The 101580-nt window shown below is 44.7% G+C and overlaps 1 protein-coding gene and 1 pseudogene across 1 annotated transcript; both read right to left on the bottom strand.

Moving 5' to 3' along the window:
- Nucleotides 1-35310: 35310 nt before the first annotated feature.
- LOC130284954 (uncharacterized) lies at nt 35311-101310 on the bottom strand. Its single transcript, XM_056535937.1, has 6 exons — nt 101249-101310; nt 70848-70922; nt 61872-62078; nt 53415-53489; nt 47694-48593; nt 35311-37340 (listed from the first exon to the last, which is right to left on the bottom strand). Exons 2-6 carry the CDS (start codon nt 70920-70922, stop codon nt 36969-36971), a joined length of 1629 nt encoding a protein of 542 aa, XP_056391912.1. The 5' UTR covers nt 101249-101310; the 3' UTR covers nt 35311-36968.
- LOC130290059 (U2 spliceosomal RNA) lies at nt 84629-84793 on the bottom strand (annotated as a pseudogene).
- Nucleotides 101311-101580: the final 270 nt, after the last annotated feature.

Raw genomic sequence — 101580 nt, 5'->3', positions numbered from 1 at the left:
ACATACATAATAAGTGCCTAAAGTGCGCCATAACCACGAATGAGGGCACAACTATAGAAGGCAGACAATGGTACAGAAAAGGGAGGGTTGGGTCGGTGCACGAATAAGATTGGCTGCCTTGTAAAAAGTACAACAGTGGATTCCATGTGAGAACATTCCCTAAGGGAAGACTAGAGAGGACGGAACAAGATGAGGAATGAGAGAGGAGACGCAGCAGAGGAGGGACAATGTGAATAGAGGCCTAAAGAGGAGGAGCCACATAATTACATTTCAGCACTGAGATGGGCACAGAGGGCTTGGCCCGGCAGGAGATGGGTAAAGAGGGCTCGGCAGGCAGGAGATGGGCACATAGGGCTCGGCAGGCAGGAGATGGGCACATAGGGCTCGGCAGGCAGGAGATGGGCAAAGAGGGCTCGGCAGGAGATGGGCACAGGGCTTGGCAGGCAGGAGATGGGAACAGAGGGCTCGGCAGGAGATGGACACAGAGGGCTCGGCAGGCAGGAGATGGGCACAGAGGGCTCGGCAGGCAGGAGATGGGAACAGAGTGCTCGGCAGGAGATGGGCACAGAGGGCTAAGCAGGAGATGGGCACAGAGGGCTCGGCAGGCAGGAGATGAGCACAGAGGGCTCGGCAGGGAGGAGATGGGAACAGAGGGCTCGGCAGGAGATGGGCAAAGAGGGCTCGGCAGGAGATGGGCACAGAGGGCTCGGCAGGCAGGAGATGGGAACAGAGGGCTCGGCAAGCAGGAGATGGGCAAAAAGGGCTCGGCAGGAGATGGGCACAGAGTGCTCAGCAGGAGATGGGCACAGAGGGCTCGGCAGGCAAGAAATGGGCACAGAGGGCTCGACAGGCAAGAAATGGGCACAGAGGGCTCGGCAGGCAGGAGATGGGAACAGAGGGCTCGGCAAGCAGGAGATGGGCACAGAGGGCTCGGCAGGCAGGAGATGGGCACAGAGGGCTTGGCAGGAAGGAGATGGGCACAGCGGGCTCGGTAGGCAGGAGATGGGCACAGAGGGCTTGGCAGGCAGGAGATGGGCACAGAGGGCTCGGCAAGCAGGAGATGGGCACAGAGGGCTCGGCAGGCAGGAGATGGGCACAGAGGGCTCGGCAAGCAGGAGATGGGCACAGAGGGCTCAGCCGGAGATGGGCACAGAGCGCTCGGCAGGCAGGAGATGGGCACAGAGGGCTCGGTAGGAGATGGGCACAGAGGGCTCGGCAGGCAGGAGATGGGCACAGAGGGCTCGGCAGGCAGGAGATGGGCACAGAGGGCTCGGCAGGAGATGGGCACAGAGGGCTCGGCAGGCAGGAGATGGGAACAGAGGGCTCGGCAGGCAGGAGATGGGAACAGAGGGCTCGGCAGGCAGGAGATGGGCACTTTTTATTTTTTTCAGATAAACAGGGTAGGTAATATAAGGCATTACAGTATCCTTGGTAACAGTCATGTGCAAGAGTTCAAACACAAAAATAAATTAAAGTCCAGCATATTATATATATATATATATATATATATATATATATATATATATATATATCTTGGAAATAGGGGAGGGGGGAGGGAGGGGAGAGGGGCGAGATCAAGTTGTGAAAGGTAACATGAGGCACTTCATCACTGCTGTGACTTTCATGAAGTACGATCTGTACAGTATTTGGAGTGCAACCACGGGTTCCATATTGTAACAAATGTATCATGTGATCTGATAGCCCTGTAATGTAATTCCTCGAACCTACGTATCTGGTGAAGCCATTCCTCCACTGTGGGTGGCTCAGAACTCATCCAGTGTATAGGAATAATGGATTTGGCAGCAGTTAACATATGTGAGATAAGGGACTGTTTTCCTGGTACATAACCTAGACATGGTAGACTTAATAGAACTGCTGCTGGCGACAGTGGGATCTTAGCCCCCATAACTGCTTCTATAACTCGATGTACTTCTATCCAGTACGGTTGCATGACAGGACAAGTCCACCATATGTGTGCGTACCTTTGTGCAGCTGACACCGCCAGCATATATCAGACCCTGCCAATCCGTAAAGAGTGTAAGGAAACTCTGGAGTTCTGTAGCACCTAGAAACCAGTTTGTGGCGTGATTCTTGCATTCTCACACATCTCGAGAAGTCCTGAGAGTGACTAAGCAGGAGGTCAACATCCTCATTAGACAATGATAAATCCAGTTCCTTCGCCCATGAAACTACAAAATGAGGTGGAGCACTAGTCTTTCTGGAACGCAAGAGAGAAGTGCATTTAGATAGCTTTCTCTGCTTAGGGCGAGAATCTAGAATTAACTCCTCAAACTTGTTGAGATCCCTCAGCGGGCCAAATGTGGTCCAGAATTCGGAACAGAATGAAACAAAATTTGCTACATGTAAGAAGGAGTACCATTGCTGAGGCAGCAGGTCTCTGAGTTTGTCAGCTGATGGTGGTCGTCCATCCCCGAACAGTTGTGAAACCTTAATTTTACTGAGCCTACTCCACATTGATCTGTATACTTTTTGCCCCACAGCTTCTGGCACTAGACTAGCGGGTAATAGAGGTGAAATGACAGGGGTAAAGCAGGGAGAGAGATCAGACCACGTAGACATGATTCCAAGGAATAGCAAGCTCGGAGAATTAGGCATGTACCTCACTCTATGGGGGAGCCAAGGTCACTCAGAAGGTCATAGTCCAGAACCCCGTCCTCCCTATGTAAAACGGTCAGTAATTCCCTTGAGGGGGAGATCAGGTCTATCCATCTCTGAAGCTGAACAGCTCTATAGAGGTCCCTGACATCTGGCAGGCCTATCCCTCCTTCCTTCGGCCTCCGAATCAGGAGGCTGTGTGCTGTGTGGCCGAAGATTCAGATGACATGACAGATGGGGGAAGCCTACAGAATACAAACAGACAAAAAGACATTCAGACAGGGAACCACTGTTAAAAAAATATATCTTTTAAAAAACATAAAAACAGCGACATCGGCAACATGCGTAAAGTGTACATAATTTTCAGGAGAACATAACAATTAAGGACATTTTTCCTACCAAGCAAGGAGATCATGGGTAGGTCATATTCCCTCAGCAAATTGGATATCATTTTTAGTAGGGGCTTATAATTTAGCTAAAAAAATGTCTGTGATAGTTTTCGGTATGCACACCCCAAAATATTTCAAGCGCACACCCCAAAATATTTCAAGGAGCAGACAGCCCATGGAAACAACACTACGGAGGATATTTTAGATTCCAGGGATTTAGGAAGTGAGATATTAAGCAATTCCGACTTTAGTACATTCACCTTGAAGTTGGAAAGCACTCCAAAACATTCAAAAAGTTCAGCCAGGTGTGGGAGGCCGCGCCAAGGGTCGCTCAGAAGAAACAGTAAATCATCCGCAAATGCAAGGAATTAGAGCTCCCTTCCATGCATGGCAAGCCCCTTGACTTCCGCCACCTGACGCACCCTCTGCAGCAGAGTCTCCATCACCATGACGAACCGTGTAGGGGATAAAGGACACCCATGCCTGGTCCCATTACTTATAGAGAAGGAGGGGGAAACCACTTTGTTAACTAACACAGAAGCTGTGGGTTGTGAATAGAGGGAGAAAATAGCATCGATAAAGACTCCTGGAATACAAAACTTCTCTAATACCGCCCTCATATAGTCCCAGCTGATTCTATCGAAAGCCTTCTCGCATCAACACCGAGTAGGACTAGAGGGATCTTACGCGAAGAGGCCACATTCATTCCTGTCAGAAGCCTCCATGTGTTCATGCGTCCCCCCATCCCAGGAATGAATCCCGCTTGCTCGTGCCCTATCAGGTGGGGGAGAAGAGTCTTCAACCGCAGGGAGAGTAATTTTGCCCAGATCTTTAGATCTAGGTTCAATAAAGAGACCGGCCTGTAATTACTACAGCACATGGGATCTCTCCCCTCCTTTGCTAGCACAGTAATATGTGCCTCTTGAGCCTGTCGTGGAAGGAGCCACCTCCAAACACCGCAGCACAGAACTCGGCGAGTCGTGGTAGAAGAATGTCCTTGAATGTGGTATAATAGGAGAGAGGGAGCCCATCTGGTCCCGGGCTTTTTCCCGGAGGGAATGAAGACGGTACTTTGTCCACCTCCTCCTCAGTGATAGGGTTAGAGAGATCCCCCTTTATCTCGTCAGTGAGGGTTGGAAGGTTCAGATCTCCCAAAAAGGTCTCAGTGAGTTTCCTCCTCTCTCTGATGAGCGTTTCTGAATCCCCCTCTCTCAAATTATACATTTCGTGATAGAATTTTTGAAAGGAGAGGGCCATGTGTTTGGACAATCTGTGAGTTTCACCCCGGGAGTCCTTAATTGCATGAATATGATTCTTAGCGCTTGCCTTCTACAACAAGGTAGACATGAGCTTACCGCCCTTATCCCCATGCGCATATAGTCTGTGTCTAAAGTGTAGATAGGCCCTAGAAGAGTTTTCTTGTAGGTGAGTGAGGAGTTTCTCCCTGCAAGCAAGTAGTTTGAGCATCAATCGCCTGCTTTCATTTGCGTATCCTTTACAGCCGGGCTATCTCTGAGGGAAAACAAAAGGGATAAAGTTAACTTGGGTGTGAAATAAACTTCAACCTCTCACTAGGAATATAGCAATTCTAAGAGTAAACTCTTAGAGGATTTCGAGGGAAGAGAGTCAGTTAACTTGCAACTGAAATCCCAGCTCACGGAACACACTCTGAGCACCCTCCTAACAGGATTGGTAGGGCAGTGCAGATAATGCAAAGAGCAGCCAGACGAGGTACCCGAGAACAGAATGAACCTCAGAACAGAGGCAGACCAGTGCAGCAGGGAGTACAGCTGGAAGCCAGGGACAACACTACAAATGAGAGGAGGAATAGGGAAAATATAGGATGCAGTGGATAAGCAGGCTAATTAAGTAGAAGAGGTAGAAGCATCTAAAGGGGGGAGGAAGGGAAGGGAGAGAGGAGGAGGAGAAGGGGGAGAAAAGAGGGGGGGAGTGAGGTGAGGGAGAGGGGAAGGGGGGGGGGTAGTTAAAGGGGTACTCCGGTGCTTAAACATCTTATCCCCTATCCAAAGGATAGGGGATAAGATGCCTGATCGCGGGAGTCCCACAGCTAGGGACCCCCAGGATCATGCACGCGGCACCCCGTTTGTAATCAGACCCGGAGCGTGTTCGCTCCGGGTCTGATTATGGTCAACCGCAGGGCGGGCGGTGTGTGGCGTCACGCCTCCGCCCCATGTGATGTCACGCTCCGCCTCTCAATGCAAGCCGATGGGAGAGGGCGTGATAGCTATCACGCCCCCTCCCGTCGACTTGCATTGAGGGGCGGAGCGTGACGTCACACGGGGGCGGAGGCGTGACGTCACATGCCGCCGGCCCTGCGGTCGCTGGTAATCAGTCCCAGAGCGAACACGCTTCGGGCACTGATTCAAACGGGGTGCCGCGTGCATGATCCCGGGGGGTCCACAGCTGCGAGACTCCCGCGATCAGGCATCTTATCCCCTATTCTTTGGATAGGGGATAAGATGTTTAAGCACCGGAGAACCCCTTTAAGGAAGAACTGTATGGGAAAAGGGAGCAAGACCAGATGAGCGAAGAGAAGAAAGAGAAAGAGCAAGAGCAGAAAGGAGGAGGAAAGCGGGAGCGAGGAAAGGGTATGAAAGTGTGGGGAGAGATGAGGAACCGAGATAAGTAGGTACACCAAAGGAGCACAGTAAAAGAGAAACACTGATGCTTAGACCTATGCGACATTGAGAATGTGCCATGAGTCAGGAGAACCTGCAATGTAACAGTAACAGCCTATAGAGGTGCATAAAAATACAGGTGAGGCAGCTAGAATAGACCCAAAAGTCATCCAATGTATTAGCAAGTCCCAACTCCCTAATAGTTCGATGCTATGGGACAGACACTAAATGTTGGAGCAAAAGCTCCCGAGGATATCCATCACTCGCCCCTCAGTTCATTACCACAAGCACCCGGCATGGTTTCTGTCTCCACCCGACATCCTGTGGTCCACAAAGTCTAGTCCCTCTCAATCAGCCATCCTCTAAGTACAGTGGTACGTTTCAGTTCACTGCCTCTGGAGCCACTGCATCCGCAAAAGAGTTGTCTCGCTGCCTGGTCCAGGAGAGTCTCTCAACAATGTCATCAGGAACTAAATCAGCGCTGGGGTGGCTGACCCTTCACCGGCGTCTTCTTGTCCTTGTTGGATTTGCGTCGGGATACCTGTTTCCAGTCATCTTGTCTGGGAATGGTTGGCAGAAAAGGTAAGTCCGAGATAGGCAGCCAGTTTGCAATTTCCGTCGGCTCCACATCTAGGGCCGACCACACCATCCTGAGGTCATCTGGCGTACAAACTGTAAGCCTCCTGCCCTGCAGATTAATGGAAAGTCCAAAGGGAAAGAGCCAGGCATATGTGATACCTCTCTCCTGCAACTCCTCCAACAATGGACGTAGTATTCGCCTCTTAGCCGGAGTCGTGGTCGATATGTCTTGATACAGCACTATTTCATCTTCACCCAGTTTAAGGGGTCTGTGTTCTCTAGAGGCCTGCAGCACCGCCGCAGTGTCTACGTATGATAAAAGCCAGCAGACAACATCCCAGGGAGGCTCAAGGGGATGGGGTTTAGGGCGCAGAGCTCTGTGTATGCGCTCAACAGCAATCTTTGCAGCTCTCTCTGGCCCGAGTAGAGGGGTGAAGATTTCTGAGGCCGCATCTCTGAGGGTTTCTGGAGCCCATGCTACAGGAATTCCCTTAAATCTAATATTTTTCCTGCTGCTCCTGTTTTCCTGGTCTTCTGTAAGGGCCATTGCAGAATTCACATGAGCCACCAAACTGTGTTGCCTGAGTGCCACTGCATCAGAGTGAGCTGCTATACCGGCACATGCCGTCTCCAAGGCCTCCGTTCTGTGTCCTATTGTGTGGACTTCGGACTTAATCTCATTAAGGTCAGCTAGCACAGGTTTAAGGTTGTCCGTTAAGGCTTTCTTCATAAAGGACTTGAAAAACTGTTGAGAGACCACAGCAGGCTTGGTGCAGTCCTCCTCTCCTCCAGAGCCCTGCCGTCTTCATACGGTAGCTGGAGGGAGGCAGCCGGCGTCATCTTGGGTTGCCTGGCCATGGATGCGGCGCCCTTCTTTTTGAGAAATTTCGCCATGTCTGTTTGGTTCTTCCTGGGTCCCCGGCTCCCCTGGTTCCTGATAGGTTCCCCTACCAAATGTTCCCATTTTCAAGCAGGTAGCAAGGCAAGGACAGGTGCTAGAAGTGCGTTAGGACAGGGAGCAGCAGTCTCACGTGTCCATCTGAGTCAGCGGCTAGGCTCCACCCCTCTGAGCTGTGGATGTATTTTAATGCACACCAGGAATACACTGCTTCTGTGTGTAACTAGAGATGAGAGAATTTTTCCCCAAAACATTTTTTTGATCCAAATTTATTTGCGGCAAATCACTATTAAAAATGGCTATGTCTGGCCTACAGAGAGCCTCAATAGGGGTGTAGAGCACTTTGCTTTGTTCTAACACACATATGGAGTGTGCTGGGGTAGTGAAATAATACTGTTATTCAGTATAACATGCAGATTACAGGCATCGCTATTAGAATCACTGTCGCAAAGCGGCACAATGACAGAGCCTGGAGGTGGCGGCAGCATGAGGAGACCATATAGTGGCTGAATGACACAGTGTGGAGGTGGCGGCAGCATGAGGAGACCATATATAGGCTGAATGACACAGCCTGGAGTTGGAAGCAGCATGAGCAGACCATATAGTGGATGAATGACACAGCCTGGAGTTTGCGGCAGCATGAGAAGAACATATAGTGGCTGAATGACACAGCCTGGAGGTGACGGAAGCATGAGGAGAGCATATATTGGCTGAATGACACAGCCTGGAGTTGGCAGCGGCATGAGGAGACCATATAGTGGCTGAATGACACAGCGTGCAGTTGGCGGCAGCATGAGGAGATCATATAGTGGCTGAATGACACAGCCTGGAGTTTGTGGCAGCATGAGAAGAACATATAGTGGCTGAATGACACAGCCTGGAGGTGGCGGAAGCATGAGGAGACCATATATTGTCTGAGTGACATAGCCTGGAGTTAGCAGCAGCATGGAGAGACCATATAGTGGCTGAATGACACAGTGTGGAAGTGGTGGCAGCATGAGAAGAACATATTGTGGCTGAATGACCCAGCCTGGAGTTGGCGGCAGCATATAGCGGCTGAATGACACAGCCTCGAGTTTGATATGGCTTCAGCATGAGGAGAACATATGGTGGCAGTATGAGACAGCTTTGAGCTGGCATCAGCATGAGGAGAACATATGGTGGCAGAATGAGACAGCCTGGAGCTGGCAACAGCATGAGGAGAACATATGGTGGCAGAATGAGACAGCCTGGAGGTGGCATAAGCATGAAGAGAACAAATGGTGGCAGAATAACACAACCTGGAGGTGCCATCAGCATGAGGAGAACATATGGTGGCTAAATGGCACAGCGTGGAGGTGGCGGCAGCATGCGGAGAACATAGGGTGGCAGTATGAGACAGCCTGGAGGTGGCAGCAGCAGCATCAGGAGTCCTGAAAGTGACCCAGTGACATAGTGGGGCGGTGCATGGCAATACCAATACCCGATGACGAAGGTGGGTGAAAAAAGCAGAACTTGCCATCAGATGTGTGGCATCAGGCACGTGGCAGGATAAGAATAGTAGCTGAGGCAGGTAGGCAGAAGAAAATGGTTTCTCTTGTAAAAGTGTTAGTGTGCACAAGTATTGAGGCTATGCATTACATAAAACTTTACTTTTAATAATATTCTTAGGATAAAATATATGGACCCAATATTTTTTTTTTAAATCAAACAAAAGGAAAGGTGTGAAAAAACACCATGTGCCATCTAACACCACCAAGTATTGATGTGATGCAAAGACATCTAAAAGGTGGAAGGAAACAACGTATGGTCCATTGTAACCGGTGGGGGGTAAACACTTCCCCTGTAAGGCCCTACTCTCACATTATTAATTCTCTTCTTGGCAAGTGTTACTCGCCCCAAAAAGGGCGGCTTCACACAGGAACCTCTCCCTATTTCCCCCAACAAACACTGCAATTTCCCAGGGTTTTTAGGTGGAAATAGAGATTAGTTCCTGTGTGGGGTCGCCCTTTTTAAGACGAGTAACACTTTCTCGAAAAGGTGGAAGGGAACAACGTACAGTGGTCCCTCAACATAAGATGGTAATTCGTTCCAAATGAACCATCATTTGTTGAAACCATCATATGTTGAGGGATCAGTGCAATAAAAAGAATAGGAAGTTATACTCACCTGTCCCTGCCGCTCCAGACCGTCACCGCTGCCCTGGATGTTGCCCTCAATCACTGTCACCGCGTACCCGGGATGTCCCCGCCGCTCCGGACCGTCTATGCTGGGCGGGAACGTTGCTCTTTATCGGCATCATCACGTCGCTGTGCACGCCGCGTCATTGGATGACGGGACGGCGTGCGTGGTGAAGTGATGACGACGAAGGATAGCGACGGCCCGAAGAGGATGGTCCGAAACGTCAGGGACAGGTGAGCGAGAGTCACCGGCACCTTAAATGGCTATCCGGCGGCATCTGAAGTAGTCTGCGCTGCTGGATAGCCGTTTATGCGATGGCCCGACATACAAAAGCATCGTATGTAGACCTGCAACATGCGATGGCCTCTGAGAAGCCATTGTATGTTGAAATTATCGTATGTCGGTGCCATCGTAGGTCGGGGGTCACTGTATTGTCCATTGTAACTGGTGGGGGTGAAAACTTCTCCTGTAAGGCCCTACTCTCGCATTAATAATTCCCTTCTTGGCAAGTGTTACTCACCCTAAAAAGGGCGGCCCCACACAGGAAACTCTCTCTATTTACACCTAAAAACCCTAGGAAATGGCAGTTTTTGTAGAGGGAAATAGGGAGAGGTTTCTGTGTGGAGCAGCCTTTTTTAGGGCGAGAAACACTTGCCAAGAAGGGAATTGTAACGGTGCTGGATGTGGATCCACTGACCTGAGTGGCTGATGACTCGGACGGTATCGGCGATCGGAGTCTTAGGTGCCACTGATCTTCACCAGCGCCCACCGCTAGGCAGGATGGGCTTGCTGCGGCAGACGACACCCAGGTCGCTACCCCGAACACGGTTTGACCAGACAGGTAGCTGGGCAAGGCGAGGTACCGAAGGACAAGGCAGAAGCGTAGTCAAGCGTAGCAGAAGGTCAAGGCAGGCGGCAAAGGTGCAGAGTATAATAACGTAGTGGAAGTTCTGGAAACACGGATAGGCTAACAGGCTGTAAGGGAACGCTTAATCTCAGGCTAGGGACACTGAAGATCTGGCAGGGAAGTTGGGGGGGGTGCATGGACTTTATAATGTAGCGTCAGGTGCAACATTAATTATGGGCGTGCTGGCCCTTTACAGAGCTCCTACGCGTGCGTGCACATCCCACGATGCGAATCACGGCCCTGCGCTCCCAGCCGGTGCTTGCGGCCGGAGCGCAGAGTTTAACAGTACCCCCTCCCTTTGGTCTCCCCCTCCTTTTGCGGTTCAGGAATTTCCTGAGAAGGTCCTGGTCCAAAATTTTGTCCTGCGGCTCCCAAGACCTCTCCTCCGGACTGAATCCTTCCCAATCTACCAGGAAAAAATGCTTTCCTCTGACAAATTTGGAGTCCAAGATCTCCTTAACAACAAAAACATCAGAGGTGCCAGAGATGGGAGAAGGTGAAATGTCCTTTTGAGAAAAATGGTTGTAGCTGACTTGTTTCAAGAGGGAAACATGGAAGGAATTCGGGATCCGGAGGGAGGAGGGCAGATGGAGAGAATAGGCTTCTTGGCCTTATAGGGACCCAAATAGTGAGGACCAAGTTTATCACTGGGTATCTTGAACCGGATATATTTAGTAGATAACCAGACATTGTCACCTGGAGAAAATTCAGGAGGAGGTCGTCTTCTCTTGTCCGCTTGGAATTTCATGCGAGAAGTAGCATGTAGAAGAGAGCAACGTGTCTTCTGCCAGAAGGACGAAAAATTAATGTTGTTCATCAACAGCAGGAACTCCAGAAGAAGAAGAAGATAAGGGGTGAGGAGGACGAGGGTGAAGTCCATAGACCACATAGAAGGGAGGAGTACCGGTGGAATTGGAATCTCTATGATTGTAGGAGAACTCTGCCCAGGAAAGCAGATCAACCCAGTCGTCTTGAAGCGCAGAAATGAAATGGTGTAGATAGTCTCCCAAGATCTGATTCACCCTTTCAACCTGTCCATTAGATTGAGGGTGGTAGGCCGAGGAAAAATCCAGCTTAACTTGTAGGCGTGAGCAGAGGGCCTGCCAGAACTTAGACACGAATTGGACACCACGGTCAGAGACTATATGGGAAAGAAGTCTAAGCAAAATATATGCTGAAGAAATAACTTAGGAAGCTGTGGTGCTGAAGGAAGTCCGGGTAATGGTACAAAATGAGCCATTTTAGAAAATCAATCTACTACCACCCAGATGACTGTATTGCCTCGGGAAGGTGGAAGGTCGGTGATGAAGTCCATGGAAATATTGGTCCAGGGAAGCTCAGGAACTCACAAGGGCTGAAGAAGTCCCTCTGGCTTGGAACGAGGTGTCTTGTCCCGAGCACAGACTGAGCAGGACCGGACAAAGTCAACGACATCCCGTTTTAAGGTAGGCCACCAATACTGTCTGGAGATGAGCTGTAGGGATTTAAGAATACCGGGATGGCCAGCCAGAAGAGAAGAAGGTCCCCATTTCAGGACTCGGAGCTTCATACTGGGAGATACGTAAGTCTTTCCGGGAGGCAGATGCTGAAGATTTGCAGGAGCCAGAGATGAGACGTTAAGGAGGAATAATATGCTGCAGAGGAGATTCAAGGTCATGCACATCAGAGGACCTGGAAAGGGCGTCAGCTCGTAAATTCTTTTCCGCAGGATGGAAGTGGATATAGAAGTTGAATCTGGAGAAAAATAGAGACCACTGGGCCTGCGGTGGGTTGAGTCGATGGGCAGTCTGCAGATAGAGCAAGTTTTTGTGGTCAGAATAAATTGTAACAGGATGTACAGAGCCCTCTAGAAGGTGATGCCATTCCTCCAACGCCAACTTAACGGCCAAGAGCTCGCGATCCCCGATGGTATAGTTTTTTTCCCCAGGGGAGAAGGTTTTGGAGAAAAATCTTTTGTGTTAACACTGCATCTGCTCCAACTGAAGAAGCATCCACTTCCAGGATGAATGGCCTGTTAGGATCGGGTCTAGATAGAACAGGAGCAGATGCAAAAGCAGACTTTAACTGTTCAAATGCTTCTTCGGCCTCAGGAGTCCAGACTTTAGAATTAGCAGTCTTCTTGGTGAGTGCAACGATGAGTGCAACGAAAGGTGCAGAGTCTAATAATGTAGCGGAAGGTCTGGAAACACGGGTAGGCTAACAGGCTGTAAGGGAAAGCTTAATCTCAGGCTAGGGGCACTGAGGATCCGGCAGGGAAGTGTGGGAGGTGCAGGGACTTTATAATGTAGAGTCAGGTGCAACATTAATTATGGGTGTACTGGCCCTTTAAATTTCGGAGCTCCGGCGCACGCGTGCCCTAGGAGACTGGGACGCCCACGCCGGAGCTGAGAAACAGGAGAGGATACGGCAGCGGGATGTGGTAAGTGATGGGCTGGGATTCGCATGCGGGCGCTTTCAGGGATATGAATCCCGGCACCGCCAACAGACGGGGACACAGGGACTCTGCGCTCCCGGCCAGTGCTTGTGGCCGGAGCGCAGAGTGTAACAGGAACTAATAGTGGGAGAGTAGGGTATATAGGGGAAGTTTTTACCCACACTAGTTACAATGGACCATACGTTGTTCCCTTCCACCTTTTAGAGGTCTTTGCATCACATCAATACTTGGTGGTGTAGGTGGCACATGGTGTATTTTGCACACCTTTCCTTTTGTTTGATTAAAAAAAAAATGGTACATATATTTTACTCTGAGAAAAGTTACGTTTTAGCTAATGCATATCCTCAATACTTACATGTGGTCTGATGCAAAGGAATGTTTGTAACTGGGGAGCAGCGCCTTAATTCTGTTTGGCACTCTCCATATTTGGGAAGTGTTGGTGTGGAACCATGGTCAATCTACTCTGATGCATCAGGCATTGGTGGGTGGAAATCCTGGCTGATCCATCCCTGATTCATCTTTACAAAGGTCAGTCTCTCCACATTTTTCATGGACAGACGAGTTCTCCTTGGGGTCACTATGGCCCCGGCCGCACTAAACACCCGCTCGGATGGCACACTACTGGCCGGGCAGGACAGCTTTTCCAGGGTAAACTCTGCTTTTTGCGACCACAAATCAAGTTTGGCCGCTCAGAAGTCCAGCGAATCTTCAAGGTGTGTTGGCATGGGCATAAAAAGGTATGCCACCACCTGCTGGTTCAGGTCCTGCTTCATGTCTACCTACTGCTGAAGAGTTGCTTCACTATGCGGGTGAAGAAAGGTACTCATCAGCGACTGTAGACTCAGGCTGCTGCTGATTGAGCTGGTACTGCTCCTGCCACTCCACCTCTCCCCAGCAGCCATGGCAGTGGAAGGTGAGCACAGAGGGCCCCCCGAGTCAGACCTGCGAGTGGATGGATAATGGTGCAGATAGGCATCCGCCAACTGACTACGTAGGATGTCTCTGTAGTAGGTCAGTTTGTCTTCCCTCTCAGTGGGTGTAAAAAGGGCACCCATTTTGTGCCTGTAACGAGGGTCCAATAAGGTGGAGAACCAGAAGTCCTCCCGCTGCCAAAATGGCGACAATTCGGCTGTCACTACGCAAGCAAGTGAGCATGCATTGTGCCATTTGTGCAAGTGACTCGGAGGGACTCCCTGCCTCCATCTCCACTGCATACTGCCACGGTGTGTCTGGGTCCTCTGTCTTGCCTTCCTCATAACCCCCTAGCTCCTCTAGTTGATCATGCAGGAACATCTGGAGTGACAGAAGGACACACAGCTCCCTTCGGCAGAGGAGGTGGAGCTTTGGCTGGCTGAAACAGGGAGCAGCTGGCAACTGGATGATGCAGCAGGCTGGACCACCACATCGGAGCCACGGTTCTCAAAGGCCGCTTTATGGTGGTGCTGCAGATGTTGACGCAGGGCCGTGGTGCCAACATTGAGACCCTGGCCACGCTTCCCATTCTGTCGACACATCGTGCATGTGGCCAGGTTAGCATCCTCCGGATGCTAGATGAAAAACTTCCACACCGCCGAGTAGCTGATTTTCCCACCTACAGTCTGCACTAATTGACTGCTACTGCCGCCGTCTCCAGGAACCCCTGTTCCACTACCTCCGGGCAGGTAGGCTGCCGCAAAGCAGGAGGTCTCCCCGTGCATGTTTGGCTCCAGACTTCCCACTGCTGCCACCATACTGACTGCAAACCATGCTACCGCCTTGCTGGCTCAGCTGCTGCCTCACGGGCAACCTGCAACCATCTTCTCCTGATGATGATGAAGCCCCTTCTGCACCCGGCTCCCAATTGCGATTGGCTTCATCATCATCAACAGGTGTGTGCACGTCACTGATGTCTTCCTCAGGTTCTTCAACAGTGTCTGCTTCAGGACCCTGAACCCTTGCAACACTGCCTCCCACATCACTCTCCTTATCACTACTTGGCCGCCTAGCGGAGGAAGCGGCGGATGTCTCCTCCACTTCTTGGCTGGGCAGTAGCTGCTGACTGTCCTCTATTAGATCGTCCTCAGTAAATAGTGGAGCTGAACCCACAGCATAAGATACTTCTCTAGGAGAGGGAACAGCATAGGACAGAGGCAATGGGAGGACAGGGACTGCTCCCGGGCCATGCCAACTGAGGGTTGTGTCTGAGGAACCCACCGACTGTTGACTGTCATTTTTGATGAAGTGGATGACTGTGTTAACCAATCGATGACGGCAGATGGGTTGCTGGTCGAGACACGACCGCTAGCTGATACTGGGAGCTCTGGCCTCTCGTTGTGACTCCTACTGTCACTCGCCCCTAGTCTGCTGCGACCTCTGCCCGATAAATTTAGGCCCCTACCACTCTTCTGTGAATGTTCTGGCACTTTTCTGTCTTACATACGCAGTTCTTATATGAGGGGAGGACAATGCGCTCCACTATCCTTAAAACAGTATTTGTCTAGAACAGCAGCAGGTGTGTACTTTTGGCTGGACTTTCACAGTATCTAGGCCCCTGAGACTTTATCAGGAAAAAAAATGGAACGACACTTTGATGTACTAATGTGATATGCACTTATGAGGGGAGGACAATGCGCTCCAGTATGCTTATAAACAGTGTTTGTCAACATCACCAGCAGGTGTGTACTTTTGACTGACCTTTCACAGTATCCAGGCCCTTAAGACACCACTAAGATGTATGTTTGTGGTATGCATTAATGAAGGAAGAACAATGCGCCCCACTGCGCTTAAAACAGTATTTGTCAACACCACCAGCAGTACAAACCAGTGCTGCAGCACACAGTACTGTGTACTACACCCAAAATTGCACTTTCTCTCTCAATCTCTCTCCCTTTCCTATCAGTGCTTCTAGGTTGGGTTTGGGATTGAGGTGAATTGCTGGTGTAAAAATGCTTTTCTGTGCAACACACACTGCTCTCTGTCCCTCTCTCTGTGCAATAGAACGCTGATGTGACTGGGAGGTGAATCATTGCTGGAAAATGCTTTTCTGAGCAGCACACAGCGCTGTCTGACCCTCTTTCTCTGCAGTGAAAGGATGAAGTGACTGGCCGCAAGATGGCTGCCGATTATAAAGGGCTGTGACATCACAGGGGTGTCTGGCTGCTGATAGGCTGCATGATGCATGTGATTCAGGGTCATCCCACCTACCCTTGTTCCCGCCTTCCCCCCAGGATTCCTTGCCCCATGTCCTCACATTTGGATCCACCATTTTAGATGCCCTGGAGTCTGGACCGCACTAAATGGAGTTTAATGAAGCATTTGCGCTATCAAATCGTGGCGAAATTCGCATTCACTGCGAATTACATTTTTCCTGAAATTCGTAACGAATTCGGATTCATCAGATTAGTTTCGCTCATCTCTATGTGTAACATTATGGGAAAGTCTAAAGAAATCAGCCAAAATATCAGGAAGAGCATTGCATCATCCTTGGGTGCAATTACCAGATACCTGCAGTTTTACACAAGTACAAACGAGATGGGAATGTCCAGCCATCATATCGCTCAGGAAGGAGACGGGTTCTGTGTCTCAGAGATGATCGTGCTTTGGCCCAACATGTGCATATCAACCCAAGAACAAGAGCAAATACTTTGTGAAAATGCTGGCATAGGCTGGAAGGATTGTGTCACTATCCACAGTGAAATCATTCCTGTATCAACATGGGCTGAAAGGCCACTCTGCCAGGAAGAAGCCATTACTTCAAATGAAACATTGAAAAGCCAGATAAATGTTTGCAAATGCACACAAGAACAAAGACCTACATTATGGAGAAATGTCCTGTGGTCTGACAAAACTAACATTCAACTGTTTGGCCATAATGACCATCATTACCTTTGGAGGAAAAAGGGAGAAGCTTGAAGGATAAGAACATCATCCCAACTGTGAGACACGGGGCAGCATCATGTTGTGGGGTTATTTTTACTGTGAAACACGGGGGCAGCATCATGTTGTGGGGTTGGCTTGACTATAAGACACGGGGCAGCATCATGTTGTGGGGTTGTTTGGACTATGAGAACGCGAGGGCAGTATCATGTTGTTGGGTTGTTTTGACTATAAGACACGGGACAGCATTATGTTGTGGGGTTGTTTGGACTATGAGAACGCGAGGGCAGTATCATGTTGTTGGGTTGTTTTGACTATAAGACACGGGACAGCATTATGTTGTGACGTTGTTTTGACTGTGACACACGGGGGGCAGCATTATGTTGTGGGGTTGGCTTGACTATAAGACACGGGGCAGTATCATGTTGTGGGGTTGTTTGGACTATGAGAACGCGAGGGCAGTATCATGTTGTTGGGTTGTTTTGACTATAAGACACGGGACAGCATTATGTTGTGACGTTGTTTTGACTGTGACACACGGGGGGCAGCATTATGTTGTGGGGTTGGCTTGACTATAAGACACGGGGCAGTATCATGTTGTGGGGTTGTTTTGACTATAAGACATGGGGCAGCATCATGTTGTGGGATTGGCTTGACTATAAGACACGGGGCAGCATCATGTTGTGGGGTTGTTTTGACTGTGACACATGGGGGGCAGCATCATGTTGTAGGGTTGTTTTGACTGTGACACACTGGGGGCAGCATTATGTTGTGACATTGTTTTGACTGTGAAACACGTGGGGCAGCTTCATGTTGTGGGGTATCTCTGACAGTGAAAAACAGGGGTAGCATCATGTTGTGTTTTTTTTTTTTTTTACTATGAGACACTGAGGGCAGGATTATGTTGTGGGATTGTTTTTGACTAAGACACGGGGCAGCATCATGTTGTAGTGTTGTTTTGACTGTGACACACGGGGGGCAGCATTATGTGGTGGGGTTGGCTTGACTATAAGACACGGGGCAGCATCATGTTGTGGGGTTGTTTGGACTATGAGACACTGAGGTCAGTATCATGTGTGGTGTCCCGGTACCGGATTGCATCCGTTACCTTGTGGTGAGGTCCCCAAAGTCAGAGTCCCTAGGTACCGGTGGGGTCCTCATCAATAGTTAGCCACTTGTCACCCCCTAGTAGTTAAAATTGTACAGATTCAATGTGTAAATATGTAAATAAAGTGTACTTACCTTGTTGTAGTGTCGCAGGACCTGCGGGTCGTGTGATGCGTTCCAAAACTCTATGGTTTATGGTTCAAGGACCTTTGGAGGAAGTCAGGTGATCGCCCACCATGCATTGTAACGGTGAGTGACAGCTGACACGGACCAATCCAAAACGGCCCTTCCCATATAAGGGAGCGGCGGCCATTAATCACTCTTTCCTCGTTGTCTGCTGATAGAGGACGGATCTGCGCAGCTGTCGTCAGCAGTGACTAGGCACAAGCCCTGCGGTAACAGCCATCTTACAAAACTGTGATTTATTTAAATCCCTGTTAAGTCTGCAAGATCACCGGACCTAAATAGACCCCTAAATCTGGCCGGATCTCTGCATCAATCCTAATTCTATAAGGCTCGGTTCAGACTACAGAATCTCCAGGCAGAAAATTTCCGCCCGGAGATTCCGAGTGCAGCCAGAGACGGCTGAATCAGTCGGCGCTAGGCGCGCGGACACTGCAGTCTCCAATAGACTGCAATGTGTTCCGCGTGGATTTCCGCCTGAAGAAAGAGCACCGCCTTTCTTCAGGCGGAAATTTCCAAGAAGATTGTCAAATTCAAATTCTGCTTTACAAATTCTGAAGTGTGAATTTGTGAGCGGAAAATCATTCACTACACTAGACATTTTAGAAAGCGGAATTTCCGTAGTCTGAACCTAGCCTTAGTCCTTTGGATAAGCTAATGGTCCGCAGCATCTGTCAATCACTGCCGTGCTGTATAGAGACTGTTTTGCTAAGACTGTTGCTGTTAATTGGATGTACCGCAAGTACCTCAGTAAAGTTTATACAAGTTCAAGTTCATCCCTATTGTGGACCTTCATTTATTTAAGCACCTATCGTTTCTGGGAAGGGTGGCGATAGGCCGAAGATTTACTTCAGCATATTAACCCTCACCCTGGCGTCACGAGTGACAGGGGTTAAATCAACCCCTCATATACCAAAGCAACACCCCAACTACACTACACCCCCCAAGGCCCTACCACACATGTTGTGGGTTGTTTTGCTGCAGGAGGGACTGGTGCACTTCACAAAATAGAGGGCATTATGAGATAAGAAGATTATGTGGCAATACTGAAGCAACATCTTAACACATCAGCCAGGAAGTTAAAGCTTGGGTGGAAATGGGTCTTCCAAATGGGCAATGACCAAAAGCATACTGCCAAATTGGTTACTTAGTGCCTTAAAGGGGTACTCCGGTATAAACATTTTTGTTTTTAAATCAACTGGTGCCAGAAAGTTAAACAGATTTGTAAATGACTTCTATTTAAAAATTGAAATCCTTCTAGTACTTATCAGCTGCTGTATGCTCCATAGGAAGTTGGAATTTCCTTTCAGTCTGACCCAAGTGCTCTCTGCTGACACCTCTGTCCATGTCAGGAACTGTCCAGAGTACAAGCAAAACCCCATAGCAAACCTCTCCTGTTCTGGACAATTCCTGATACAGACAGAGGTGTCAGCAGAGAGTGGTCAGACAGAAAGGAAATTCAAAAAGAAAATAACTTCCTATAGATCATACAGCAGCTGATAAGTACTGAAAGGATTATGATTTTTAAATAGAAGTAATTTACAAATCTGTTTAAATATCAGGCACCAGTTGATTTAACGATGTCCGATAGTGAGTAAAACATGCATATGTGTCTTTTCATATACTGTATGTAAAGTCTGGTATCACCAGTAGATGGAGCTGTTCATCATCAACTGGTGGGTGCTGATTGGCCCCACACGGGGAGGAGGCGGTTCAGAGATAAGTTGAAGTGAGGGTAGCCATGTAATGATTGAATCGGGCCTAATATTATTAGGGTTTTCCTAGTCCTTTATCCACACCCCCCAGAAGAAGCAGACACAAAACCCGTGTTGGGGGCAGATGACATGTGACATGGTATGGCGATCTTACTTTCTTCCTTTGACTATTTTTCCAGGGCTGATTTTGCTCCATTTACCTTTTGTATAGTTCTGCCAAATGTGGTTAGGGTTTTATCTTGATCCTACTGGACTATTATTTATATTGGTTACTTGTATACACTCTTATGAACTTGATATTATTTATTATACATCCCCGTTACTGTCTTTTCATATAGTTACATATAGTATACAGTATATCAAGTGTGTCTGCACGCTGCCATCTTTTGATGACCGTGTGTCATTGCAGCTTTTGCCCATTTCTTACATTACAGCACCTGACCACCTAATCCTGTACAACCGAGCCCCATCAGATAAAATATCATCTATTATTGTACCAATTACAGTGACCCCCCCCCCGACCTACGATGGCCCCGACATACGATCATTTCAGCATACGATCACTCTCAGAGGCAGCATCACCATACGATGCTTTTGTATGTCGGGGCCATCGCATAATTGGCTATCCTGCAGCGCAGACTGCTTCAGCTGACACCGGATAGCCATTTACTGTGCCCCGTGAGCTCCGCTGACGATCACTTACCTGTCCTCGGGGCTCCGGCGCGTCCTCTTCAGGATCCCCTGCATCGTCGGCGCTCTCCATCGTCACCATCACGTCGCTACACACGCCGTCCCGCCTTCCAATAGGAGCAGCGTGCGTAACGACGTGATGGTGGCGACGGAGAGCGCAGATGCTGGGGAAGCAGAGGCCTTGGCGGAGCGTCGGGGACACTTCGGGGACGCGGCGACAGCGATGGACGGCGACATCCAGGGATGTGGTGACGTTCCGGAGTGACGGGGACACGTGAGTATAACCTCCAATACTAGTGGTCTTCAACCTGCGAATCTCCAGATGTTGCAAAACTACAACTCCCAGCATGCCCGGACAGCCGTTGGCTGTCCGGGCATGCTGGGAGTTGTAGTTTTGCAACATCTGGAGGTCCGTAGGTTGTAGACCACTGTCCTATACTTTACATTGCACGGATCCTTCAACATGCGATGGTTTCAACAAATGATGGTCCATTTGGGACGGATTCCCATCGTATGCTGAGGGACCACTGTATATGGTTTTGTGAGCTTTTTCCCTGGTCTCCTTTTATTTAATTTTGTTGCCATATAAAAGATAACCCAGATACCACCCATTTTCCTCTGTCCTAATATTCCTGTATTTTGATTTTATTGATAAATGTGTATATTACATGGATTGAACAAGAATATTCTGCATTACTCCCTTAAAGGGGTACTCCGGTGCTCCAGCGTTCTGAACATTTTGTACAGAACGCTCAGAGCCGGAGGCCGTGATCGTGACACCACGGCCACGCCCATTGTGATGTAACACCACGCCCCTCCCATAGACATGATTGGAGGGGGCTTGGCGTTACATCACAAGGGGCGTGGCCGTGACGTCACGACCACTGCCGAAGGAACCCGGTGTTTGTTTAGAACACCAAGTTCTGCGGTCGATCAGACATCTTATGCCCTATCCTTAAATATTCCAGGAAAAAGCTTTTTTTTATTTTTTTGGACAACTGGCTCCAGAAAGTAAAAGAGATTCGTAAATTACTTCTATTAAAAAATCTTAATCCTTTCAATAGTTATCAGCTGCTGAAGTTGATTTGTTCTTTTCTGTCTGACAACAGTGCTCTCTGCTGACACCTCTGTCTGTCTCAGGAACGGCCCGGAGCATAAGAGGTTTGCTCTGGGGATTCGCTCCTACTCTGGACAGCTCCCGAGACAGGTGTCATAAGAGAGAAGTTAGACAGAAAAGAACAACTCATCTTCAGCAGCTGATAAGTACTGGAAAAATTAAGATTTTTAAGTAGAAGTCATTTACAAATCTGTTTAACTTTCTGGAGCCAGTTGATATGTAAAAAAAAGTTTTTTCCTGGAATACCCCTTTAAGATGTCTAGCAGGGGAGTACCCCTTTAAACCCTTAACGACCACGGACGTAAATGTAAATTTTTGCGCACCAGGACATACATTTACTTCCTGTGAATGACCGTGAGCATCGGAGCTGTGCTCGCGTCATTCACGGCAGGTTCCGGCTGCTAGCAGCAGCCGAGGGCTCACCGGTAATGGCCGACATCCGTGAAAGCGCGGATGTCCGCCATTAACCCCTCAGATGCCGTGATCAGTACAGATCACGGCATCTGCGGCAATGCATATGTTAAAATAGATAATTGGATCGCCAGTAGCGCTGCCGCAGGGATCCGATCATCTGTAATGGCGGCTGGAGGTCCCCTCACCTGCCTCCATCCGTCTCCTGACGTCTCCTGCTCTGGTCAGTGATCGAGCAGACCAGTGCAGAAGATGACCGATAATACTGATCAGTGCTGTGTCCTATACATAGAACTGAACAGTATTAGCAATCAAATGGGGACTATTAAAGTGTAAAAAAAAAAAAAAAAAAAAAAAGTAGAAAAATTAAAAAGTAAAAAAAAAGTAAAAAATCCCCTCCCCCAATAAGAATGTAAATTGTCTGTAAAGTGTACAGTGTGAAAACGAAACCCTCCAAAATGTGCAAAATTGTGGTTTTCATTTAAATTTCCTCCCTAAAAATATAATTTTTTGGGTTTGCCGTACATTTTATGGTAAAATGAGAGATTTCATTACAAAGTAAAATTGGTCACGCAAAAAACAAGCCCTTATATGGGTCTGTAGAGTGAAATATAAAAGAGTTATGGAATTTAGAAGGCGAGGAGGAAAAAAACGAAAAAGCAAAAATAAAATTGGCCTGGTCCTTAAAGGGGTACTCCGGCCCTGAGACATTTTATCCCCTTTCCAAAGGCCGTCACGCCCCCTCCCATAGATTGCATAGCGGAGGCGGGGGGTGACATCACACGGGGGTGGAGTCGTGACGTCCCGATACTCCGGCCCCGTGGTCGCCACCCGGCTGTTCGTGAGCTGGCACCGCGGCGTGCAGCTCAAACAGGTGGGTGGCAAATACAAGATTGTGGGGGTCCCAAGTGGCGGGACCCCCGCAGTAAGACATCTTATCCCCTATCCTTTGGATAGGGGATAAGATGTCTCAGGGCAGGAGTTCCCCTTTAAGGTTAAAATGGGCTTGGTCATTAAGGGGTTAAATACATTTTGTTACATTCTTTATGTTGCTTGTAGGTGTTACCAAACCCAGGAACATGGTATCGGCTCCATGTGAGAATAACAGGAGGAAAGTAATACATAGATGTGACATCAGGGTATTCCAGACTATCTTGCAAGTAGGAAAACCACATGACCTCAGGTTAGCCTATAATGCCTTGCCTAAAGCTCTCATCCAATCAGGCAGCAGTAAAGGGGTGGGTCAGAGGCACCAGGGAAGACTATGTATGAAGCTGCAGTGGCCATTATATGGAGAGGAAATGTAAGAAGAAGATCTCTGTGAGGGACAGTGCATGTTTATAGCCCAGAGCAGCCTCCACTTCAACAATACCAAACAGTATAAAGAAAGCAGTGGCAGACAGTCTGCTACATTTGTTCTGAAAGGTCAAAATCTGTGTAAAGTGTGTCAAAATCTGTGTAAAGTGTGCCAAAATCTGTGTAAAGTGTGCCACAATCTGTGTAAAGTGTGCCAAAATCTGTGTAAAGTGTGCCAAAATATGTGTAAAGTGTGCCAAAATCTGTGTAAAGTGTGCCAAAATATGTGTAAAGTGTGCCAAAATCTGTGTAAAGTGTGCCAAAATATGTGTAAAGTGTGCCAAAATCTGTGTAAAGTGTGCCAAAATCTGTGTAAAGTGTGCCAAAATATGTGTAAAGTGTGTCAAAATCTGTGTAAAGTGTGCCAAAATCTGTGTAAAGTGTGCCAAAATCTGTGTAAAGTGTTCCAAAATATGTGTAAAGTGTTCCAAAATATGTGTAAAGTGTGCCAAAATCTTTGTAAAGTGTGCCAAAATCTGTGTAAAGTGTTCCAAAATCTGTGTAAAGTGTGCCACAATCTGTGTAAAGTGTGCCACAATCTGTGTAAAGTGTGCCACAATCTGTGTAAAGTGTGCCACAATCTGTGTAAAGTGTGCCAGTTTTTTGTGTGGTACACAAAAAAAAAAAAAAAAAAAAGCTGTGAAAACAAGTGTTTTGTGTTTCATTTGCGCACAGTTGTTTATGCAAAGATTCAGAAAACACATTTTGCAATTACCGTAGAGTCAGGCGTGCCAGTTTTTGCTAAAGGCACAAACCTACGGTTGGTAAAAAATGAGTCTATGAAGTGAGCGCAGGAGCTCCGTTCACTTTATAGACAGTAAGTGATCACAAAGAATCACAGAGAATGACCAACATCAGTGATTACGCAACAGCAACATTTAAAAGGTTTGTGACATTAGTGGCACCTGTTAGGCTGGGTTCACACTACGTTTTCTCCCATACGGGAGCGCATACGGCAGGGGGGAGCTAAAACCTCGCGCTCCCGTATGCCTTCGTATGCGCTCCCGTGTGTCATTCATTTCAATGAGCCGGCCGGAGTGAAACGTTCGGTCCGGTCGGCTCATTTTTGCGCCGTATGCGCTTTTACGACCGGACCTCAAACCGTGGTTGACCACAGTTTTAGGTCCGGGGGAAAAGCGCATACGGCGCAAAAATGAGCCGACCGGACCGAACGTTTCACTCCGGCCGGCTCATTGAAATGAATGACACACGGGAGCGCATACGAAGGCATACGGGAGCGCGAGGTTTTAGCTCCCCCCTGCCGTATGCGCTCCCGTATGGGAGAAAACGTAGTGTGAACCCAGCCTTACCTGTCCGATCAGCCGCCCCACAAAGTGTCCACAGGGGAACAATTTTTCATGGCAGCCACTCGGCAATCTGCTCATAGTGTTTGCCTCAGGCAGCCTGTACTAGCAGAGTGCTGATATAACTGAGCATTGTTCAGTATCAGCAATCCAATGATTGCTGATAATAGTCCTCTATGGGGACTTAAAAAGTGTAAATAGAATAATATATAATACTTTAAAATTCACCCCTTTTCCCATAAAAAAGACTAGTTTTACAACAGAGCAGACTTCAGTGATGGAACTTTATTTTTTTTACAGGAAGAACCAGATTTCTATATGAAAAGTAAAAAGAAGATTTTCTTTATACTTTATAAAATGGCTTATAGGGGACTTGGGGAGTTTGTCTTTAATATTTTCTTTTTTTAAACCTTGTGCATGTTTTTTTTTTCATAATTGCTTTTGGATTAGTAACAAAATATGTTTGATAAGCGGCGTCCATTACTAAATTGGGTTTAACATTAGCCAATAAAACCCCAAACACTAATCCCCCACCGATTATTATCCAACTGGCACCAGAGCTGGATATTTCAGGAAGTATAAAGGTAATTCCCATAATTTCTAACCGAACCCAGCTTCCTTCCCTTCCTTATCCAGATCTGAAAGTCCATGCAAACCTGTCTCTGAGCTCTACAGGCAGTTCTTTTACCTCATGGCTTGGTGTTTGCTCTGATATATATTGTCAGCTGTGAGATCTTATATAGACAGGGCTGTATATGAGCTCTACAGGCAGTTCTTTCCCCCTCATGGCTTGGTGTTTGTTCTGATATATAATGCCAGCTGTGAGACCTTATATATACAGGGCTGTGTCTGAACTCTACAGGCAGTTCTTTCCCCCTCATGGCTTGGTGTTTGCTCTGATATATAATGCCAGCTGTGAGACCTTATATATAGACAGGGCTGTGTCTGAGGTCTACAGGCAGTTCTTTCTTCCTCATGGCTTAGTGTTTGCTCTGATATATAATGCCAGCTGTGAGATCTTATATAGACAGGGCTGTGTCTGAGCTCTACAGGTAGTTCTTTCTCCCTCATGGCTTGGTGTTTGCTCTGATATATAATGCCAGCTGTGAGATCTTATATATAAAGGACTGTGTCTGAGCTCTACAGGCAGTTCTTTCAGCCTCATGGCTTGGTGTTTGCTCTGATATATAATGCCAGCTGTGAGATCTTATATAGACAGGGCTGTGTCTGAGCTCTACAGGCAGTTCTTTCCCCCTCATGGTTTGGTGTTTACTCTGATATATAATGCCAGCTGTGAGATCTTATATAGACAGGGCTGTGTCTGAGCTCTACAGGCAGTTCTTTCTCCCTCATGACTTGGTGTTTGCTCTGATATATAATGCCAGCTGTGAGATCTTATATAGACAGGGCTGTGTCTGAGCTCTACAGGCAGTTCTTTCCCCCTCATGGTTTGGTGTTTACTCTGATATATAATGCCAGCTGTGAGATCTTATATAGACAGGGCTGTGTCTGAGCTCTACAGGCAGTTCTTTCTTCCTCATGACTTGGTGTTTGCTCTGATATATAATGCCAGCTGTGAGATCTTATATAGACAGGGCTGTGTCTGAGCTCTACAGGCAGTTCTTTCCCCCTCATGGTTTGGTGTTTACTCTGATATATAATGCCAGCTGTGAGATCTTATATAGACAGGGCTGTGTCTGAGCTCTACAGGCAGTTCTTTCCTCCTCATGTCTTGGTGTTTACTCTGATATATAATGCCAGCTGTGAGATCTTATATAGACAGGGCTGTGTCTGAGCTCTACAGGCAGTTCTTTCCTCCTCATGTCTTGGTGTTTACTCTGATATATAATGCAAGCTGTGAGATCTTATATAGACAGGGCTGTGTTTTGTCCAATCAGCTGAATTTCCCACCGATGTCTCAGACCAAGGTGCAGAAACATCTCAGAGATGATTAAAAAAAAAAAATTGGATTTGAAGTGTAGTAGTAAAGGGTCTCATTACTTATGTAATTTTTTTATTTTAGTTAAACTTAAATTAATAAATTAAATCTCAAAAATCCTTTTATCGAATTCTCCTATTGGAGCTAAATTATGGCGAAAACGTACAGTGATCCCTCAACTTACAATGGCCTCAACATACAATAGTTTCAACACACATTGGTCTTTTCTGGACCATTGTAACTTGAAACCAGACTCAACATACAATACTACGAACAGTCCAGATCTGTGATACCTGTCAATGGCTGAAAGAACCAACCAATCAGAATGGACATTCACTGGTAAAACACCCTGTATTCCTGAAGTGTATGCACTGACTGGTGTCTGGTAGCGCCCCCTACAGTACAGGGAGGTATTACATGTTCTGTACTGCTCTTTACCTGTATTACTGAAGTGTATGCACTGACTGGTGTCTGGTAGTGCCCCCTACAGTACAGGGAGGTATTACATGTTCTGTACTCTTAACCTGTATTACTGAAGTGTATGCACTGACTGGCTGTCTGGTAGCGCTCCTACAGTATAGGGAGGTATTACATGTTCTGTACTCTTTACCTGTATTTCTGAAGTGTATGCAGTGACTGGTGTCTGGTAGCGCCCCCTACAGTACAGGGAGGTATTACATGTTCTGTACTCTTTACCTGTATTACAGAAGAGTATGCACTGACTGGTGTCTGGTAGCGCCCCCTACAGTACAGGGAGGTATTACATGTTCTGTACTCTTTACCTGTATTTCTGAAGTGTATGCACTGACTGGTGTCTGGTAGCGCCCCCTACAGTACAGGGAGGTATTACATATTCTGTACTCTTTACCTGTACCAGGGTTAGCTGCTCCTTTGGACACCAGGTGAGGGCGGCTCCATTACTTTTTTAGGACACTGTGTTCTGTACAGGACCCTGAAGAAGCTCCTGTCCTCTACATAGACAGTGATTACAGCTCCCAGCAGATCTATATTACTTTTATATGTAAGGATTTACTTTATCTATATTAGTTATCTACTAATTTTTCTTTAATTCTCACTTTTTCCTATTTTTTCGATGACATTTTGGGGCTTCAGAACCAATTAACAGGTTTCCATAGAGTTCTGGTCTCAACATACAATGGTTTCAACATACAATGGTCGTCCTGGAACCAATTAATATTGTAACTTGAGGTACCACTGTATTCTTTTTTTACAGAGTTCTCTGTTCCCCAGGCTGCTCTGTCCTCCTCCAGGATCCTCTGTCCTCCTCCAGACTCCTCTGTCCTCCTCCTCCAGTCTCCTCTGTCCTCCTCCTCCAGTCTCCTCTGTCCTCCTCCTCCAGACTCCTCTGTCCTCCTCCAGACTCCTCTGTCCTCCTCCTCCCGACTCCTCTGTCCTCCTCCAGACTCCTCTGTCCTCCTCCTCCAGACTCCTCTGTCCTCCTCCAGACTCCTCTGTCCTCCTCCTCTAGACTCCTCAGTCCTCCTCCAGACTCCTCTGTCCTCCTCCTCTAGTATCCTCTGTCCTCCTCCTCCAAACTCCTCTGTCCTCCTCCTCCAGACTCCTCTGTCCTCCTCCAGACTCCTCTGTCCTCCTCCTCCAGACTCCTCTATCCTCCTCCTCCAGACTCCCCTGTCCTCCTCCTCCAGACTCTTCTGTCCTCTTCCTCCAGACTCCTCTGTCCTCCACGTCCAGATTCCTCTGTCCTCCTCCCCGTCCAGACTCCTCTGTCCTCCACCTCCAGACTCCTCTGTCCTCCACCTCCAGACTCCTCTATCCTCCCCCTCCAGACTCCTCTATCCTCCTCCTCCAGACTCCTCTGTCCTCCACCTCCAGAATCCTCTGTCCTTCACATCCAGACTCCTCTATCCTTCACCTCCAGACTGCTCTGTTCTCCACGTCCAAACTGCTCTGTCCTCCACCCCAGACTCCTCTGTCCTCCACCTCCAGACTCCTCTATCCTCCACCTCCAGACTCATCTGTCCTCCACCTCCAGACTTCTCTGTCCTCCACCTCCAGACTCCTCTGTCCTCCTCCATGTCCAGACTCCTTTGTCCTCCACCTCCAGACTCCTTTGTTTTCCATGTGCATACTCCTCTGCCCCCCTCCTACAGTCTCTCTTGTCCTTCTCCAGACTCCTCTGTTCCCCTCCTACAGACTCTCTTGTCCTTCTCAAGACTCCTCTGTCCCCCTCCTACAGACTCTCTTGTCCTTCTCCAGACTCCTCTGTCCCCCTCCTACAGACTCTCTTGTCCTTCTCCAGAATCCTCTGTCCTCTTCCTACAGACTCTCTTGTCCTTCTCCAGACTCCTCTGTCCTCTTCCTACAGACTCTCTTGTCCTCCTCCAGACTCCTCTGGCTGCAGGTTTCTCCAGCAAGAATTAGCTTAAAATTCAACATGCCATCCGATCCATCTCCAAATCTGTTGGGGAGGTTCAGGGGCCTCTTTAACATTAGTAGGTTAGCTGGTCTATGGCACCGGCGGGGGTTCAGTGTCATCTGTAGGATTCTATGAGACTGGTGGGGGTTCAGTATCATCTGTAGGATTTTATGGGACTGGTGGGGGTTCAGTGTCATCTTTAGAATTCTATGGGACTGGTGGGGTTCAGTATCATCTGTAGGATTTTATGGGACTGGTGGGGGTTCAGTGTCATCTTTAGAATTCTATGGGACTGGTGGGGGTTCAGTGTTATCTGTAGGATTCCATCGGGCTGGTGGTGGCTCAATGTCATCTGTAGGATTAGAAATGAAGAGAGAGTCCAGCGTGGCAATTCAAGCAATGCTCGGTACTTTATTCAGCAATCAGCCAACATGGAAGACAGGTGACGCGTTTCAGCCACAGTGCGTAGCCTTAGTCGTTACGCACTGTGGCCGAAACGCGTCACCTGTCTTCCATGTTGGCTGATTGCTGAATAAAGCACTGAGCATTGCTTGAATTGCTACGCTGGACTCTCTCTTCATTTCTACTACTATTGTTGGACTGGGGTCCGGTCCTGTCCGTGTCGTGGCGAGGGCACAAGGGTGAGCTGCGTCAACTCTGCTCTGCTCATGTGTAGGATTGTATGAGACTGGTGGGGGTTCATTGTCATCTGTAGGATTCTATGAGACTGGTGGGGGTTCAGTGTCATCTGTAGGATTCTACGGGACTGGTGGGGGTTCAGTATCATCTGTAGGATTCTATGAGACTGGTGGGGGTTCAGTGTCATCTGTAGGATTCTATGGGACTGGTGGGGGTTCAGTGTCATCTGTAGGATTCTATAAGACTGGTGGGGGTTCAGTGTTATCTGTAGGATTCTATAAGACTGGTGGGGGCTCAGTGTTATCTGTAGGATTCTATAAGAGTGGTGGGGGTTCAGTGTCATCTGTAGGATTGTATGCAACTGGTGGGGGTTTAGTGTTATCTGTAGGATTCTATGGGGCTGAATGGTGTTTAGTGTAATCTGTAAGATTCCATGGAGCTGGTGTGGGTTCAGTGTTATCTGTAGGATTCTTTGAGACTGGTGGGGGTTCAGTGTCATCTGTAGGATTCTATGAGACTGGTGGGGGTTCAGTGTTATCTGTAGGATTCTATGGGACTGGTGGTGGTTCAGTGTCATCTGTAGGATTCTATGGGACTGGTGGTGGTTCAATGTCATCTGTAGGATTCTATGGGACTGGTGGGGGTTCAGTATCATCTGTAGGATTCTATGAGACTGATGGGGGTTCAGTGTCATCTGTAGGATTCTATGAGACTTGTGGGGGTTCAGTGTCATCTGTAGGATTCTATGAGACTGGTGGGAGTTCAGTGTCATCTGTAGGATTCTATGAGACTGGTGGGGGTTCAGTGTCATCTGTAGGATTCTATGAGACTGGTGGGGGTTCAGTGTCATCTGTAGGATTCTATGAGACTGGTGGGAGTTCAGTGTCATCTGTAGGATTCTATGGTACTGGTGGGGGTTCATTGTCATCTGTAGGACTCTATGAGACTGGTGAAGGTTCAGTGTTATCTGTAGGATTCTATGGAACTGGTGGGGGTTCAGTGTCATCTGTAGGATTCTATGAGACTGGCGGGGGTTCAGTGTCTTCTGTAGGATTCTATTGGACTGGTGGGGGTTGAGTGTTATCTGTAATAGTCTATGGAGCCGGTGGAGGTTCAGTGTTATCTGTAGAATTCTATGGGGCTGGTGAGGGTTCATTGTCACTTCTAATAGTCTATGGAGATGGTGGGGGTTCATTTTCATCTGTAGGATTCTACGGGACTGGTGGGGGTTCAGTGTCATCTGTAGGATTCTATGAGACTGGTGGGGGTTCAGTGTCATCTGTAGGATTCTATAAGACTGGTGGGGGTTCAGTGTCATCTGTAGGATTTTATAAGACTGGTGGGGGTTCATTGTTATCTGTAGGATTCTATGGGGCCTGCGGGGGTTCACTGTCATCTGTAGGATTCTATGGTGCTGGCAAGGGTTCAGTGTTATCTTTAGGATTCTATGGGACTGGTAGGGGTTCAGTGTCATCTGTAGGATTCTATGGGACTGGTGGGGGTTCAATGACATCTGTAGGATTCTATGGGACTGGTGGGGGTTGAGTGTTATCTGTAGGATTCTATGGGACTGGTGGGGGTTGAGTGTTATCTGTAATAGTCTATGGAGCTGGTGGGGGCTCAGCGTTATATGTAGGATTCTATGGGGCTGGTGGGGGTTCAGTGTCATCTGTAGGATTCTATGCAACTGGTGGGGGTTTAGTGTTATCTGTAGGATTCTATGGGGTTGAATGGGGTTTAGTGTTATCTGTAAGATTCTATGGAGCTGGTGGGGGTTCAGTGTTATCTGTAGGATTCTATGGGACTGGTGGTGGTTCAATGTCATCTGTAGGATTAGAAATGAAGAGAGAGTCCAGCGTGGCAATTCAAGCAATGCTCGGTACTTTATTCAGCAATCAGCCAACATGGAAGACAGGTGACGCGTTTCAGCCACAGTGCGTAGCCTTAGTCGTTACGCACTGTGGCCGAAACGCGTCACCTGTCTTCCATGTTGGCTGATTGCTGAATAAAGCACTGAGCATTGCTTGAATTGCTACGCTGGACTCTTTCTTCATTTCTACTACTATTGTTGGACTGGGGTCCGGTCCTGTCCGTGTCGTGGCGAGGGCACAAGGGTGAGCTGCGTCAACTCTGCTCTGCTCATGTGTAGGATTGTATGAGACTGTTGGGGGTTCATTGTTATCTGTAGGATTCTATGAGACTGGTGGGGGTTCAGTGTCATCTGTAGGATTCTATGGGACTGGTGGGGGTTCAGTGTCATCTGTAGGATTCTATAAGACTGGTGGGGGTTCAGTGTCATCTGTAGGATTCTATAAGAGTGGTGGGGGTTCACTGTCATCTGTAGGATTCTATGGTGCTGGCAAGGGTTCAGTGTTATCTGTAGGATTCTATGGGACTAGCAGGGGGTTCACTGTCATCTGTAGGATTCTATAGGGCTGTTGGGGGTTCAGTTTATTTATTTTTTTACTCAAATATTTTATTAAAAAGATTGCAATTACATGGAAGAAGGAATCAAAAAAGAATTATTACATAAATAAAGTTCACTGGAAAAACAATATAATAGTATCAGAAAAATATACCCATCTTATTTCTATCTATTATATAAACAACTAATATATATCTAACATATAACAAATAAATATAACATTGCAGCGATACATAGAGAAGAAAGGGGAAAATAGAATATAAGTAAAGGTTGATATATGCCTTTTTGTTTTTTAAACTATTTGGAAAGATTAATAATTAAGTTGGAGAATCTGTGTTCTTGATGTATGAGATGTATAAGAGGATAAAGTAAAAGTTTATAACATTTTTCTCCATTTGTGGAAGATGTGAGATTATGACACTTCTTAAGTACCTAATGTATCTGCCAGGCTCTCTGTGATGTACCATGTTGTTCCTATGAACCTGTATATTAGGTGTCACATGAATATACTGAATACAACCAGAACTGGAAGGGAGACCCCTAGTGGCCATATTTTCAAAGTAAAAAAAAAAATATATAAAAATAGTGAAAATTTTTATAAACAAGTACAGTGGTCCCTCAACATACGATGGTAATCCGTTCGAAACAGACCATCGTTTGTTGAAACCATCGTATGTTGAGGGATCCGTGCAATGTAAAGCATAGGACAGTGGTCTACAACCTGCGGACCTCCAGATGTTGCAAAACTACAACACCCAGCATGTCCGGACAGCCAACGGCTGTCCGGGCATGCTGGGAGTTGTAGTTTTGCAACATCTGGAGGTCCGCAGGTTGTAGACCACTGTTAGAGGAAGTTGTACTCACCTGTCCCCGCCGCTCCGGACCGTCACCGCTCATCACCGCTGCCCTGGATGTCACCGTCCATCGCTGTCGCCGCGTCCCCGGGGTGTCCCCGACGCTCCGGCAAGGCCTCTGCTTCCCCGGCATCCGCGCTCTCCGTCGCCACCATCACGTCGCTACGCACGGCGCTCCTATTGGAAGACGGGACGGCGTGCGCAGCGATGGAGAGCGCCGACGATGCAGGGGATCCCGAAGAGGATGCGCCGGAGCCCCGAGGACAGGTAAGTGATCGTCAGCGGAGCTCACGGGGCACTGTAAACGGCTATCCGGGGGCAGCTGAAGCAGTCTACGCTGTAGGATAGCCGTTTATGCGATGGCCCCGACATACAAAAGCATCGTATGGTGATGCTGCCTTCACCATGTGATGGCCTCTGAGAGTGATCGTATGCTGAAATGATCGTATGTCGGGCCCATCGTAGGTCAGGGGTCACTGTATATTAGAAATATATGTATTTTTAAAAAGGAATTCAACATAAAAATGTTATTTTAATGACTGTGCCCATTTAAAGGACAAGTATCATGGAAAGGAAACGTATATCCCCTATCCTACGGATAGTGGATACTTTTTTTTCATGATACTTGTCCTTTAACTCCTTAAGGACTCAGGGTTTTTCCGTTTTTGCACTTTCGTTTTTTCATAACCCTTTCAATTTTGTACCTACAGACCCATATAAAGGCTTTTTTTTTTGCCACCAATTCTACTTTGTAATGAAATCAGTCATTATACCAAAAAATCTATGACGAAACAAAAAAAAAAATATTTGTGGGATAAAATTGAAAAAAAAAACTCCATTAAACCCGCGGTTAAAATGATACCCAACTTTTTTTTATTTTAACCTTTTTATTTTTCCGCATACAGGGATGCATGATGGCTCATTTTTTGCACCGTGTTCTGAAGTTTTTATTGGTACCTTTTTTGTTTTGAATGGACTTTTTGATCGCTTTTTACATATTTTTTTATGGTATACAAAGTGACCACAAATACGCAATTTTGGAGTTGGATTTTTTTTTTACACGTACTTCATTGACCATGTTGTTTAACTAACATTGTATTTTTATAGTTCAGACATTTGCGCACGCGGAGATACCACAAATGTTTATATTTATTTTTGTTTACATATTTATTTGTTTTGAATAGGAAAGGGGTGTGTGATTTTTTTTTTACACTTTTATAGCCCCCATAGGGGATTATTACATGCAATCTTCTGATTGCATACACTGATCCATGCTATTCCATAGCATAGCATTTATCAGTGTTTTTGTTGCTCCATTGCTCCAGCCTGGATCTCAGGCATGGAGCAATCGAGCGATGATCGGACACCGAGGAGGAAGGTAGGGACCCCCCTCTTATGTCCTCAGCTGATCAGGACACCGCGGTTTTACCGCGGTGATCCCGATCAGCCCAAATGAGCTGCTGGGAAGCATTTTTTTTTTCATTCTAGACACAGTGATCAACTTTGATTGCCGTGTCTAAGGGGTTAATACCGTACATAACCGCGATCAGTAATGTCCGGAATTAGCCACGGGTCCCAGCCGTTGCTAGGTGCTGTGACTGCCCCACTATTACATGGGGTAAGCGCCTGACCCCGCGTTATATTACGGGAGCGGGTGCAGGGCGTAGAGGTACGTCCTGCGTCCTTGAGAGGTTGAGGATTAGATTTCTTTCTAAAAAGCCATAATGAGAGGGCAATGCCATAAACAATATATTAAGTCATCTTTTGGAAGAGAGGATTTGGGGCAATGATCACAGCATGTTTGTGAGCCATAATGTGGTGTATTAGTGATGTAATCTATAAATGTGCAGTATGATTGCGAGAGAGGGCGAGGACGTAAAACATCAGAGAAATCAAAGAGTTTCCTAAAAGAAGATTCATGGGGTAATTTATCAAAATCCTTGGCCGACATTTATCATTGTCTTTAGACTGTTTTTATGTCTAGAAAAGCTGCAAAAAAAGAGGCAAGCCGAGTGTATATGCACCTTTTGGTTTACACATTTCTGCTGATTTTGAGTTGCAAGCCAATGATTTTGGCAATACACATGATATGGAAGGGTTTTATGAATTGTGTCTTTTTGTCAAAAAAGGCGCAAAAAGGCGCAAAGCCACTGAAAAGTCTTTAAAACTACACCAGCCCAGACTTAGCTTTTTGGTGTATGTGAAGAGAGAAATTTCCTAAAATGTGACCTGCACAAAATGTATCAAATGGTCTGCGACCATGTAATAAATGTGGTGCTTCTACACATTACACGTACACAAAAAAAAAAAAATAGGGGGTAGAAAAATGCTTCACTTACACCTACAATGATAAATGCTTCACTTACACCTACAATGATAAATGCTTCACTTACACCACAATGATAAATGCTTCACTTACATCTACAGTGATAAATGCTTCACTTACACCTACAATGATAAATGCTTCACTTACACCTACAATGATAAATGCTTCACTTACACCTACAATGATAAATGCTTCACTTACACCTACAATGATAAATGCTTCACTTACACCTACAATGATAAATGCTTCACTTACACCTACAATGATAAATGCTTCACTTACACCTACAATGATAAATGCTTCACTTACACCTACAATGATAAATGCTTCACTTACACCACAATGATAAATGCTTCACTTACATCTACAATGATAAATGCTTCACTTACACCTACAATGATAAATGCTTCACTTACACCTACAATGATAAATGCTTCACTTACACCTACAATGATAAATGCTTCACTTACACCTACAATGATAAATGCTTCACTTACACCTACAATGATAAATGCTTCACTTACACCTACAATGATAAATTAGAGAAGCAAAAGTGTTTGAAGGCCAGGAATGGGTGTGAGGAATATCACAATGTGATTGATTATTCGCCCATGACATGAAAGATTTCGTATCTGCGGAGATGACATCGGATAATGTCTTAATGTCATTGCTTGCCAGATTTTAAATAATTTATTTTTTTCTACTTTGTAGAAAGGAAGGGGAATTCCAAAATCCTAAATGGATGATGAAAAAGATTGCATAGGTTTCCAAATACTGACTGTATCTCGGAGAATATAACTATGTTTAAGTTGTGAAGGGAGTTCAGAATATTTAGCAATATTTAGTGCTTTATGGTCCCAAGAAGCTGCTAATTGTTCCTCTAACGTAAGATTTAGAATTTTATGGATCTGCCAGGGGTATAGTGTCATCTGTAGGATTCTATGGGACTGGTGGGGGTTTAGTGTCATCTGTAGGATTCTATGGGACTGGTGGGGTTTCAGTGTCATCTGTAGGATTTTAGGGCACCGGCAGAGGTTCAGTGTCATCTGTAGGATTCTATGGGACTGGTGGGGGTTCAGTGTCATCTGTAGGATTCTATGGGACTGGTGGGGTTTCAGTGTCATCTGTAGGATTTTATGGGACTGGTGGGGGTTCATTGTCATCTGTAGGATTCTATGGGACTGGTGGGGTTTCAGTTTCATCTGTAGGATTTTATGGCACCGGCGGGGGTTCAGTGTCATCTGTAGGATTCTATGGGGCTGGTGGTGGTTCAGTGTCATCTGTAGGATTTTATGGGACTGGTGGGGGTTCAGTGTCATCTGTAGGATTCTATGGGGCTGGTGGTGGTTCAGTGTCATCTGTAGGATTTTATGGCACCGGCGGGGGTTCAGTGTCATCTGTAGGATTTTATGGCACCGGCGGTGGTTCAGAGTTATTTATAGGATTTTATGGAGCCGGTGGGGGTTCAGTGTTATTTGTAGAATCCTATGGCACCGGCGGGGGTTCTGTGTCATCTGTAGGATTCTGTGGCATCGGCGGGGGTTCAGTGTTATTTATAGAATTCTATGGCACCAGCGGGGTACAGTGTCATCTGTAGGATTCTATGGCACCGGCTGGGGTTCAGTGTTATTTATAGGATTCTATGGGTTCGGCAGGGGTTCAATGTTATCAATAGGATTCTATGGCACCAGTGGGGTTTATTGTCATCTGTAGGATTCTATGGGGCCGGCAGGAGTTCATTGTCACCTGTAGGATTCTATAGCACTGGCGGGGGTTCAGTGTTATCTGTAGGAATCTATGGCATCGGCAGGGGTTCATTGTCATCTCTAGGATTCTATGGCACCGGCAGGGGTTCAGTGTTATCTTAGGATTCTATGGCACCGGCGGGGTTGATTGTCACCTGTAGAATTCTATGGCACTGGCGGGGGTTCAGTGTTATCTGTAGGGTTCTATGGCACTGGCGGGGGTTCAGTGTTATCTGTAGGATTCTATGGCACTGGCGGGGGTTCAGTGTTATCTGTAGGATTCTATGGCACTGGTGGGGGTTCATTGTCATCTGTAGAATTCTGTCTGGTAATGTTTTCAGAATTTTGCATACTGTCTGGGTTCCTTTTGAATATACTTGTATAAATTGCCCCTACCCCTCCTACTAAGGCTCCACCAACTACAACTCCAGCTACTGCCCCTACAGCCACAGTCAAGGCAGCTGCATTCACCATATCACCCAACATTGCTGTAGACTTTTTGGGGTATTTAGAAAAAAATGCTTCTTGTTTTTCTTTTCGTTTTGATCCCGTCTTCTCTTCCTTAGAGTCGGTCAGCAGGAGGTCTCTGTACTGGAGGTATCTGATCTCAGCCTCAGATGGTTTAGTTGTCAAGACCTCGTGTACTGATGGATCCTGTGACGTGGAAAGAAAAAGAGAAGATTCCAAAGTAACAGCAGTGTAAAATAAAAATCCTACAGACTTTTGTATACAGGGTTCTGTCTAAATGACAGGACATAGGAATATCCATCCCTCATTATAGCCCCATGTCAAAGTCCCTGCGACCAGCCAATAGGGTAAGTGAGCGGTGCCAATCCAGCAGCGATCAGTTGTGTCGGCATTCATTCCTGAGAAGTGTCCATGTAAATTGTCCCTTCAGAGAGTGTATATAGGAGATCAGAGCTCAGATCAGGCAACTCTTCCTTTCTAAGAACCTTAGGGACCATTCACATGGGCGAAATTTCTACACCAATTTTGCTTCCTTGGGTGGTTTCTGGCTTGTGCAGATTTTGTGTGAAATTAGTGCGGAATTGGTGCTGAAATTCCACATGCGGAAATTCAGAAGTGTGGAATCCTATAGAAGTCTATTGAGCTTTCATTTGAGGTGGAATTAAGCAAGGGGAAATTCCATCTGTGTGAACCGACACTTAGGGTCTAATCACAAGGTGGAATTCCCACTTGCACAATTTCGCCTCAAATGAAAGCCCAATACACTTCTATGGAATTCCGCACTCCCATTGACACTTTTGAAAATTCCTTCGGAATTTCAGAAGTGTCAATGGGAGTGTAGAGTCCCATAGAAGTGTATTGGGCTTTCATTTGTTCATTTGAGGTGGAATTCCACAAGTGGAAATTCCACCGTGTGAACAGACCCTAAGTGTGATTGGTTCCCATGTCATACCTTTTCACTCCTGACATATAAAGTGTGGGAGAGCCCTGGACCCTCCTACTCATCCTCCACAGAACACCTTTACAGTGGTCCCTCAACATATGATGGTAATTGGTTCCAGGCGGACCATCGTCTGTTGAAACCATCGTATGTTGAGGGATTCGTACCAATGATATGCGCAATGATACTCACATGTCCCCGCCGATCCAGCCCGTCAGTTTGTCGCTCCTCTGCTGCCATAAAACAATGTTGCCGCTGCCTTGCATTGTCGCTCTCCATCGCCATCATCAGGTTGCCACTGACCCCACCCCTATTGGACAACGGAGTGGCATGAGCGGCAATGTGATGATGGCGATGGAGAGCGATGGCACAAGACAAGGGCAGCAGAGGAGTGGCGGATTGATGGACCGGAGCGGTGGGGACATGTAAGGGGGCATGGGGCACATGGAAAGGCTATCTGATGGCAGCTGAAGCAGTCAGCATGCGGATGCTGCCTTCAACAAACAATGGCCTCTGAGAGGCCATTGTATGTTGAAACGATTGTATGTCGGGGGACCACTGTAGAGGCAGGTCTCCTGGTCCAATCCAGAAATCCCTCTCTTCTTCAGCTACTTATTGTATACAAGATGGAAGTGACAGTACGATACTGTAGATGCAGCCATAAGAAGTGGAGAGAAAAAAAAATAACAATAAGGTCAAACACATAAAGGGTCTGGATCCCCAAACTATTCCAGCACTCCAATGGTTACCATTCATATTAGAGAAGGAGGCAGCGATGGGTGAATGTCTCCAGTGCCCTCTGACTGTAGAGAATGTCCATGTATGTAAATGTGGTGGCCCAGCACAAACTGTTTGTGACAACCTGCGCTACGGCCACTCACTCTGGCTATGAGCGCATTTTCCCCTTCTCTTCCCCCGCCGGCGGGGCTGGGATTTGTATCATGGGACGCGCCTGCATATGAATCCCAGCCCATCACTCTCCTCTGTCCTCTGCTGCTTCCTCTCAGCTCCAGCGCGTGTGCCCCCACCTCATAGGGTGCGCGCGCAGGAGCTCTAAGATTTAAAGGGCCAGTGCGCCAGTAATTATCTATTGCACCTGTCACACTGTTATAAGTTTATGCACCTCCCACATACCCCTGCCGGATCTTTGTTGCCCTAGTGCCTGAGAGAAAGTGTTCCTGTGAGTTGCTTTGCCGTGTTCTGACCTCATTGTTCCGTGACCGGACATTGCTCCATTGCCGCCTGCCTACTGACCTCCTGCTACGTTCCTGACTACATTCCTGTGCCACCTGCCCTGACCTTCTTCTATCCTGACCATGAATTGCCGTATCCTACCTGTGCCTCGAACCTCCTCAGCCGCCTGTGTGGTCGAGTCGTGCCAGAGGTAGCGACCTGGATGCCACCTGCCGCTGCAAGTCCATCCTGCTTTGCTGGTAAAAACCAGCGGCACCATAGACCCTGCTCCCTGGTATAGTCCGAGTCATCTGCCACACAGGTTCAGCGGATCCACTACCACAAGTGTTCCTGTCTACTGAACAGTGAGTGTTACATTGTTCCAGCTGCTACCCATCAGAGCAGTCGGCTGGCTGAGTTTACATAAGGCTTTGCTAGATTAAAAGTATTTGTCTTAAGTACTGTGTCAATATATATTGTGTATATGCATAACATGTGTTTTCCTATTTACACCACAGGTCAACCATGTCGTAGAGTCCTACCATGTACAGAAGTTTCCCCTCTTTCCATGTCTGCTGTTATATTGTACAGCTAAATGAATGATCTAGTCACAAGGTAGTCTCTGCTCCAAACTCCACCTTCTCCTCAAGTTAAGGGGTGGATCGGACATTCCTTTTTGAAGTTCAGAGCTTATTAGTTACTTCACGAGGAGGCTGTATCATGTGAGCCTAGGTATAGCTATGTCCGGCATACCTCCTAGAGTTCACTCTACAGTATAGTAAACAGCATCTCTGCCCTCCTAATATCCTCCCACCCTCCACTTCTCTCCTAGAAGCTATCAGGAGTGATCACTCAGTGAGTTAAGTGTAGTCATATGACCGCTGCCAGTCAGGGTGTAGAGAGTTTGTAGAAGATATCGTCTATTGGTATTGCCAGTTTAAACTACACACCAGCACTCATAATGCTGGCTGGGCCAGTGATGCTCCAGGATTGGTGTGTGATGGGTCTGTGTGTCTCTGCTGACCAATTGGAACATTGCAGCCATTGAAGTTCAATCTTTTATTACTTGAATTCAAACTTAGTTTCTTTCTGTCCTTCTGAACATACAAGAGGAGGAGATTTTGGAAAATATTTGATCTAATTCTCATCTGATACCATCACTTTTCTGGAAAATGTTTAAGAAAAAAATGTATATAAAAATTCCTATACACAGGAGATCACCGGACAGCACATTAGATTCCTATAGACAGGAGATCACTGGGAGCACATTAGATTCCTATTGACAGGAGATCACTGGGGGCACATTAGAGTTCTATAGACAGGAGATCACTGGGGGGGACATTAGATTCCTATAGACAGGAGATCACTGGGCAGCACATTAGATTACTATAGACAGGAGATCACTGGGAACACATTAGATTCCTATAGACAGGAGATCAATGGGAGCACATTAGATTCCTATAGACAGGAGATCACTGGGAAGCACATTAGATTCCTGTAGACAGGAGATCACTGGGGGCACAATAGATTCCTATAGACAGGAGATCACTGGGGACACATTAGATTCCTATAGACAGGAGATCACTGGGGGCACATTAGATTCCTATAGACAGGAGATCACTGGGGGCACATTAGATTCCTATAGACAGGAGATCACTGGACAGCACATTAGATTCCTATAGACAGGAGATCACTGGGCAGCATATTAAATTCCTATAGAAAGGAGATCACCGGACAGGACATTAGATTCCTATAGACAGTAGATCACTGGGAGCACATTAGATTCCTATAGACAGGAGATCACTGGGAGCACATTAGATTCCTATAGACAGGAGACCACTGGGGGCATATTAGATTCCTATAGACAGGAGATTACTGGGTAGCACATTAAATTCCTATAGACAGGAGATCACTGGACAGAATATTAGATTCCTATATACCAGAGATCTCTAGGGGCACATTAGATTCCTATAGACAGGAGATCACTGGGCAGCATATTAAATTCCTATAGACAGGAGATCACCGGACAGCACATAAAATTCCTATAGACAGGAGATCACTGGGGGCACATTAGATTTCTATAGACAGGAGATTATTGGGCAGCACATTAGATTCCTATAGACAGGAGATCACTGGGCAGCACATTAGATTCCTATAGACAGGAGATCACTGGGGGCACATTAGATTCCTATAGACAGGAGATCACTGGGGCATATTAGATTCCTATAGACAGGAGATCACTGGACAGCATATTAGATTCCTATAGACAGGAGATCACTGGACAGCATATTAGATTCCTATATACAAGAGATCACTGGAGGCATATTAGAGTCCTATAGACAGGAGATCACTGGACGGCAAATGAGATTCCTATAGACAGGAGATCACAGGGGGCACATTAGATTCCTATAGACAGGAGATCACTGGGCAGCACATTAGATTCCTATACACAGGAGATCACTGGGGGCACATTAGATTCCTAGAGACATGAGATCACTGGGGGAACATTAGATTCCTATAGACAGGAGATCACTGGGAGCATATTAGATTCCTATAGACAGGAGATCACTGGACAGCACATTAGATTACTATATATAGGAGATCACTAGTGTTGAGCGGCATAGTCCATATTCTAATTTGCGATACTTCGTAAATTTATGAACGAATATTCGTCATATATTAGCTAAATTCGCATATTCCTAATATTCGCGTTATATTTTCGCATATGCGAAAATTCGCATATGCGAAAACTTGCATATGCAAAAATTAACATAAACAAAAATTAGCATAATCAAAAAATTACCATATGCGATAATTTGCTTAAGCGCCTTCTTTACACAACACAAGCTGGAAGCAGAGAGGGATGATCATGGTAATGTGTACTGTGAAAAAAAAATGGAATATTCGTAATTGCGAATATATAGTGCTATATTCGCGAATATTTGTGAATTTGTGAATAAAATTCGCATTGCGAATATTCGCAAGCAACACTAGAGATCACTGGGGGCACATTAGATTTCTATAGACTAGAGATCACTGGGCAGCACATTAGATTCCTATAGACAGGAGATCACTGGGCAGCACATTAGATTCCTATAGACAGGAGATCACTGGGGGAACATTAGATTCCTATAGACAGAAGATCACTGGGCAGCACATTAGATTCCTATAGACAGGAGATCACTGGGGGAACATTAGATTCATATAGACAGGAAATCACTGGGGGAACATTAGATTCATATAGACAGGAGATCACTGGGGGAACATTAGATTCATATAGACAGGAGATCACTGGGAGCACATTAGATTCCTATAGACAGGAGATCACTGGGGGAACATTAGATTCATATAGACAGGAAATCACTGGGGGAACATTAGATTCATATAGACAGGAGATCACTGGACAGCACATTAGATTCCTGTAGACAGGAGATCACTGGGGGCACATTAGATTCCTATAGACAGGAGATCACTGGGGGCACATTAGATTCCTATAGACAGGAGATCACTGGACAGCATATTAGATTCCTATAGACAGGAGATCACTAGACAGCATATTAGATTCCTATATACAAGAGATCACTGGAGGCACATTAGATTCCTATAGACAGGAGATCACTGGACGGCAAATGAGATTCCTATAGACAGGAGATCACAGGGAGCACATTAGATTCCTATAGACAGGAGATGACTAGGCAGCACATTAGATTCCTATAGACACGAGATCAATGGGGGCACATGAGATTCCTATAGACAGGGGATAACTGGGGGCACATTAGATTCCTATAGACAGGAGATCACTGGGGTAACATTAGATTCCTATAGACAGGAGATCACTGAGGGAACATTAGATTCCTATAGACAGGAGATCACTGGGAGCACAATAGATTCCTATAGACAGTAAATCACTGGGCAGCACAGTAGATTCCTATAGACAGGAGATCACTGGACAGCACATTAGATTCCTATAGACAGGAGATCACTGGGTAGCACACTAGATTCCTATAGACAGGAGATCAGTGGACGGCACATTAGATTCCTATAGACATGAGATCACTGGGGGAACATTAGATTCATATAGACAGGAAATCACTGGGGGAACATTAGATTCATATAGACAGGAGATCACTGGGGGAACATTAGATTCCTATAGACAGGAGATCACTGGGCAGCACATTAGAGTCATATAGACAGGAAATCACTGGGCAGCACATTGGATTCCTATAGACATGAGATCACTGGGCAGCACATTAGATTCCTATAGACAGGAGATCACTGGGGGCACATTAGATTCCTATAGACAGAAGATCACTTGGCAGCACATTAGATTCATATAGACAGGAGATCACTGGGCAGCACATTAGAATCCTATAGACAGGAGATCACTGGACAGAATATTAGATTCTTATATACAAGATATCTCTAGGGGCACATTAGATTCCTATAGACAGGAGATCACCGGACAGCACATAAAATTCCTATAGACAGGAGATCACTGGGGGCACATTAGATTTCTATAGACAGGATATTATTGGGCAGCATATTAAATTCCTATAGAAAGGAGCTCACCGGACAGCACATTAGATTCCTGTAGACAGGAGATCACTGGGGGCACATTAGATTCCTATAGACAGGAGATCACTGGGGGCACATTAGATTCCTATAGACAGGAGATCACTGGACAGCATATTAGATTCCTATAGACAGGAGATCACTAGACAGCATATTAGATTCCTATATACAAGAGATCACTGGAGGCACATTAGATTCCTATAGACAGGAGATCACTGGACGGCAAATGAGATTCCTATAGACAGGAGATCACAGGGAGCACATTAGATTCCTATAGACAGGAGATGACTAGGCAGCACATTAGATTCCTATAGACACGAGATCAATGGGGGCACATGAGATTCCTATAGACAGGGGATAACTGGGGGCACATTAGATTCCTATAGACAGGAGATCACTGGGGTAACATTAGATTCCTATAGACAGGAGATCACTGAGGGAACATTAGATTCCTATAGACAGGAGATCACTGGGAGCACAATAGATTCCTATAGACAGTAAATCACTGGGCAGCACAGTAGATTCCTATAGACAGGAGATCACTGGACAGCACATTAGATTCCTATAGACAGGAGATCACTGGGTAGCACACTAGATTCCTATAGACAGGAGATCAGTGGACGGCACATTAGATTCCTATAGACAGGAGATCACTGGGCAGCACATTAGGTTCCTATAGACAGGAGATCACTGGACGGCACATTATATTCCTTTAGACAGGAAATCACTGGGGGAACATTAGATTCCTATAGACAGGAGATCACTGGGGGCACATTAGATTCCTATAGACAGGGAATCACTGGGCAGCACATTAGATTCCTATAGACAGGGAATCACTGGGCAGCACATTAGATTCCTATAGACAGGAGATCACTGGGAGCACATTAGATTCTTATAGACAGGAGATCACTGGGAGCACATTAGATTCCTATAGACAGGAAATCACTGGGCAGCTCATTAGATTCCTATAGACAGGAGATCACTGGGAGCACATTAGATTCTTATAGACAGGAGATCACTGGGCAGCACATTAGATTCCTATAGACAGGAGATCACTGGGCAGCTCATTAGATTCCTATAGACAGGAGATCACTGGGCAGCACATTAGATTCCTATAGACAGGAGATCACTGGGCAGCACATTAGATTCCTATAGACAGGAGATCACTGGGCAGCACATTAGGTTCATGTAGACAGGAGATCACTGGGAGCACATTAGATTCCTATAGACAGGAGATCACTGGGAGAACATTAGATTCCTATAGACAGAAGATCACTGGGCAGCACATTAGATTCCTATAGAAAGGAGATCACTGGGCAGCACATTAGATTCATATCGACAGGAAATCACTGGGCAGCACATTAGATTCATATAGACAGGAGATCACTGGGGGAACATTAGATTCCTACAGACAAGAGATCACTGGGAACACATTAGATTCCTATAGACAGGAAATCACTGGGGGCACATTAGATTCCTATAGACAGGAGATTACTGGGCAGCACATTAGATTCCTATAGACAGGAAATCACTGGGGGCACATTAGATTCCTATAGACAGGAGATCACTGGGGGAACATTAGATTCCTATAGACAGGAGATCACTGGGCAGCACATTAGATTTATATAGACAGGAGATCACTGGGCAGCACATTAGATTCCTATAGACAGGAGATCACTGGGGACACATTAGATTTCTATAGACAGGAAATCACTGGGGTCAAACATTAGATTCCTATAGACAGAAGATCACTTGGCAGCACATTATATTCCTATTGACAGGAGATCACTGGGCAGCACATTAGATTCCTATAGACAGAAGATCACTGGGGTCAAACATTAGATTCATATAGACAGGAGATCACTGGGCAGCACATTAGATTCCTATAGACAGGAGATCACTGGGTAGCACATTAAATTCCTATAGACAGGAGATCAGGGACAGCACATAAAATTCCTATAGACAGGAGATCACTGAGCAGCACATTAGATTCCTATAGACAGGAGATCACTGGGGACACATTAGATTCATATAGAAAGGAGATCACTTGGCAGCACATTAGATTCATATAGACAAGAGATCACTGGGCAGCACATTAGATTCCTGTAGACAGGAGATCACTGGGGGCACATTATATTCCTAGAGACAGGAGATCACTGGGGTCTAGACATGTGCACAAGAAAAATTTTCATTTAGTTTTTTTCATTTTGGATAAAATTTCCGGTTCGGTAATATTCTCAGTTTAGATTTTTCAGATACATTGGGTATTCAGGTGTTCAGTTTGATTTTTCAGATACATTCGATATTCGGGTCTTTATTTTCTTTTGGAAACAATTTTATTCGGGTACATTCGGGTAAATCTTTTTTAAGCAGGGGACCATTATCGGGAGCGTGTGTGTGCAGGAAAAGAGGGCAGCCGTAGAGATCGGAACATTGGAAGACAGGTAAGATAATACAATTTTATGTGATTTATTATTAATACATAATGTAATGTTGAATGAATGAATGAATGCTGTGTGAATGATTGATGTGTTTGATTGTCGGATGATTTATGTATAACATGTCATTTCACTTTCGCTAACACTATTACTGTTACCAGGGTGCCTCCAGCTGTTGCAAAACTACAACACCCACCCAGCATTGCTGGGTGGGTGTTGTAGTTTTGCAACAGCTGGAGGCACCCTGGTAACAGTAACAGAAACAGTGTGTAGTGCAAGGACCAATAAAAAAATTTGAATGAATTCTTTATTTTCGTTTACGGATAACAAATGCATTCGTTATTTTGCTATTCGTATTATCGTGGCTATTCGGGAATGTTCAAAATATGTTTTTGTGCATTTGGATCGGTCCGAATGCCCGAAAACTGTAAAATTCGGTAAATTAGACATTCCTGCTGAAACGAGTTGCACATGTCTACTGGGGGCACATTAGATTCCTATAGACAGGAGATCACTTGGCAGCACATTAGATTCCTGTAGACAGGAGATCACAGGGCAGCACATTAGATTCCTATAGACAGGAGATCACTGGGGACACATTAGATTCATATAGACAGGAGATCACTTGGCAGCACATTAGATTCCTATAGACAGGAGATCACAGGGCAGCACATTAGATTCCTATAGACAGGAGATCACAGGGCAGCACATTAGATTCCTATAGACAGGAGATCACTTGGCAGCACATTAGATTCATATAGACAGGAGATCACTGGGGGCACATTAGATTCCTATAGACAGGAGATCACTGGGCAGCACATTAGATTCCTATAGACAGGAGATCACTGGGCAGCACATTAGATTCCTGTAGACAGGAGATTACTGGGCAGCACATTAGATTCCTATAGACAGGAGATCACTTGGCAGCACATTAGATTCATATAGATGGGAGATCACTGGGCAGCACATTAGATTTCTATAGACAGGAGATCACTGGGGACACATTAGATTCATATAGACAGGAGATTACTATGGGGGACATTAGATTCATATAGACAGGAGATTACTGGGGGGGACATTAGATTTATATAGACAGGAGATCACTTTGACAGCAGTTTGTCTCCTTCGAGTTGAAATACCACATTCTCGATCCTTCTCTTTCCCAACATCTGCCATTCGGGAGAGCCAGGCGTTCCCATTCACTGTGGACTGTGGACTGGTCTATCCAACATTGCTGAATATGGCCGATCTAATGTGTAAGGAAATCTTTACTTGGTCAAAACAACTTGGATAATTTTTTTTCTACAGGATAGGGGATAAGGTTTTATAAACTGGAGTTCCCCTTTAATATCCAATGCATAATATGTCCTATAGAAAACAGCAATAGTTATAACATGTTGAACTAAACCACTTTACCTTTAGCAGCAGGAATTCAGTGACGTCTGTAGGATTTTCTGGTTCTGGGGTTGGTTTAGCGTTATCTGTAGAATGCTCTGGTGCCGGCTGTGGTTCAGTGTTATCTGTAGAATGCTCTGGTGCCGGCTGTGGTTCAGTGTTATCTGTAGAATGCTCTGGTGCTGGCCGTGGTTCAGTGTTATCTGTAGAATGCTCTGGTGCCGTCTGTGGTTCAGTGTTATCTGTAGGATTTTCTGGTGCCGGCTTTGGTTCAGTGTTATCTGTAGGATTTTCTGGTGCCGGCTGTGGTTCAGTGTTATCTGTAGAATGCTCTGGTGCCGGCTGTGGTTCAGTGTTATCTGTAGGATTTTTTGGTGCTGACTGTGGTTTAGTAGGATTCTCATGTTCTGGTGGTGGTTTAGCATTATATGTGGGATATTCTTGTGCCAGCAATTGTTTAGTGTGATTTGTAGGTTTCTCTTGTGCTGCCGGTGGTTCAGTGTTATCTGTAGGATTCTGTCTCATGATGTTTTTTTGAATGTTTAGGTGCCTGTTTGTCTTCTTCATTAGTAAAGGTCTAATTAAGGTTTCACCAAAAGCAGACAAAGCGGTGACTGCTACCTCTCCAGCAGCTACCGCTCCAGCCACGACTCCCCCTATGGCCCATCCAGTCACCACAGAAGCACGGTCACCCACTGCATCACCCAACACCTCACAATACTTCTTTAAATATCTAGAGCAAAAAGTTTCTTTCTTCTCTTTTAGTTCAGATCCTAAGTCATCTATAAGACGCTTCCTATCTTCTTTAGAGTTGGTCAGCAGGAGGTCTCCATACTCAGACAGCAGAGATCTGATCCTGGCCTCGATGTTCGACCTCATTGTATATGGTTTAATCCACAAGAGTTTATGTAAGTGTGGATCCTGTGAGGTGGGAAGAAAAGAGATTCTGAAGTAACAATTAAGAATATAAAGTCTCAGACCCATTTCAGCTAAAGGAACATATGTAAAAATATTTATCTCCAATTACTGCTTTGTGATCGGTCAACAAAAGATGAAACACTTGTCTGTCAGCTCATCTTATCTATTATAGAGCCATAAAAATAATTGTCAGCTGCATATGTATCTAAGGACATGTTCACACTCAGTATAATTCTATGCCACAATTTATAATTCTATACTATATTCTATCAGCCTATACTACAATCTAGAATCCTATATTACAGGGTTGGCCAAACTACGGCTTACAAGCTGCATGGGGCCATTTTCTAGGTGACGTGGCTCTCCTCCAGCCCCCCAATCAATCGGGCTACCACTATTTGAATTTAGTAGCCCTCTGGTCTGCCACTTTGACAGAGCAGGTGCTGCTGGAAGCAGGTGTATTGCGCACAGGCACGTCTGCTTGAAGAGAAAGGCCACTGACGTCAGCCAATGGCAATGTCCCTCTCCCTGCCCATCCTAGGTAGATAACTTTGATGGGGGCTGCTACTACAGGGGGTTGCTGCTACGAGGGGCAGCTACTACTTCTACAAGGGATCTACTCCTACTACAGAGGGGCTGATACTAATACTGGCAGCTGTTACTATAAAAAGGAGGCTGGTGCTACTACAGGAAGGCTGATGCTACTAATATTGGGGGCCTCTTACATACTACAGGTGGCTGCTACTACTAAAGGGGGATGCTGCTACTACAGGAGGGCTGCTGCTACTAATATTGGGGGCCTTTTACATACTACAGGTGGCTGCTACTACTAAAGGGGGGATGCTGCTACTACAGGAGGGCTGCTGCTACTAATATTGGGGGCCTTTTACATACTACAGGTGGCTGCTACTACTAAAGGGGGGATGCTGCTACTACAGGAGGGCTGCTGCTACTAATGCTGGGGGCATGTTGCATACCACAGGTGGCTGTTACTACTATCTACAGGGGCTACTACATAAAGGGGGGGCTGATACTACTACAGGTGGGTTACTACTACAGGGGGCTGCTACTACAAACAGGGGGCTGATACTGCCTACAGGGAAGCTGCTACATGTAATTATTATTTTTTATGTATGCGCATGTCTTGCAGCTCTTAAACATCTGAATTCTATCGAATGTTTGGCCACAACTATTTTGGCAAGTTTGGCCACAACTATTAAAACCTATAAAACTATTCTACAATTTAATTTATAGTCCTATTTTACCCCGTATAATTCAATACTACAGTGTAAGCAATGTTATTGCCCATAGGGGGCTATAACATTGTATACACTGATTGCCAGCACTGTTCACTGCAAGCCATAGCTTTGAATCTCAGGCTTGGAGCAATCAATCGCCGATCGGAGGCGCCGGAGGAAGGTGAGTGACCCTCCGCTCAAATCCTAGCTGATCGGGACACCGAATTTTCACTGCAGTGGTCCCGATCAGCCCCACTGAGCAGCCGGGAAGCTTTGATTTCCTTTTTGACGCAGTGTTCAAATTTTAAAGGGTTAGTAACGCGCTATTAGCCCCGGGTCCCAACTTCAGTTACATGCTTGGACCGACCCGATATGACACGGGGTAACCGTGTGACCCCTTGTTATATCGCGGGAGCCGGCCATCGACGTAAATATATGCCCGTGGTCATTAACCCCTTAAGGACCAAGGACGTACCGGTACGTCCTTGGTCCTGCTCTTCTGATATAACGCGGGGTTACACAGTAACCCCGCGTCATATCATGGCGGGCCCGGCGTCATAGTGAAGCCGGGACCCGCCTCTAATAGCGCGCAGCGCCGATCGCGGCGCCGTGCGCTATTAACCCTTTAGCCGCGCGCTCAAAGCTGAGCCGCGCGGCTAAAAGTGAAAGTTCCCGGCTGGCTCAGTCGGGCTGTTCGGGATAGCCGCGGCTAATCGCGGCATCCCGAACAGCTGACAGGACAGCGGGAGGGCCCCTACCTGCCTCCTCGCTGTCCGATCGCCGAATGACTGCTCAGTGCCTGAGATCCAGGCATGAGCAGTCATCCGGCAGAATCGTTGATCACTGGTTTCTTATGAGAAACCAGTGATCAACATAGAAGATCAGTGTGTGCAGTGTTATAGGTCCCTATGGGACCTATAACACTGCACAAAAAAAGTGAAAAAAAAAAGTGAATAAAGATCATTTAACTCCTCCCCTATTAAAAGTTTGAATCACCCCCCTTTTCCAATAAAAAAAAAAAACACAGTGTAAATAAAAATTAAAATAAACATATGTGGTATCACCGCGTGCGGAAATGTCCGAATTATAAAAATATATCATTAATTAAACCGCTCGGTCAATGGCGTGCGCGCAAAAAAATTCCAAAGTACAAAATAGTGCATTTTTGGTCACTTTTTTTATCATTTAAAAATGAATAAAAAGTGATCAATAAGTCTTATCAATGCAAAAATGGTACCGTTAAAAACTTCAGATCACGGCGCAAAAAATGAGCCCTCATACCGCCCCATACACGGAAAAATAAAAAAGTTATAGGGGTCAGAAGATGACAATTTTAAACGTATTAATTTTCCTGCATGTAGTTATGATTTTTTCCAGAAGTACGACAAAATCAAACTTATATAAGTAGGGTATCATTTTAATTGTATGGACCTACAGAATACATATCAGGTGTCATTTTTACCGAAAAATGTACTACGTAGAAACGGAAGCCCCCAAAAGTTACAAAACAGCGTTTTTTTTTCAATTTTGTCGCACAATGATTTTTTTTCCCGCTTCACCATAGATTTTTGGGCAAAATGAATGACGTCATTACAAAGTAGAATTGGTGGCGCAAACAATAAGCCATCATATGGATTTTTAGGTGTAAATTTGAAAGAGTTATGATTTTTTAAAGGCAAGGAGCAAAAAACAAAAATGCAAAAACGGAAAAACCTCCGGTCCTTAAGGGGTTAAGGGGTTAAGGATAATATATTCTTGGAGGAAACTTCCAACAGATGTGGTTGGTAAATCCATAAGAAGAAACCTGGGATAAACATTTATCTATCTAAAGATAAGAATATAAAGGAAGTAATATAGGGTCGGATTAGATGCACTGATGGGCTTCTTTTGCTGACAACCTTCTATGTTTCTATATATACTTGGGACCATGTCTGCTGTTTCGCAGATGCATTAACGCTACATTTTGTGTGTGGAGGTCTATGGGGATGCCCTATTATGTCTGAATACCTTCGTGACTTCTAACATGTACTGGTGACCACTACTGTAGATATACCCATTGGTGTCCGCAGGGAAAAGAATGTGTTAACCGAGGGGATCCGGAGCTGCTCTGCTCACACATTTTCCCTTCATCGCTCCTCATACAGCGAACAAGGAGACATCAGCAGTTGTGACAGCTCCTCCTGTTCCTGTGTAGTCTCCTGCAACACACTGTGAGAGGAAGCAGAGATGGCTGCTACCAGTTCCCTGAGGGAATGTTTTAGGTGATGCACCTAGTTTTGGTTCTTCTATAGATCTATCTATCTATCTATCTATCTATCTATCTGTCCATCTATCCCATATCATCTATCTATCTATCTGTCTGTCTGTCTGTCTGTCTGTCTGTCTATCTATCTCATATCTATCTATCTATCTATTTATCTTTCTGTCTGTCTGTCTATCTATCTATCTATTTATCTATCTCATATCTATCTATCTATTTATCTATCTATCTATTTATCTTTCTCATATCTATCTATCTATGTATTTTTCTATCTAACTATCTATCTATAATGTCTGTTTATCTGTATTTTGCATGTTTCTGATTTGGGTCCTGTTCAGACATTAAGTTTATATCTGAACAGTTTCTGTGCTTATTCTCCCTGGTTTGGGAAGAGTTAACCTTCCAGCCCTTCAGCAATGGGAGGATATATGAGGTCTCCTCAGTTGCTGCTCTGAGCTGGTAATTTCACCTGTTACTCTCATCATGTTTGCTTCATTCACCTTAGTCTATGTCTGTCTAAACACATGTATCCCGAGTTTTAACCATGGTTTACCACGCTTTGTTTGCGTACTTTGTTGGGTATTAGTATTTTTGCATTGTTCATTTTGTATTTGCTTTGTGTTTCCTTTGTCTGTATTCACACTGTGCATTTGTCAGCCCTGTTTTTACCTTGTTTGATCCTGGATATCCTTGGATAGAATCTTGTTCTGAGCCTTATGCTAATCTGTCTATCTGGGAGTGAGTTAGTCTTGTGTCTTTATTTGTGTATCTTCAATTTTTGTTTCCTCTTAGGCTAGTATCCAGTTCACACTGTGGTGTGTGCCCTCTAACTAGGAGCCCATTTGGCTTTAGTATTGATATCCCTCCATGATTGGAGTGGGGTGTCTAGTATGTTCCTTGTTCTGAGTCTAGTGTGAACAGTGCCCTTGATTTCCGACCTGTTTAGTGTTCTAACATTCAGTTAACCTGTTCATCCCCTGCATCTCCTGGTTTTGTCTGCTGTATACTGATCCTCATATCTAGCTTGTTCATATTATCATATCTGCCGTTAATCTTGATCCTGGTTCTTAAACTGTTTGTTTGTATGCTTCATCCTGCCTGGTATATCTATAGCTTTATAGTATTCCTGTTATGTTTCCTGACATGAACAGTTTGTTTTGTTTTGTTTCACGCTCATGCACTTTAGCGCAGTATAGGATCCGTCCTCGTGGTTGTCGATCCATCATTTAGGGCGGATGGGCAATAGGAAGGGACAGCGGTTGTAGGGACAGTTAGGGCTCACTAACTCCCTGCTCCGTGCCCCCTTTCATGACACTATCTATCAACCTTTTCTTTCAGGAAGTCTTCCAGCTTCTCCATCACCATTTTCCTGTTTCTCAGGTTTTTCTCATCACATTGTTCCTGTAGGAAGACAAGGACAATAAAATGTCAGGTGCAAAGTAATCCTATAGACAGGAGATCACTGGGCAGAAATTTAGATTCCTATAGACAAGAGATCATTGGGTCAAACATTAGATTCCTATAGAGAGGAGATCACTGGGCAGCAATTTAGATTCCTATAGACAGGAAATCATTGGGTCAAAAATTAGATTCCAATAGACAGGAGATCACTGGGCAGGACAATTGATTCCTATAGACAGGAGATCACTGCGAACACATTAGAATCCTATAGACAGGAGATCACTGGGCAGGACATTAGATTCCTATAGACAGGAGATTACTGGACAGCACATTAGATTCATATAGACAGGAGATCACTGGGGTAACATTAGATTCCTATAGACAGGAGATCACTGGGGTAACATTAGATTCCTATAGACAGGAGATCACTGGGGTAACATTAGATTCCTATAGACAGGATATTACTGGACAGCACATTAGATTCATATAGACAGGAGATCACTGGGGTAATATTAGATTCATATAGACAGGAGATCACTTCAGGCACATTAGGTTCCTATAGACAGGAAATCACTGGACAGCAAATTAGATTCCTATAGACACGAGATCACTGGGGGCACATTAGATTCCTATAGACAGGAGATCACTGGAGGGCAAATTAGATTCATATAGACAGGAAATCACTGGCAGCACATTGGATTCCTATAGACATGAGATCACTGGGCAGCACATTAGATTCCTATAGACAGGAGATCACTGGATGGCACATTAAATTCCTATAGACAGGAGATCACTGGGCAGCACATTAGATTCCTATAGACAGGGGATCACTGGATGGCACATTAAATTCCTATAGACAGGAGATCACTGGGCAGCACATTAGATTCCTATAGACAGGAGATCACTGGGCAGCACATTAGATTACTATAGTCAGGGGATCACTGATCATCACTAGTGTTGAGCGGCATAGGCCATATTCGAATTCGCGAATATTCGCGAATATATGGACGAATATTCGTCATATATTCGCGAATATTCGCATATTCGTTATAGTCTCGTTTTATTTTCGCATATGCGAATATTCGCGTATGCGAAAATTAACATATGTTAATATTGACATATACAAAATCAGCACATGCATAAATTCGCATATGCGAACATTAGCATATGCTAATTTTCGCATATGCGAATTTTCGCACGCCAGTCTCACACAGTAGTATTACAGCCTTCTTTACACCACACAAGCTGGAAGCAGAGAGGGATGATCACTGTGATGTGTACTGTGAAAAAAAAAAAGAAAAAAAAAAGAAAAAAAAAAAAAAAACGAATATTCGTAATTACGAATATATAGCGCTATATTCGCGAAATTCGAATTGCGAATATTCGCGAGCAACACTAATCATCACAATATATTCCTATAGACAGGAGATCACTGTGGGCACATTAGAATCCTATAGACAGGAGATCACTGGGTAGCACATTAGATTCATATAGACAGGAGATCACTGGGCAGCACATTAGATTCATATAGACAGGAGATCACTGGGCAGCACAATAGATTCCTATAGGCAGGAGATCACTGAGCAGCACATTAGATTACTATAGACAGGAGATCACTGGGGTAACATTAGATTCCTATAGACAGGAGATCACTGGGCAGCACATTAGGTTCATATAGACAGGAGATCACTGGGGTAACATTAGATTCCTATAGACAGGAGATCACTGGGGTAACATTAGATTCCTATAGACAGGAGATTACTGGACAGCACATTAGATTCATATAGACAGGAGATCACTGGGGTAACATTAGATTCATATAGACAGGAGATGACTGGAGGGCACATTAGGTTCCTATAGACAGGAGATCACTGGGCAGCACATTAGGTTCCTATAGACAGGAGATCACTGGACAGCAAATTATATTCCCTATAGACAGGAAATCACTGTCAGCTCATTGGATTCCTATAGACATGAGATCACTGGAGGGCAAATTAGATTCCTATAGACATGAGATCACTGGAGGGCAAATTAGATTCCAATAGACAGGAGATCACTGGGCAGCACATTAGATTCATATAGTCAGGGGATCACTGATCATCACATTATATTCCTATAGACGGGAGATCACTGTGGGCACATTAGATTCCTATAGACAGGAAATCACTGGGTAGCACATTAGATTACTATAGACAGGAGATCACTGGGGGAACATTAGATTCCTATAGACAGGAGATCACTGGGGTAACATTAGATTCCTATAGACAGGATATTACTGGACAGCACATTAGATTCATATAGACAGGAGATCACTGGGGTAATATTAGATTCATATAGACAGGAGATCACTTCAGGCACATTAGGTTCCTATAGACAGGAAATCACTGGACAGCAAATTAGATTCCTATAGACACGAGATCACTGGGGGCACATTAGATTCCTATAGACAGGAGATCACTGGAGGGCAAATTAGATTCATATAGACAGGAAATCACTGGCAGCACATTGGATTCCTATAGACATGAGATCACTGGGCAGCACATTAGATTCCTATAGACAGGAGATCACTGGATGGCACATTAAATTCCTATAGACAGGAGATCACTGGGCAGCACATTAGATTCCTATAGACAGGGGATCACTGGATGGCACATTAAATTCCTATAGACAGGAGATCACTGGGCAGCACATTAGATTCCTATAGACAGGAGATCACTGGGCAGCACATTAGATTACTATAGTCAGGGGATCACTGATCATCACTAGTGTTGAGCGGCATAGGCCATATTCGAATTCGCGAATATTCGCGAATATATGGACGAATATTCGTCATATATTCGCGAATATTCGCATATTCGTTATAGTCTCGTTTTATTTTCGCATATGCGAATATTCGCGTATGCGAAAATTAACATATGTTAATATTGACATATACAAAATCAGCACATGCATAAATTCGCATATGCGAACATTAGCATATGCTAATTTTCGCATATGCGAATTTTCGCACGCCAGTCTCACACAGTAGTATTACAGCCTTCTTTACACCACACAAGCTGGAAGCAGAGAGGGATGATCACTGTGATGTGTACTGTGAAAAAAAAAAAGAAAAAAAAAAGAAAAAAAAAAAAAAAACGAATATTCGTAATTACGAATATATAGCGCTATATTCGCGAAATTCGAATTGCGAATATTCGCGAGCAACACTAATCATCACAATATATTCCTATAGACAGGAGATCACTGTGGGCACATTAGAATCCTATAGACAGGAGATCACTGGGTAGCACATTAGATTCATATAGACAGGAGATCACTGGGCAGCACATTAGATTCATATAGACAGGAGATCACTGGGCAGCACAATAGATTCCTATAGGCAGGAGATCACTGAGCAGCACATTAGATTACTATAGACAGGAGATCACTGGGGTAACATTAGATTCCTATAGACAGGAGATCACTGGGCAGCACATTAGGTTCATATAGACAGGAGATCACTGGGGTAACATTAGATTCCTATAGACAGGAGATCACTGGGGTAACATTAGATTCCTATAGACAGGAGATTACTGGACAGCACATTAGATTCATATAGACAGGAGATCACTGGGGTAACATTAGATTCATATAGACAGGAGATGACTGGAGGGCACATTAGGTTCCTATAGACAGGAGATCACTGGGCAGCACATTAGGTTCCTATAGACAGGAGATCACTGGACAGCAAATTATATTCCCTATAGACAGGAAATCACTGTCAGCTCATTGGATTCCTATAGACATGAGATCACTGGAGGGCAAATTAGATTCCTATAGACATGAGATCACTGGAGGGCAAATTAGATTCCAATAGACAGGAGATCACTGGGCAGCACATTAGATTCATATAGTCAGGGGATCACTGATCATCACATTATATTCCTATAGACGGGAGATCACTGTGGGCACATTAGATTCCTATAGACAGGAAATCACTGGGTAGCACATTAGATTACTATAGACAGGAGATCACTGAGGGCACATTAGATTCCTATAGGCAGGAGATAACTGAGCAGCACATTAGATTACTATAGACTGGAGATCACTGGGGTAACATTAGATTCCTATATACAGGAGATCATTGAGGGGCACATTAGATTCCTATAGAGAGGAGATCACTGGGGTAACATTAGATTCCTATAGACAGGAGATCACTGAGCGGTACATTCGATTCCTATAGAAAGGAGATCACTGAACAGCACATTAGATTCCTATAGACAGGAGATCACTGGGGGGAACATTGGATTCCTATAGACAGGAGATCACTGAGTGCACTTTAGATTCTTATAAACAGGAGATCATGAGGCAGCACATTAGATTAATATAGACAGGAGATCACTGGGGGCACATTAGATTTCTATAGACAGGAGATCACTGGGCAGCACATTAGATTCCAATAGACAGCAAATCACTGGGCAGCACATTAGATTCCAATAGACAGGAGATCACTGGGCAGCACATTAGATTCATATAGACAGGAGATCACTGGGCAGTATTTTAGATCCCTATAGACATGAGATCACACGGCAGCAAATTAGATTCCTGTTTACAGGAGATCACATGGTAGCACATTATATTCCTAGAGACAGAAGATCACTGATCAGCACATTAGATTCCTATAGACAGGAGATCACTGGGCAGCACAATAGATTCCTATAGACAGGAGATCAGTGGGAACACATTAGATTCCAATAGACAGGATATCACTGGGCAGCACATTAGATTCCTATAGACAGGAGATCACTGGGCAGCACAATAGATTCCTATACACAGGAGATCACTGAGCAGCACATTAGATTACTATAGACAGGAGATCACTGGGGTAACATTAGATTCCTATAAACAGGCGATCACTGAGCGGCACATTCGATTCCTATAGACAGGAGATCACTGGGAGCACATTAGATTCCTATAGATAGGAGATCACTGGGGGGAACATTGGATTCCTATAGACAGGAGATCACGGGGGGAACATTGGATTCCTATAGACAGGAGATCACTGAGTGCACTTTAGATTCTTATAAACAGGAGATTATTAGGCAGCACATTAGATTCCTACAGACATGAGATCACTGGGCAGCACATTAGATTCCTATAGACAGGAGATCACTGGGCAGCACATTAGATTCCTATAGACAGGAGATCACTGAGCAGCACATTAGATTACTATAGACAGGAGATCACTGAGCAGCACATTAGATTCCTATAGACAGGAGATCACTGGGGTAACATTAGATTCCTACAGACAGGAGATCACTGGGCAGCACATTAGATTCCTATAGACAGGAGATCACTGAGCAGCACATTAGATTCCTATAGACAGGAGATCACTGAGGGGCTTATTAGATTCCTATAGACAGGAGATCACTGGGGTAACATTAGATTCCTACAGACAGGAGATCACTGGACAGCACATTAGATTCCTACAGACAGGAGATCACTGGGCAGCACATTAGATTCCTATAAGCAGGAGATCACTGGACAGCACATTAGATTCCTATAAGCAGGAGATCACTGGACAGCACATTAGATTCCTATAAGCAGGAGATCACTGGACAGCACATTAGGTTCCTAGACCGATGCACAGACTATCAAACTTTTATAAAATTTAATTAGGACTAATTTCTGACAGAACCTGTCAGAATCTGATGTTACTTTTACTTAATTTTTTTTTTTTTTTAGATTTTCCAATCCTACACAGCTAGCCAACCACTGCTATTCACTCTCTTGGTTTGCTGCCAACATCTACAGCGTTCCCGTTTTAGAAGAAGAAACTTTTCAGCTTATCATGAAAGAGGACATTGGAAAGGTAAGTTGGTTTGTTTTTTTTATTTATTTATTTATTTATTCCCCCCCGACAAGAAGAATACCAGGACTACTTCAGAATAAGATTGAACATTTTTATTTATTTAATTTTTTTCTTAAACGGTTTATAGGTGGACTTGGGGACTTTTTATGTTAATAAAGTTTATATATATATATATATATATATATATATATATATATATATATTATTTTTTTTTTTTTTTTTTTTTTTAACCGTGCGTGTATATGGGTATTTTTATACTTTGGCTGAGAGGGGGATTTCCTATAGACAGCATTTGTTACTAAGCCAGATTAGAGTTAGCCCAGTAATGATCCTCTAAGCATGGGGTGCTAGCAGGCTGATAGTAGATAATAATTGGTTCTTGCCACCCTGCTTAGTCTGTATCTGGTTGGTTGTGAAGAATAGGGGAGGATCTAATGATTTTTTTCCCTATTTTCTATAACCAGCCAGGTATTAAACTAAGCAGTAGCATCCTGATATTTCCAGAGTTGCAAAGACTGTTTATTTAGACCATTGCCCACCCAATAATATCATATAAAATGGATTTCGTTACTAAACCAAAAATGATTTAAAAAAAAAAAAAAAACGCACTCGATTTTATAAAGTTCTTTATGAAAAAACAAACTCATATACATCTTTTTTCTTGTTTTCCTCATCCTAAGTAATTCAGTCTTCTTCTTCTTTCTAGCAAAACAATGCTCCAGGTCAATAAAGGTGTGGATGGAGGACCACCAGGTCAAGACCCTGTCATGGCCAGCCCAATCTGAACACCTAAACCCCATTAAAAAGCTCTAAAATTTGATGAAGAGAATGATGGATGGTCACAAGCCTCCAAACAAAGTTACTTGAATTTTTGTGCCAGTAGCAGCTTACAGTCAATGTGCCAGGCTGGTGGAGCGGACAGCAAGGTGCATGCAATAAATAATCATGTTTTTTTCACCAAATATTGATTTCTGAACTCTTCCAAAGTTATAAGTTTTTAATATATTAAAATGTTTAAAAATAAATATTAATGTGTTCTCTTTGCATTTTTTGCGTCTGAACATTAGGCAGATTTTTTAAAATTTTTAATTTTTTTTTTAATTTTTTTTTTTGTTATTTTGACCAGCTGTTATTTTCTGCAAATAAATTCTTTGAATGACAAAATTTGTATTTGAAATTTGGGGAGATATTATCAGTAATTTATAGAGGAAAACAAAACTCTTCATTTTACTCAAACAGATAAAGCCCATATATAATAAAATTAGAGAAACTAAAGATTTTGCAGTGGTCTCTTAATTTTTTCTATTTTTTTCCCAGTGCTGTTTTATATATATATATATATATATATATATATATATATACACACATACATATATTGTTCTAAAACACTGTGAGTGCAGATGTGACTACATTTTCACATTGACAAGCTCTACTAAGGATGCAGCCAATTTTTTTTTTTTATATATATATTTTTCTTCCTCCTCGCTTTTTGAGTGCCATAACATTTTACGTTTTTAGGTTTTCTGTAGACAGACCTAATTTATATAACGGTTTGTGTTTTGCAGGTCATGTACATTAAAAAGTACAAGGCGCCCTGCAAAAAACAAGCTCCAATACACTTCTGCAGTAAAATGACCATGATAACTTTATTCTGTGGGTGATTTTGTTTAAAATCATACCTGATTTACTTAATCTATGCTTTGGTTTTAGTACATTTAAAATGTTAAAAACTTTAACAGCTCTGTTCTTTCTTGTAGCGGTGATTTCCCATCACACTCTCTGAAAGTACAGCTTTCTCCCCCTCTCCTCCTGTTTGCCAAGGAGTTTGTATATTGCTTATAAAATGTTAAGGCAGCAGGAAGCCTTTCTGAGATAAGACAGCAGTGAGCCTGTTCTGATTGAAACTTATGTGAGTGAGAAAGGCTTCCTGCTGTCTTAAAATCTAATGAGCAGTAATATGAGCTTTCCCTTTACATTACTGGTCTCTCCCTGAGCGGACAGAAGGGTGGGGGGGGAGTAGGGACAGGAGCTTTGAGTATAATGTGATGTCACAGCTGAATTAAATGCACTTTATGAAGCAAAGCATATTTGCCTTTGGTTTTAATTAAATATGTTTGTCTTTTGCATATTCTATGTATTCCAGTGCACTGTATGCTGCTGGACGCCTCTTCCTTCATCCAAGCCCCTTGATGGCTCACTACGTAGCCCGTCTCCATCTTCTCCTGAACGTTCATCTCAGCTCAAATAAAATAAATAAACTTGACCTTACTGTGTCAATGTTCAGGAGAGGAGAGGAAAGGGCTGCAGACTGAGCCTAGACAGAGCAATATGACAGATTTACAGTGTATTATAATATGACCATCTCCAGAAGAGAAACTCTAGAAAATGTCATATTAAAACTATGTACACCAATGGTTTATTTAAAGCATATATTATTTATTTATTCATTTAATTTAATTTATTTATTTTATTTTTTTATTATTGGTAAAGCTGTCCATAGTCTTCTAACTCACTGATAAGCCCAACATTACCTTAAACTTTATAGAGTATTTGAGGCAAATTTTTTCTTGTTTCTCTTTTAGTTCAGATTGTAGATCATCCATAAGACGCCTCTTCTCTTCCTCAGAGTCGGTCAGAAGGAGGTCTCCATATTCAGCCAGGAGTGAGATGATCTTAGCCTCAATGTCCGACCTCAGTGCAGATGGTTTTATAATGAATCCTTCACATAGCAAGGAACGCTGTGAGGTGGGAAGACAAAGAAAAGATTCCAATGTAACAAAAAAAGTCCTAGGACCCTCACTATAGGATACAGAGAAATATCTTCTACAGTTAAGAAAAAAAAAATACAGAAAATGGGCTCGAAAAAGAGACTGAGGACCCTTGCCATTACAAGCTTGTGTATTTTGGCCAAAATATCAACTGATACCTCATATTTATCATATGGAGTATAAATATTTTTTATGATGTGGTTTGGCCTTGTGATGCTGGGGGGAGCCCGGGGTGTCAGTGAATTGTGGGGTGCACATAAAAAATGCTGGGCAACCCGCCTGATCGAATAGTAGGGGCACCCCCCCCAATGAATAGAAGGCGTGTGAGTGGTTGTTCATCAGTATTTTGACCTCCCCATAAAGCATTGTGGCTGGTCTACTTCATGGTGGGAATGAGTGCCTAACCTACCCTTGTATCAGTAAGTATGGCTTCTTTTCTGCAATCTTCTACAGTTGAGCAGATTATAAACATCAGAGGACATTACAGGAATTACACCTCTCATTCCTTTACATACAAGATGTCTATTGTCTGATACCCCTCCTGGGAGACCAGGGTATGTCTACCCAAACCACCCATGGGGGCAAATATCCAGATCTTGTGTAAAAAGTAAACCCAACCAACTACCTAAACAGCCTGGAAGAGATACAGAAAAAAGAAAAGGATGTAGCCCTATTAGGGACCGATATTACACTTGTAAATGAAGGGACTTAAAGGGGTATTCCGGCCAAAGACATCTAATCCCTTATCCAAAGGGTAGGGAATAGGATGTCTGATCGCAGGGAGGCACCGTTGGGACACCCTCCGCAATCCCTGTGCAGCACCCACATTCTATGCCGGGCTGCTGCTCTAGACTCGGAAGCTTTTGTGTTTCTGTAGACATGAATGAAGGGGGCGTGATGTGATGACGGATAGATAAAGAGAAAAAGAAAAATAGGGGGCGCTCCCAATATAGAATGCAATGCCGAATTTTGTGTCGAATTATGGTAGTAGCTGTTACGCCGAGCGCTCCGGGTCCCCGCTCCTCCCCGGAGCGCTCGCTACACTCCTCTCACTGCAGCGCTCCGGTCGGTTCCACGGACCCGGGGCGCTGCGATACCGCCTCTGGCCGGGATGCGATTCGCGATGCGGGTAGCGCCCGCTCGCGATGCGCACCCCGGCTCCCGTACCTGACTCGCTCTCCGTCAGTTCTGTCCCGGCGCGCGCGGCCCCGCTCCCTAGGGCGCGCGCGCGCCGGGTCTTTGCGATTTAAAGGGCCACTGCGCCGCTGATTGGCGCAGTGGTTCCAATTAGTCTTTACACCTGTGCACTTCCCTATATCACCTCACTTCCCCTTCACTCCCTCGCCGGATCTTGTTGCCTTAGTGCCAGTGAAAGCGTTTCCTTGTGTGTTCCTAGCCTGTGTTCCAGACCTCCTGCCGTTGCCCCTGACTACGATCCTTGCTGCCTGCCCCGACCTTCTGCTACGTCCGACCTTGCTTCTGTCTACTCCCTTGTACCGCGCCTATCTTCAGCAGCCAGAGAGGTTGAGCCGTTGCTAGGGGATACGACCTGGTCACTACCGCCGCAGCAAGACCATCCCGCTTTGCGGCGGGCTCTGGTGAAAACCAGTAGTGACTTAGAACCGATCCTCTAGCACGGTCCACGCCAATCCCTCTCTGGCACAGAGGATCCACTACCTGCCAGCCGGCATCGTGACAGTAGATCCGGCCATGGATCCCGCTGAAGTTCCTCTGCCAGTTGTCGCTGACCTCACCACGGTGGTCGCCCAGCAGTCACAACAGATAGCGCAACAAGGCCAACAGCTGTCTCAACTGACTGTTATGCTACAACAGTTACTACCACAGCTCCAGCAATCATCTCCTCCGCCAGCTCCTGCACCGCCTCCGCAGCGAGTGGCCGCTTCTGGACTACGACTATCCTTGCCGGATAAATTTGATGGGGACTCTAAGTTTTGCCGTGGCTTCCTTTCCCAATGTTCATTACACTTGGAGATGATGTCGGACCAGTTCCCCACTGAAAGGTCTAAGGTGGCTTTCGTAGTCAGCCTGCTGTCTGGAAAAGCCCTGGCTTGGGCCACACCACTCTGGGACCGCAATGACCCCGTCACTGCCTCTGTACACTCCTTCTTCTCGGAAATTCGAAGTGTCTTTGAGGAACCTGCCCGAGCCTCTTCTGCTGAGACTGCCCTGTTGAACCTGGTCCAGGGTAATTCTTCCGTTGGCGAGTATGCCGTACAATTCCGTACTCTTGCTTCTGAATTATCCTGGAACAATGAGGCCCTCTGCGCGACCTTTAAAAAAGGCCTATCCAGCAACATTAAAGATGTTCTGGCCGCACGAGAAATGCCTGCTAATCTTCATGAACTTATTCACCTAGCCACTCGCATTGACATGCGTTTTTCCGAAAGGCGTCAGGAGCTCCGCCAAGATATGGACTCTGTTCGCACGAGGCGTTTCTTCTCCTCGGCTCCTCTCTCCTCTGGTTCCCTGCAATCTGTTCCTGTGCCTCCCGCCGTGGAGGCTATGCAGGTCGACCGGTCTCGCCTGACATCTCAAGAGAGGACACGACGCCGCATGGAGAACCTCTGCCTGTACTGTGCTAGTACCGAACACTTCCTGAGGGATTGTCCTATCCGCCCTCCCCGCCTGGAAAGACGTACGCTGACTCCGCACAAAGGTGAGACAATCCTTGATGTCTACTCTGCTTCTCCACGTCTTACTGTGCCTGTGCGGATGTCTGCCTCTGCCTTCTCCTTCTCTTCTGTGGCCTTCTTGGACTCTGGATCTGCAGGAAATTTTATTTTGGCCTCTCTCGTCAACAGGTTCAACATCCCAGTGACCAGTCTCACCAGACCCCTTTACATCAATTGTATAAACAATGAAAGATTGGACTGTTCCATACGTTTCCGCACGGAGCCCCTTCTAATGAGCATCGGATCTCATCACGAGAGGATTGAACTTTTGGTCCTCCCCAATTGCACCTCGGAAATTCTCCTTGGACTTCCCTGGCTTCAACTTCATTCCCCAACCCTGGATTGGTCCACTGGGGAGATCAAGAGTTGGGGGCCCTCTTGTTCCAAGGACTGTCTAAAACCGGTTCCCAGTAACCCTTGCCGTGACTCTGTGCTTTCTCCAGTAACCGGTCTCCCTAAGGCCTATATGGACTTCGCGGATGTTTTCTGCAAAAAACAAGCGGAGACTCTACCTCCTCACAGGCCTTATGATTGTCCTATCGACCTCCTCCCGGGCACTACTCCACCCCGGGGCAGAATTTATCCTCTCTCTGCCCCAGAGACTCTTGCCATGTCTGAATACGTCCAGGAGAATCTAAAAAAGGGCTTTATCCGTAAATCCTCCTCTCCTGCCGGAGCCGGATTTTTCTTTGTGTCCAAAAAAGATGGCTCTCTACGTCCTTGCATTGACTACCGCGGACTTAATAAAATCACGGTTAAGAACCGCTACCCCTTACCCCTCATCTCTGAACTCTTTGATCGCCTCCAAGGTGCCCACATCTTTACTAAATTGGACTTAAGAGGCGCCTATAACCTCATCCGCATCAGAGAGGGGGATGAGTGGAAAACAGCATTTAACACCAGAGATGGACACTTTGAGTATCTGGTCATGCCCTTTGGCCTGTGCAACGCCCCTGCTGTCTTCCAAGACTTTGTTAATGAAATTTTTCGTGATCTGTTATACTCCTGTGTTGTTGTATATCTTGATGATATCCTAATTTTTTCGGCCAATCTAGAAGAACACCGCCAGCATGTCCGTATGGTTCTTCAGAGACTTCGTGACAATCAACTCTATGCTAAAATTGAGAAATGTCTGTTTGAATGCCAATCTCTTCCTTTTCTAGGATACTTGGTCTCTGGCCAGGGACTACAAATGGACCCAGATAAACTCTCTGCCGTCTTAGATTGGCCACGCCCCTCCGGACTCCGTGCCATCCAACGTTTTTTGGGGTTCGCCAATTATTACAGGCAATTTATTCCACATTTTTCTACCATTGTGGCTCCTATTGTGGCTTTAACCAAAAAAAATGCCGATCCCAAGTCTTGGCCTCCTCAAGCGGAAGACGCCTTTAAACGACTCAAGTCTGCCTTCTCTTCGGCTCCCGTGCTCTCCAGACCTGACCCATCTAAACCCTTCCTATTGGAGGTTGATGCCTCCTCAGTGGGAGCTGGAGCTGTCCTTCTGCAAAAAAAACTCTTCCGGGCATGCTGTTACTTGTGGTTTTTTTTCTAGGACCTTCTCTCCGGCGGAGAGGAACTACTCCATCGGGGATCGAGAGCTTCTAGCCATTAAATTAGCACTTGAGGAATGGAGGCATCTGCTGGAGGGATCAAGATTCCCAGTTATTATTTACACCGATCACAAGAACCTCTCCTACCTCCAGTCTGCCCAACGGCTGAATCCTCGTCAGGCCAGGTGGTCTCTGTTCTTTGCCCGATTTAATTTTGAAATTCACTTTCGGCCTGCTGATAAGAACATTAGGGCCGATGCTCTCTCTCGTTCCTCAGATGCTTCTGAAATTGAACTCTCTCCTCAACACATCATTCCTCCTGACTGCCTGATTTCCACTTCTCTAGCCTCCATCAGGCAAACTCCTCCAGGAAAGACCTTTGTTTCTCCACGCCAACGCCTCGGAATCCTCAAATGGGGTCACTCCTCCCATCTCGCAGGTCATGCGGGCATCAAGAAATCTGTGCAACTCATCTCTCGCTTCTATTGGTGGCCGACTCTAGAGACTGATGTGGTGGACTTTGTGCGAGCCTGCACTATCTGTGCCCGGGATAAGACTCCTCGCCAGAAGCCCGCTGGTTTTCTTCTTCCTCTGCCTGTCCCCGAACAACCTTGGTCTCTGATTGGTATGGATTTTATTACTGACTTACCCCCATCCCATGGCAACACTGTTATTTGGGTGGTCGTTGATCGATTCTCCAAAATGGCACATTTCATCCCTCTTCCTGGTCTTCCTTCAGCGCCTCAGTTGGCTAAACAATTTTTTGTACACATTTTTCGTCTTCACGGGTTGCCTACGCAGATCGTCTCGGATAGAGGCGTCCAATTTGTGTCTAAATTCTGGAGGGCTCTCTGTAAACAACTCAAGATTAAATTAAATTTTTCTTCTGCATACCATCCTCAATCCAATGGACAAGTAGAAAGAATTAACCAGATCTTGGGTGACTATTTACGACATTTTGTTTCCTCCCGCCAGGATGACTGGGCAGATCTTCTACCTTGGGCCGAATTCTCGTATAATTTCAGAATCTCTGAATCTTCCTCCAAATCCCCGTTTTTCGTGGTGTACGGCCGTCACCCTCTTCCCCCCCTCCCTACCCCCTTGCCCTCTGGTCTGCCCGCTGTGGATGAAATTTCTCGTGATCTTTCCATCATATGGAGAGAGACCCAAAATTCTCTCTTACAGGCTTCTTCACGCATGAAGAGATTCGCGGATAAGAAAAGAAGAGCTCCTCCCATTTTTTCCCCTGGAGACAAGGTATGGCTCTCCGCCAAATATGTCCGCTTCCGTGTCCCTAGCTATAAGTTGGGACCACGCTATCTTGGTCCTTTCAAGATTTTGCGCCAGATTAATCCTGTCTCTTACAAACTTCTTCTTCCTCCTTCTCTTCGTATTCCTAATGCCTTTCATGTTTCTCTTCTTAAACCACTTATCATTAACCGTTTCTCTCCCAAATCTGTTCCCCCCACTCCTGTCTCCGGCTCCTCGGACATCTTCTCCGTCAAAGAAATTTTAGCATCTAAAAAGGTCAGAGGGAAAACCTTCTTTTTAGTGGATTGGGAGGGTTGTGGTCCAGAAGAGAGGTCCTGGGAACCTGAGGACAATATCCTGGACAAAAGTCTGGTCCTCAGGTTCTCAGGCTCCAAGAAGAGGGGGAGACCCAAGGGGGGGGGTACTGTTACGCCGAGCGCTCCGGGTCCCCGCTCCTCCCCGGAGCGCTCGCTACACTCCTCTCACTGCAGCGCTCCGGTCGGTTCCACGGACCCGGGGCGCTGCGATACCGCCTCTGGCCGGGATGCGATTCGCGATGCGGGTAGCGCCCGCTCGCGATGCGCACCCCGGCTCCCGTACCTGACTCGCTCTCCGTCAGTTCTGTCCCGGCGCGCGCGGCCCCGCTCCCTAGGGCGCGCGCGCGCCGGGTCTTTGCGATTTAAAGGGCCACTGCGCCGCTGATTGGCGCAGTGGTTCCAATTAGTCTTTACACCTGTGCACTTCCCTATATCACCTCACTTCCCCTTCACTCCCTCGCCGGATCTTGTTGCCTTAGTGCCAGTGAAAGCGTTTCCTTGTGTGTTCCTAGCCTGTGTTCCAGACCTCCTGCCGTTGCCCCTGACTACGATCCTTGCTGCCTGCCCCGACCTTCTGCTACGTCCGACCTTGCTTCTGTCTACTCCCTTGTACCGCGCCTATCTTCAGCAGCCAGAGAGGTTGAGCCGTTGCTAGGGGATACGACCTGGTCACTACCGCCGCAGCAAGACCATCCCGCTTTGCGGCGGGCTCTGGTGAAAACCAGTAGTGACTTAGAACCGATCCTCTAGCACGGTCCACGCCAATCCCTCTCTGGCACAGAGGATCCACTACCTGCCAGCCGGCATCGTGACAGTAGCTCACAAGAGGTAGTTGTGAGTGGTAAAGTAGGAGCTGCTGCACTCCGACCGGGGCTGGGATCTTATGCAAGAGCCAGTGGAGAATCATGATAGGCAACTTAAAGCTACAAAAACAGTATATAGGAGGTGCTGCTTGCATAGGTAACAGAATGGAGAGACTCAGGCCAGTACAGGACAAACATATTTATTTTGCAAAAAAAGCGGACAACGCATTTCGGCACATACAAAGTGCCTTCCTCAGGTCCAAAATGTACAATGCAAACTTCTTGAATAGTATGCAGAGTTACTAGAGATGATCCTGTGTGCAGTAACGCTGGCGTTGATCTGACCATATCAGATATCACCTCTCCAGTCCCGTTAACACAGAGGTTTCCGAGACTGGATCAGAAGCCCGGCATAGAATGTGGGTTCTGCACAGAGATCATGAAGGGTCCCAGCAAAGGGCCCCCCCACGATCAGACATCTTATCTCCTATCCTGAATAGGGGATAAGATGCCTTTGGCAGGAATACCTCTTTAAAGTCAAAGGGGGATATTTATCAAAGGATTTAGACTGTTTTTTTTCAATCTAAATTTGCCGCACAGAAAGTTGCAGTCTAAATATATGCGACTTTTCTGCGACTTTTGCTTTAGAGGATTTTTAGAACATGATGCATTCTAGTCTATTTTAGATGGAAAAATGCATTGGTGCTGGATTTATCAAAAGCAACTTTTCAGCGACAAGTCACACAGGCTGAAAGTACGCCAAAATGTCAGACCATGTTGGAGCAGGTTTAAATACAGTCTAAAGCATAGATCCCGAAGTCTGTGCACAGAATTTATCAAGAGTCGTGCGCCTTTTGATAAATTAGGCGCAGAATAGACCGGCCTATTGCTCTATAGTTTGGTCTATATAGTTTGGACATAGACAACTTTGATAAATATCCCCCAAAGTCTCTAGATCCCCGGCCTCATGCCCCAAACAATACCAGCAGTCTTATGGTTACCAGTTATGTGGAGAAGGAGGCAGCCATGGGTGAATATATCCTGCCACCTGTACACTCTCTGAAAGACATAAAGCACAAAGGCTTCCTTGTGCGGGATCACCAGGGGATTTTTGTAAGGAGCTTGAATTATAGACACGCTCATCTGGACGGGTTGTGCAGAATCGAGGAACAACACTTACAAAGGTGTGGATGTATTCAGCTGCTGCGGCTTCCCACGCCGAGGACCTCAGCATAATATTAGACAATCAGGCAGATAAAGGAGGACGGAAGCTTGGATTGCACTGATGGAGGATCGGTGTGCAAGATGCAGCATTCAAAGGTGGAAGCAATCTTAGATTTCAATAGTTTAATGCCTGATGAAAGGGTTTTTTAATACCCAGAAATGTGTTGCATTAATAAAACTATTAAAATCTAAGATTGGTTCCACCTTTGAATGTCGCATCTTGCACTTCGATTTTCCAGCAGCGCCATCCAAGCTTCCGCCCTCCTTTATCTGCCTGATTACCTGTACACTATGTCTCTGGAACATGTACACAGGCTGATGGTGAAGGAGCCGGTGGCCATATGTGGCTCTGCCGTGCTCCAGTATCGGTATCCGTGGAGTCTGCATGTGTTTCTGATCATTGGGACCATTGTAGCCGCGGTGCCAGCTCACAAACAGCCGGGTGGCGACAACGGGCCGAAGTACCATCACACCCCCTCCCATCGACTTGCATAGTGGGGGTGGGGCGTGACATCACACGGGGGCGGAGTCATGACTTCACGATGCTCCGGCCCCGTGGTCGCCACCCGGCTGTTTGTGAGCTAGCACCGCGGTGTGCAGCTCGAACAGGTGGGTGGCGAAAACAACATTGCGGGGGTCCCCAGTTGCGGGACCCCCACGGTGAGACATCTTATCCCCTATCCTTTGGATAGGGGATAAGATGTCTCAGGGCCGGAGTACCCCTTTAACAATCCTGCTAAGCAGACAGGAGGAGGAGATCTCTTGGGGTAACATGACGTCATTCTCATATATTGTCATTATTTTTCTGGTCATTTTAATAGAAATTCATATATAATTTTCCGAAAGATAATGAAGCAGAGACATAAGAGTATTGAGAATTATCCTCTGTCATTCCCATTACCTCTTTCTCCAGGAAATCTTCCAGCTTCTCGATGATCCTGTTGCCGTTTTTGAAGTTTTCTATAGAGAAATACATCTGCAGGGATATAAGTATAATATCATATCATGTGCATAAATAATAGGGGAGGGGGCTGAAAACATTCTTGTGAAGGACGTGCTGAATCTTTGGCGTATCTATACATATAAAACTCAACGTGTGCATGTATGTGTGTGTGTGTGTATGTATGTGTGTGTGATGTATTTGTGTGTATGTTCCAGCATCACATCCAAACGGCTAAAGATATTAACATGAAACTTGGCCACATGTTACATATATGTCACCAACAAACATAGGATAGGTGATTTAACCCTTACTCACCCCATTTGCCAGGGGCGGGGTTTATGTTTAAAGTCCCATACAAGTCAATGGGAAATATATGTTACTGCATAACTTCCAAACGGCTGGAGATATTTCCATAATACTTGGTCACATGTTACTTATATGTCCACTTAAAATATAGGATAGTTAATTTAACCCTTAACTACCCCCATTTGTGAGGGTCAGGGTTTTTGTTTAAAGTCCCATGCAAATCAATGGGAAATGTATGTTCCCACATAACTTCCGTACGGCTGGAGATATTTCAATACCTGGTACACATATTACGGGTCGGGATAGGAGGTTGGGAAAGGAAGTCGGGATAGGAAGTCGGGATAGGAGGACGGGATAGGAGGACGGGATAGGAGGTCGGGATAGGAGGTCGGGATAGGAGGACGGGATAGGAGGTCGTGATAGGAGGTCGAGATAGGAGGACGGGATAGGAGGACGGGATAGGAGGTTGAGATAGGAGGTCAAGATAGGAGGATGGGATATGAGGATGGGATAGGAGGTCATGATAGGAGGAAGGGATAGGAGGTTGGGTTAGATGGACTGGAAAGGAGGTCGGGATAGGAGGTCGGGATAGGAGGACGGGATAGGAGGTCGGGATAGGAGGTCGGGATAGGAGGACGGGATAGGAGGTTGGGTTAGATGGACGGGATGGGAGGTTGAGTTAGATGGACGGGATGGGAGGTTGGGTTAGATGGACAGGATGGGAGGTTGGGTTAGATGGACGGGATGGGAGGTTGGGTTAGATGGACGGGATGGGAGGTTGGGTTAGATGGACGGGATGGGAGGTTGGGTTAGATGGACGGGATGGGAGGTCGGGATGGGAGGTCGGGATGGGAGGTCGGGATATGGGGTTGGGATATGACAACAATATATGAGGACGGGATATGAAGTGAAAAGCTTCCTCTTTTGTTTATTTTACTCCTCAACAAGGTTTAGGAAGGAAAAACCGGGCAATGCTGGGTACTCAGCTAGTTTCAATATATAACTGGAAGAAAATACACAGTGGCTATCTGTTATGGGAGAAGGGTAAAGGGAATCTTAACTTGTCTATTGACGCTTTTCATGACTTGCACTGTATAATTTATCCTACGCATACATGTTTGTTAATTAAAATGTTAAATGGGCACTGTCATAAAATCTTTCTAGTGTACTTTGTTTAAAAAAAAAAAGTTTTCTATGTTTTATTTGTGTTTAAAAAAGCTGCCACTAGATGTCTCACTACTTGTCCAGAGCACATTTCCTCACAGACTTTGGACTCCTGCTGGCCTGGCAAAAGTCCAAAATCAGGAAATGCAGTCTGGCGTGATGCGGGGGTGTGTGCAGCCTTAACCAATCATAGCTCATCTCACACTGAACTGCTTTGGGCTGTCTGAGATTGAGCAGAAAATACAGAGCAATATCAAGCTAGAAAACTAAAAAATAATAAAAATAAAGGCAGGAGTGGCTTTTCATGATGGGGCAGTAAATGTTACAAAATCATGACAGGTATTCTTTAAAACTCTAATAAAAATAAGATTTGAAAAAAAAAAGTGAATCAATCAAATATTAAAAAATCAAAACTAAAACCTGTCTTGTCCGGAATGGGGATCAGTGCAGATTGGGATCCAGCACCCTGTTCCTACCCACTTGGATGACCCAACCAAAACTGCAGCCCCCAAATGGGGCAGGGGTGTCAAAGAAGCTTTAAGCAGTCTAGCTCAATAACTCAAGGGCAAAAACTGGACCAAAGACAAAGAGGAGACAGGAACACGCCAGAGAGTCTGAACCTAGAGGGCAGTGTAATACAAAATCATAGGCAAAATACAGTCAAGATAGACAATGGATCAAACCTACAAAGTCAGCAGACAGGAGCAGAGTTGAGAACAGGCAAAAGGTCAAGTCACAGGAGGTCAGAACATTACAGGAGCATCTACATGTTTAAATATCCCACCTCTGGGAGGCATGAGCGCTGGCACTGAGGCTGATTGGCCCAGCGCTCACATCTCCTCATTGGTCAGGCTGGCCACTACACTCTGTGTCGAACGGCCCTGTGACATGTAAGGCCATCAGGACAAAGAGAGGCACTGCAGCCGCACTGAGGGAGGATCGGAGTACCATAGAAGGCACTGGAGCCCTGATAGGTACAGAGATGGCACTGGAGCCCAGACAGGTACAGAGAAGGCACTGGAATCCGGACAGGTACAGAGAAGGCATTGGAGCCCGGACAGGTACAGAGAAGGCACTGGAGCCCGGACAGGTACAGAGAAGGCAATAGATCCAGCACAGGTACAGAGAAAGCACTGGAGCCCTGACAGGTACACAGAAGGCAGTGGAGCCCACAACGGTACAGAGAAGGCACTAAAGCCCGGACAGGAACAGATAAGACACTGGAGCCCGGATATGTACAGAGAAGGCACTAAAGCCCGGACAGGTACAGATAAGACACTGGAACCCAGACAGGTACAGAGAAGGCACTGGAGTCTGGACAGACACAGAGAAGACACTGGAACCCGGACAGGTACAGAGAAGGTAATGGAGCCCGGACAGGTACAGAGAATGCACTGGAGCCTGGACAGGTACAGAGAAGGCACTGGAGCCCGGACCGGTACAGAGAAGGCAATGGAGCCCGGACAGGTACAGAGAAGGCACTGGAGCCCGGACAGGTACAGAGAAGGCACCGGAGCCCGGACAGGTACAGAGAAGGCACTGGAGCCCGGACAGGTACAGAGAAGACACTGGAGCCCAGACAGGTACAGAGAAGGCACTGGAGCCCTGACATGTACAGAGAATGCACTGGAGCCCGGACAGGTACAGAGAAGGCACTGGACCCCAGACAGGTACAGAGAAGGCACTGGAACCCAGACAGGTACAGAGAAGGCACTGGAGCCCGGACAGGTACAGAGAAGGCACTGGAGCCCGGACAGGTACAGAGAAGGCACTGGAGCCCAGACAGGTACAGAGAAGACACTGGAGCCCGGACAGGTACAGAGAAGACACTGGAGCCTGGACAGGTACAGAGAAGACACTGGAGCCCGGACAGGTACAGAGAAGACACTGGAGCCCGGACAGGTACAGAGAAGGTACTGGAGCCATGACAGGTACAGAGAAGGCACTGGAGCCCTGACATGTACAGAGAGGGCACTGGAGCCCGGACAGGTACAGAGAAGGTACTGGAGCCCTGACAGGTACAGATAAGGCACTGGAGCCCGGACAGGTACAGAGAAGGCACTGGAGCCCTGACAGGTACAGAGAAGACACTGGAGCCCGGACAGGTACAGAGAAGGCACTGGAGCCCTGACAGGTACAGAGAAGGCACTGGAGCCCGGACAGGTACAGAGAAGACACTGGAGCCCGGACAGGTACAGAGAAAGCACTGGAGCCCAGACAGGTACAGAGAAGGCACTGGAGCCCAGACAGGAACAGAGAAGGCACTGGAGCCCGGACAGGTACAGAGAAGACACTGGAGACCAGACAGGTACAGAGAAGGCACTGGAGCCCGGACAGGTACAGAGAAGGCACTGGAGCCCGGACAGGTACAGAGAAGACACTGGAGCCCAGACAGGTACAGAGAAGGCACTGGAGCCCGGACAGGTACAGAGAAGGCACTGGAGCCCAGACAGGTACAGTGAAGGCACTGGAGCCCAGACAGGTACAGAGAAGACACTGGAGCCCAGACAGGTACAGAGAAGGCACTGGAGCCCAGACAGGTACAGAGAAGGCACTGGAGCCCGGACAGGTAGAGAGAAGACACTGGAGCCCGGACAGGTACAGAGAAGGCACTGGAGCCCAGACAGGTACAGAGAAGACACTGGAGCCCGGACAGGTACAGAGAAGACACTGGAGCCTGGACAGGTACAGAGAAGACACTGGAGCCCGGACAGGTACAGAGAAGACACTGGAGCCCGGACAGGTACAGAGAAGGTACTGGAGCCCTGACAGGTACAGAGAAGGCACTGGAGCCCTGACATGTACAGAGAGGGCACTGGAGCCCGGACAGGTACAGAGAAGGTACTGGAGCCCTGACAGGTACAGAGAAGGCACTGGAGCCCGGACAGGTACAGAGAAGACACTGGAGCCCGGACAGGTACAGAGAAGGCACTGGAGCCCTGACAGGTACAGAGAAGGCACTGGAGCCCGGACAGGTACAGAGAAGACACTGGAGCCTGGACAGGTACAGAGAAGGCACTGGAGCCCAGACAGGTACAGAGAAGGCACTGGAGCCCGGACAGGTACAGAGAAGACACTGGAGCCCAGACAGGTACAGAGAAGGCACTGGAGCCCGGACAGGTACAGAGAAGACACTGGAGCCCAGACAGGTACAGAGAAGGCACTGGAGCCCGGACAGGTACAGAGAAGGCACTGGAGCCCGGACAGGTACAGAGAAGACACTGGAGCCCAGACAGGTACAGAGAAGGCACCGGAGCCCGGACAGGTACAGAGAAGGCACTGGAGCCCGGACAGGTACAGAGAAGGCACTGGAGCCCAGACAGGTACAGTGAAGGCACTGGAGCCCAGACAGGTACAGAGAAGACACTGGAGCCCAGACAGGTACAGAGAAGGCACTGGAACCCGGACAGGTACAGAGAAGGCACCGGAGCCCGGACAGGTACAGAGAAGGCACTGGAGCCCAGACAGGTACAGAGAAGGCACTGGAGCCCGGACAGGTACAGAGAAGGCACTGGAGCCCAGACAGGTACAGTGAAGGCACTGGAGCCCAGACAGGTACAGAGAAGACACTGGAGCCCAGACAGGTACAGAGAAGGCACTGGAGCCCGGACAGGTACAGAGAAGGCACTGGAGCCCGGACAGGTACAGAGAAGACACTGGAGCCCAGACAGGTACAGAGAAGGCACCGGAGCCCGGACAGGTACAGAGAAGGCACTGGAGCCCGGACAGGTACAGAGAAGGCACTGGAGCCCAGACAGGTACAGTGAAGGCACTGGAGCCCAGACAGGTACAGAGAAGACACTGGAGCCCAGACAGGTACAGAGAAGGCACTGGAACCCGGACAGGTAGAAAGAAGACACTGGAACCCGGACAGGTACAGAGAAGACACTGGAGCCCAGACAGGTACAGAGAAGGCACTGGAGCCCAGACAGGTACAGAGAAGACACAGGAGCCCTGACAGGTACAGAGAAGACACAGGAGCCCAGACAGGTACAGAGAAGGCACTGGAGCCCTGAAAGGTACAGAGAAGGCACTGGACCCCGGACAAGTACAGAGAAGGCACTGGACCCCGGACAAGTATGAATGTAAAATGTAAAAAAAAAAAAAAAGACTTTAATAGTCCAGTTGTGCTAATTATAGCAGGGTAAAATTTTAGGGAAATTATTAGAGGAAAATCTGTATTGCTTTAAAACTTAAAGGGTAAAAGATGTTTATTAAGCCAATAATACAGGGAATATATACTAATATGATTTTGTGTGCATCGGGACCATACTGTAAACATGCAGCCGCCATTGCTTTTCTTTGGGAAATCTGTTACATATGTCTCTTGCGAAATTTTACGCTACGATCAGGTTTAAAAAATCGCATGAACTTTTCTGGTCCTGTAATCTGCTGCAAACTTGTTGTGTGAATTTCCAAACATAAATCAGTCTAGTGTGCACGTTCCCTAAGGCTCCAGGGCCCAGATGTGACAGTAACCTTTGTACCCCCCTATAGCCTAGGTTTCCTGCCGCACAGATAACAAATATCAGAACTGTGAATCTATGTCAAAAATAGTCCCAGTCTCTTAGGTACGAGCAAATAGTACAATATGTAATGTACACAAAAATAAGGCGATACATACAAAGGATAGATAAAAGAATGATACAAAATATAAAAGAATGATACAAAATATAAAAGAATGATACAAAATGTTCTTACAGTAGCAGCCGCTGAAGGTAATAAAGTTCTCCCAGTAAATGTCTTATGTTCTGAGTTATAATGGAGATTCCTGGACGTTTTAGGCCCCGAGATCCTCAGGTTTTATTGCTTCTCCTGTGGAGCTTCCTTCTCCCTCTATATTACAAGACATTCTGGCTTTATATACCATTCGGAAGCCCTTAGTAAGATATTGGTCTGCACAGGATTGGATGTTTCAGCAAATAATGGAATATCCTTTCATGTCTACAACTCTGTTTCATGTTATGACTAATGTTGTGTCAAAGATACAACTGAGGAATGAGAACAATAAACTTCCTACAGGGGGGCAAAAAAGTATTTAGTCAGCCCCCAATTGTACAAGTTCTCCCCCTTATAAAGATGAGGCTATAATTTTCATCATAGGTTATAACCTCAACTATGAGACAGAATGAGAAAAAAAAATCCATAAAATCACATTGATTTTTAAATAATTTATTTGCAAATTATGGTGGAAAATAAGTATTTGGTCAATAACCAAAGTTCATCTCAATACTTTGTTATATCCCCTTTGTTGGTAATGACAGAGGTCACATGTTTTCTGTCTTCACAAGATTTTCACACGCTGTAGCTGGTATTTTGGCCCATTCCTCCATGCAGATCTCCTCTAGGGCAGTGATGTTTTGGGCCTGTCGCTGGGCAACACGGACTTTCAATTCCCTCCAAAGGTTTTCTATGGGGTTGAGATCTGGAGACTGGCTAGGCCACTCCAGGACCTTGAAATGCTTCTTATGTTCGGGCGGTGTGTTTGGGATCATTGTCATGCTGATAGACCCAGCCACGTTTCATCTTCAATGCCCTTGCTCATTAAAGGAGATTTTCACACAAAATCTCACAATACATGGCCCCATTCATTCTTTCCTTTACACGGATCCATCGTCCTGGTCCCTTGGCAGAAAAACAACCCCAAAGCATGATGTCTTCACCCCCATGCTTCACAGTAGGTATGATGTTCTTTGGATGCAACTCAGCATTCTTTCTCCTCCAAACACAACGAGCTGAGTTTTTACCAAAAAGTTTACTTTGGTTTCATCTGACCATATGACATTCTCCCAATCCTCTTTTGGATCATCCAAATGCTCTCTATCAAACTTCAGACAGGCCCGGACATGTACTGGCTTAATCAGGGGGACACGTCTGGCACTGCATGATTTGAGTCCCTGGTGGCGTAGTGTATTACTGATGGTAGCCTTTGTTACTTTGGTCCCAGCTCTCTGCAGGTCGTTCACTAGGTTCCCCCCAAACCCCCCCCCCCCCCGTGTGGTTCTGGGATTTTTACTCACCGTTCTTGACACCACAGGGTGAGATCTTGCGTGGAGCCCCAGATCGAGGGAGATTATCAGTGGTCTTGTATGTCTTCCATTTTCTAATAATTGCTCCCACAGTTGATTTCTTCACACCATGCTGCTTGCCTATTGCAGATTCAGTCTTCCCAGCCTGGTGCAGGTTTCTGGTGTCCTTCGACAGCTCTTTGATCTTGGCCATAGTGGAGTTTGGAGTGTGATTGTTTGAGGTTGTGGACAGGTGTCTTTTATACTGATAACTGTTACAACTCAACTTAGTTACAACACACTAAGGCTAAGTTTACACTGCAGAATATCTGGGCAGAATTTCTGACGGAGATCAAGCTGGCAGCACTAGGACCGTGCGGACTGCATTGCCGTCCCCATAGATGGCAATGCATTTCTGAGCAGACCTTTCAAAAGATCTACCCAGAAATAAATTGCTGTCTATGGGGCAGCAATGCAGTCCACTCAGTCCTAGCTCCTCCTGTGGGATCTCTTGCAGAAATTCTGCCCAGAGATTCTGCAGTGTGAACCTAGCCATAGGGTCTATTCACAAGGCAGAATTACCACTTGCGGAGTTCCACCTTGCAGTCCTCCAGATGTTGCAAAACTTCAACGCCCAGCAAGACTGTCTGCATTCTCTAGAGGTTCCACACTGTCCCTGAAAGGTAAATCAAGGCCTTTGTGCAGTGGTCTTCAAACTGAAGTCCTCCAGATGTTGCAAAACTTCAACACCCAGCAAGCCTGTCTGCCTTCTCCAGAGGATCCACACTGTCCCTGAAAGGTAAATCAAGGCCTTTGTGCAGTGGTCTTCAAACTGCAGTCCTCCAGATGTTGCAAAACTTCAACTTCCAGCAAGCCTGGCTGCCTTCTCCAGAGGATCCACACTGTTCCTGAAAGGTAAATCAAGGCCTTTGTGCAGTGGTCTTTAAACTGCAGTCCCCCAGATGTTGCAAAACGTCAACTCCCAGCAAGCCTGTCTGCCTTCTCTAGAGGATCCACACTGTCCCTGAAAGGTAAATCAATGCCTTTGTGCAGTGGTTTTCAAACTGCAGCCCTCCAGATGTTGCAAAACTTCAATGCCCAGAAAGCCTGTCTGCCTTCTCTAGATGATCCACACTGTCCATGAAAGGTAAATCAAGACCTTTGTGCAGTGGTCTACAAACTACAGTCCTCCAGATGTTGCAAAACTTCAAGCCTGTGTGCCTTCTCCACAGGATCCACACTGTCCCTGAAAGATAAATCAAGGCCTTTGTGCAGTGGTCTTGTAACTTGGAAATAAATCATCCATAGATGTAACCGTCCCCGTTATTTCCCAACATCATATAAATATGGAAGTTAGAACGGTAAATGATCTTATCCTGACCTGGTAAATACGTAACAATAAAATGTAGACGAGCAGAAACATCTGTTCCAAATCTTTGTTCCCATAGTAACAGCTGCTGAAAGTAATAAAGTTCTCCCAGTAAATGTCCTGAGTTCTAATAGAGATTCCTGGAGGAGAAGGAGGAGGAGGAGGAGATGGAGGAGATGGAGAAGGACGGGGAGGAGAAGGAGGATGAGGAGAAGGAGGAGGAGGAGATGGAGGAGATGGAGAAGGAGGAGGAGGAGAAGGAGGATGAGGAGGAGAAGGAGGAGGAGGAAATGAGCTTGAGGAGAAGGAGGAGGAGAAGGAGGTGAAGGAGGAGGAGAAGGAGGAGGAGGAGAAGGAGGTGGAGGAAGAGGAGGCGGAGGAGGAGGAGAAGGAGGAAGTGGAGGAGGAAGAGAAGGAGGAGAAGGAGGAGGAGGAGGAGAAGAAGGAGTTGGAGAAGGAGGAGGAGAAGAAGAAGGAGAAGGAGGAGGAGAAGGCGGAGGAAGTTATAGGCCCCGAGATCCTCAGGTTTCATTGCTCCTCCCTCCATTTGACTACTAATGAGCGACATAGGCAATATTCGAATTCGCATTAGTTTGTGAATATATGAACGAATATTCATCCTATAATCGGGAATTTCGCGTATTGGTTATATTCATTGTGTATTTCCGTATTTGTTGCATATTCACGTAATCGCACATGAAATTGCAAAAAAACGCTGCTGGCAGGAAACTTATATAGTGAAGGGGGGAGGGGGACTTTCCTATTGGTTGCTAGGGATGTTGATAACCTATGACAAGTGTCTTTGCATCATTTTCATTGGCCCACAAGCTAATAGAAAGAATATACCTTATTTACCACTGCAAACCTGACATGTTCTGTCGGATTGTGCACCAGATTCTGGCACATTGCGACAGAAATTCTGTCTGCGACAGATTTTGTGCCGGAATGGAAAAAACCCCGACTAACTCTCCATTTTGCTATGAAAACCCGAAACTGGGGTGTGGCCATTGGGAAAAGGGGGCGTGGTCACCGAAAAGGGTGTGTTCCTGACATTTTCACAAAAACCCAACATATTTACAATGGTTTCCACGGAAAATGTGGTGGATTTGAGCTGAAGAAAACCCGACAGATCAGAGCGGGTGTAAAAAAAAAAGTGTAAAGAAAGTGGAAAATGTAGGGAAACCTTAGTAAACACTGTGGAAAAAAAATCTGGGGGGAAAAAAACACAAAGAAAACTATACAACACTCTTAGTAAATTAGGGCCAATTTGCGCATATGAAAAATATTTGCGCTCCACAGTTTCACACAGTAAATAGTATAGGAGCCTTCTTTGGACCACAAGCTGGAAGCAGAGAGGGATGAGATCACTGTGATGTGTTCTGTAAAAAAAAAGAAAAAAAAAGATTTGTAATTTCTAATATACATTCGCAATATATTCGCAATATTCGCGAATTCGCAAATTTGCGATATTTGCGATAAAAATTTGAAATGTGAATATTCGCGCCCAACACTATATATAACAAGACCTTCTGACTTTTATACCAATCGAAGCTCTTAGGCTAGAGTTACATATAAGCGATGTCCGGCACAAATTGCCACAACTGATGCCACAACTGATGCCAGAAGTGCATCAGTAAGTGCATCAGTTGTGCATCATCCGGTGTCCATTGTTTGTGATCGCTGGACAGGTGGAACGCAGCAAGATTTGTTCCCCTGCATGTGCCGGTCCAGCGAATCCAAACTGAGACGGCAGATGATTTGTGAACTGTCCCATTCAAATGAAAGGGGTTAAAGTGTTCCTGCCATCAACAAAAACTTTTTATATGATGTAGATAATACCATTATATGTATATTTGTAATATACATTGATTAAAAAATGTGAATATTTTTGTCCCTACAGCTATTGTCTCTAAGAGGAGTCCAAATACAGGAAGTGAGGGTGGACAAGCAGGGCTCTGTACACTTAGGACAAGCAGGGCTCTGTACACTGAAGATAAGCAGGGCTCTGTACACTGAGGACAAGCAGGGCTCTGTACACTGAGGACAAGCGGGGCTCTGTGCAGTGAGGACAAGCGGTGCTCTGTACACTGAGGACAAGCGGGGCTCTGTACACTGAGGACAAGCAGGGCTCTGTACACTGAGGACAAGCGGGGCTCTGTACACTGAGGACAAGCGGGGCTCTGTACACTGAGGACAAGCGGGGCTCTGTACACTGAGGACAAGCGGGGCTCTGTACACTGAGGACAAGCGGGGCTCTGTACACTGAGGACAAGCAGGGCTCTGTACACTGAGGACAAGCAGGGCTCTGTACACTGTGGACAAGCGGGGCTCTGTACACTGAGGACAAGGAGGGCTCTGTACACTAAGAACAAGCGGAGCTCTGTACACTGAGGACAAGCGGGGCTCTGTACACTGAGGACAAGCGGGGCTCTGTACACTGAGGACAAGCGGGGCTCTGTACACTGAGGACAAGCGGGGCTCTGTACACTGGGGACAAGCGGGGCTCTGTACACTAAGAACAAGCGGGGCTCTGTACACTGGGGACAAGCAGGGCTCTGTACACTAAGAACAAGCAGGGCTCTGTACACTGAGGACAAGCGGGGCTCTGTACACTGAGGACAAGCGGCGCTCTGTACACTGGGGACAAGCAGGGCTCTGTACACTAAGAACAAGCAGGGCTCTATACACTAAGAACAAGCAGGAATCTGTACACAAGAATAAGCAGGACAGTGTGCACTGAGGCTCTATAACATGCTCCTGGCTCACACATCAGGATTATGGACAAGTCAGAAGTCTGCACAGATCCCTTCTTGTCCCACCCTCACTTCCTCTTTTTGGACTCATCATATAGACACACAGACAATAGCTGCAGGGACAGCATTTTTTTCACCCAAGCATATAAACAGTTTTTGACCAATGTACATTACAAATATTTATATTATGGTATCATCTACTTTTTATAAAAAGTTTTTGTAGATGACAGGTTCACTTCAGTTTCTGATTATGCATATGTGGTGTCCCAGTACCGCATCCTATACGGTACCTGTTTATAGGTCCCCATAGCCAGAGTCCCTAGGACGTCGGGGTCCTTTTTATATAGTCCACCTCTAGTCACCTCTCACCCCTATAGTCATTGCTCTAGTCATATGCTCCTTATTTGTGGAAGTTTAACTGTATATAAATAGTTAATTACCTGTGAGAAGCGTACTTCGGGTCACGTGATCAGGTGAACTCTATGGTATTTCTGCTTGAGGACCTTTGGAGGTCCTTGTGACATAATGCACTCATTTCCTTTGTGACGGTGAGTGACAGATGGCTGGACCAATCAAAACGGCCCGCCCCTGCCCATATAAGGGCGCGGCGGCCATTAATCTCGCTCTTGGTTCCTGGCTGTTGACGAGAAAGGATCGGCGCTGCTGTCATCAGTGAGTGTAGGCCTTAGCCTTGCGGCGACGGCTGTTCTATTCCAAATTGTGAGTGTATCAATCCCTAAACACTCTGCAAGACCACCGGACCTTATCTATCCCCTAAATCCGGACGGATCTTCGCAATATACCCTGAACTCCGAGACTATTGTCTAAAGTCAAGGTCCGCAACATCTGTCAGTCATTGAAGTATATAGAGACTGTTTAATTGAGACTGTTACTACTCTGTGGATGTACCGCAAGCCGTTAAGTCAAGTTTATGCAAGTTCAAATTCAACTACCTTGTGGACCTTCAGTCTTTATTCTTATGCCCCTGTCGTTATTGGGAAGGGCGGCGATAGGCCGGAGAGTCATCTCAGCATACTAGCCCTCAGCCTGGCGTCACGAACTATAGGGTTAATATTAACCCCTGATATACCAAAGCAAATCCCTGACTGTACTACCCCTACCCCTGAGGCCTACCACACATATACGTAAAGGAGGCCTCAGTAAGATATTTGTCAGTACAGGATCGGATGGTTCCGCACGGAACGGAACATCCTTACATGTCTATATCTCCACATTGTGTTTTTCTTAGTAAGTATTACATTATGATAAAAAGTTTTATGGAAAAAAAGTTCAGTATATCTTCATTCTCTATGTATGGGACCTGACGTGTACAGGAAATCCTCACTCCCACTTACAACATTATTCTCGCCATGGTCCAGTGGCAAGATACATTTAACCCCTTCCCGCTATAGGACGCATGCATACTTCCCAGCACCCGACACGTTTGCGCAATAGGACTTGTGCATACGTCCTAGCGATCTCCGGCACTGCCGCGGGCAGCGCAGAAGATCAGCGATGGGACCCGGCTGTTAATCACAGCCGGAGTCCAGCCACAGCTGCCGGAGGCGATCGCGCCGATCCCGGCAGCATTAACCCCCTAAATGCAGTGATCAATCCTGATCACGGAATCTATGGTGTTGACAGGGGGAGCGCTCTCCCCCTGTTCACCAACGGCGACGCCGTGATACGTCTGCGGGTCGCCATTGGTTGCTATGGTTGCAGGAGGTCAGATCTTGACCTCCTGTCTGCCTGCTACGGAAGCCTGTGAGATCCAGCCAGAGACTGTAGTGTCTGCAGCTCATCAGGTTATACTGTGCTGCAGTACAAATGTATTCATAGTATAACCTGCAAAAAGTGTAAAAAAATAAATAAAAAGTACTTCAATAAAAGAATGAAGTGTAAAAAAGCCCAATAAAAGCCCTGTATTATCATCAAAAACACAAATCATATACATACAAGGTATTGGCCTGATCCTAGCCAGAAGGCCGGGATACCAAGGGTGAGTGCCAAAGGTGAAGAGTAATGGTGCAGAGCGTTCACTCAGTGAGCTATAACACCCAGTGAGTTTCGGCACCTCAGGGTCACCACTCCCCAAGGCACAGAAATACCTCGGCTTTACACCCCTCTACCTCATGGCGAGACCCGGAGGAACCAGGTCACATCAGGACAGCCATCGAGCTGATTCCTCAGAACCAGCCCCGGAATGCCCCGGTACACCGGCCTCCTACCATGCAGCACCCATCCCCACCAGCATTAAACTGATAAGAGCAGATACTACACTTGATCTTAGCCAAAAGGCCGAGACCCTAGAGTTAATGAGGAGTCAGGTAAGATGCAGCTCATTGTCCAGCACGTCACCCTAGGAACAAATCCCCCCACAATTCACTGCTGCTTATCTAGGTCAATGAGAATCCTCTACACAATCGAGGGGTCATTGGTGAATTTTGTTTCCCTCAATATTTCTTTCCCACAATTACATACGAACCTCCAGATATTGTATCAGGTCACCACATTGGATCGAATTTCCCTCTGGTATCAGTTTCGGCTGGTTCCAAATTGTGGTAAATGGGTCAACAAGTCCTCATTCATGGCTCTAAAACAAGATGATACACAGAGAATGGTCCCTATGAAGGTCATCTTTATAGACAGGTTAGGGGGTGTACCCCTTGACAGGTATGGTGCTGCCCCTCACTCCTATAATTACCCCTGGCTGGGACATTCCATGGCCTTAGTTCCCCTGCATCATTTTTTAAGAGTTTTCTCCGATCTTGGTAGTCCTCAATGAGCTCCTGTGGTACCTGGCAGGTCACTAAGGGGGATAATCCCAAGCCGCCCAGAGGTTAGTCATCCACAGTGTGTTAGATAATGCAAAATGGGACCTGGGGGTCCCTCAGCCCCATTATCAGGCCCAGTGCCAGCGCACATAGCTTTACACTTCCTCAGTTCCCTTCACCGGCAATAGTGAGACCAAAAACTCCTCACTGCCCCCACATACTATAAAAAGGGAGCAGAGGGCAGCAGTGCCGGGTCCAATGGGGACCCAGAGATCTACTCACAAGGCCGACATCACACAGGGAAGACTGAGGAGGAGCAGGGAGACAAAGTCCTCCATGTGTAATCCTGGGCCGAGGAGGGAGGATCCTGCAGCTTCACAAATCCCTGAACTAGAAAACAGGAGAGCGAAATCTTTATTGTATATTAATGATCTAATGTGTCTCTCGTCATGCTTAGTCCCAGAGACCTGAGACCCCCCCTCAATGCAAGCCTATGGGAGGGGGCTTGACAGCTGTCACGCCCCCTCCCATAGGCTTGCATTGAGGGGGCAGAGTGTGACGTCACACGGGGGTGGGGCCATGACGTGACTATGCTCCGTCCCCGTGATTGCCAGTAATCAGACTCGCTCCGGGGGCTGATTGTAACGGGGTGCGGCGTGCAAGATTACGGGGGGTCCCCAGCGGCGGGACCCCCGCGATCAGGCATCTTATCCCCTATCCTTTGGAGTACCCCTTTAAAGGGTCTCATATCTGGAAGACACAAGACTTTTGTATTAGTATTAATTCCGTCTTGTATATAGCAATAGAGATGATCCGGTTGTACCTGCTTTCCCCTGTCATAAACAATCTCTGGGACAAGATAGAAAGCCTCAGGCCCAGGGGGTCAAGGGCAAGGACTTAGCCCAAATACAAGGACGCCATCCAGAAGAGGAATGTGTCCGCTGTGAGGGTGAATGTGAACTGATCCTATCAGGTAACTGTAATGTGAAGAATGTCATAAACTATATTTTGAAGTAAGGGGGGCATGGGGGGGGGGCTGTGGGTGTGAATGTGATTCTATTTCATGTATATACAAATTGTGTGGACATATGAAAAAATCCATAATAAGGATTATATTGTTTTATAATCATCATCATCATCATCATAATATTAATAATAACTCTTTATTTATATAGCGCACACAGATTCGGTAGCGCTGTACACTCAAATATCAATTCTTCTATTCCTTCCACCTACAGAACAGGAAGGTTTTACATATAATTCTCTTCTCCAATTATTTTATCTTCTATTGTTATTCCACTAATTTATAAGACAATTTTTTTAAGTCTGGACTCCTCCTCCTTCAGGAGCCATTCGGGAGAGTGTAGGGAGCAGAAATACTACAGCCGGCCTCCACATTCACTATGAGGAGATATCAGATGATCTCTTTCCTGGGACATATGTTACATGTAAAGGGTTATCTATGAATAGAAAAACAAAACTAATTCCTTTCATAAACAGCGCCACCACCGTCCTCAGGTTGTGTGGGGTATTACAACTTAGCTCCATTTACTTAAAGGGGTATTCCAGGCCAATTTTTTTTTATATATATATCAACTGACTCCGGAAAGTTAAACAGATTTGTAAATTACTTCTATTAAAAAAATCTTAATCCTTCCAATAGTTATTAGCTTCTGAAGTTGAGTTGTTGTTTTCTGTCTAACTGCTCTCTGATGACTCATGTCCCGGGAGCTGTGCAGTTCCTATGGGGATTTTCTCCCATCATGCACAGATCCCGGGACGTGACATCATCATTGAGCAGTTAGACAGAAAACTTCAGAAGCTAATAACTATTGGAAGGATTAAGATTTTTAATAGAAGTAATTTACAAATCTGTTTAACTTTCTGGAGCCAGTTGATATATATAAAAAAAAGATTTTGCCTGGAATACCCCTTTAAGTGGAACTGAGCTGCAATACCACACACAACCAGAGGACAAGGGTGGCGCTGTTTGTGTAAGAAATTTGTTTTGTTTTTTTATTCATGGATAATTCCCTTAGGAGAGAAAGTGGAAAAATATGAAAACCCGAACAGCTGTATTCATAAGGGTGAGTGCACAACAATCCTACAACTAACTCCACCCGCAACATCACAGATCTGTGTGACCTACTGCACAAAACCCCATCAATTCTCCCAGAAGATGGAGACACCTTATGATCATTGTTTTCCACTGAAATACTTACCTCCCCTGCTCCCCCCGCCGCTGCCATATCCTCCGGTTTCTACTCCCCACTAAGCAAACTAAAGACCTGAGCAGGGAATCTGATTTTATCAGCAAAATAAATAGGAGCGCAGAAGGGAGCGGAGGATCTGGCAGTGGCAAGGGGAGCAGGGGAGGTAAGTATGATGATCTTTATTATTTAAATGTACAGAGAGGTGGATACTTAAAGGGGTACTCTGCCCCTAGACTGTATATATCACATTACTGTATATTAAACATTACTATATTTATCACATTACTGTATATTACACATTACTATATTTATCACATTACTGTATATTACACATTCCTGTATATTACATATTACTGTATATAACACATTACTGTATATTAAACATTACTATATTTATCACATTACTGTATATTACACATTCCTGTATATAACACATTACTGTATATTACATATTACAGTATATATCACATTACACAGTACTATATTTATCACATTACTGTATATTACACATTCCTGTACATTACATATTACTACTGTATATACCACATTACTGTATATTACATATTACTGTATATAACACATTACTGTATATTACACATTACTATATTTATCACATTACTGTATATTACACATTCCTGTATATAACACATTACTGTATATTACATATTACAGTATATATCACATTACACAGTACTATATTTATCACATTACTGCATATTACACATTCCTGTACATTACATATTACTACTGTATATAACACATTACTGTATATTACACATTCCTGTATATAACACATTGCTGTATACAACACATTACTGTATATTACACATTCCTGTATATAACACATTGCTGTATATAACACATTACTGTATATTACACATTCCTGTATATAACACATTACTGTATATTACATATTACTACTGTATATAACACATTACTGTATATTACATATTACTACTGTACATAACACATTCCTGTATATTACACATTACTGTATATAACATATTACTGTATATTACACATTCCTGTATATTACACATTACTGTATATAGCATATTACTGTATATTACACATTACTGTATATCACATATTACAGTATATAACACATTCCTTTATATTACACATTACTGTATATAGCATATTACTGTATATTACACATTACTGTTTATTACATATTACAGTATATAACACATTCCTTTGTATTACACATTACTGTATATAACATATTACTGTATATTACACATTACTGTATATAACATATTACAGTATATAACACATTCCTTTATATTACACATTACTGTATATATCCCGTTACTGTATATAACACATTACTGCATATAACACATTACTGTATATTACATATTACTGTATATTACACATTACTGTATATAACACATTCCTTTATATTACACATTACTGTATATATCACATTACTGTATATAACACATTACTACCGGCTCTACCGTAGGGGCGGGCTGCACCTCAATGGGGAGGGTGCAGCTGTGCTTGGGGAGAAGATGGCTAGAAGGGTGGAGGAGTGTTTAAACTACTGACTGGGGGGGGGGGGGGGGGGAGGGAACCTACAGCAAAGAGGGGGAAGATAGTGTAGATAGAGGGGGGACTTATTAATGTACCTGGGGTGGAGCGGAGGGAGGGGTTAGAATAGTTAATAGGGATAGGAGCGGGGGGAGGGGATAGAATAGTTAATAGGGATAGGAGCGGGGGAGCGGTTAGAATAGTGAATAGGGATAGGAGCGGAGGAGGGGTTAGAATGATTAATAGGGATAGGAGCGGGGGAGGGGTTAGAATAGTTAATAGGGATAGGAGCGGGGGGAGAGGATAGAATAGTTAATAGGGATAGGAGTGGGGGAGCGGTTAGAATAGTGAATAGGGATAGGAGCGGAGGAGGGGTTAGAATGATTAATAGGGATAGGAGCGGGGGAGGGGTTAGAATAGCTAATAGGGATAAGAGTGGGGGAGCGGTTAGAATAGTTAATAGGGATAGGAGTGGGGGAGGGGTTAGAATAGTTAATAGGGATAGGAGCGGGGGAGCGGTTAGAATAGTGAATAGGGATAGGAGCGGGGGAGCGGTTAGAATAGTTAATAGGGATAGGAGTGGGGGAGGGGTTAGAATAGTGAATAGGGATAGGAGCGGGGGAGCGGTTAGAATAGTGAATAGGGATAGGAGTGGGGGAGCGGTTAGAATAGTGAATAGGGATAGGAGCAGAGGAGGGGTTAGAATGATTAATAGGGATAGGAGCGGGGGAGGGGTTAGAATAGCTAATAGGGATAAGAGTGGGGGAGCGGTTAGAATAGTTAATAGGGATAGGAGTGGGGGAGGGGTTAGAATAGTTAATAGGGATAGGAGCGGGGGAAGGTTTCGAATAGTTAATAGGGATAGGAGCGGGGGAGGGGTTAGAATAGTTAATAGGGATAGGAGCGGAGGAGGGGTTAGAATAGTTAATAGGGATAGGAGCGGAGGAGGGGTTAGAATAGTTAATAGGGATAGGAGTGGGGGAGGGGTTAGAATAGTTATTAGGGAAAGGAGCGGGGGAGGGGTTAGAATAGTTAATAGGGATAGGAGTGGGGGGAGGGGTTAGAATAGTTCATAGGGATAGGAGCAGAGGGAGGGGTTAGTATAATAGGGATAGGAGCGGAGGGAGGGGTTAGTATAATAGGGATAGGAGCAGAGGGAGGGGTTAGTATAATAGGGATAGGCGTGGGGGGGAGGGGGAGGGATTAGTATAATAGGGATAGGAGTGGGGGGGAGGGGTTAGTATAATAGGGATAGGAGTGGGGGGAGGGGGGGAGGGATTAGTATAATAGGGGTAGGAGTGGGGGAGGGGTTAGTATAATAGGGATAGGAGCGGGGGAGGGGTTAGTATAATAGGGATAGGAGCGGGGGAGGGGTTAGTATAATAGGGATAGGAGCGGGGGAGGGGTTAGTATAATAGGGATAGGAGCAGGGGAGGGGTTAGTATAATAGGGATAGGAGCGGGGGAGGGGTTAGTATAATAGGGATAGGCTTCATACACCATTGAATTACATGATGACTAATGGCAGAAGTCTGACCAATAAACTGATGCCCTGGAGCGGTTGATGTCTGAGGAGGATTATGACATCGCGGGTATAACAGAGACTTGGTTGGACGATCGCTGTGACTGGGCGGTAACATACAGGGTTATAGTCTATTCAGGAAGGATCAGACAAAACAGAAAGGGGGAGGAGGGAATCTCTCGAGGGGCCACAAAAACAATGAACATTAGGTAGGCGAAGTATGAACAACTCAGAGAAGCCCTTAACAAGATAAAATGGGATAATGTCCTCAAAAACAACAATACTAACACTAAATGGGAGACTTAAAAATATCTTAAATTCTCACTGTAAGATGTATAAACCTTATGGGAATAAAAGGGTCAGAAATAAAATAAAACCAATATGGATGAATAAAAATGTTAAGGGGCAATAAATGACAAAAATAAAGCATTTAAACTACTAAAACAGGACGGCAGTGAAGAAGCATTAAAAAGCTATAGAGAAAAATGTAAAATATGTAAAAAAAAACTGATAAAAGCCACAAAAATAGAGACAGAAAGACTCATTGCCAAAGAGAGTAAAATTAACCCCAAAGAGATAGAAATTTTAAACGGAGATAAGGAAAAAGCAAATATATTAAACAAATTATTCTCCACTGTGTTTACTGAGGAAAATGAAATGCCAGGTGAAATACAGTGAGATAAGGTAAACTCCCCAGTACAGGTCACTTGTCTAGCCCAGGAAGAAGTACAGGTTACCTGTATAACCCAGGAAGAAGTACAGGTCGCCTGTCTTACCCGGGAAGAAGTACAGGTCACCTGTCTAACCTGGGAAGAAGTACAGGTCACCTGTCTAACCCAAGAAGAAGTACAGGTCACCTGTCTAACCCAGGAAGAAGTACAGGCTGCCTGTCTAACCAAGGAAGAAGTACAGGTCACCTGTCTAACCCAGGAAAAAGTACAGGTCACCTGTCTAACCCAGGAAGAAGTACAGGTCACCTGTCTAACCCAGGAAGAAGTACAGTGCCGTCTACAAAAAAATCAAAATAGACAAATCGCCAGGTCCAGATGGCATTCACCCCCGTGTTCTAAAGGAATTAAGTAATGTAATAGACAGACCCCATTATTTAATATTCAGGGACTCTATAGTAACAGGGACTGTTCCCCAGGACTGGTGCATGGCAAATGTGGTGCCAATATTGTGGTGCCAGTTTCAAGACCGTAGTCTCATTCTTCAGTAGCCAGAAATATATATTTCTGGCTACTGAAGAATGAGACTACGGTCTTGAAACGCGTATAGCCCGTATATTTTTAATACCATCACCTTTTACAACTCTTATGAACTTTTATGAACTTCTAAAACCGACCCTTTAGCCATTGGCAGTGCTGTAGCACCTTATTTCGTGGACCGCCAAAGGATCGTGCGAGACCTAACACGAGGACGCCAGGGACTGCGCTAAGTCCATTCATCTACTTCCATCTGCTATCAAAAACCAGTTCGGCCGGATGCCCATCCGTGCCAACCTGTACCTGTACCTACTGGGACCACACTACAATCAGCACCTTATTTTGTGGACCACCAAAGGATCGTGCGCGACCTAACACGAGGACGCCAGGGACTGCGCTAAGTCCATTCATCTACTTCCATCTGCTATCACAAAACCAGTTCGGCCGGATGCCCATCCGTGCCAACCTGTACCTGTACCTACTGGGACCACACTACAATCAGCACCTTATTTTGTGGACCACCAAAGGATCGTGCGCGACCTAACACGAGGACGCCAGGGACTGCGCTAAGTCCATTCATCTACTTCCATCTGCTATCACAAAACCAGTTCGGCCGGATGCCCATCCGTGCCAACCTGTACCTGTACCTATTGGGACCGCACTACAATCAGGTCAACACACCTACCCTCATAGGGGCCGGACGCCACTCCGTGCCAGTGCAAAACGCTGTCCTCGCTGCCGAGATTACCAGCTAGGAGGAAGCCGGCCACACAGACCGTGAGTAACGAATAGATCATATTGCGTACCGCAGGTATAACTACTATTGCAACATTGTATCGCTACTCTGAAATCATTGACATTATCTCTGGTTACATCGCTCTGCGAACTGCCAATCTGATCTACTAATCTATTATTGTCCGACTATTTTCTGCATCTTCTTTAAGGCTTAACAGGACTGTGCTTATCAAATAGGTGGTTGATTTAATACTTTGACAATTTTTCTGATTTTTAATATTGATTTTAATATCAGTATCACATTGTATTGATTTCACATCTGGTGCAAGGGCCCTGCCCAGGTGTGATAGAGTGTATTATAGCTTACATATTTTTTTATTACCCATTAAATATTAATTAATTGTATCTACTCTTGATTCAGGTCTATCTATACCCATATATACACATATTATTTCATTAATTTATTTGATATCCTTCTCTTTCTCTTTTTTTTCTGCATCTAATCCCTCTTCTGTCTTCTCTACTGTCCTTTGAGGACTGGTTTTGTATATGGTAATTTCCTTATTATATACAATATCTTTTTTTGAAATATTTAAAAAGGGATCAAAAGGTGACCCTGGGAATTATAGACCTGTTAGTTTAACCTCCATTGTATGTAAATTGTTTGAGGGTTTTCTAAGAGATGCTATTTTGGAATATCTTGATGAAAATAAATGTATGACTCCATATCAGCATGGCTTTATGAGGGATCGGTCCTGTCACCTGATCAGCTTTTATGAGGAGGTGAGCTCCAGACTGGACCAGGGGCGATCGCTGGATGTCGTATATCTGGATTTTTCCAAAGCATTTAATACGGTTCCACATAAATGGTTGGTGCATAAAATGAGAAGAATGGGGCTGGGGGAGAATGAGTGTAAGTGGGTAAGTAACTGGCTCAGTGATAGGAAACAGAGGGTGGTTATTAATGGTACTTATTCTGATTGGGTGACTGTTACTAGTGGGGACCACAGGGGTCAGTCTTGGGTCCTATTCTTTTTAATATATTCATTAATGAGCTTGTAGAGGGGTTGAATAGTAAAGTAGCAATCTTTGTAGATGATACTAAACTCTGTAAAGTCATCAACACTATAGAGGACAGTGCACTGTGTATAGTAGATAACACAATATATATAGAATAGATAACACAGTATATAGAATATAACACTATAAAGGACAGTGCACAGGAATATAGAAGATAACACTATAGAGGACAGTGCACTGTATATAGAATATAACACTATAGAGAAAAGTGCACTGTATATAGCAGATAACACAATAGAGGACAGTGCACTGTTACAAATGGATCTGGATAGAGTGGAGGTTTGGGCTGGGAAGTGGCAGATGAGTTAACACTAATAAATGTAAGGTAATGCACATGGGGAAGAATAATCTGGGCTGGGATTATGTATTAAATGGGAGAACACTTGGGACAACTGACGTGGAAAAGGACTTTTGGAGTCTTAGTTAACAGTAAATTTAGCTGTAGTCACCAGTGTCGGGCAGCTGCTGCCAAGGCTAATAAAATCATGGGGGGCGTCAATAGGGGCATAGATGCCCACGACAAGGAAATAATTCTACTGCTGTAAAAATCACTAGTCAGACCACACATAGAATATTATGTACAGTACTGGTCAGACCACACATGGAATTATGTGTACAGTACTGGTCAGATCACACATAGAATATTGTGTACAGTACTGGTCAGACCACACATGGAATACTGTGTACAGTACTGCACAGACCACACATGCAATACTGTGTACAGTACTGGTCAGACCACACATGGAATACTGTGTACAGTACTGGTCAGACCACACATAGAATACTGTGTACTGTACTGGTCAGACCACACCACACATAGAATACTGTATACAGTACTAGTCAGACCACACATAGAATACTGTGTACAGTACTGGTCAGACCACACATAGAATACTGTGTACACTACTGGTCAGACCACACATTGAATACTGTGTACAGTACTGGTCAGACCACACATGGAATACTGTGTACAGTACTCGTCAGACCACACATAGAATACTGTGTACAGTACTGGTCAGACCACACTTGGAATACCGTGTACAGTACTAGTTGGACCACACATTGAATACTGTGTACAGTACTGGTCAGACCACACATGGAATACTGTGTACAGTACTGGTCAGACCAGACATAAAATACTGTGTACAGTACTGGTCAGACCACACATAGAATACTGTGTACAGTACTGGTCAGACCACACATAGAATACTGTGTGCAGTACTGGTCAGACCACACATAGAATACTGTGTACAGTACTGGTCAGACCACACAGGGAATACCATGTACAGTACTAGTCAGACCACACATTGAATACTGTGTACAGTACTGGTTAGACCACACATAGAATACTGTATACAGTACTGGTCAGACCACACATAGAATACTGTGTATAGTACTGGTCAGACCACACATAGAATACTGTGTACAGTACTAGTCAGACCACGCATGGAATACTGTGTACAGTACTGGTCAGACCACAAAATAAAGATATAATGGAGCTGGAGAGGGTTCAAAGACGGGCAACCAGAGTAATACGGGGAATGGGAGGACTACAGTACCCAGAAAGATTATCAGAATTAGGGTTATTTAGTTTAAAAAAAAAAAAAGAAGGCTTAGGGGCGACCTAGTAACTATGTATAAATATATCTGGACCGTACAGAGATCTCTCCATGATCTATTTATACCCAGGACTGTATATATAACAAGGGGGTGACCTAATAATATATATATATATATATATATATATATATATATATATATATATATATATAATATATCAGGACAGTACAGAGATCTCTCCATGATCTATTTATACCCAGGACTGTATATATAACAAGGAGGTGACCTAATAATATATATAATAAATCAGGACAGTACAGAGATCTCTCCATGATCTATTTATACCCAGGACTGTATAAATAACAAGGAGGTGACCTAATAATATATATAATATATCAGGACAGTACAGAGATCTCTCCATGATCTATTTATACCCAGGACTGTATATATAACAAGGAGGTGGCCTAATAATATATATATATATAATATATCAGGACAGTACAGAGATCTCTCCATGATCTATTTATACCCAGGACTGTATAAATAACATGGAGGTGACCTAATAATATATATAATATATCAGGACAGTACAGAGATCTCTCCATGATCTATTTATACCCAGGACTGTATATATAGCAAGGATGTGACCTAATAATATATATAATATATCAGGACAGTACAGAGATCTCTCCATGATCTATTTATACCCAGGACTGTATATATAACAAGGGGGTGACCTAATAATATATATAATATATCAGGACAGTACAGAGATCTCTCCATGATCTATTTATACCCAGGACTGTATATATAACAAGGAGGTGACCTAATAATATATATAATATATCAGGACAGTACAGAGATCTCTCCATGATCTATTTATACCCAGGACTGTATATATAACAAGGAGGTGACCTAATAATATATATAATATTTCAGGACAGTACAGAGATCTCTCCATGATCTATTTATACCAGGACTGTATATATAACAAGGAGGAGACCTAATAATATATATAATATATCAGGACAGTACAGAGATCTCTCCATGATCTATTTATACCCAGGACTGTATATATAACAAGGAGGTGACCTAATAATATATATAATATATCAGGACAGTACAGAGATCTCTCCATGATCTATTTATACCCAGCACTGTATATATAACAAGGAGGTGACCTAATAATATATATAATAAATCAGGACAGTACAGAGATCTCTCCATGATCTATTTATACCCAGGACTGTATATATAACAAGGAGGTGACCTAATAATATATATAATATATCAGGACAGTACAGAGATCTCTCCATGATCTATTTATACTCAGGACTGTATAAATAACAAGGAGGTGACCTAATAATATATATAATATATCAGGACAGTACAGAGATCTCTCCATGATCTATTTATACCCAGGACTGTATCTATAACAAGGAGGTGACCTAATAATATATATATATAATACATCAGGACAGTACAGAGATCTCTCCATGATCTATTTATACCCAGGACTGTATCTATAACAAGGAGGTGACCTAATAATATATATATATATATATATATATATATATATATATATATATATATATAATATATCAGGTCAGTACAGAGATCTCTCCATGACCTATTTATACCCAGGACTGTATAAATAACAAGGAGGTGACCTAATAATATATATAATATATCAGGACAGTACAGAGATCTCTCCATGATCTATTTATACCCAGGACTGTATATATAACAAGGAGGTGACCTAATAATATATATAATATATCAGGACAGTACAGAGATCTCTCCATGATCTATTTATACCCAGCACTGTATATATAACAAGGAGGTGACCTAATAATATATATAATAAATCAGGACAGTACAGAGATCTCTCCATGATCTATTTATACCCAGGACTGTATATATAACAAGGAGGTGACCTAATAATATATATATAATATATCAGGTCAGTACAGAGATCTCTCCATGACCTATTTATACCCAGGACTGTATAAATAACAAGGAGGTGACCTAATAATATATATAATATATCAGGACAGTACAGAGATCTCTCCATGATCTATTTATACCCAGGACTGTATATATAACAAGGAGGTGACCTAATAATATATATAATATATCAGGACAGTACAGAGATCTCTCCATGATCTATTTATACCCAGGACTGTATATATAACAAGGAGGTGACCTAATAATATATATAATATATCAGGACAGTACAGAGATCTCTTCATGATCTATGTATACCCAGGACTGTATATATAACAAGGAGGTGACCTAATAATATATATATAATATATCAGGACAGTACAGAGATCTCTCCATGATCTATTTATACCCAGGACTGTATATATAACAAGGAGGTGACCTAATAATATATATAATAAATCAGGACAGTACAGAGATCTCTCCATGATCTATGTATACCCAGGACTGTATAAATAACAAGGAGGTGACCTAATAATATATATAATATATCAGGACAGTACAGAGATCTCTCCATGATCTATTTATACCCAGGACTGTATCTATAACAAGGAGGTGACCTAATAATATATATAATATATCAGGACAGTACAGAGATCTCTCCATGATCTATTTATACCCAGGACTGTATATATATAACAAGGAGGTGACCTAATAATATATATAATTTATCAGGACGGTACAGAGATCTCTCCATGATCTATGTATACCCAGGACTGTATATATATAACAAGGAGGTGACCTAATAATATGCATAATATATCAGGACAGTACAGAGATCTCTCCATGATCTATGTATACCCAGGACTGTATATATAACAAGGAGGTGACCTAATAATATATATATAATATATCAGGACAGTACAGAGATCTCTCCATGATCTATTTATACCCAGGACTGTATATATAACAAGGAGGTGACCTAATAATATATATAATAAATCAGGACAGTACAGAGATCTCTCCATGATCTATGTATACCCAGGACTGTATAAATTACAAGGAGGTGACCTAATAATATATATAATATATCAGGACAGTACAGAGATCTCTCCATGATCTATTTATACCCAGGACTGTATCTATAACAAGGAGGTGACCTAATAATATATATAATATATCAGGACAGTACAGAGATCTCTCCATGATCTATTTATACCCAGGACTGTATATATAACAAGGAGGTGACCTAATAATATATATAATATATCAGGACAGTACAGAGATCTCTCCATGATCTATTTATACCCAGGACTGTATATATATAACAAGGAGGTGACCTAATAATATATATAATTTATCAGGACAGTACAGAGATCTCTCCATGATCTATTTATACCCAACACTGTATATATAACAAGGAGGTGACCTAATAATATATATATAATATATCAGGACAGTACAGAGATCTCTCCATGATCTATTTATACCCAGGACTGTATATATATAACAAGGAGGTGACCTAATAATATGCATAATATATCAGGACAGTACAGAGATCTCTCCATGATCTATTTATACCCAGGACTGTATATATATAACAAGGAGGTGACCTAATAATATATATAATTTATCAGGACAGTACAGAGATCTCTCCATGATCTATTTATACCCAACACTGTATATATAACAAGGAGGTGACCTAATAATATATATATAATATATCAGGACAGTACAGAGATCTCTCCATGATCTATTTATACCCAGGACTGTATATATAACAAGGATGTGACCTAATAATATATATAATATATCAGGACAGTACAGAGATCTCTCCATGATCTATTTATACCCAGGACTGTATATATATAACAAGGAGGTGACCTAATAATATGCATAATATATCAGGACAGTACAGAGATCTCTCCATGATCTATTTATGCCCAGGACTGTATATATAACAAGGAGGTGACCTAATAATATATATAATATATCAGGACAGTACAGAGATCTCTCCATGATCTATTTATACCCAGGACTGTATATATAACAAGGAGGTGACCTAATAATATATATAATATATCAGGACAGTACAGAGATCTCTCCATGATCTATTTATACCCAGGACTGTATATATAACAAGGAGGTGACCTAATAATATATATAATATATCAGGACAGTACAGAGATCTCTCCACGATCTATTTATACCCAGGACTGTATATATAACAAGGAGGTGACCTAATAATATATATAATAAATCAGGACAGTACAGAGATCTCTCCATGATCTATTTATACCCAGGACTGTATATATAACAAGGAGGTGACCTAATAATATATATAATATATAAGGACAGTACAGAGATCTCTCCATGATCTATTTATACCCAGGACTGTATATATAACAAGGAGGTGACCTAATAATATATATCATTTATCAGGACAGTACAGAGATCTCTCCATGATCTATTTATACCCAGGACTGTATACATAACAAGGAGGTGACCTAATAATATATATCATTTATCAGGACAGTACAGAGATCTCTCCATGATCTATTTATACCCAGGACTGTATATATAACAAGGAGGTGACCTAATAATATATATAATAAATCAGGACAGTACAGAGATCTCTCCATGATCTATGTATACCCAGGACTGTATAAATTACAAGGAGGTGACCTAATAATATATATAATATATCAGGACAGTACAGAGATCTCTCCATGATCTATTTATACCCAGGACTGTATCTATAACAAGGAGGTGACCTAATAATATATATAATATATCAGGACAGTACAGAGATCTCTCCATGATCTATTTATACCCAGGACTGTATATATAACAAGGAGGTGACCTAATAATATATATAATATATCAGGACAGTACAGAGATCTCTCCATGATCTATTTATGCCCAGGACTGTATATATAACAAGGAGGTGACCTAATAATATATATAATATATCAGGACAGTACAGAGATCTCTCCCATTATCTATTTATACCCAGGACTGTATATATAACAAGGGGGCATCCTCTACGTCTAGAGGAAAGAAGGTTTCTACACCAGCACAGATGGGGGTTCTTTACTGTAAGAGCAGTGAGACTGTGGGATTCTCTCCCGGAGGAGGTGTCATGGTGAACTCTGTAATAGAATATAAAAGGGTCTGGATACAATTTTGGAGAATAATAACATTTCAGATTATGAATTCTAGATCAATATCAACTCATTAGGGACTCAGTAGGGATATAGGTTGAACTTGATGGACTCCGGTCTTTTTTCGACCTTATGAACTATGTTACTATGTTACTGTATATTAAACATTACTGTATATAACACATTACTGTATATTGCACATTACTGGATGTAACCCATTACTGTATATTACATATTACTGTATATTACACATTACTGTATATAACACATCACTGTATATTATACATTACTGTATACTACAAATTACTGTATATTACACATTATTGTATATAACACATTACTGTATATTACACATTCCTGTATATTACACATTACTGTATATTACATATTGCTGCATATAACACATTGCTGTATATAACACATTGCTGTATATAACACATTACTGTATATTACATATTATTGTCTTTACACATCACTGTATATAACACATTCCTGTATATTACACATTACTGTCTTTACACATCACTGTATATAACACATTACTGTATTTTACATATTGCTGCATATAACACATTACTGTATATTACATATTGCTGCATATAACACATTGCTGTATATAACACATTACTGTATATTACATATTGCTGCATATAACACATTACTGTATATTACATATTGCTGCATATAACACATTGCTGTATATAACACATTACTGTATATTACATATTGCTGCATATAACACATTACTGTATATTTCATATTACCGTCTTTACACATCACTGTATATAACACATTGCTGTATATAACACATTACTGTATATTACATATTGCTGCATATAACACATTGCTGTATATTACATATTGCTGCATATAACACATTACTGTATATTACATATTACTACTGTATATAACACATTACTGTATATTACATATTGCTGCATATAACACATTGCTGTATATAACACATTCCTGTATATTACACGTTACTGTATATTAGACATTTCAGAATATTTCTTTCAGCCCTCACCCCGTCCTGGGATCCAATAATCTTCCGGATGATCAGGATTCGCCTCCAAACAACGGAGCGACACGAAGAGAAGTGTCAGCAGAAACATTTCCTGTAACACTTGGTTCTTATTACAGTGTGAAAAAATGTATGTACATCCCCCGGACCGCGGGGTCACATGTCTGACATGTTTCAGCACACGACAGACTACATACAGGTGTTCATTAACCCCTCTACATCCAGAAACAACAGTCACATGACCCAAAGGTGTCCTAAAATCATTAGTGGTTAAACAGCACAAACAGCACATAAAGGTAGAAATACAAGGTCTATTAGTACAACACACGTCCTGA

The sequence above is a fragment of the Hyla sarda genome, chromosome 8 (genome assembly GCF_029499605.1).
Source record: "Hyla sarda isolate aHylSar1 chromosome 8, aHylSar1.hap1, whole genome shotgun sequence".
In the NCBI taxonomy this organism is placed as follows: Eukaryota; Metazoa; Chordata; class Amphibia; order Anura; family Hylidae; genus Hyla; species Hyla sarda.
Note: the sequence above shows the minus strand (reverse complement) of the source record. Positions and strands in the feature narration are given on the sequence as shown.

Excerpts from the sequence above, each read along its gene's own strand:
- LOC130284954 (XM_056535937.1), bottom strand. The coding sequence starts at position 70,922 with ATGTATTTCTCTATAGAAAACTTCAAAAACGGCAACAGGATCATCGAG. Across the intron at positions 48,594-53,414 it reads AAGACTTCCTGAAAGAAAAG|GATCCACACTTACATAAACT; the intron begins GTTGATAGATAG and ends CCCACCTCACAG. Across the intron at positions 37,341-47,693 it reads CTGAATTCCTGCTGCTAAAG|GATCCATCAGTACACGAGGT; the intron begins GTAAAGTGGTTT and ends TCCACGTCACAG.